The sequence below is a fragment of the Neovison vison genome, chromosome 6 (genome assembly GCF_020171115.1).
Source record: "Neovison vison isolate M4711 chromosome 6, ASM_NN_V1, whole genome shotgun sequence".
NCBI classification, from domain to species: domain Eukaryota; kingdom Metazoa; phylum Chordata; class Mammalia; order Carnivora; family Mustelidae; genus Neogale; species Neogale vison.
In genome coordinates, this window is record NC_058096.1 from 210,294,303 (window position 1) to 210,438,481 (window position 144,179).

Below are 144,179 nucleotides of genomic sequence, written 5' to 3' on the forward strand. Positions count from 1 at the left end.
TGAACATTTTTTCACATCTTATTTTTGGTGAGAAAATAAGTTGTAGAAGATACAAAATATATAATTTTATTTTTAGAATAAACTAGAAAGATTGAAAAATAAATCTTACCCATGGTCATGTTTTAGTAGGGGTATGGATTGAACCAAAGGATCAAAGAGGGGACGGGCCAGGGTAAGTTAAACACAGAGCATCCCAATTTGCCAGCGAAATCCCACCCCATCCCAGCCCACCAAACCCGGGACCCGCCCAGTCCCCGCTCAGTCCCCGCCCAGTCCCCTGCCCATCAGGCTAAGCCGCGCCCCCAGGCTCCTCCGTCTGGCATAGGCCCCACCTCCACCCGTCCCTCTGCAGGTGTAGTCCGACCCTATCCCAGAGCCTAATTTCTCCCTGCGGGGAAGGAAACTAGGATTTACTCTCCGAGGCTGGATGAATTAGGGGATCAACATTTCTGTCACTCTCCCTGAAGCTCCTCTGGTCCCAAACCCGGTTACTTCCGCTCTCGGCGACCCCCCCCCCCCAAGGCCGGAAGCGGAAGTGCGCTGTAGCAGCGGAAGGCGGCGGGTGTGCCGGCTCCGCGGCGGGCTGCGGTGGGAGTGTCTCCGGGCCATCTGCAGGTGCGGCCCGGCCCATCGGGAAGGCGGGGAGGGCCTTGCGGGTGCGGGGAGGAGCCGTAGGGCCCCGGAAAGCCGCCCGTGCGGCGGCGCCTCCTCCCCGCGGTGGCATCCCAGGGCGGGATGGGGCCAACAATGCTCGGCTTCGCAGCCGTTACCCCTTATCCCCCGGCCTGGCCCGCTGCCCTCCGGTCCCCCCTGTCCGGGCAGATAGGATGGTCGCTCATCCATCGGTGGGGAAATCGCGTAGTAGAGTCCAGGTCCCGCAGCTCAGGAATGTGGTGCCACCAGCCGGCCCAGCTTTCACCCATCCTCCCGGATTTGTAGGACCCTACCATACCTCCCTTACGCATGGAGCTGTTTATTAGTAATTCACGTTGTATGTCATAGGACGTTTCGTGTTATCTAGCCCTGCAGCTGGAAGGTTAGGTCCTGAGTCTACATGGGCCTTTTGGTTTGAGTGACTGCTCAAGTGAATTTAAAAAATGGAATGTACCCTCTATCAAGGGATGAGTTAGATGAAAAGAGGTTTGTTGTTTGTTTGTTTTTGTTTTTTGGTGACTGACAATTTGTAGTTCCTTAGCTTAGGGCCTGTTAACTTAGATTTTGTTTGATTCTTACTTTCCTTTCTCTTTATTCCTTTCTTTCATTTAAAAGAGCTTTTATTTTTATTTTTTTTAAAGATTTTATTTATTTATTTGACAGAAATCACAAGTAGAGGGAGAGGCAGGCAGAGAGAAAGAGAGGGAAGCAGGCTCCCTGCTGAGCAGAGAGCCGGATGCGGGACTCGATCCTAGGACCCTAAGATCATGACCTGAGCTGAAGGCAGCGGCTTAACCCACTGAGCCACCCAGGCGCCATAAGCTAAGCTTTTAATTTGTGAGCGCCAGTGTTTTTCACTGCGAGATGAGGGTATTTTTTTTTTTTTAAAGATTTTATTTATTTATTTGACAGAGAGATCACAAGTAGGCAGAGAGGCAGGCAGAGAGAGAGAGAGAGAGAGAGGAGGAAGCAGGCTCCCCACCAAGCAGAGAGCCTGATGGGGACTTGACTCCAGGACCCTCATATCATGACCCAAGCAGAAGGCAGAGGCTCAACTCACTGAGCCACCCAGGCGCCCGAGATGAGGGTATCTTAAGAAAAGCTATTTCCCAGTTACCTCACAAGTCTTACCATCAAGGAAAGGAAGATTATTCAGTTCTTTTCAGGGCCGTTTCTGCCCTGGTTACCCCAAGCCCGTGAGTGAATCACCACGAGGCTTAGAAAACATATGGGACTCCGGGAAAAAAGATGGCATTGCTTTGTTAGTGCTGGGAATTGAAATTGAGTTGGCCATAAATGAAGTGTCTTTTTTTAAATAATAGGGTTAAAACTAACATTTGAGAAATGAGGAAAAAAATTAATTCTGGAAGAAAAGTAGACTTCAGATTTCAAGTAAGGTATTTATTGTTAAAAAGAGCACAAGTTCTGCCTTGCCTTTTAGAAAGACTTAACATTGTTTCTTAAAGACATCTGAAAACGAGTGTTGATTTATGTTGCATGAAGAGGCATTTTAAATCATTTTTGTATTTGATTTTGTGGTGTTACATTAGTGTCTGTGTGTCTGTGCAGGTGCATGCCTCAGGCTGGTAATACTGAATTATTCTTGGGGAGTGTTGATTGTTTGGCACATTTCCATTGGGGACGCCCTCTGTGAACCGGGCCTTGGACAGGGGGAAATAATGTGATTGAAACAGATACCATACTTGCCTCTGTGGAGGTTTTATTCTGCCTTAAATTAATCATGACCAGGGTGATATGGAAACATGGAACAGGAGAACTTGGAGAGGAGGTCAGGAAAATCCCCTTACAAGGGACAGATGTTTGAATCTCCCAAATGAGCTGCATATAGCTAGACAAGGGGTTGGGCTGCAGACAAGGAGTAGGGAGGAGATTTGAGAGAACATTCCAGATTCGCAGCCTCTCAGGCAGGACAAGGCCTGGTGTGTTCCAGGAGAGAAGAGGGACAGCTAAAGTATAGAAAACAAAGTGTGGAGTGGATGAGCCAGGTTGGAGAGGCGGGAAGGGCCCTGAATGCCTGGGTAAACTTTGGACCTTGTTCTGAGGCCATTGGGAAACCTTCGGTTTTTAAAAATTTTTTATGTATGTATGTATGCTCCATGCCCAGGGTGAAGCCCAATGCAGGGGTTGAACTCACAACCCTGAGATCAAGACCTGAGCTGAGATCCAGAGTCGGATGCTTAACCGACTGAGCACGTAGGCGCCCCGCCACTGAATTAGTTTTAAGTAGGAGAGTGACGGAGTGTTTGTGATTTAGACAAAACACTACGCTGGGTTGAGTGTGGAGTTTGGGATGGACAAGAATTTGAGAGTTCATATATGTTTGTCCTGGGAATTGAAATTAAGTTGGCCATAAATGGGGTGTCTGGGGAGTCCATATATGAGCTAGAGTCAGTTCAGGTCTCATGCTGGTATTTGGGGCCCAATGATGATTGCAGAATTGGCAAAGTTGGCGTGTTTGAGAGGCCATGCAGGAGGCGCAGTTGAGAGAACTTGGTTGATGTATTCTCTGTTATATGTTACAGAGCAGGGTTTGGCAAACTGTGCCAAATCTGACCCACTGCTGGTTTCCATAAGAACTGTTTCACTGGGACACATTTGTTTACGTGTTGCCTGTGGCTGTTTTTGTGCTACAACCACAGTTAAATTGTTGACTTAGAGGCCATTTGGCCCACAAATCCCAAGATATTAACTCTCTGGCCTTTTAAAGAAAAAGTTTGCCGGCCCCTGATATATAAGGTAGTTAGTACGCATCAAGCGCTGTGCTAGTGGCAGGATTAGGAGACCTGAAAAATGTGGACACAGGTCTACTTTGGGAATGTACATTATAGTTGGAGAGGCAAAATCACCTCAACAAATAAATTAAAAATCACAACTTGATAAGAGGCAGTGGAGGAAAAGTAGAGGCTATTAGAGAGAGGTATTTTGAGAGAATATAAGAGGGGAAATAATCCTTTTATTAGATGAGAGGAACCACTAGATATGATCAGGGGGTGTGGTCTGGCAGGTGGCTCTGGGCCCAGTATGTTGCTTATTGGGAAAGATTCCATGTTAGGGTTTTCACTGGGCTGCCTTGCTGGAAGCCCACAGAAGTAGAATTACCTGAGCCAAACCCCTGTGCGGGGATCTGCTTCCACCCTCACCTCCCCACCCCACACCTTTTTTTTTTACCTTGGTCTCTTTTATTGCAGGGAGGATGCCTAATGAGACCTTAAATCCTGGCGCTGGTGTCATGGTGAGGGGACTGGAGGAGTTGGAATGGTTGGGGGAGGAGAGCATGATCTGATGGTCTCTTTCAGTGCCCAACCTCTGGATGGAACTGGCTTGGGAGGAGGGGCCCCACAGTGACCCCGGGGCTCTGTGCCTAATTTCGGAGTCTGACTGCAGAGGGGGGCTCATTTAGACTTGGCAGAAGCGGAGTTCCATACCCAGGCCATCCCTCGTGAGGCCTCCCAAAATACACGTATCTGTATAAATTTAAATTAATTAAAATTCAGTAAAATTAAAAACCCAATTTCTTAGTTGCCTGAGCCACATTTCTCAAGCGTTCAATAGCTACACGTGCTGGTGGCTGCCTTTTTGGAAATCACAGACATAGAACATTCCCGTCATCACAGAGTGCTCTGTCAGACCATGCTGCACTATAGGATTCTGAAATTAAAAGACCGTTAAGTCTCTAGGATGCAGTGGAAGCCCTATTTTCACAGACATAAAAGGTTACAAAATGCTTTAGTCTTGGGAGGGGGTCTTGGCGTTTCATGAAAATTAAGTGATCAATGCCAGACTTTTGATGCCCTAAATAGTGTAGGGAAAACTCTCTAGAGCCCAGAATTAGGCGCTGGCAGTCACTGGTGGTGTGAAGTGACAAAGAGAGCCAAAGCTTACACTCTAAGATTTGTCCAACTATTAAAAGAAAGGAAATGCTGTCTGCTCAGTTGGCCATCTGATCCCTGTCGCTGTCCCAGCTGTGGTTACAGCACACCACCAGCCCTAGAGATGGGCAAAGAAATGGGCATGACTGTGTGCCAATAAAACTTTATTTATAGAAACAGGAGGCAGGTCAGGTTTGCTGAGCTCTGCTGTGGCAGAGCTGAATGTGCTCCCTTCCCCAGTGATAACCAGTTGTCCTTCAGGTGGTCCTTGCTCAGCCAGAATATATGTGTGTCGTTTTAGGAGTCAGTCACCTTCGAGGATGTGGCAGCGGGGCTCATCCAGGAGTGGGCGTTGCTGGACGGGGCACGGAGGAACCTGTGCCGATACGTGATCCTGGACAAGTGTGGGACCCTGGCCCCCAGGGGTAAGGCTAGCATCAGGCTGGTCCTTCTCCCATGCAGGTGTCTAATGCCTTTTAAGGGCCAGCTGCGTGCCCTAGGAAGAGGAGTGGGCTTCCGCAGGAAAACAGCTCCATCTGTATTTTTCCAAATGCATGGGTCTCACTGAACTTGGCCTTGGGCTTCAGGGCTTCATTCCTGAGGGGCACAGGGGAGGGTGTTTCTGGTGTGGTGTGGGCCCTTGTGGAAGAGCTTCACTGAGTTCATCGGAAATTGGGTGTGATCACTTTGCTACCCCTGGCACTGGCTCAGTGCCAGGAGTTGAAGCCCATGCGGAAGTGGCAAGCCCACTGTGAACCCTCCCTACGTCCCTCAGCGTGTGTATTTTTATCCAGCAGTGGGGATTCCACCGTGCAAATCCAGTCTGGGCTCCCGGGTGGGGCCAGAGGAAGAGCTGAGGGCCCCACGGGGGTGTGTGTGTGTGTGGAGGGGGTGCCCACTGGGTGGAGGGGGTGTTGTGATGGGAAGAGTTAGTCTGAGAGCATTTCAGAGGCCCTTTATCACAAGGGGAAGTGAGACTCTTTGGGGCGACGTTTCTCAAGCGAGTTCCTGTGGTGGTTTTTCTCTTCTGCTAGCCTTTGGCTACTTCTCTTTGGTCTCAGAAATGATCTGTTCAAAAGTCTCTCTTTTTTTAAACTGAGATGTCCACATACCATAGAATCCACCCTTTCAGAATGTACAACTCGCCGATTTTCAGTATATTCACAGAGCTGTGCCGTCTTCACCCGTCTCTCCTCCCATCTGCTGTGTGCGCGGATTTGCCTTTTCTCGGCATTTTGTATGAAGAGAATCGTAGAACATGTGGCCTTTGGTGTCTGTCTTTTTTCGTTAGTGTGATGTTGTCAAGTTTCACCCACATTATAGCGTGTGTCGGAGCTTTGTTCCTTTTTTATTTTTTATTTTTTTACTTTTTAAAAAAGATTATTTATTTATTTATTTGACAGACAGATCACAAGTAGGTAGAGAGGCAGGCAGAGAGAGAGAGAGGAGGAAGCAGGCTCCCCACCGAGCAGAGAGCCCGATGCGGGGCTCGATCCCAGGACCCCGGGATCATGACCCGAGCCAAAGGCAGAGGCTTTAACCCACTGAGCCACCCAGGCGCCCCACTTTGCTCCTTTTTAGGGCTGAGTAGTGTTCCTTGTGTGGGTAGACCACGTTTTGTTTGCCCGTTTGCCTGTGGACGGGTTTGTTTCTACTTTTTGGCTCTTGTGAATAGTGCTGTGAGCATTCATGTGCCAGATTTTATGTGGGTATGTTTTCAGTTCTCTTGGGTTGATACTTAGGAGTGGAGTTGCTGGGTCGTTTACTGAGCTTTTTGGGGAACCACCAAAGTGCTTTCTCAGGTGCACACACCATTTTACGTTCCCACCGCTGGTGGCCGAGGGTTCCGATGGCTCCACATCACACCCACACTTGCTGTCTAATTCCTCGTGGAAGGGAACATTTCTGTGTATATTGTCTAATTGCCTCTTACTTGTTTCTCTGATAAGGCTGTCCTTCTGGCGACATCTGTCTCAGTCCCAGGAGGACAGAGTTTCTCATCCCCCCCCACCCCAGCTCCTGTTACTGTCACATTCCACACAGCTGTACCCTTCAGTGTCTCCCTTTGCTCCCTGATGCCTTCTTCCCTTTTGGTACCGGGCCAAGTTTAGGGTCAATATTTAAAAAACAATATTTTAAAAACAATAAATAAACACTTAAATATTTATTTTGGCCAATTTTGTACCACTCTTTCTGAAAGACCTTAATTTTTTCTAATTCATTTTAGACTGGGCGTCTCAACTTAAATCCAAAGCATTGACTCCTGTGCAGGATATTTTGGAGGAAAATTTGTCCCAGGATATGCAAATGGTAAGATTCATGGGGGATTATCCTCGTTCCCTGTCTTGGGAGAGACTGAGGAATTTGGGAGTTGGAAATGCACACCAGAGCCAGGAAGACATTTGGGGGCATTTCCAAGGACATGCCCACATGGTCTGAAGGGAGTGGCCACAACTCATGAATTTGGGCAAACCCTGTTGTCACTCAAGACCCTTTATTTTCAAATCCCGAGTAAATATGCCATCAGTGTGAGTCAGACATCGATTGTGTGTGGTATGGTTTACTCCTCAACAGTCATGGGAAACTCCTGCCTTTTGGAGAAGCCCCATGGAAATCATGAATGGGAGAAAGCCCGCAACGTCCTTGAGCCCTTAACCCATCTAAGCAAGGTGTACTTCTGAAAGTGCTAGAAACCTGCTTTGTCGGGGAGGAGAGCAGCCCAGGGTGCTCTGCGGGTGTTGGTGGGGTTTTTGTCATCACTTACCCCTGGCCAGGACCAAACTCGCCCTGGAGAGATGATTCAGCCACATCCAGAATGGCTTCAGGAGGAACTCTAACCTAGACCTGATGAGAGAACTGTGGGAGAGAGGGTCGCCCTGACTATAAGGGACGTTGGAGAGCTGTTGCAGACCCCTCCCCACTGAGGAGAGAATTGAGATCCTGCACCTGAAATGATCCCTTGTCATAGCGTGGCAGAGCCTTCAGAGCCAGGTGGCGTGTTCCAGCGCACGAGGGAACAGACTGAGCCCCGCTACCCCCACCTTGGCACTGAGTTCCTGCTCCCCCTACTGTAGGAATTTCCAAGGTTTGGGTTCCAGTTCTTGGGGATTTCCAAGATGAGGGTTAGGGTTTGGATAGAGGGACATACAGAGCCCAGTTTCACTGCCAGGCTGGGCCTGTTTGTCCCAGAGCCAGTGAGATCTCTGGGCTCCCTCAGTGTGTCCCCCTCCACCCCTGTCATGGATGGTGTCCGTCTCAGGGTGTCAGACATGCCAGCCCTGTGGATGGGGTGGCAGGGCCTGGACGGTAGAGACCTGCTTCATTGCTTTACTCTGAGCGTGCAGAACCTTAGCCCCGCACCGCCTGGTGTGGGCTGCAGGGTAGCTGAAGCCCTCACCCCTGCGTGGCTCTCGTCAGACCCCAGGGAAGCTGAGACACTCCTCACTGTTCATGTCCTTCTCACCATTGGTTCACATTTTTGTTTAGGTGGAGATTGTCCTCCAGTAGCTGCTTGGGAAAGGGCTTGTTGCTTTGGAGGCCCTGAGGTCTGAAAATACCTCCCTGGAGCTGCTGGATCTGACAGGCTCGTTGCTGTAACCCCATGCAGAGCATTCTGTGTGTCGTTACAGAGCCCTCAATTAATGCTTGTTCGTGAAGGCGCGAACGCAGGCACTCCAGGCCCTCACCGCCCCCGTGTCTTGATTAGCAGATGGACCCTGTGAGGGAGGAGAACTCACAAGGCACAGCTGTCCTCTCCAGTTTCTGTGGGCTCTTTCCCCTCAGTTTGGAATTCCAGCACCTTCCACAGAGTTCCACTCCCAGCTCAGCTGTGAGCGCTGAGTGTGGGAGAGGAGGGGGTTCTGCTGCATCTGAGCCTCAGGAAACAAGCGGTCACAGAATGTTTTGAACGAGCAGAGGAGGTCCACCCGGACACACATGTGGAGAAACAGAGTGGTTCATCCATGAAGACACACAGCCCATAAGTGGTACAGCCACATTTGGAGCTGGGAGTCCAATCCAGGCGTAATTGCAGAGATTGCCGTCCTAGCGGCCAGGGTCTGCTGGCTGGGAATCCTACAACCTGCCAGGTGGTTGAAGGTGCTGGTGGTTCAGCTGGCCCTTCCCGGCATCATCGGGCCTCTTCGAGACGACTGAGACCCCCATGGCAGCTCTGAGGCCTCCCTGTCACGTGAGAATAAGGCCTTGTGGCCTCCTCCTCAAGGCCAGCTAGGCCAGGGGAGGGCAGGCACATAGAGGGCTGGAGACTGCTCCCAGGAGAACCCTGAAACAGGCTGAGGAAGCGGTCTCCAGGCTCAGCCCTTCTACTCTCCCAGCCGCCCCCCCATCCTCCACCCCCATGCTGTGTCTCCTCTATGCTGCTTCAGGGCAGGGGGTGGATATTGGCTTGCGTGAGCGTTGGATAAGGACAGGGTTCAGAGGATGGGCTGTGGATGGCCGGGCAGATGTAAACAGCTCTGGGCGAGTTTGGTCCTGTGATTGATGCCTGCCAAATAGACAAACACAGACTCTAAGAATAAACACAGAACAACATTTATATTCAGAACCTAGGGCTTTTAGCCTTTCTTCAGCGAAGCACTTTGCAGTGCCTCTGAGGGCCTGTGGCCTAAGCCCCTAGCGGAACCCCCAGAACCAGAAAGGGCCGGGTTCACCTCTGTGTCTCTGGTGTGTTCGGTCCTTGAGACCCTCGGGGCCTGGTGACCGCAGAGCAGTAGGGGAGTCACCAGGCCTGAAGCTGCCAGACCTGCATGTCCACCTTCTGACGGCACTACCCCAAAACTGAGGGTCCCTCCGGCCAAGAGCAGCTTCATTGCTGCCTCTGTCCTGCTCAGTCCCCTCTGTGCCTTCTCCTGGGGGCCTGGCTGGACCTAAGGATGCAGATCAGGCCCACAATTGGAGACAGGGGGACACCTTTGATTCCAGAGGACTCTCTGCCTCTCTGGGTGTCACCTTGGTCTTCTGGATGTACAGTAAACCTGGGAGGATGTTTGCTGTGAGGGCCCAGCCCCAGCCAGGAAGGCCCACGGTTCAGCATTTCTGCCTATCACCCATACTGAGGGACCTGCCCCCACCCCCAAGGCCTTTGAGCTTCCCCCCCAAGATATAATTTATCTCTGACTGCTCTTGCGGTCCCCAGTGCCACCACCCTCCCCAGAGCCACTGAGAGTTCTCCAGGACCCCTAGAACTGCTCCCCATAGGCTCTGATTTCTGCTGGGCCCCACCCTGGATACAGAGGCTAGGGACATCCCTTAGAAATGCAGGTCTGGTCAGACACCTTCCCTGAGGGAGCAGCCACCAGTGGAGGGGACTTCAGACCCTTTCTCCCACCACAGGGCTTCCTTCTGGGAATAACTTACTGACCGTGTGTCTTGTGTAGGGGTTCACCTCCCCGCACTACCCCTCAGCCTGCTGGCCATCCGCACCCCTCTTTGCTCCAGTGTTTCCCCCACTCCTGGAGGCTTCTCAGACGTTGCCTCCCCAGCCTGGGTCCCCTCTCCATCTCATTTTGAGGTTGAAATTCTATCACAGTGATTAGTTTTGTACCCAGATTAATCTGGACAAACTACGTTGGGTGTGTCTCAGTTTTATCAGTGTGTTGTCCGGAGCAGGGTCTACGTTGCAAATTCAGTCAGGGTGAAGAGCTGCGAGCGGACTCCATTGACTGTGTGACTCTGATCTGTCCCTGTCACTGTCTAGGGGCTGAAGGCGGCCGTGCAGATTCAGAGGGTGGCCATGCCGGTGCCTGCACTGGGTGTCCCTGAGCTGGGGATGGCCGGGGATTCTGGTGAGTGAGCGCCAGGTGGAATTGGTGGCCTGGGGGTCTGGGAACTTGCATCCTCCCCCTTCCTTTCCTCCGACCGCAGGCATTTCCCTGCCCCAGAAGGAGAGAATACATAGTAAAGTCACGTCACCATTCTTTATGCATTCAAGGGGAAACGTGCTTTCTTAGGATTGTGGGCTGGGAATCTTTTTGGATTTTTTTGTTTTGGTCTTTGGTCTTTCTGTTAAGAAGGGGCAGACCCCCTTCACCTGTGGCCAAGTCCACGCCTCTTTTTGGGTAAGGTTAAAGTCTCCACAGTTTTGTTGATGCTGAAAATGACAGTTGAATTTACTGCAAGTGGCATGTTTTAACTGCGCTCATAAAGAATTTAAATGGGTATGTTTTAACTGAGTTTATAAAGAATGAGGTTAAAACAAACCACATGTCCTGAGAAGTGGGGGGGAAAAATTAATTCCGGAGGACAAATAACCCCTTTAAGCTATAAGTGCAGGGCATTTGTTTGCTACCATCTTGCCTTCTAGTGAGAATAATGAACTTTGTTTCTGAACAGTATCATCCAGTCTTGCATTTGGAATCTCTTATCTCATCAACAGGAAGTAATTCTTAGATTATATAATGTATTACTTTTCTGTGTAATTTTGGTAAGCTTTCTGGGCAAGGCTTTGCCTTGAAGTACTCTTGAAGTACTTAGGGTACTGCACTCTCGAAGTACTCTTCATAGTTGGCTCACCTGTGGTGAGGTGGGCACTGGGAGACAGTCTCAAAACATTGGCCCCTTCCTGGGCAGTCAGATTTTTCAACGAAGACCAGAATGCAGTAGAAGCGTGCCTCATCTTGCGGGCAGAGGGGAGTTTCTGGAAATTGGAAGTGAGACCATGGGTTCTCACTGCAGCACTGCTGAGCCTTGGCACCAGATCCTTGTCTGTGGAGGGCCAGGTCTGTGCTGGGTAGGGTGTTGAGCAGTGCCCCGGACCTCCACCCACCAGACGCCAGGAGCGTCTCTTGCCTTGTTCCGCCAGGGGGCGCTGTCTTAACGAAGTCCCACAGACTGCAGTGGCTCAACCACAAAACTGGTTTTCTCATAATTCTGGAGGCCAGAAGTCTAAGATCAAGGGATTGGCAGGGTTGGTTTTTCTCAGGGCTGTGACCTGTTCAGGCATCTCTCCTTGGCTTGTAGGTGGTTGTTTTCTTGTGTTTTCATTTTGTGTATGTTCTGTGTTCAGATTCTGTTTTCTTACAAGGACACCAGTCATATTGGGTTAGGGCCCACCCATATGACCTCATTTTAATAATGACCTTTAATAATGAGATCTCATGTCCAAAGATGCTCATATTCTCAGGTACTGGGTATTAATTAGGACTTCATCCTATGAGTTTTTAAAGGGACACAATTAAGCCCATAAGAGCCCCTAGTCATGACAGCTGAAAATGTCTCCAGAAGCTGTGGCTGGTCCCTACCTCCCTGTACCCCAAGATCATGTGCTGAAGTCCTAACCTCCCATGTGACCATATTGGATGGAAGCTGAGCCTTTAAGAAATTGGTTAAGGTTGCATGCGGTCATAAGGATGGAGCCCCAATACCATAGAACGGGTGTCCTTATAAGAAGGAGGGACACCAGAGCACTCTGCGAAGACTGCTCTCACTTGCGCAACCATGTTGGCTTCCCGCTTTCAGACTTCCGGCCTCCAGAACTGTGAGGAAGTAAATTCCTACTGTTTAAGCCATCCTGTCTCTGGGATTTTGTTATACAGCAGAGCTGACCGAGATACTTGTGAAGGGAGCAGAGGGAAGGAGAGAGTGGTGTGAGCTGACTGGAGAAGGCTGGGCTCGGGATCGTTCAGGGCCTGGAAGCATGGGAGGAGATCCTGGCCCTGTGCTCAGGCTGCCAGGAGCCAGGGATGTGTTTGGGTGAGAGGTGCCATGCATCTGCGGTTTTAGCCGAACTCTCCAGCATCTGGGAGGTGGCAGGGCCTCCGGGAGGATCCAAGCGGTGGGTGGAGGCTGTGAGGAATGGGGTGGCAGTGGCCTAGACCAGTGGTGAGTGCGGAGTGGGTGTGGCGGGGTCCCCGAGACCACTCCTGGTTGTGGCCATTCGCTAGGACTCCCCCCTTGGCCCACAGTCGTACTCATGGTGGTGGTTTATCACGGTGAAGAGGCACAGAACTGGAGCCTTAGCTGAAGTCTGGGGAGTCCAGGAACAAGCTTCTGGAAGCCTCTGTCAGTGGTGTCACATGGGACATGCTTAATACCCCCAGCAACAAGCTGTGACAACACATGTGAGGTGATGTCTATCAGGGAAGCTCAGTAGAGACTCGGTGCCCAGGTTTTTCACTCGGGGCTGGTCGTGTCGGCACCCCCTGCCCAGCATGAACCGGACTCCTGGAAGGGAAGCAGGCGTTCAACACAAACCAGTGTTTGTAGAAACAGTTTAAGCAGAGTGAGCCCCTCTTACCAGTTAGGGCGGGGGAACCCTCTGGAGATCCATGTTCCCAAGGGCCAGCAGTCAGGCCTGTTGTGTTAATTCTTGTCTACACTGTGGGGAATTGGGGAATGATTTAAGACACACGCAGGAGGTTGAATTGAGATAATTTGCTGAGTCCTGTATGCTTTCATTTGCCAGACATTCCAGAGCTTTCATGTGCCAAGGACAGTGTTGGGAAGGGGTGTAAAAGGAAAGGGAACCCAGGCTTGTTCTTCCAAAGCTTCCATCCCATGAGGGTGGCAGAAAATACGTACCTAAGGAAGCCAAAAACAATGTATTACAGATAGATAGAGGCTGTGAGGAAAGGGGGAGGGTCCTTCTAGAGGAAAGAAGGTCACCGGGGTGGGGAGGCACTTTGAGGGAGTGACGTTTCAGTGGATTCAAAAAAGAGAGGCCTGATGTGGCATCAGCCATGGTGGGGATAGGGGCAGGAGGAAAGGGAGTGGGGTGGGTGGGGGTGGGGGGAGATGAGTGCTCCCTGTCCAGATACCATCACTGAGGTGTTTTTGTTTTGTTTTTGTTTATTTTTAGATTATTTATTTATTTGACAGAGTGGGAGAGAGATCACAAGTAAGTAGAGAGACAGGCAGAGAGAGAGAGAGAGAGAGGGAAGCAGGCTTCCCGCTGAGCAGAGAGCCCGATATGGGACTCGATCCCAGGACCCTGAGATCATGACCTGAGCCGAAGGCAGCGGCTTAACCCACTGAGCCACCCAGGCGCCCTGTTTTGTTTTTGTTTTTGATTAATTGTTGGGGTCTTTGGAGTGTCAGGGGTGAGATTTCCCATCTGAGGCAGGGATGTTCTTCCTAAGATCAGGGATGCTGGACGGAGAACAGCCTTTGAGAATAAGGTGTTGAGCACATTTTTGGTGGTGGGGGGCATGAGACAACAGAAATTCATAGCTCACATTTCTGGAGGCCACAAGTTTCCAGTCAGCGTGTTGGCAGGGCCGTGCTTCCTTTGAAGCTTGTGGGGAGGCTCCTTCCTGGCAATTCCTGGTGTTCTCGGCTTGTAGCTACATCACTCTGATCTTTGCCTGTGTCATCACATCGCCTTCTCCTCTCATGTGTCCCTGCTTCTTCCTTTTCTCCTCTTTTTAGGACACCAGTCATATTGGGTTTGGGGCCCACTCCTCTCCACTGTGACTTCCTCTTAGCCAATCACATCTGCAAAGACCCTGTTTCCAAATAAGTTCACATTTTGAGGTAGTGGGGGGTTACAACTTTATAATTTTGGAGGGACACAATTCAGCCAATAGTGGTCTGCCCTCTGGTCCCTCTCCCCTCAAATTCACGTCCTCCCCATATACAAAATACAGTCAGACAATCTTGACCACCCCAGAGTTATTACCCATTCCGGCATCAACTCTTAAGTCCCAAATCTCATGAACTCAAGAAGTCCCCAAGTCCATATGAATGATCTAAATCAGGCATGGGAAGACTTGGGGTGTGGGCTCTACCATGTGCAAAATTCCTCTTTACCTGTGAACCTGTGAAATGAGAAAACAAGTCCTCTGTTTCCAAAAGACATTGGTGGGACACACACAAGGTACATGCTTCCTCTCCCAAAGGGAGAGAAAAAAGGGGTTATGGGTCCCAAGCAATCTCGAAACCCAGCAGGGCAAGTTCAAGGCCTGGTAGCAGTCCTCTGTGATGGCAGCAGCCCTTCCCCCGCATCTCACTGTGGGTGTAAGGGGAATTCCCCAGACTGATGAGTGGGGACATGGGCTGATGGTGTGCAGGTGTGTCTGGAGTTCAGGGGAGTCAGTCAGCGGGGGTTTGGGCCCCGTCAGGCTGGGTGGGAACTGATGCCCAGAGTGGGTGAACCTGCCCAGGCAGAGGCTGAGGGAAGTGAGAAGGGTGAGGGATGGAGGAGTCTAAGGAAGCTCGAGGGGTAGTCACTTCAGGGTGGAGGGACTAGATCACTGCACACATTGACTGAATACCCCCCAGGGATGGGGGTGGGGTCACTGGTGGTCTGAGTGAGGTGCCTGTCATTAGTGGTGATTGTGAGTGCGTGCGAGGTGAGGAAATGGGTGGTGACTTGGTTGCCCACAGTGGGGAAAGAAAACAGTAAGTACGTAGAGGGAAAAACAGAGTGTTTTGGCTTAAACTGTGGCCTCCCAGAAGGGTATATTGAAGTCCTGATTAGCCACTGGTGCCTGTACCTGTGACTGGGGCCGCACTTGGAAATAAGTGTCTGCAGCTGCTGTTGAGTTACGGTGAGGTTGGGCCGGGGGCCCTCTCAGCCAATGTGACTGGTGGCCTTTTTTTTTTTTTTTTTTAAAGATTTTTATTTATTTACTTGACAGAGATCACAAGTAGGCAGAGAGGCAGGCAGAGAGAGAGAGGAGGAAGCAGGCTCCTCACTAAGCAGAGATCCCAATGCGGGGCTCGATCCCAGGACCCTGGGATCATGACCTAGGCCAAAGGCAGAGGCTTTAACCCACTGAGCCACCCAGGCGCCCCGACTGGTGTCCTTTTAAGAAGAGAAACATGCATCTGCCTTTGGCTCAGGTTGTGATCCCAGGGTCCTGGGATCAAGTACAGCCTCAGGCTTCCTGGTCAGCAGGGAGCCTGCTTCTCCCTCTCCCTCTGCCCCTCCTCCCTGGGCTCTCTCTCTCAATCAATCAAACAAACAAACAAACAAATAAATAAAATCTTAAAAAAGAAAAAAAAGATAGAGGGAGAAACATGCCAGGGGGAGACAGGGACACACAGGGGAGAGGACAGCCATGTGACGACAGATGCAGAGGTTGGAGGGATACGACTGCAGGCCAGGGAGCACCCAGGATTCTGGACAGCCACCGCCAGAAGCCAGGAAGAGGCAAGGAGGGATTCTACGCAGAGCCTCAGAGCGGCGCTTGGCTGACACCTTGGTCGTGGACTTCTGGCCTCCAGAACCAAGAAAGAATATGTATCTGTGGCTTTAAGCCTCTCAGTGTGCCTACTTTGTTATAGCAGCCCCAGGAGGGGAATATGTGGGTCAGAGATTAGACATGGTTCAGGTTTTCTTTTTTTAATCATCTGTAATTTATTGCATTTATTTGTACGATATACATTATTTTTTAAGTCAGGATTGATTTCTAAGGGGGAGTGTCCCGTCACAGGGTGAGGTGAGGGCACAGGGAGACAACAGATGGTGTGGGGGGTCACTTGCTTGTCTGTAATAGGCCGAGCCAGGAGGGCCTGTGGGGATGGAGGGGTGTGGTTAGTTTGAAGGCAGGAAGGGGAGATGCTGCCTTCCCATAGGCAGACTTGGGGTGCTGGCAGCTTCTCTGTCCCCTACTTATGGTTAAGTCCTGGGGCTCTACTGGCTCTGCATAGTGGTGCAGAGGAAGGCGCCAAGCAGCTAGGGAAGAATGCTGACCCAGGGCTGAATCAAGGGGCGTTGGGGGGTGCCCGAATCAAGGGGCATTGGGGGGTGCCCCAGAAACTTCAGAGTCTGTTGGTAAATTGAGACTGTGACTCCAGAAATTTGGAATGGAAAAAATGTGTGTGTGTGTGTGTGTGTGTGTGTGCCTATTCTTCTCTATGTGCATGTGTATGTATGTTTTGTGTGTACATGTGTGTGCATGTTTACATGATGGTGTGCATGTGTATGCATAAACATGCATAATAAATGCATAAATGTGAGTGCATGTAAGTGCATGTGTGTGTCTCTTATATGTGAGTGTGTGCATATGTGTGTGCACATGTGGTCACTCACAGTCGGGGTAGGTAGCCTTCGGACCTGTGGTTGTGCTCACGGGGCCTCCTGGCTTCCCTCCTCTCCGAGATGTAGCTCTGCTTGCCCAGGACCCCGCCTGGCTCCAGAAGGAGAGCACAGAGGAGGAAACCGGGGCGCCAGGGGTACTGATCACCTGTCTGCAGGTAAGTAAGAAATCCCTGTTGCTCTTCTTTCTTGCTTGGGCCTTTATCCTCTTCCCTTGGCCTGGAACTTCTTCAACCCACAGGTCTGGTCTCCAGGCCTCTAGGCACTGGACCTCCTGTAACGGGTGTGTGTGGGGGGGCGTGTGTGGGACAACCCAGGCAGTGGTCTCACAGCTTCATTCAGACCTTCCCTAGCTGTGGATACCTCATTCTGCTGAGCATCAGGAGGGAAAACAGCAAGGATGTCTGCTGTCCTTGCCTCTTAGTTTTCACGGTCTCTCGGAGCAAACACTTGTCATTTACCAAATACTTCTCTCTTGCCTGCAACATGCTCAGGTCTGCCGGACACTGGAGCTGGAAGGGAATAAAACTGCCATGGTTTCCTGGCTAGTTGCCAATGGCTTAGTCCTTTGATGCCACATGTGTGGACGCTGTCCCTCAGGGAGGAACAGGTAGAAGGAGGAGAGTTCTGGTTCTGGGGTCTGAGCCAAAGGGCAGATTCTGAGACCTCAGAACTCCTGGGTCTGGTGAGGTGGCCCCTGGCTGAGCTGGGATGGGTGTGTGTTTCAGGAACCCGTCACCTTTGCTGATGTGGCTGTGTTGTTCACCCCAGAGGAGTGGATGTTTCTAGACTCTGCCCAGAGAAGCCTGTACAGAGATGTGATGCTGGAGAACTATAGGAACTTGGCCTCCGTGGGTAAGGGCCGGCTCATTGCTTCATCTACACACTCCTGTGACACCTATGCATCCCCAGAGATGTGCTGGTTTGGGAAATCAAGAGGTGAAAGAACAGACAAATCCTGCTGTCATGGTGCTTACTGTTCAGGGGTTTCCTGTGGGAGTGAAGGTCTCTCTGCTGCCCTCTATTTCTCCATGGTTAAAAGTTTCTGGGCTTTTCAAGTGTCTCTCTGAGTGAGGCCCTGGGTTTTGGGTACTAGAGAATCCCATTGTTCTTTGGGACCCAGTGAGGGGGCTTGTACTTTGGTTCCTTAGTGAAAGAGCTCTGCCATGCCCATGAGAATGTAGGCGGGCTCATTTTGCTCTCCCCATCTCCAGTGCCCCTAGAGACTTCAGAATCAACCCTGGTTAACGGCAGGCCCGGTCTGCTAACACCCTGCACCTTTCCACAGGAGCAGGAGATCAGCTAGGCAAACCTAGTATGCTTTCCCTTTCGGAGCCAGAAGAAGAGCTGTGGGCCCCTAAGAGAAGAACCTTCCCAGGAACCCGTCCAGGTGAGCAGCAGGCAGATCAGGGAGTACCAGCTGTGATCACGAGATGAGAGTTAGGTTTGGAAGTAGTCAGTAAGGGAAATGCTTTCATTGCCTTTGACAGAGCCGCTTTACTAGATTCTGCCTCCTTCCTTTTTATCCATAGTGCTCCACTCTGGTTTAATAGAATGATTTGTCCTGCCTCCTCTTCACATTTATCATGTCCATGTGTATAGTTTATCATGTGTGTGTTTTATATGTATATAGCATGTGTATGCTTTATCCAGTGCCTCCCCACCTGTGTGTTCTTGCTAATACTTTCTCTCCATTTCAGTCCATCTTCCTAGAACTCTTTCTTAGCAACTTATCTACCATCTCCGTTCCTTGTTTCTATGGTTACGTGACTCTTACATAGTCAAATACGTTAAAATTTCCTTTACTCTTTGATATATTCATCTTCACAATTTTCTCCCATACTTAGAATCAGTATTTATATTTTATTTTTTCAAAAAAAGAGATGATTTATTTGTGAGAGAGTGTGCACACGAGTTGGGGGAGGTGCAGAGGGAGAGGAAGAGAGAGAAGCTCAAGCAGACTCCCCACTGAGCGTGGAGCCTGATGAGAGGCTTGATTTCATGACCTGAGCCAAAACAATAGTCAGACACTTAACTGAGCTACCCAGGTGCCTCTAGAATCGGTATTTAAAAAAGAAAATCCACATGTTCTCTGCTTTCTCTTTTGGTTGCCTTGGTCCCACAGTTTCCTTCCCTGTGTACTTAATTTTTCTATCCTTATTCATTCCAGAACCTCAGCATCACCCCCAAGATTCAGTTTCTCACCCAGATATTTTTGCAGAGATTCCATCCACTGGCATGAAAAGGGTAAGGTGCCCAAGGGTTTTTCTTAGTCCTCTGTCGTAGGACAAGTCTGGCATTGCTGTAGGTTAGAAAAGCAGCACAAGAGGCCAGAGAGGGAAAGATTGAGAGAGAGGAGAGAGAGAGAGAGAGATTCAGGCAAGTGGTGTTCACTCAGGGGAAAGCAGGTTCTTGGGAGAGAGTCTGTGAATGTCATGAGTTGGGGAAAACCCTCCATGTTGAACAAGGCATGTGTTTCCCAGAGTTTCCATAGCAGCCATGTTTATAAATGTGAATAGACATCAAGTGTTTAAAACTTAATTTGCCTCTAACTCGGCCAAACTGCATCTAAGAGGCCTCCTGAATATAATGAAAACGACAGCTCTCTGTGGCAGAGCATCCACTTGAAGGGACTCGGGAGAAATGGGGCAGACACACTAAAGTGGTAAAAGCTTCAGCACCAGAAATGCCTTTTTCCTATGAATGTAATAGAGCCTTTGGTCTTCCTATTTTCCTCAATTGACAGGAGCAACCTCAGCCTGGAGAAAAACTCTATAATTACAGTGAACTTGGGGAACCCTTTCACAGCATCAAACCGCTTTTTCAGTACCAGAGAATTCACGCTGGGGGTGACCCCTGTGAATGCCACGAGGGTGGAAAATCCTTCTTCCAGCCCGCTCACCTAATCGTGCCAGACAAAATCCGTCGTGGGGACAAAACCTACGTGTGTAGCAAATGTGAGAAATCCTTCAGATACAGCTCCGACCTGATCAGGCACGAGAAGACTCATACCGCGAAGAAGTGCTTTGAATGTCAGGAGTGTCGGCAAGCCTTCAAGTATTCCTCAAATCTGCGGCGCCACCTGAGGACTCATACTGGAGAGAAGCCTTTCGAATGTGCTCAGTGTGGGAAAACCTTCACCAGGAACTTTAACCTAATTCTGCACCAGCGAAACCACACAGGCGAGAAGCCCTACGAATGTAAGGACTGTGGGAAAGCGTTTAATCAGCCATCCTCTCTGAGGAGCCACGTGAGGACCCACACAGGAGAGAAGCCCTTTGGGTGCAGTCAGTGCGGGAAAGCCTTCAGGGAGCACTCGTCGCTGAAGACACACCTGCGCACTCACACCAGGGAGAAGCCGTATGCGTGTAACCAGTGTGGGAAGCCCTTCCGGACGAGCACTCATCTGAACGTCCACAAAAGGATACACACTGGGGAGAAACTGTATGAGTGCGCTACTTGTGGGCAGGTCTTGAGTCGCCGCTCAACGCTCAAGAGTCACATGCGAACTCACACGGGAGAGAAGCCCTATGTGTGTCAGGAATGTGGGCGGGCCTTCAGTGAACCTTCATCCCTCAGGAAGCATGCAAGGACACACACTGGCAAGAAGCCCTATGCCTGTCAGGAATGTGGGCGAGCCTTTGGTCAGTCTTCACACCTTATTGTGCACGTGAGAACTCACACTGCAGGGAAACCCTATGAATGCAATCAGTGTGAGAAAGCCTTCAGGCACAGCTCTTCACTTACTGTGCATAAAAGAATTCATGCCGGGAGAGAGAACGTTAGGAATGGTGGCCTGCCTGTATCAGTGTCCCATCCGTACAGTGGGCCCCTTGCTGAGTGACTTCCAGGTTTTAAAAATATATGTGTTCCAGGCCATAATCATCTCTTGTAGTACTTGTTTTAGCTACATCACATGTTTTTTTTTTTTTTTAAGATTTTATTTATTTATTTGACAGAGAGAAATCACAAGTAGACAGAGAGGCAGGCAGAGAGAGAGAGAGAGGGAAGCAGGCTCTCCGCTGAGCAGAGAGGCCGATGCGGGACTCGATCCCAGGACTCTGAGATCATGACCTGAGCCGAAGGCAGCGGCTTAACCCACTGAGCCACCCAGGCGCCCTACATCACATGTTTTGATACATATTTTCATTTTGGTTGAAATCTGAATATTGTCTTAGTTTCTATTATCACTTATTCTTTGGTCTGTGAATTATTTATAATTAGATTTTAAAACAGCAGGACATGAGTATATTTTTATAGAGGTATAATTACTTATAGTGAAATTCATAGATCTTAAGTGTATAGTTGGAGGACTCTGACAAGTGCATACATATATATATGTAACCAATACGCCATTTAAGATATAGAACATTTCTATCCTTCTGGAAAGTTCCTGCATGTATATGGGTGGGTTTTTTTTTTATTTTACAAATTTTTGTTGGTTTCTAATTTAATTTCATTGTGAGCGGAGAATGTGGTGTTTATGTTATTGAATGTTAGGTATCTGTTTAGTTGCCTGTCAGAATTGGCCCTTCCTCCTTACAAAAGGACCTACATTTTTTTGGTTTAGATTGGTAATGTGCACTGTTAAAAAACCTCTATCTCTTGGTCCTTGCAGCTAGAGGAGCCCCCCTCTTACCCGCCCTCCCTCCCGCCCTCGCCACCTGCCCTGCAGTCCTGGCCTTTCTAAGTATGGGAAATTATTGGGTGTGATACCTGGGAAGGATGTTATAAAGGAATATTTATCTAGATCCTTCCACGTCTTGCCCTTTGTACAAACAGACATGATGTCTGGCACTAGAGGATCCATCCCATGACCATGAGGGTAAAAGCTGCAGGCTAAAGAGAGTGTGGCCAGAAGTCATACCAACCTGTTTCCCTAGTTGGTGTCTTTGTGTGACTCTCCTGGCCCTTTTCTGGACATCTTGTGATGTGAAAAAAATTGCACTTCTTACTGGCACATGACATTGCTATTTTGGGGATGGGTTGGGGAGGGTAGGGATGGGTTTATTATGGCCTAATGAAGTATCTCACTGATGCACTTAGTATAGGGTTAGTCTCGTATATGCTTCATGGGTGATGGAAATCAACGTACTGTATTCTACATACATCCACTAGCCTGAGCATACTATTTGTGTTTCAAAATCTTCTACACATTTATACATATTGGTCAATATCTTAGTCTGTGTGGGCTGCATAACAAAAATACCATTGATAGGGTGACTTATAAATAACAGAACTTTTTTCTCATAGTTCCGGAGGCTGGAATCCAAGATCAAGATGCCGACAGATTTGCTTTCTTGTGAGGCCTGCTTCATGGTTCATAGACTGCCATCTTCTTGCCCCGTCCTCACATGGCAGAAAGAGCAGAGGAGCTCTGTGGGGTGTCTTGCAGAAGGGTGCTAATCCCATTCACGAGGGTTCCACCCTTATAACCTAATCACCTCCTGAAATGCCACCTCCTAATACCATCACAGAATGGGAATTAAGCTTCAGAATATGAGTGGGGGGGCACAACATTCAGTCCATATCCGTCTTTGATCTGTGAACTGAGACAGCTATGTTAAGCTCTCCCACCATGATTAGTGAATCTTGTAATTCTGTCAGTTTTTAAATTTATATATTTTGAAGCAAATTAAATGAGATTTTTGATATTTAATGTTTCCAGCAAATTGTTCCTTTTATTCTTCTAGTGACCATCTTTCTTCCTAGTGATAAATATTCAACCCTTCATTTTCATAACAGCAAGTCATTGTTTGGAGCTTACTGTTAACAGATAGTAGGTATTAACAATGATACTTTGAGGTAGATACTATTATTATCCCCAGTTTATAGATGGGGAAACTGAGGACAAGCTCAAGGTGAGTTAACTAAGGTCATACAGGTGGTAAGTGATGGAGTCTGGCTCCAAAATCCAGAGGCTGTGCACAGTGCCTTACCCTGGAGGACTTTTCTTTCTTTATACCTGTTCTTACAGTCTGTTTTTTTGTGTTGCTGGTTTTCTTTTTTTTTTCTTTTTTCTTTCTTTCTTTTTTTCTTTTAGAGAGAGGGAGAGAGGAAGAGGGAGGGACAAAAGGAGAAAGAGAGAGAGAGAGTCTTAAGCACACTTCTTACCCAGTGTGGAGCCTGATGCTGGGCTTGCTCTCAAAACCCTGAGATCATGCCTTGAGCTGAAGTCAGGAGTCAGATATTTAACTAACTGAGCCACCCAGAAGCCCCTGTTTTTGTGTTTTAAAATTCTAGGGGTGCTGGGGTGGCTCAGTTGGTCAAGCATCTGCCTCTGGCTCAGGTGATGATCTTTGGGTCCTGGAATCATGCCCATGTCAGGCTCCCTGCTCAGTGGGGAGTCTGCTGCTGCTTCTTTCTCTGCCCCTCCCTCCCCCTGCTTGTGCTTTCTCTCTCAAAATCTTTAAAAAATCTAACAAGTATAACTTGTGTAAAAGTTCATAAATCCTGGTGCACACATTGGTGAATTTTATATATGTCTATGCCACCATATCAAGATATTAAATATTTTATCTCCCCAGAAATTTCCCTTGGGCCCTACCCTGGCCAATAAGCCCCATCCAGAGGTAATAAGCATTCTGATTTCTGTCACCATAGATTTGTTTTTCCTGTTCATAGAGATGGAACCACACACACTGCCCACTTGTGGCTGGTTTTTCATTTAATATAGTGTCTGTGAAATTTATCTTTGCCACATTTTCAGTAGTTTATTTTCTTTAAAAACTGCTGGGTAATACTCCATTGTCTGAATATCCCACAGCCAAGATATTCCAATCTGTTTATGGATATTTGGGTTCTTTCCACGTTTTGCTGTTAGGAATAAAGTTGCTGTGAATGTTCTTGGACAAGTCTTACTGTGAACAAATGTTCTCCTTTTTCTTAGGTGTCAGCCTGGAGCAGAACCGCTCGGTCATTAGCTAGGCAGACTGTGAGCTTTGGTATATACTGCCAACAGTTTTCCAAAGTGGTTGAAACAATTTATACATCGATCAATGCATGAAAGTTTGGTTTGCTTTACATCCTGATAATGCATGCTACTGTTAGTTTAATTAAAATACATTTTCTAAATGTTTCAATTGAATCAATTGACATTTGGGATATTACCAGGTTCAGAGAAAGAGTTTAGTGATTCATCAGTTGTGTACAACACCCAGTGCTCATTACTTCAAGTGCCCTCCGTAATGCCCATCACCCAGTTACCCCCCCCCACCTTTCCTCTCCCCTCCAGCAATCCCCAGTTTGTTTCCTATAGATACAAATCTCTTATGGTTTGTCTCCCTCTCTGATTTTGTCTTGTTTTATTTTTTTCTCCCTTCCCTTATGATCCTGTTTTGTTTCTAAATTCCACATATGAGTGAAATCATATAATTATCTTTCTCTGATTGACTTATTTCCCTTAGCATAATACCCTCTATCTACCTCATTGCAAATGGCAAGATTTCATTTTTTGATGGCTGGGTAATATTCTGTTACACACCCACCCACCCACCACACCATCTTCTTTATCCATTCTTCTATGAATATAAGGGTCCTTTCCGTTTTTTGGGTTTTGTGGACATTGGTGCTTTAAACATTGGGGTGCAGGTGCCCCTTTGGGTCTCTGTATCCTTAGGGTAAATACCTAGTAGTGCAATTTCTGGGTCATAGGGTAGCTCTATTTTTAATTTTTGGGGAACCTCCATACTGTTTTCCAGAGTGGCTATACTAGCTTGCATTCCCACCAGCAGTCTACACTTGCATTCCCACCTTTGTCTTCAACCTTGCCAACATCTGTTCCCTGACTTCTTAATTTTTGCCATTCTGACTGGTGGGATGTGGTATCTCATTGTGGTTTTGATTTGTATCTCCCTAATGCCAAGTGATGTGAAGCATTTTTTCATGTGTCTGTTGGCCATTTGATGTCTTCTTTAGAGAAATGTCTGTCCATGTCTTCTGTCCATTTCTTGACTGGATTGTTTGTTCTTTGGGTGTTAAGTTTGGTAATTCTTTATGGATTTTGGGTACTAGCCCTTTATCTGATAAGATGTTTGCAAATATCTTCTCCCATTCTGTCAGTTGTCTTTTGGTTTTGTTGACTGTTTCTTTTGGGCAAAAGCCTTTTATTTTGATGAAGTCCCAGTAGTTCATTTTTATTTTTGTTTCCCTTGCCTTTGAAGATGTGTCTAGCAAGATGTTGCTGGGGCCGATGTCGAAGAGGTTATTACCTGTGTTCTCTAGAATTTTGATGGGTTCCTGTCTCATATTTATATCTTTCATCCACTTTGAGTTTATTTTTGTGCATGGTGTAAGAAAATGATACAGTTTCATTCTTTTGCATGTGGCTGTCCAATTTTTCCAACATCATTTGTTGAGGAGACTGTCTTTTTTTCCTGTTGGATATTCTTTCCTGCTTTGTCAAAGATTAGTTGACCATAGAGTTTAGGGCCCATCTGTGGGTTCTCTATTCTGTTCAATGGATCTATGTGTCTATTTTCTTGACAGTACCATGCTGTCTTGATGACCACAGCTTTGTGATACAGCTTGACTTCCAAAATTGTGATGCCTCCAGCTTTGGTTTTCTTTTTTTTTTTAATTAATTTATTTATTTTCAGCATAACAGTATTCATTATTTTTTTGGTTTTCTTTTTCAAAATTTCTTTGGCTATTTGGAGTCTTTTCTGATTCCGTACAAATTTTAGGATTGTTTGTCCCAGCTCTGTGAAAAATGTTGATAGTATTTTGATAGGGGTTACATTGAATGTGTAGATTTCTTTGGGTAGTGTGGACATTTTAACATTTTCTTCCAGTCTGTGAGCATGGAATGTTTTTCCCTTTCTTTGTGTCTTCCTCAATTTCTTTCATAAGTGTTCTGTGTTTTCAGAGTACAGATCCTTTCCATCTCTGGTTACGTTTATTCCTGGGTATCTTATGGTTTTTGGTGCAATTGTAAATGGGATTGATTCCTTAATTTCTTTTTCTTCTGTCTCACTGTTAGTCTAATGAAATGCGACAGACTTCTGTGCTTTAATTTTATATCCTGCCACTTTGCTGAATGCCTTTATAGTAATTTTGGGGTGGAGTCTTTGGGTTTTCCACATAGAGTATCTTGTTGTATGTGAAGAGTGAGAATTTGATTTTTTCTTTTTTCTTTTTTTAAAATTTATTTATTTTCAGAAAAACATTATTCATTACTTTTTCACCACACCCAGTGCTCCATGTGAGCCGTGCCCTCTATAATACCCACCACCTGGTACCCCAACCTCCCACCCCCCCCACCCCCCGCCACTTCAAACCCTGATTTGGATGCCTTTTAATTATTTTTGTTGTTGGATTGCTGAGGCTAGGACTTCCAGTACTATATTGAACAACAGTGGTGAGAGTGGATATCCCTGTCATGTTTCTGACCTTAGGGGAAAAATATCTCAGTTTTTCCTCATTGAGGATGATATTCACTGTGCATTTTTTTGTATGGGTTTTATGATACTGAGGTATGTTCCCTCTATTTCTACACTGTAGAGAGTTTTAATCAAGAAAGGATACGTATTTTCCAAATGCCTTTCCTGTATATATTGAGAGTATCATATGGTTCTTGTCCTTTCTTTTATTCGTGTGGTGTATCACATTGATTGATATGGGAATGGAGAACCACCCTCGCAGTGCAAGGTGGTCCACTTGGTCATGGTAAATAATCCTTTTAATGTATTGTTGGATCCTATTGGCTAGGATCTTCGTGAATATTTTGGTATCCATGTTCATCAGGGGTATTGGTCTATAATTCTTCTCTTTGGTGGATTCTTTGCTCAGGTTTTGGGGTCAAGGTAATGCTGGTCTCATAGAAAGAGTTTGGAAGTTTCCCTTCCATTTCTGTTTTTTGAAACAGCTTCAGAAGAATAGGTATTGAAGGGCATCTTGGTTCTTTCCATAGTTTGGTGACCGTGGCCATTGCTGCTATAAACATTGGGGTACAGATGGCCCTTCTTTTCACTCCATCTGTATCTTTGGGGTAAATACCCAGGAATGCAATTGCAGGGTCATAGGGAAGTTCTATTTTTAATTTCTTGAGGAATCTCCACACTGTTCTCCAAAGAGGCTGCACCAACTTGCATTCCCACCAACAGTGTAAGAGGGTTCCCCTTTCTCCACATCCTCTCCAACACATGTTGTTTCCTGTTTTGTTAATTTTGGCCATTCTAACTGGTGTAAGGTGATATCTCAATGTGGTTTTAATTTGAGGGCTAGTGATGATGAACATTTTTTCATGTGTCTGCTAGCCATTTGCATGTCTTGATTGAAGAAGTGTCTGTTCATATCTTCTGCCCATTGTTTGATATGTTTGCCTGTTTCATGTGTGTTGAGTTTGAGGAGTTCATCTTAGATCCTGGATATCAACCTTTTGTCTGTACAGTCATTTGCAAATATCTTCTCCCATTCCGTGGGTTGCCTCTTTGTTTTCTTGACTATTTCCTTTGCTGTGTAGAAGCTTTTGATTTTGATGAATGGATAAGGAAGATGTGGTCCATATACACTATGGAGTATTATGCCTCCATCAGAAAGGATGAATACCCAACTTTTGTAGCAACATGGACGGGACTGGAAGAGATTATGCTGAGTGAAATAAGTCAAGCAGAGAGAGTCAATTATCATATGGTTTCACTTATTTGTGGAGCATAACAAATAGCATGGAGGACAAGGGGCATTGGAGAGGAGAAGGGAATTTGGGTAAATTGGAAGGGGAGGTGAACCATGAGAGACTATGGACTCTGAGAAACAGTCTGAGGGGTTTGAAGTGGCGGGGGGGTGGGAGGTTGGGGTACCAGGTGGTGGGTATTATAGAGGGCACAGCTTGCATGGAGCACTGGGTGTGGTGAAAAAATAATGAATACTGTTTTTCTGAAAATAAATAAATTGGGAAAAAAAAAAAAGAAGAATAGGTATTGAAGGGCATCTTGGTTCTTTCCATAGTTTGGTGACCGTGGCCATTGCTGCTATAAACATTGGGGTACAGATGGCCCTTCTTTTCACTCCATCTGTATCTTTGGGGTAAATACCCAGGAATGCAATTGCAGGGTCATAGGGAAGTTCTATTTTTAATTTCTTGAGGAATCTCCACACTGTTCTCCAAAGAGGCTGCACCAACTTGCATTCCCACCAACAGTGTAAGAGGGTTCCCCTTTCTCCACATCCTCTCCAACACATGTTGTTTCCTGTTTTGTTAATTTTGGCCATTCTAACTGGTGTAAGGTGATATCTCAATGTGGTTTTAATTTGAGGGCTAGTGATGATGAACATTTTTTCATGTGTCTGCTAGCCATTTGCATGTCTTGATTGAAGAAGTGTCTGTTCATATCTTCTGCCCATTGTTTGATATGTTTGCCTGTTTCATGTGTGTTGAGTTTGAGGAGTTCATCTTAGATCCTGGATATCAACCTTTTGTCTGTACAGTCATTTGCAAATATCTTCTCCCATTCCGTGGGTTGCCTCTTTGTTTTCTTGACTATTTCCTTTGCTGTGTAGAAGCTTTTGATTTTGATGAATGGATAAGGAAGATGTGGTCCATATACACTATGGAGTATTATGCCTCCATCAGAAAGGATGAATACCCAACTTTTGTAGCAACATGGACGGGACTGGAAGAGATTATGCTGAGTGAAATAAGTCAAGCAGAGAGAGTCAATTATCATATGGTTTCACTTATTTGTGGAGCATAACAAATAGCATGGAGGACAAGGGGCATTGGAGAGGAGAAGGGAATTTGGGTAAATTGGAAGGGGAGGTGAACCATGAGAGACTATGGACTCTGAGAAACAGTCTGAGGGGTTTGAAGTGGCGGGGGGGGGGGTGGGAGGTTGGGGGTACCAGGTGGTGGGTATTATAGAGGGCACGGCTTGCATGGAGCACTGGGTGTGGTGAAAAAATAATGAATAATGTTTTTCTGAAAATAAATAAATTGGAAAAAAAAAGCCCTTAAAAGAATTACAATTTGTCGAAAGCCAGATTCAATCAATACAAATGGATAGAGTTCAACCTAAGATACCATTAGATCTTCTTATTTTTCATACCCCTCACACACCCACTGGATTAATTATTCAGAAAAAACTAATCATAGAATGGATTTTTCTTCCAAATAGTACTGTTAAAACACTCACTACAGATATAGACCATATCGGCAGTATTATTCAATTCGGAAGAGAAAGAACTCACCAAATGCAGGGGTATGATCCACAGATTATTGTTCTGCCTTTAAATAAGACACAAATTAAAACAGCATTCTAAAATAATTCAAATTGGCAAATTGCCCTTAGTGGTTTACTGGAAACACTTCTTCTCATTATCCCTCTTTATCTGTTATTTCCTTTTTAAAACATACTACATTTGTCTTTCCTAAAATCACTTCTAAAAATCCAATAACAGATGCACCTACTTACTTTTCCTATGGCTCTGTCAAAGGTAAAGCCTGTTATTATGGTCCTACTTTGAAGGTCATATCTACTACAGTCTCTCAGCACAGAAATCAGAATTAATGGTAGTTATTACATTGTTTCAAGATGTTTCTTCTGCATTTAATCTGTTATCTGATTCTTTATATACAGTATATGTTTTACAGCATATCAAAACTACTACCATTTCTACATCTGATGTAATATGATGACCCTCATCACGGTAACCATAAGTCTTCCTGGATGTTACGCACAAATAAATAACTTTACTTACTGAGCTTATATACCCAATCCTCCCCTACTCCGTCCAGTAGAGTGGAGAAAAGACATAATACCAATTTATTTAAATGCCTCAAAATGGATACCTGGATTTTTGGATCCTAGATTGCCCCTAGAAGAGGGCACAAATATTAATCTTACCTTAAGATATCAAAATAGACCAATATATATTGGCAATCATTCCAGTTGTCTTATCCCTGGTGATCAAAGATGGGTGGTGGACTTTCCTACTGATAATTATCTGACTAAAGTTCATTTACATTTACTCTTCAATAAGGGATTCCTAGCCAATGAGAATCAGGGTCCTAGCTATACTACAGCAGCACCCCCTATTCCTGAATGCAAACTAATGCAAATGTGGTCTGATGAGGGAATTTGCCCTTTATGGGAGGATTTTTGAGCTTCTCACCCCAGTATTGTTATTAATGATTCCTATGGAATTGCATGGGACTGGTCCCCTAAGGGGACAGCAGTCATTGGTTGCACTGGGGGACCCTGCTCCTCTCATTGAAATTTAAAATGGTGGGGCGCCTGGGTGGCTCAGTGGGTTAAGCCACTGCCTTTGGCTCAGGTCATGATCTCAGGGTTGTGGGATCGAGTCCCGCATCAGGCACTCTGCTCAGCAGGGAGCCTGCTTCCCCCCTCTCTCTTTCTCTGCCTCGTCTCCGTCTACTTGTGATCTCTGTTAAATAAATAAATAAAATCTAAAAAAAAAAGGTTTAAGAAGCTTTAAAAAAAAAAAGAAATTTAAAATGGCAAGTTTTGGATGATCTCATTTTACCACAAACCTTAACATCAGGAGATGCACCTCTATCCTGGCTTGGGTAAGGACTTTCGGTGCCATCCCCTTTTGTTAATTATCATAAAAGACAAAAGAATTTATGGAAGGTCACCACCACTTTAAATCACATAAGAGTTTGGAACGGCTCTTACATTTATCAGTCTAATAACTATGCATTCTCCTTTTTCCTCATGAAAGAAGAATGGGTAAAAGCTCGTGTTAGAGATCCCTATGTTTTTGTTATTGGAAAAATGACTTTTGATCATAACAATAGAGAAATAAACTGTCTCAGATGTAAAAGGTTCACCTGTGTGGATGAGAATGTTTATACAGATAATTCTATCATTCTCATAGCTAGAAGAAGAATAGGCATCTAGTTACTGGTGAAACACCACCATGTCTGGGAAAGCTCTCCAGATATGCGTGTACTTTTAACAGTTTTGAAGGACTGGGTCCATAGAACAAAAAGATTTCTTGGGTTGCTTATAACAACTATTTTAGGAATTATAGCCATTACTGCTACCACTGCAGGAATGGCCTTGCATCAAACTATACAAATCACACAATTTGTACAAAAGTGGCATGAGAATGCTAGAAAAGCTTGGCATCAACAAATGATCATAGATCAAAAATTAGATGAAAGTATCTCTGATTTAGAAGCAGCCATGATATATAGAGGAGATGATCTTCAAAATATAAAGCTTAGGCTTCACATATTATGTGACTGGAATGTTTCTTCCTTCTGCGTTACTCCCCATGCCTATAATGAATCAGAAATATCATTGAGCAAAATTCGCCATCATATTACTAATCATTATGGTGATAATCTAACTTCAGATATTAAACAACTTCAAGATACTATTCAAGGCATTACTCAATCATCATTACAATCAATTCCAGGAGTGAGTTTTGCACAAAGGATTAACAATATTCTGTCTAATTTAAGCCCTTTTACTTGAATCAAACAAACTGGTCTTGGCATTATAAGTGGAATGATTATTCTTTTTATTGCTATAATCTTTTTATGCTTAGTCCTCAGATGCACAGGAAAATCCCTCCAATGGCTGATGGATCAAGAAGTTGCAAAATCGGGCACCTGGGTGGCTCAGTGGGTTAAGCCGCTGCCTTCGGCTCAGGTTATGATCTCAGGGTCCTGGGATCGAGTCCTGCATTGGGCTCTCTGCTCAGCAGGGAGCCTGCTTCCTCCTCTCTCTCTCTCTCTCTCTGCCTGCCTCTATGCCTACTTGTGATCTCTCTGTCAAATAAATAAAATCTTAAAAAAAAAAGAAGTTGCAAAATCGACTTTTCTACTTCTGCACAAACGAAAAGAGGGAAATGCAACTGTCCCTCAGAGCAATGTATTACTTAAAATATAGCCCATGGGAAATTCTACTAGTTACCAAGCACGTTTAGATATAGCTGCCGCTTCCAGTCCACGGGAGAAGAATTAGGCAAAAACAAGTCAGCTGCAAGAGATTGGGAGCAGGGGACAACCGTCGAAAAGACTGCAGCCACGAGCAACTCCAAGTCTCACTTTTATTGGATAGAAACAATAGCCAACAGAATGACCGATGAAGGTCAAACGTTAGTCACATGTCTTGCGCACAAGCAAGAAGGAGAATCAAGTTTATAGTTAACTAAGCACATTCAAAGGACTCATCTAACTAACAACGGGCGCTTCTGGGAAGAGAAAGGAGCGACAAGGGAAAAGGGAAGCAGGCGGTATTTCGTTCCACCCTGAGCTGACGGGGCCTTCCCTGGTTCTCGGCTTCCCTGAAGCAGGCGGCGTTCCCCCCTGGGTGGGCCTGGTGGTCCCAACTGCCGGGCTTCTGTGAAGAGGCGGCCTTCTGCCCTGAGCGAGCCGGGCATCCCCCGTTGCCCAGCTTCATGGTCGTATATCGTCCTTCTCCCCAAAGACCTGTTGCCAGTCTATGTTTTTCTTAAGGCCATCTCTAAATGTGCTTGACAACTAGTAAAATCCTCCAGGGGTTATAGTTTAAGTAACAAATTGTTCCGAGGGGCAGTAGCATATAGCCTTAAGAAAAACACAAACTGGGGCGCCTGGGTGGCTCAGTGGGTTAAAGCCTCTGCTTTCAGCTCAGGTCATGATCCCAGGGTCCTGGAATCAAGCCCCGCATCGGGCTCTCTGCTCCACAGGGAGCCTGCTTCCCCCTCTCTCTCTGCCTGCCTCTCTGCCTACTTGTGATCTCTGTCTGTGAAATAAATAAATAAAATCTTAAAAAAAAGAAAAGCACATACTGGTAACAGGCCTCTGGGGGAGAGGATGATACATGGCCTTGAAGCGGAGCAGCAGGGGATGCCCAGCTAGCTCAAGGCAGAACACCGCCTGCTTCATTTTTTCCATTATCTCCTCACCCCCCTCCCCCCAGAGCGCCTGTGGCTAGTTAGGTAAGTCCTTTGAATGTGCTTGTTCAACTATAGACTTTATACTGCTTGTCCAGACATATTTTGCCTTCCTTCTTGTTTATCTACAAGGCGTATGACTAATGTTCGGCCTTCTTCAGCTCTTCTGTTGATTGCTGTTTCTATCCAATAAAAGCGGGACTGAGGGGTTGTTTGGGGCAACAGCCTTTTCTACTGTTGTAGAAACAGTACAGCTGCTCCCTTTCTCTTGCAGCTGACTTGTTTGTGCCACATTCTTCCCCCGTGCACCCTCAGGAAGCGGCATGTGATTATTGCTATTAAGCTAAAATTCCATAAAACTATAACCTCTCACTCCCCAGATACGTTAAGAAAGATCAGATGTTGGCCATTGGATAATTTGGACAATAGTGCAAAATCGAGGAGGGTCTGGTCAGATACAGTTTCTCTATGACTTTTTTTTTCCTCTTTAGTGCCTGGGGGAGTAGCTAACACACAGTAGGTGCTCAGTATATGCTTTCTTTCTTTTTTTTTTTTTTAAGATTTTATTTATTTATTTGACAGAGAGAGATCACAAGTAGGCAGAGAGGCAGGCAGAGAGAGAGGAAGGGAAGCAGGCCCCCTGCTGAGCAGAGCCCGATGTGGGACTCGATCCCAGGACCCTGAGATCATGACCTGAGCTGAAGGCAGCGGCTTAACCCACTGAGCCACCCAGGCGCCCCTCAGTATATGTTTTCTAATTTGTTTCTTGATTTCGAGGACACTTACGTTAGCCTGCTATGGGAAATGGAATTTTTGACTAGCAGCTGTGTTGATTGGGTAATTTCCACCTGTTAAAGAGTGGTCTAAATGCTGTTGAGGTTGTAAAAGCAAGAGAAAGCCAAGCTAGTGCCTTCACAGAGTTTAAAAGCTTAGATGTTTACATAGAATACACTCCAGAGACCACCCTGTAAACCAAATGTAAAATCACATCCCATATAGGAGGCTCTGGGTAGCATATTGTAGGAAAGGCTATAATGAGAAAAGGGAAAAGAAATTGCTTGAGGAGCTTAGAATTTCAATCTGGAAAGGAAAAACGTGGAAGAGATTATTGGGTACAAAGTCAGTCATGACTGATTTCATTCATAGCTGAAAAGAAGCAGATTTCAAACTGTAATACCTAGGTTACTGTCTTCATGCTGCCATTACTAATGGCTGAAAACACTTAGGGACTTAGGGAGCACACACTACGTAGCAGTTACTGTCCTGGGTGGTTAATGAGTATCACTGACTTAATTCAGATAGCTGCCCTGTGTGGGAAGTGCTGCTCTTAGCTCAATTTTATGGATGAGGAATTTAAGGCTCAAGAAAGCTCCATGGCCCTAAAGGATGCACAGAAGGTAAGCGATAGAATAGGACCCAAAGCCAAGCAGGCTGGCTCCAGAGCCGATATCCTAGATTCAGATCCAAATTTTGCTGTACTAGTGTTCTGTGGCCGATATGACAAATCATCACAACCTGGCTGGCCTAAAATAACAAAAATAACAGAAGCATCTTTTCTCACACTTGTGGAGAACAGAAGTCTGAAATCCAGGTGTTGGCAGGGCCAGTGTCCCTGTGAAGGTTCTGCGGGGGAGGGGTAAGGTGGGGGTGGGTTGGGGGTAGGGGGTCCTTCATTGCCTCCTCCAGCTCTGGGGGCCCCAGATGCCCCCTGGGTTGTGGTCGCCTTAGAGGCTGCTTTTATTTTTATTTTTTAATTTAATTTTTATAATGCTTCATTTTATTTTATTTTTTTTAGAATTCAAATTGCTTTATTCTTTTTATTTTTATTTTTATTTTTTTTTCCAATTTATTTATTTTCAGAAAAACAGTATTCATTATTTTTTCACCACACCCAGTGCTCCATGCAAGCTGTGCCCTCTATAATACCCACCACCTGGTACCCCAACCTCCATTTTATTTTATTTTTTAATTTTTTATTATGTTGTGTTAGTAGAGGCTGCTGTTAGGTCAATGGGCTTGGGTACAGGATGCAGAAAGGGCCACAGAGTCCCCCTGGCTGAAGACAGGCCCGTCAGACTATCCGCAGGCTCTAACTGACCAACGGGCTACTTGCAACCAGGCACAGTTCCCAAGAAAGGGAAGATTCCATATGTCGCCAGACCGCCTCCCCTTCCCCCTTTAAAAACGACCCCCATCCAGTGCCTCGTGACAGCCTCTCCTCTGCTGTCTTGCCCACTGTTCCCTTGTGGTGTATTCCATAAACTTCTATCACCTTTATTCTGCTTCAGGTGGATTCTTGTCACCACCCACAACCCCAGCGTCCGCCCAATCATAACCTCATATTTAGGGGGCCCCCATCCGATTGAGACCCCTGATTTAGGTACCACAGCCACATCTCCCCAAGGTCTGCTTCTGTCTCCACGTGGCCTTCCCCTCTGTGAGCTGCACTGTGTCCCTCCCTCTCTGTATAAGGACACCAGTCATTCGATTTAGGGCCCACTTGGTGAGTCCAGGATGGTCTCACTTCCAGATCCTTACATCTCCTTTTCAGATAATGAGTATGTAAAGTTTTTCCAGCGAGATAAACACAACACCAGGCAAAGTGGGTGCAAGGCAAGATTTACTAAAAACACTCTCTGGGGAAGTTTCAGGGCTCAGGAGAGGGGGAGCCGGGAAAGTTGCCCCAGGAGGAGGTGGGCACCCTCAGGCGAGGTTCCGCGATTCTGGAAAGCAGAGTGGCGGAAGTCGCGCTGACATAGGGAGAAGGGGGCTTTTAAGGGGCCTCCAGGGGAGTTCAGGGGTCTTTTGGCAAGTTTCCCTTATTTGGATATTTTGCCAGCTCATGGAGTCCCATTGGTCCACTGGAGCCCGGGGCAGGGGTCTCAGATTCCTGCTTGTCAGGGTCCCATTGGTCCACAGGAGCCCAGGCGGGAGGGTTTTCATATTCCTGCTTGGGTCTTTGTTCTCCTGTCCGAGCTCAGGTTTTGTGGCGGGGACTTTTGCCATCTTAAGTAGCCCTTTCTTTCTGCCAGTCCAACAGAATCTATACTACTTTGTGAACAAAATGGTCAAGTGCTGCAAGAAGGAAGTCATAGTGGAGATAACTGATTCAGGCTGCACTTCTTGGTAACAAAGGGACCCCAGGAGGATAGAACAAAAGACCAAGACTTATTAATCTCTTACTATGTGCCAGACCCTCTCCTCCATGTGTACAGTTAGGGACTCACCTTGTGCGTAAGGAACTCTTAAAATTCCCATTTTGCAGATGAGAAATTGAAGCTTGCCCAATATCATAGCTGAAAAGTGTCAGAACTGGGGCCTGAGCTCAGGCCATCTTCTTGTGCAATTTTACCCATGGAAAGTCATGCTGTGCCACATGGGGAAAGGCAGGAGCATTCCTAGGGAGAAGGGCAACCTGTGAAAAGGAAGGTATCCTGTCCACATGAGGATAGAGCCAGGAAAAGAGAATCATAAAAGCCAGATCCTTGGGTGTGACTCATAGGCAGGAGTGTCTCAGGTCAAGAAAAAATTTTAGAGACGCCTGGGTGGCTCAGTTGGTTAAGCAGGTGCCTTCGGCTCAGGTCATGATCCCGGCGTCCTGGGATCGAGTCCCACATCGGGCTCCTTGCTCGTCAGGGAGCCTGCTTCTCCCTCTGCCTCTGCCTGCCTCTCTGTCTGCCTGTGCTCGCTCGCTCTCCCTCTCTCTCTGACAAATAAATAAATAAAATCTTAAAAAAAAATTTAGAGAAAGAGAGGAAAGGCTGCTTTCCCTTTTCCCTTTTAGCTATTTTAACATCTCAGTCCTGAAAGCACACTTCTATAATGACATTCTATTGTCATTTTCATTATACCCATTTTACAATTGAGCAAACCGAGATTCAAGATTTAAGTGGTGAAACTAAAGCCCCATATAAGGGGAGGAGTGAGGAGTTCAAATTTGGGGCTGATTTCAAAACCCACTCTTCACTTGTATGTCCTGGAACAGGGAGACCAGTACTCTAGGGAGAGGAATCCTGAAAGAGGAAGCAGATTTCTATTATGGTCTAGCTCTGGGCAATGGCAGACTGAACAACTGAGGCATTTCTCCTTTAGAATTTACCCCCTCTGCTGGAGAGGTTATTGTTTCCTTCCTTCCTTCCTTCCTTCCTCCCTCCCTCCCTCCCCCTTTTTTTTCCCCCAATTTATTTATTTTCAGAAAAACAGTATTCATTATTTTTTCACCACACCCAGTGCTCCATGCAAGCTGTGCCCTCTATAATACCCACCACCTGGTACCCCAACCTCCCACCCCCCCGCCACTTCAAACCCCTCAGACTGTTTTTCAGAGTCCATAGTCTCTCATGGTTCACCTCCCCTTCCAATTTACCCAAATTCCCTACTCCTCTCTAACGCCCCTTGTCCTCCATGCTATTGGTTATGCTCCACAAATGAGTGAAACCATATGATAATTGACTCTCTCTGCTTGACTGATTTCACTCAGCATAATCTCTTCCAGTCCTCCCTCCCCTTTTTAAAAATTTTTCTTCCATTCCTTCTTCTTGTCTTTTAAAAAGATTTTATTTATTTGAGAGAGCAAACATGAGCCGGGGGGAGGGGCAGAGAGAGATGGAGAAGCAGACTCCTTGCTGAGCAGGGAGCCCTACTTGGGGCTCTATCCGGGGACTCCAAGATCATGACCCACACTAAAGTCAGATGCTTAACCAAGTGAGCCACCCAGGTGACCGAGGTTGGTTTTTAAGTTTTGCAAATGGCATCAGCTGTCTGCATATATTTTGTCTCCTTTCTGGTAGCACCTGCGGTACTGTGGGGGCTTGTGGCTGTTGGTAACTGGTTCCTCAGGGAGTCCCAGGAGATGGAGAGGAGAGGTTGAGCCCAAGACTCCATGCAAAGCGGGGGAGCCTGGTCTGGGGAGCCTCCAGAATTCTGCCAGAAAATTGGGGGCTGCAGGACCAGACCCACCTAGTGTGGAGGGAGTGCTCATACGGATAAGAGTTGTTTCAAGGTTTCACTCCTTTCATTCGCCACCCTTCTTGCCCCAGGACTGTCTGTGCTGCTGCTCTTGCCATTGGGAGCTGCAGCCCTGAACCCTGGAGGTGAGCCTGACCAGCTGGCCCCATGAGCGGTGGAGGGCATGCCAGCCTGGGCTCTGTGTTCCTTCACTACGAAGGGAGAGCCAGGGAGAGGAGGCTTATTCTGTGAATGAACCTCTTCCTCTTTCTCTGGAGATGAGAGAAACTTTCTTCCTCCTCAAATACCTAATGTTCCCTGAATTCTTCCTTTTCAAGAGCAGCTAGCCTTCCCCTCCTCTGCTCTCTGGTTCCCAGCAGGCAGCTGGCATCCTGCATTCTCTGGGGCTTTTGACCACGGTCTCCATCCCAACAGTGTCTGTGGTTGGAGGTGCCCTTCTGACTCCATATCTCTCAGTGCCCCTTCCTGTTGCCGTTATGCTGATTCATATTTCCCTCTGGGGAGATCTTCAGCAATCCCGTGATGGGCTGTAAAGGTACAACAGGTACAGGCTTGAGGGTATTGGAGGGGGACCTCCAAAATTGTGGGACATTCAGTCCTCAGTCCTGGGAGCAGCACAGAAGTACTTTGTCAAGAGAATATGGGCCAGAGGAAAAGTGGTGGGGAGGGGGCAGAGCTGGCATGTTGCCAGGGGGATGCAGCGTGAATATCTCTGGCTTGTAACTAGAGGGCTTGTAACTTCTGTCCCTCCCTCCCTCTTTCTCTCCCCTAACCCCCTTCTCTCCACATTCAGAGAAAAGATTGTGTGGGGACACAGGAAGAAAGGTGGCCATCTACAAGCCAAGAGAGAGCTCTCACCAGAAACCAACCCTGCCATCTCCTTGGCCTTAGAACCCAGCCTCCAGAAACAGTTTGAGAAAACAAATTTCTGTGGTTTAAACCTCCTCATTAATAACCTATTATTATGCAGCACTCACAGACTGATACACATGAAAATGGAGAAAACAAAGAAAATGTAAAGAATGCAAACAAAGAAAATTACCATAATTCTATCACAGACACTAGTGAAATATTTGGAGGTAATTTTTCCTCATCTTTTAAAACATATAAATAATATTTTCCTTTATCAATGAATGTGAATGTCAGACTGTGTTGAGTATTGCATGAACAATGAATCTTGGAACACTGAAAAAATAAAATAAGATTAATATGCCTCCATCAGAAAGGATGAATATCCAACTTTTGTAGCAACATGGACGGGACTGGAAGAGATTATGCTGAGTGAAATAAGTCAAGCAGAGAGACTCAATTATCATATGGTTTCACTTATTTGTGGAGCATAACCAATAGCATGGAGGACAAGGGGCGTTAGAGAGGAGTAGGGGATTTGGGTAAATTGGAAGGGGAGGTGAACCATGAGAGACTATGGACTCTGAAAAACAGTCTGAGGGGTTTGAAATGGCGGGGGGGTGGGAGGTTGGGGTACCAGGTGGTGGGTATTATAGAGGGCACGGCTTGCGTGGAGCACTGGGTGTGGTGAAAAAATAATGAATACTGTTTTTCTGAAAATAAATAAATTGGAAAAAAAAAGGAAATAACTGAATAATAAACATCTGTATGGACTTAAAAAAAATAAAATAAGATTAAAAAAAAATACCTTCCAGGGTTTGGGGATGTTGGGGTTGCATGAGGGAGAGCTTGTGGTGATGGGATCTTTATCTGCTTTATTGCAGTGACAGTTACAGGAATCCACATGTGCGATAAAATGTCACAGAACTATACATGTGTTGTGCTGATGTCAGTTTCTTGGTTTGCATATTTGATTATTACATAAAAATACATAAATACATAAAATGTATCTTTTGCAGGGAAGCCAGGGAAGGGTCCTCTAGGTATTGTTTTTGAGACTTACTGTCAATCTCTGTTTATTTCAAAATAAAACTTTAGAAATAAAGAAGTCTTTGAATAGATAACCACTAGATAAAAAACGATCTGTTCAGTCTGAACCATAGACCTCTAGGGACCAAAGCACTAGTGGAATTATCTTCATAGAAAATTGTTTGTGAGGTCTTCCTATATCAAAAAGGTAGAAACCATAAGGAGGCTTTCAGCAGGAATACTAGAAAGGCTTAGGAAAAACTTAAAAAGAGAAGTGTGAGTTTCAGAGATGTTCATGATGGGGAAACACAGGGCAAGGAAGCATCCAGACTAGCAGTTTACCAAGTAGCTCATCTAGATAGTAAACAGGAAGTCTTTTCAGCACACCCAGACCAAGACCAGATGGTATCCTCCATGGCTGGGCTCGCTGGTGTCTGCACCATGAGGAACAGGCATCTATGGTTGCTGCCAGGTAGGCAGAATTACAACAATGGTGACAGGACAATTAAAGCTACGCAGAAACTATCCAGTTTGAGAATTATCTCTGCTCTTTGCTTTATTTCTAGCTTTTGCTCTATTTCTTCTTCTTCTTTTTTTTCACTCTGTAAGGATAAACAAGGAAAAAGTTTTAATGCTATTAATTATATTAAATTCTCAAAGAAGAAAGTAGGTGGAACTTATTTCTAGAGCAATTTTTAGAACTTATCAGAGCTTTCTCATTTTCTGGCCTATATGAGACCTCGTTCTCCAGAGAAACAGAACCAAGTTTTGGCATATTACATATTTGTATAAAGATGTGTATATGTGTATGTGTATGCGTGTGTGTATAGACAGATGAGAAAAATGTATTAGTTTAAGAAATTGTTTTATGAGATTGTTGAAGTTAGAAAGTCCAAAATCTGTAGGGCAGGCTGGAGCCCCATGGATGTTTCCAAGGACACTGATGTTGATCTTAAGTCTGAAGTCAGTCAGAAGCAGAATTCTCTTTCTTGGAGGAGGTCAGTCTTTTTAGCGCTTAAGGTCTTCAACTGATGAGATGAGGCCCACCCAGGGTGTCTGCTTTACTGAGTCTACTGATTTCACTGTTAATCTCATTTAAATAACCACCTTCACAGCAGCATCATGCTTCCCATGAGTGGAATGACAGACTCTGACAGGTGATCAGGTGGTTGCCTGAAGGACAGATTCCTTCACACTTGCAGTGGTTTCCATACCATGAAGCCGGTTCAGTGACTCATCAGTCAGGACCAGATTAAGAGATAAAGGGAAAGGCTGTGCCCCCAGGACACTGTAGGACAGCCAGGAGCTCACTTTGAAGGAACCAGAGAAGCCATGGTTGCTGCACTTGGAGAAGCCACTTAACCAGGAGATGGTGGCTCCAACTGCTAGTGTGATAGTTCCTACCCCTCACCTGTCATCAGCTCCCTGTCTTGTGATGCTAGGGCTCCCTACCCATCCAGTACGACTGTGAGCTGGGACTCAGACTTGGAGTTGGCTGACTCCCAAACCCATGTTCTTCTTGTGTGCCCCAAAATATGTGGGTTAAACAGGGGGAAGTCATCCTGGAAGAGAAATCCTCAAGGTAGATTTCTGCCATTGCCAGAGAAAATAGGACCTGGCTATGGGCAGAGCACACCAATCTGTGGACTTTGTACTTCAAGAATTACCCTCACCATGGTGCCTGGGTGACCCAGTCAGTTAAGCATCTGCCTTCAGCTCAGATCGTGGTCCCTGGGTCCTGGGATTGAGCCGTGTCAGGCTCCCTGCTATGTGGGGAGTTTGCTTTTCCCTCTCTCTCTGCCCCTCCCCCAGCTTGTGCTCTCTCTACTCTCTCTAAAATAAATAAATATTTACTAGCAAAGTATTTAACCCCTCCACTGGGAGAGGCTGGAATTTCTGTGTTGTGTCCCTTACATCGCCTCTGTATATTCTGTGCCCTTACCTGTAGTTCTGAGGCTGCATGATGGTGCCTGTTAGTGACTGACTCCTCAGGGAGTCTGAGGAGAGGGAGGGAAGAAGACTGGTTCTCAAATCTTCATGAATCACTAGAGCCTTGGGAGGGCCATGGGCTACAGAATCAGAGCCACTTCCTAGGATGAAATGGCCCTGAGGACAAGGGTTGAAACTGGAGCTCCATCATGTTTCTTCATCATCTCTCTGTTTTTTTCTGCTCCAGGACTCTTGATGCTGCTGCTGTTGCCATTGAGAGCTGCAGCCCAGAAGACTAGTGGTGAGTCTGCCCAGGCAACCCCACTGGTGACAGAAGTGGGGGAGTGCCTGAAAGGGTCTGGGTCCTCAAATGAACAAGGGGAAAAAGGAGGGCATATCTTCAGGTGAGGTTCTGGTCTTCTGGAGATAACAGAGACTATTTCTAAATCCCCAAATGTCCAGAACTTTCTGTCCATTCCTCTTACAACGGCAGCCATCCCTCTCCTTCCTCCAACTCACCTCCTCTCCCCCAGCTGGCTGCTGACTCCATTCATTTCTTGACAACTCCTTCTGACTATGGTCTCTGTCCCCACAACATCTGCCTCTACAGATTGTGCTCGCTGGTGCCCTCCAAACTCCACATGTGTCAATGCCACTGCCTGTCGCTGCTCTCCAGGATTCAGTTCTTCATCTGGGGTGATCTTCACCAGCTTGTTGGAGATCTGTGATGGTATAGGGGCTTGGGATGGTGGTGGGGCATGGAGCTGGGTGTGGGGGGAGATGTGTTCTCTCTGTGCCTCAGTATGCTTGTCTGTAAATTGCAGACAATCATTGCACCTACCCCCCATGGATGGAGTAAGATTTAAAATTCATGTGTGTGAAGAACAGGTAAAGACTAGTACAGACCAGACTGTCAAACACAAGCTATTTATCATGGTCGCTGCTATTATTACTGTGATAATTCTCCTAGCACAAGGAAAGGAAGAAGTGGAAGAAACAGGAGAGAACAATCAACCAGTGCCTGGAAGATTAGACTCCATCTCGTGGGAGCTTACTGGGAATAGTTATTCCTGATATCTTTGAAAAGTTAAGAAAAAGAATACCCTAAATTTTTCCGGTAGTTTGTCTAGTGGACTTATGGGTGATTTTCTTTCTTTTTTTTTTTTAAAGATTTTATTTATTTATTTGAGACAGAGAGAGTGTGAGAGAGAGCATGAGCGAGGAGAAGGTCAGAGAGCGAAGCAGACTCCCCATGGAGCTGGGAGCCTGATGTGGGACTCGATCCCGGGACTCCAGGATCAGGCCCTGAGCCGAAGGCAGTCGTCCAACCAACTGCGCCACCCAGGCGTTTCTTTATTTTCATTTTTTTTTTACATTTTCTTTCTCTTCTAAGTATCCATGTTCCATTTAACATTTGGGGCAAAGTAAATTTTTAAAAAATCTTATTTTATTTAAATTCAATTAATTAACATATGTTGCATTATTAGTTTCAGAGGTAGAGTTCAGTGATTCATCAATTGTATATAACATCCAGTGCTCATTACATCACATACCCTCCTTAATACTCATCATGCATTTACCCCCATCCCCACCCTCTCTCCTCCAGCAACCCTCAGTTTGTTTCTTATGATAAAGGGTCTCTTATGATTTGTCTCTCTGATTTTATCTTGTTTTTTTCTCTCCCTTCTCCTCTCCTCCTCTGTTTTTTTCTTAACTTCCACATTTGAGTGAAATATGATAATTATCTTTCTCTGATTTTATTTTGCTTATTTTGCTTATCATAATGCCCTCTAGTTCCATCCATGTTGTTGCAAATGACAAGATGAAATTTTTTTAGAGATATATCTATCATCTATCTATCTCACATCTTTTATTATCCATTCATCTGTCAATGGACATCTGGGCTCTTTCCTTATTTCCTTATCTTTCCTTGTCTGGGCTATGGGAGACACTTCTGCTATAAACATTGGGGTGCACATGCCCTTTCAGATGACTACATTCGTATCTTTGGGGTAGATCTAGTAGTACAGTTGCTGGGTTGTAGGGTAGCTCTATTTTCAACTTTTTGAGGACCCTCCATACTATTTTCCAGAGTGGCTGTAGCAGCTTGCATTCCCACCAACAGTATAAGAGAGTTCCTCTTTCTCAGCATCCTTACATTTTCTTTCTCTTCTAAGTATCCATGTCCTGAGTTGTTAATTGTAGCCATTTTGATGGGTGTCAGGTGGTATCTCATTATGGTTTTGATTTGTATTTCCCCGATGCTGAGTCATGTTGAGCATTTTTTTATATGTCTGTTGGCCATTTGTCTTCATTGGAGAAATATCTATTCATGACTTCTGCCCATTTCTTGACTGGATTATTTGTTTTTTTGGGTGTTGAGTTTGATAAGTTCTTTATAGATTTTGGGCACTAACCCTTTATCTGATAAGACATTTGCAAATATCTTTAAAATTTTTTTTTTATTTTTTTATGTTTTCAGCATAACAGTATTAATTATTTTTGCACCACAACCAGTGCTCCATGCAATCCATACCCTCTCCAATATCCACCACCTGGTTCCCCCAGCCTCCCACCCTCCACTCCTTCAAAACCCTCAGATTGTTTTTCAGAGTCCATAGTCTCTCATGGTTCACCTCCCCTTCCAATTTCCCTCAACTCCCTTCTCCTCTCCATCTCCCCTTGTCCTCCATGTTATTTGTTATGCTCCACAAATAAGTGAAACCATATGATAATGGACTCTCTCTGCTTGACTTATTTCACTCAGCATAATTTCTTCCAGTCCCGTCCATGTTGCTACAAAAGTTGGGTATTCATCCTTTCTGATGGAGGCATAATAATCCATAGTGTATATGGACCACATGTTCCTTATCCAAATATCTTCTCCCATTTTGTCAGTTGTCTTTTGTTTTTTGTGGACTGTTTCCTTTGCTCTGCAAAACTTTTTATCTTGATGAAATCCTAATAATTCATTTTTGCCTTTGTTTTCCCCACCTTCGGTGAAGTGTCTAGAAAAAGTTGTTGTGGCAGATGTCAAAAGGTTGTTGCCTGTGTTCTCCTCTAGGATTTTGATGGGTTCCTATCTCACATTATGTCTTTTATCCATTTTGTGTGTAGTGTCAGAAAGTGGTCCAGTTTCATTCTTCTGAATGTGGCCATCCAATTTTCCCAACACCACTTGTTGAAGAGACTGTCTTTTTCCCATTGAATATTCTTTACTGCTTTGTTCCATTTCTGGGTTCTTTACTCTGTTCCATTGTTCTATGTGTCTGTTTTTGTGCCAGTACTATAGTGTCTTGATGATTACAGCTTTGTAATATTACCTGAGGTCAGACATTGTGATGCCTCCAGTTTTGGTTCCCTTTTCAACATTTCTTTGGCTATTCAGGGACTTTTCTGGTTCAATATAAATTTTAGGATTGTTTGTTACAGCTCTGTGAAAAATGTTGATAGTATTTTGATAGGGATTGTATTGAGTGTGTAGTTTGCTGTAGGTAGCATATACATTTAAACAATATTTTTTCTTCCAATCTATGAGCATGGAATGTTTTTCCACTTTTTAATGTCTTCCTCAATTTCTTTCATAAGTGGTCTGTAGTTTTCAGAGTACAGATACTTTGCCTCTTTGGTTAGGTTTATTACTAGGTATCTTATGGTTTTTGGTGCAACTGTAAATGGGATGGATTCCTTAATTTCTCTCTTCTTTCTCACTGTTAGTGTATAGAATTGCAAGTGATTTCTCTGTATTGATTTTATATCCTGCCACTTGGCTGAATTGCTGTATGAGTTCTAGTAATTTGGGGGTGGAGTCTTTTGGTTTTTTCACATAAAGTATCATGTTATCTGTGAAGAAAGAGAGTTTGACTTCTTTGCCAATTTGGATGCCTTTTATTTCTTTTTGTTCTCTGAGTGACTGCTGAGGCTAGCACTTCATGTACTATGTTGGACAGCTGTAGTGAGAGTGGGAATCCCTGTCATGTTCCGGACCTTAAGAGAAAAGCTCTCAGTTTTTCCTCATTGAGAATGATATTTGCTGTGGGATTTTCATATATTGCTTTTATGATATTGAGGTATGTTCCCTCTATCCCTATACCATGGAGAGTATTAATCAGGAAAGGATCCTGTACTTTGTCAAATGCTTTTTCTGCAACCATTGAGAGGAGCATATGATTCTTCTCTTTTCTTTTTTTTTTTTCCAATTTATTTATTTTCAGAAAAACAGTATTCATTATTTTTTCACCACACCCAGTGCTCCATGCAAGCTGTGCCCTCTATAATACCCACCACCTGGTACCCCAACCTCCCACCCCCCCGCCACTTCAAACCCCTCAGACTGTTTTTCAGAGTCCATAGTCTCTCATGGTTCACCTCCCCTTCCAATTTACCCAAAAGCACATACCCTCCCCAATGTCCATAACCTTCCCCCCTTCTCCCAACCGCCCTCCCCCCAGCAACCCACAGTTTGTTTCGTGAGATTAAGAGTCACTTATGGTTTGTCTCCCTCCCTATCCCATCTTGTTTCATGGATTCTTCTCCTAACCACTTAAGCCCCCATGTTGCATCACCACTCCCTCATATCAGGGAGATCATATGATAGTTGTCTTTCTCCGCTTGACTTATTTCGCTAAGCATGATACGCTCTAGTTCCATCCATGTTGTCGCAAATGGCAAGATTTCGTTTCTTTTGATGGCTGCATAGTATTCCATTGTGTATATATACCACATCTTCTTGATCCATTCATCTGTTGATGGACATCTAGGTTCTTTCCATAGTTTGGCTATTGTGGACATTGCTGCTATAAACATTCGGGTGCACGTGCCCCTTTGGATCACTACGTTTGTATCTTTAGGGTAAATTCCCAGTAGTGCAATTGCTGGGTCATAGGGCAGTTCTATTTTCAACATTTTGAGGAATCTCCATGCTGTTTTCCAGAGTGGTTGCACCAGCTTGCATTCCCACCAACAGTGTAGGAGGGTTCCCCTTTCTCCGCATCCTCGCCAGCATCTGTCATTTCCTGACTTGTTGATTTTAGCCATTCTGACTGGTGTGAGGTGATATCTCATTGTGGTTTTGATTTGTATTTCCCTGATGCCGAGTGATATGGAGCACTTTTTCATGTGTCTGTTGATCATCTGGATGTCTTCTTGGCAGAAACGTCTGTTCATGTCCTCTGCCCATTTCTTGATTGGATTATTTGTTCTTTGGGTGTTGAGTTTGTTAAGTTCTTTATAGATTTTGGACACTAGTCCTTTATCTGATATGTCGTTTGCAAATATCTTCTCCCATTCTGTCAGTTGTCTTTTGGTTTTGTTAACTGTTTCCTTTGCTGTGCAAAAGCTTTTGATTTTGATGAAATCCCAAAAGTTCATTTTTGCCCTTGCTTCCCTTGCCTTTGGCGATGTTCCTAGGAAGATGTTGCTGCGGCTGAGGTCGAAGAGGTTGCTGCCTGTGTTCTCCTCAAGGATTTTGATGGATTCCTTTCTCACATTGAGGTCCTTAATCCATTTTGAATCTATTTTTGTGTGTGGTGTAAGGAAATGGTCCAATTTCATTTTTCTGCACGTGGCTGTCCAATTTTCCCAACACCATTTATTGAAGAGGCTGTCTTTTTTCCATTGGACATTCTTTCCTGCTTTGTCGAAGATTAGTTGACCATAGAGTTGAGGGTCTATTTCTGGGCTCTCTATTCTGTTCCATTGGTCTATGTGTCTGTTTTTGTGCCAGTACCATGCTGTCTTGATGATGACAGCTTTGTAATAAAGCTTGAAGTCCGGAATTGTGATGCCACCAACTTTGGCTTTGTTTTTCAATATCCCTTTGGCTATTCGAGGTCTTTTCTGGTTCCATATAAATTTTAAAATTATTTGTTCCATTTCTTTGAAAAAGATGGATGGTACTTTGATAGGAATTGCATTAAATGTGTAGATTGCTTTAGGTAGCATAGACATTTTCACCATATTTATTCTTCCAATCCAGGAGCATGGAACATTTTTCCATTTCTTTGTGTCTTCCTCAATTTCTTTCATGAGTACTTTATAGTTTTCTGAGTATAGATTCTGTGCCTCTTTGGTTAGGTTTATTCCTAGGTATCTTATGGTTTGGGGTGCAATTGTAAATGGGATTGACTCCTTAATTTCTCTTTCTTCTGTCTTGTTGTTGGTGTAGAGAAATGCAACTGATTTCTGTGCATTGATCTTATATCCTGACACTTTACTGAATTCCTGTATAAGTTCTAGCAGTTTTGGAGTGGAGTCTTTTGGGTTTTCCACATAGAGTATCATATCATCTGCGAAGAGTGATAATTTGACTTCTTCTTTGCCGATTTGGATGCCTTTAATTTCCTTTTGTTGTCTGATTGCTGAGGCTAGGACTTCTAGTACTATGTTGAATAGCAGTGGTGATAATGGACATCCCTGCCGTGTTCCTGACCTTAGTGGAAAAGCTTTCAGTTTTTCTCCATTGAGAATGATATTTGCAGTGGGTTTTTCATAGATGGCTTTGATGATATTGAGGTATGTGCCCTCTATCCCTACACTTTGAAGGGTTTTGATCAGGAAGGGATGCTGTACTTTGTCAAATGCTTTTTCAGCATCTATTGAGAGTATCATATGGTTCTTGTTCTTTCTTTTATTGATGTGTTGTATCACATTGACTGATTTGCGGATGTTGAACCAACCTTGCAGCCCTGGAATAAATCCCACTTGGTCGTGGTGAATAATCCTTTTAATGTACTGTTGAATCCTATTGGCTAGTATTTTGGTGAGAATTTTTGCATCTGTGTTCATCAAGGATATTGGTCTATAGCTCTCTTTTTTGATGGGATCCTTGTCTGGTTTTGGGATCAAGGTGATGCTGGCCTCATAAAATGAGTTTGGGAGTTTTCCTTCCATTTCTATTTTTTGGAACAGTTTCAGGAGAATAGGAATTAGTTCCTCTTTAAATGTTTGGTAGAATTCCCCCGGGAAGCCATCTGGCCCTGGGCTTTTGTTTGTTTGGAGATTTTTAATGACTGTTTCAATCTCCTTACTGGTTATGGGTCTGTTCAGGCTTTCTATTTCTTCCTGGTTCAATTTTGGTAGTTTATATGTTTCTAGGAATGCATCCATTTCTTCCAGATTGTCAAATTTGTTGGCGTAGAGTTGCTCATAGTATGTTCTTATAATAGTTTGTATTTCTTTGGTGTTAGTTGTGATCTCTCCTCTTTCATTCATGATTTTATTTATTTGGGTCCTTTCTCTTTTCTTTTTGATAAGTCTGGCCAAGGGTTTATCAATTTTATTAATTCTTTCAAAGAACCAGCTCCTAGTTTGGTTGATTTGTTCTATTGTTTTTTTGGTTTCTATTTCATTGATTTCTGCTCTGATCTTTATGATTTCTCTTCTCCTGCTGGGCTTAGGGTTTCTTTCTTGTTCTTTCTCCAGCTCCTTTAGGTGTAGGGTTAGGTTGTGTACCTGAGACCTTTCTTGTTTCTTGAGAAAAGCTTGTACCGCTATATATTTTCCTCTCAGGACTGCCTTTGTTGTGTCCCACAGATTTTGAACCGTTGTATTTTCATTATCATTTGTTTCCATGATTTTTTTCAATTCTTCTTTAATTTCCCGGTTGACCCATTCATTCTTTAGAAGGATGCTGTTTAGTCTCCATGTATTTGTGTTCTTTCCAAACTTCCTCTTGTGGTTGAGTTCTAGCTTCAGAGCATTGTGGTCTGAAAACATGCAGGGAATGATCCCAATCTTTTGATACCGGTTGAGTCCTGATTTAGGACCGAGGATGTGATCTATTCTGGAGAATGTTCCATGTGCACTAGTGAAGAATGTGTATTCTGTTGCTTTGGGATGAAATGTTCTGAATATATCTGTGATGTCCATCTCATCCAGTGTATCATTTAAGGCCTTTATTTCCCTGTTGATCTTTTGCTTGGATGATCTGTCCATTTCAGTGAGGGGAGTGTTAAAGTCCCCTACTATTATTGTATTATTGTTGATGTGTTTCTTTGATTTTGTTATTAATTGGTTTATATAGTTGGCTACGCCCACGTTGGGGGCATAGATATTTAAAATTGTTAGATCTTCTTGTTGGACAGACCCTTTGAGTATGATATAGTGTCCTTCCTCATCTCTTATTATAGTCTTTGGCTTAAAATCTAATTGATCTGATATAAGGATTGCCACTCCTGCTTTTTTCTGATGTCCATTAGCATGGTAAATTCTTTTCCACCCCCTCACTTTAAGTCTGGAGGTGTCTTCGGGTTTAAAATGAGTTTCTTGGAGGCAACATATAGATGGGTTTTGTTTCTTTATCCATTCTGATACCCTGTGTCTTTTGATTGGGGCATTTAGCCCATTAACATTCAGGGTAACTATTGAGAGATATGATTTTAGTGCCATTGTATTGCCTGTAAGGTGACTGTTACTGTATATTGTCTCTGTTCCTTTCTGATCTACCACTTGTAGGCTCTCTCTTTGCTTAGAGGACCCCTTTCAATATTTCCTGTAGAGCTGGTTTGGTGTCTTCAAATTCTTTCAGTTTTTGTTTGTCCTGGAAGCTTTTAATCTCTCCTTCTATTTTCAATGATAGCCTAGCTGGATATAGTATTCTTGGCTGCATGTTTTTCTCGTTTAGTGCTCTGAAAATGTCATGCCAGCTCTTTCTGGCCTGCCAGGTCTCTGTGGATAAGTCAGCTGCCAATCTAATACTTTTACCATTGTATGTTACAGACTTCTTTTCCCGGGCTGCTTTCAGGATTTTCTCTTTGTCACTAAGGCTTGTAAATTTTACTACTAGGTGACGGGGTGTGGGCCTATTCTTATTGATTTTGAGAGGCGTTCTCTGAACCTCCTGAATTTTGATACTCGTTCCCTTTGCCATATTGGGGAAATTCTCCCCAATAATTCTCTCCAGTATACCTTCTGCTCCCCTCTCTCTTTCTTCTTCTTCTGGAATCCCAATTATTCTAATGTTGTTTCGTCTTATGGTGTCACTTATCTCTCGAATTCTCCCCTCATGGTCCAGTAGCTGTTTGTCCCTCTTTTGCTCAGCTTCTTTATTCTCTGTCATTTGGTCTTCTATATCGCTAATTCTTTCTTCTGCCTCATTTATCCTAGCAGTGAGAGCCTCCATTTTTGATTGAACCTCATTAATAGCTTTTTTGATTTCAACTTGGTTAGATTTTAGTTCTTTTATTTCTCCAGAAAGGGCTTTTATATCTCTGGAGAGGGTTTCTCTAATATCTTCCATGCCTTTTTCAAGCCCGGCTATAACCTTGAGAATTGTCATTTTGAACTCTAGATCTGACATATTACCAATGTCTGTATTGATTAGGTCCCTAGCCTTCGGTACTGCCTCTTGTTCTTTTTTTTGTTGTGAATTTTTCCACCTTGTCATTTTGTCCAGCTAAGAGTATATGAAGGAGCAAGTAAAATACTAAAAGGGTGGCAACAATCCCAGGAAAATATGCTTTAACCAAATCAGAAGAGATCCCAAATCGTGAGGGGGGATTTCTCCCCCCTCACGATTGGGTGAGGGATCTCCTCTGATTGGGATCTCCTTTGATTGGGATCTCCCAATCTCTTCTGATTGGGATCTCTTCTGATTTGGGGATAAAAAGAGGTTCAAAAAGAAAGAAAGAAAAAAAAAGAAAAAAAGAATTAAAAAAAAGAGATTGAATTAAAAATTCAATCAAGAATTTAAAAAAGAATTAAGAAAAAAAAGATTGAAGAGATTAGGATCTCTTCTGATTTGGGGATAAAAAAAGGTTCAAAAAGAAAGAAAGAAAGAAAAGAAAAAAAAGAATTAAAAAAAAAAAGAAAATGAATAAACAAAAGTATAAAAAAGAAAAAAATATATATTAGATAATCTAGTTAAAAAACGTTAAAAGAGAAAAGGGTAAAAGTTATAAAAAATTTTAGCAGAAGAAGAGAAAAAAAATGAAAATGAAAAAAATTAAATTAACTGCAAGACTGAAAAATCACCGGCAGAAAGCCATGAGTTCTGTGGTTTGTTTTCTCCTCTGGAATTCTGCTGCTCTCTCCTTGGTATTGAAACTGCACTCCTTGGTAGGTGAACTTGGTCTTGTCTGGATTTCTTGTTGATCTTCTGGGGGAGGGGCCTGGTGTAGTGATTCTCAAGTGTCTTTGCCCCACGCGGAATTACACCGCCCTTACCAGGGGCCGGGCTGAGTGATCTGCTCGCCTTTGCTTTCAGGAGCTTTTGTTCCCTGAGCGCTTTCCGTAGAGTTCCGGAGGACGGGAATACAAATGGCGGCCTCCTGGTCTCCGGCCGGAGGAGCCGAGAGCCCGGGGCCCCGCTCCCCTGTGCGCCCTCAGCGAACAGCTCCCAGTAACTCGCGTCTGCCCAACCTCCGGCCGTGCTCCGAGCTCACCGAGCTTGCGGCCGGTTCAAGGCAACTCCGAGCTGCGAGCTCACTGTCGGCTCTGTCTCTGCAGCTGGCTTTCCCGTTCCAATATCCGCAAGCTCTGCGACACTCGGACACCCCCGATCCTTCTGTGACCCCGCAGGACCTGAGGTCACGCCGACCCTGTGTGGGCTTCGCCCCGGTTTAGCCTCCGGAGCGATGTCCCTCAGCGGAACAGACTTTTAAAAGTCCTGATTTTGTGCTCCGTTGCTCCGCCGGCTTGCTGGGAGCCGGCCCCTCCCCCCGGGGTCTATCTTCCCGTCGCTTTGGATTCACTTCTCCGCCAGTCCTACCTTTCAGAAAGTGGTTGTTTTTCTGTTTCTAGAATTGCTGTTCTTCTTCTCCTCCATCTGCCGATGGATTTGCAGGTGTTTGCGATCTTTAGATAAGCTCTCTAGCTGATCTCCTGCTAGCTGAGGTAGTCTCAGCCTGCTACTTCTCCGCCATCTTGACTCCGACCTCTTGTTGATCTTTTGCTTAGATAATCTATCCATTGCTTTGAGTGGAGTGTTAAATTCCCTTACTATTCTTGTATTATTATCAATGTATTTGTATAGCTTTTTATTTGTTAGTTTATAAAATTGGCTACTCCCAAGTTAGGGGGATAAATATTTAAAATTGTTATATCTTCTTGTTGGACAGACCCTTTAATTACGATAAAGTTCTTCTTCCTATCTTATCACAGTCTTTGGTTTTAAAATCTAGTCTTTATGATATAAAGTTTGCTACCATAGCTTTCTTTTGATGTCCATTAGCATGATAAATAGTTTTCCACCTCCTCAACTTTCAATCTGGAAGAGTCTTTGGGTCTAAAATGAGCCTCTTGTAGACAGACTTATGGGTAAGCCTTGCTTTTTTAGCTTATCTGATACCCTGTGTCTTTTGATTGGGGATTTTAGCCCATTTACATTCAGAGTAATTACTGAAAGATATGAATTTAGTGCCATTGTATTACCTGTAAAGTCCCCTTTTCTGTGTATTGTCTCTGTTCTATTCTGTTCTTCGTTACTTTTGGGCTCTCTCTTCGCTTGAAAGATCCCCTTTAATATTTCTTGCAGGGCTGGTTTAGTGATCAAAAAAATTTTTTTTCTAGGTTTCTGTTTGTCCTGGAAGCACTTTATCTCTCCTTCTATTCTGAATGACAGCCTTGCTGGATAAAGCCTTGGTGCGTATTTTTCTCATTTAGCACCCTGAATATATCATGTCAGTCTTTTCTGGCCTGCCAGCGCTCTGTGGATAGGTCTGCTGCCAGCCTTAAGTTTCTACTCTTATAAGTTAAGGACCTTTTGCCCAAGGTGCTTTCAGGAATTTCTCTTTGTCTCTGAAATTTGCCAGCTTCAATATTATATGTCAAGTTATTGACCCATTTTTATTGATCTTGAATCCTCCTGGACTTGAATGCCTGTTTTTCCCCCCAGAATAAGGAAGTTCTCACCTGTAATTTGCTCAAATAACTTTCCACTCCTCCATTTATCTTCCTCTGGGACACCAATTATCCTAATATTGTTTAGCTTTATTGCATCACTGATGTCTGGAATCCTCTCCTTGTGATCCAGTAGTTGTTTATCTCTCTTTTTCTCATTTCTTTATTCTCCATAATTTAATCTTCTATAACATTGATTCTCTCTTCTGCCTCATTTATTCTGCAGTCAGAGCATCCATCAGTGATTGCATCTCATTAATAGCCTTTTTAATTTCAGTTTGATTAGATTTTAGTTCCTTTATTTCTCCAGAACCCTTTCTCTAATGTCGTCTGTGCTTTTTTCAAGCCCAGCTAGTGTCTTTATAATCATTATTTTAGATTGTAGTTCCTACATTTTTTTATATCCATATTCATTAAGTCCCTGGTAGTGACTACTGCCTTTGTTCTTTTTTTGTGGTGAGTTCTTCTGTCTTGTCATTCCTGCAAAAAGTGGTCTTTTTTTATTTGTAGACTTGCAGCAATTATTTTTTAAAATCTCTGGTTCATTTGCAGGTGTTCAGAATAATTTGATAGCTATGTAGCTGAATTCCAGGAAAAATGAGGGTCCCCTATTTCTCCACCATCTTCCTCTTCTTGGGAGGAAAGTAAATTTTATCATTAAAAAAAAAAAAGGTGTTGTGACTCCCGCCCAGCCTTTCTATGCCCAAGAGGTATCCCTAACAGATTCCTCTGCATTTGTGTCTCATGGATACTCATGGCTAGGTGAGCATGGCAAGGAGCCTTGCTGATGGTGTGCCTCTAAACCAGCTCCTTCCTGGGAGCACGTCTGTCAGGTGGAGAATTACTCATTGTCATGTCTTCCCCTCCCACACGCCTCATTCCTATTTGTGCCCCACTCCACTCCACCCCATGCAACAACCATGAAGGCTGATGTCCAGCCATTGCTACCATCTAAGAAGAGAGGAGGACAGTCCCATTGCCCAGATGGGAGTGAACATGAATGTGTTAAGTATGTATCTTCCCACATCCTGTCATGTTCTGGTGCTGACATCCACATCCTGGGTCTGTGGTCTTAGAAGGGAGGTCCACAGTTTAGGGCAGAAAACTGATCTGGGGGAGACCATTTGCTTGCCCTAACTCAGCATGATACCATGAGTCCTTTTAGGCTCTAAAAGTCTTTTTGCCCCAATTGGAAGGTACAGGACCAAATATTCTGTCCTTGCATTTTGATGCATTCTTGTCTTGCTTGTTCTTATTAAACTGTTATTTATAAACCAGTGATGTGTGGCTTCTGTTGCGTGGGTCCCTGAGCTACTCAAAGAGGACCTGGCTCAAGGCACTCTTTTCTCTCAGGTTTAGACAGGAGGAGATAGGAGGCCAGAAAACACCCCCAGTGACTCCACCATGAGAATCTGCATTTTACTTCCTCATTTCATATCTCCAATGGCTCTGATAAAAGGAAATTCTTCCAGGGCTGGAGGTAGCAAGACTCCTCCAAAGAAATCCTGGAGTATCTTTTTTTCTTTCTTTTCTAAGGTTTTACTTATTTATTTATTTGTTAGAGTGAGAGTGAGAGTGAGAGACTGCACATGAGTGGGAGGGGGAGGGGCAGTGCCAGAGGGAGAAGTAGACTCCCCACTGAGCAGGGAGCCTAATGCAGGGGTTGATCCTAGAACCCTGGAATCATGACCCGAGTTGAATGGAGACAGTTAACTGACTGGGACACCCAAGTGCCCATCTTGAAAATGCCTGACACTGGAGCTGGGGGAGTGCTTGATGAAGCCTGTGGGGTGTACTGAGGTCACCATGAGTAATGAGAGATGGAAGCTATCAATGGCAGGGGCCTGACCACCTGGATTTATCCTCAAGTGGGGAAGAGTGTTACCTTGGACAGACTCTAGCCATGACTCCCTTCACGACTCAGCAACAAGAGTAACCTTCAGGGGCACCTGGGTGGCTCAGTGGGTTAAACCTTCTGCCTTCGGCTCAGGTCATGATCCCAGGTTCCTGGGATTGAGCCCTGCATCGGCTCTCTGCTCGGCGGAGAGCCTGCTTCCCCCTCTCTTTCTGCCTGCCTCTCTGCCTACTTGTGATCTCTCTGTGTCAAAAAAAAAAAAAAAAAGAGTAGCCTCCAGTGCCAATCACCCTGACTGGAGCCCACCACCTATTCCCCAATAGTGCAAACAGAAACTCAGTACCTCACAAGACCTGCAAAAGGGGATGTAGACCTCCTTCCAGCCCCCATGGTGGCACAGCAAAGTGTCTGGGTCTAGGTGCCATCAGGCCCATCTAGAGAGCATAGATGAGCAGAGCAGTGAACAGGTATTTGGAATAGCAGCTTCCAGCTCATCCAGAAAACTATGAGCTGAGTTCTGTCAAGTCTCTATGGCAGAGTAGTGCTTGAGGCCAGGGCCTTTGCCCTATGGAAAGTCACAATTTGTTGAGGTGACCCTTTGTTCTGTTGTATTCCAGATATCAATGAGTGTGGACCACTGTCAGCCGTGTCCTGTGGAAAATTCGCAGATTGCCAGAACACAGAGGGGAGCTACTACTGCAAATGCATTCCAGGATACAAGCTTGCTTCTGGGGCAAGAGTGTTCAAAAATGAGAGTGAGAACACATGTCAAGGTAAGAATTGAGTTCTGTCTTCCATCTTCTCCTCCATGAGGTTTGGCGTCACTCAGCTCACTTTCTCCAGGCACCAGAGAACATCTAGTATCCTGTCCCTTTCCAAAACTCAAGGCTCAGAACCCTATCCAGAGGGTCACTTCTATAATTCTGAAATGTCCTCCTTGTCTATCTGGGATCTTATGTTCATAAAACAAAAAGAGAGATGGCATCAAGATACTTCAGAAGCTGAGAGCATGTGTGTTCTAACACAATATCTATCTTCTTCACCATAATCAATGACTGCCAAGAAGAGATCTGCCCCCACTGGAGCCCACATGTGTTTGGCCCCCACTGGGAGCCCTCTCAAAGCCCTGGGCCCTGAGGGATCCAGTAACCCTATCCAGAGACATGGGAGGAGGGAGATTTAAGGGTGGGTTCATCTTCCCCAGCTGGCCTTGCCAACAGCTCCACCTAGAGAAGACACCTCCTAGCACCTTGGTTTGGTTTTTTTTTTTTCCAATTTATTTATTTTCAGAAAAACATTATTCATTATTTTTTCACCACACCCAGTGCTCCATGCAAGCCGTGCCCTCTATAATACCCACCACCTGGTACCCTTGATTTGGGTTTTTGTCTGCTCTACCACTATGTACTTCCCCATGCAAGGCTCTGCCTGACTCTCCCCAATAACTTCCATTCAACATCCTGTGACAAATTGGTGACCAGGATCTGGGAGGCTGTTGTGTTGGTGGTGGGAAGAGTGATGTGGACTATCCCCACACACCTGAAAACTCAGATGAATGGAGGAGGGTCTCATATGGACCAAATGGCAAGACAGGACATAATTGGAGATCAGAGTCCCAAGTCTGACCCTCTTACAAAGGGGTCAACCTGGGTCCCAGGTTGACTCAGACCACTTGGTGACAGAAGATGAAGGCTAAACTCACTTGAAAGGATCCACAGGTCTGTGTCCTTTCCTGGGACACAAGGCCAAGAACCTGCCATTCCTTGCCATCAGCACGTGTTCCTTATTCCAGCCACTCAACTCTTGCCTATCTAAGGACTTGCTCAGATGTTTATTCTCAGCACTTCCTGCCAATCCAAGCATGCCTTCAGGGGAATCAGAAAAAGTCTCCTTCATCACCCCAAAGCTGCTTGGCTGAACATCAGCCCCCCACTATCCTCTTCAGCTTGGTGCCCGCTGTTTGGGTGACCCAGGACTGGCTGGCATAATCTTCATCTTCCTTCCTCTATAGAAAGCTTTTTCCTTGAGAAGCCTGGCTCAGATGTGGGTCTTGGTGCATCTCCATGGAGCTGCAGTCTCAGGCAGTGTGGTTGAGTGTTGTCCTGCTAGGGTCACCGAGTTCCAAGGACAACTAAGGCAACATATTGTTGCCCTGGGAAATTAGGACAAAACCATGACTGGGAACTAAGTCCTGCTTGGGGAACACAGCATTTCCCCTGCATTTGGTTTCCAGGAAGGCCCACCCTGGACTTGTCCAAGTCCTCAGGCTGGAACACAGGTGGCCATGATGTCCCTGCCTTACCTGGGAGCTGCCCAGAGAGGCCAAGGGGACCAGAGCTGGCAGATGGGGAGGACTTGGACCACTTCTGGCAACATCTGGAAACAACATCTGGGCCGCCATGCTCACCCATCACTCATCTTCATGTGAATTAGAAAAGGCACCCACTCACTGAGAAGAGAACAGAGGTTTCCAGATGCTTCTATCCCAGGAAACAGCTGCAGGCACCCATCATCCTCTCCTTTCCCCTGCAGATGTGAATGCATGTCAGTGGAAACCCCGAATCTGTAAAAGCGGGGGCATCTGCACCAACACTCAGCGCAGCTACACCTATGAGTGTCCACCCAGCTTGCAGGTCAACCCGGGCGACCCGAATCTCTGCACAGGTGGAGGCCCTAGCAGACACTGTGAGGCTGCGCTGGAGCTGGGGAGGGGCCAAGGCAGATCCTGCAGCCCCAGGAGGAGGGAGAACCTCAGGTTCCTGGAACACTGGGGGTTTGCTCTGCCCAAGGAGTCACCTTGCAGGAAGGTCCTACCACAGAGCAGGGAAGCCACAGGGCCTTCTGGGCCTGGGGTTCCCTTGTGGGCCTCAGTCTCTATAAGAACCCCCACACTTGCCCCTCCTAATCTTTCCCATTCCAGCAGGAAGTGTCACTTCTAGCTCTGAGTAGGGGAAACTCAGTTTCCAGCTGAGGAGGAAATGACTAAGAACCTTGACTGGGAAGTCTAGCTTTCATGACTCAATTTCCCCTTTGCTACAGTTTTTGCCCGAGAAGGAGGATACTGTCCCTCCTGAGTTCATCTTGAAGGAAGCTGTCATGAGCTTTGAGAGTGGAGAGGCAGCATTATTTTCAGGACCGGTATATGCTCAGTGCAAGCAGTGAGGAGATGGGGAACCAGGCCTGGACAGGGAAGGGCTGACCCTGTGGGATCTGTTCTCATAAGGACAGGGGTGCGGTTTGGGACAGCAGTGGTGCCATTACCCCACCCACTGAGTCAACACAAGGGTAGCTCAGTGTCACAGCCTTCCTGGGTAGAGGCCCATTCTTGCCCCCTGATACCCAGTCCATTCTGCACCATATGTGAAGGGACTCAGCTTTGTCTGGAATGACACACATGGTTCTTCCCTGTCCACCTTGCAGGGATAATCTGAGATTATGGAGTTTTTACAGGAGATGATGCTATCATAAAATTTATTTTGACATGCTAAGTGGCTGATACATGGTGTGTGTGTGTGTGTGTGTGTGTGTGTGTGTGTGTGTGTGTATATCTCCTTGGTGTGAAGTACTAAAGTATCTGAGAAAAGGGGAAGGCAGGATGGGTGCAGTGAGTGGAGGGACTCTGACCCTCTGGCTTTTTTTTCCCCCCAATTTATTTATTTTCAGAAAAACATTATTCATTATTTTTTCACCACACCCAGTGCTCCATGCAAGCCGTGCCCTCTATAATACCCACCACCTAGTACCCCAACCTCCCACCCCCCCGCCACTTCAAACCCCTCAGATTGTTTTTCAGAGTCCATAGTCTCTCATGGTTCACCTCCCCTTCCAATTTACCCAAATTCCCTTCTTCTCTTTTTTTTTTTAAGATTTATTTATTTATTTATTTATTTGAGAGAGAGAGACAGTGAGAGAGAGCATGAGCGAGGAGAAGGTCAGAGAGCGAAGCATACTCCCCATGGAGCTGGGAGCCCGATGTGGGACTCGATCCCGGGACTCCAGCATCACACCCTGAGCCGAAGGCAGTTGTCCAACCAGCTGAGCCACCCAGGCGTCCCTACCCCCTTCTTCTCTTTAACGCCCCTTGTCCTCCATGCTATTTGTTATGCTCCACAAATAAGTGAAACCATATGATAATTGACTCTCTCTGCTTGACTTATTTCACTCAGCATAGGTCGCCAAACTATGACCCTCTGGCTTTGTCCTCAGATGTGAATGAATGCACGTCGGGGCAGAACCCATGCCACAGCTCCACCCACTGCCTCAACAACATTGGGAGCTACAAGTGCCGCTGCCGCCCTGGCTGGAAGCCCGTTCCTGGGTCCCCCAATGGCCCAAACAACACTGTCTGTGAAGGTAGGAGCTCAGACGCTACTTCCTGGAGAACTGCACTCAGAACATCTGATCCCATATTCAGTGGCATTAATTATTTTGAGGCTGGAGGGGGGGTGGTTTCTGGGAAAGGAGCTAGGGTACAGAGGAGCAGGCTCCTTGGAGACCCCAGACATCAGCTAATTACCACCTCGGGCAAAGGTATTTCTATATTCACAACCTGCACATCTGTACAGGGCTCACGTGCTACATGTCAGGCTCACTTCCCCTAATCCCTGCATCACTAGGATATGGAGGTAACAGGTGTTATCACCTCCAGTCAAGGGGGTACACTAACACAAGAAAATGAGGAAGGGGACAGAGAGGAAAGGGGTCCTGACTCCCATTTTGTGTCCCCAGATGTAGACGAGTGCAGCTTTGTGCAGACTACGTGCCACAAGTCCACCATCTGCATCAACGCCGTGGGCTCGTATAAGTGCCGCTGCCGCCGGGGCTGGGAGCCCAAACCTGGATTCCAGGATAATCAACCGAATACCACCTGTGAAGGTACCTGGTCTGACCTGACCCCAGACTCTGCCCTTGATACACACAGACACTCTCACACCTAATGAACTGCTGCTCTATCCCCTGCAGAGATGTCCTTCCCCACCTGGACCCCACCCCTTAGAATCAAGAGCCAGGTGAGTGGCCCCAGCAGGGACCAGTATGCAGGAATCCCTCCATGCAGCCCACCTGATCCACCCATTCATCCCAAGCTCCTGACTCAAATGTGAGGCTCTCTGACTTGTGTCATCTCTATCCTAGCGGTTCTCCCATTTCTTTGAAAGAGTCCAAGGTCTGGGGAGACACTTCAAGCCAGCCTTGGCTCAGGACACCATCCAGGTAAGGGCAGATCCCAGGAGAGGCAACCTGGAGGCAGCCCATAGAGACCCGGGAAGCTTTGGTGTGGGAGGAGGCAGCCCCAACATGATGGCTTCCTGTCTCAGGCCCTGCCTTTCCCAGGGTGGGTGGAGACCCACAGGCATTCCTACTCACTGTTAGACACCCCCCACACCCAGAAATGACTTTTTTTCTTGCTGTTTCTGGACATTGGGCTAATGTCACTCTTGGCATTTGTGAACAGGGTTGACTTTTGTGTGGCTGGATTCCGGGGGCAAAGACCCAGGAAATGTGATCCAGTACCACCTTCATCTACCAATGAGTCTCCAGGGTCTGTTTTCTGGGGCGGAGTGGGAAGGGTCTTCATGCTCACTAGCTCTGTGTCCCTATCCCCCTCCAGTACCTCATACAGGAGGTGGATGAGCTGCTCCAGACCCCTGAAGACCTGGAGGCCCTGTCCCGCTCAGAGCAGCACTGTGTGGCCACGAACCTGCTCAGTGGCCTGGAGGATGTCCTGAGAAACCTGAGTCAGGCTCTACCCAGTGGAACATTGACCTTCAATGCATCTGCAGGCACAGGTAAGTACTGGGGTCTGCCCCAGGCTCTGCTGTGCCTGTTCCTGCCACCTTTGTCCCGCAGCCTCACTGGAATGTGTGACCACGCTTGTATCTCAGTGTTACATTCATAAGCCAATTATGATGTTAAATGAATAAAACTGCTAATCATACACATTTTCATTGTAATATAAAGAATGGAAATTTAATATTATTTTATATTTAAGTATGATTTGTTTTATTGAGGTAAAATTTACATAACATAAAATTCACCATTTTAAACAAAATGTACAATTCAGTGGACTTAGTACACTGCTAAAACTGCTAATCATACACATTTTCATTGTAATATAAAGAATGGAAATTTTAGAAATGGAAAAATCAGTCCTCAAGTTCACAAGGCATTGCAAGGGGCAAAAACACCCAAAACAATCTTGAAAATGAAAAACATAGAGTTGTACAACCATCACCTCCATTTCTAAAATATTTTCATCACCCCAAAAGTAAATAGTGTACCCACTAAGCAGTCCCTTCTCATCTCTCTCCCAGACCCTGGCAGTCACCAGTCTGTTTTCTGTGTGTGGATTTCCCTATCCTGAACATTTCATAGCAATAGAATCACGCAATAGGTGATCTTATAGTCTGGTTTCTTTCACACAGCATCATGTTTTCTTTTTCTTTCTTTTTTTTTTTTTTTAAAGATTTCATTTATTTATTTGACAGAGAGAAATCACAAGTAGATGGAGAGGCATACAGAGAGAGAGAGAGAGAGAGAGAGAGAGAGAAGCAGGCTCCCCGCTGAGCAGAGAGCCCAATGTGGGACTCGATCCCAGGACCCTGAGACCATGACCTGAGCCGAAGGCAGCGGCTTAACCCACTGAGCCACCCAGGTGCCCCCAGCATCATGTTTTCAAGGGGAATCCCTGTTGTAGCCCGGGCAGTAATTCTTTCCTTTTTAGGGTCGGATAATATTTCATTATTGTGGCTATTATTATTAGCCATTATTGTGGCTAATATTATTATGAAATAATATTTCATATTTGTGGCATCTTTTGTGTATCCATTCATCCTCTGATGGACCTTTGGGTTGTTGCCAGCTTTTGGCTATTTTGAATAGTGTTTCTATAATATTGGTGGACAAGTTTTTGTTCAAATAAGAGTTCTCAGCTCTTTGCATACCCACATAGGAGTGGAATTTCTGAGTGATGAGGTGACTCTCTCTTCAACTTTTTGAGGAATGACCAAACTCTTTTTCCAAAATGGAGGCACCATTTTACATCCCCACAAGCAACACAAGGGTTCCAGTATGCACAGTTTCAGCAACACTTCGTACTTACATTTTGTTTTTGTATAGCCGTTTTAGTGTATCAGGTGATATCTCATTATGGTTTTGATTTGCATTTCTCAAATGACTAATGATATTTACTATCTTTTCATGTGATTGCTGAATATCTGTGTGTGTGTATGTGTGTGTCTATTTTTTTTTTTTTGAGAGACATCTATTCAAGTCCTTTGCCTATCTTTTTAATTCATTGTTTGGCTTTTGGTTGTTGAGCTGTAAGAGTTCTTTATATATTCTATAGTAGACTGTATGAGACATGGATTTGCTCATTTTTTCTCCCATTGCATAGAATGTCTCTCCACTTTCTCCATGGTCTTTTTACTCTTGTGAACAGATGCTTCTGTTTTTTTTTTTTCCCCAATTTATTTATTTTCAGAAAAACAATATTCATTATTTTTTCACCACACCCAGTGCTCCATGCAAGCTGTGCCCTCTATAATACCCACCACCTGGTACCCCAACCTCCCACCCCCCCCGCCACTTCAAACCCCTCAGATTGTTTTTCAGAGTCCATAGTCTCTCATGGTTCACCTCCCCTTCCAATTTACCCAAATTCCCTACTACTCTCTAACGCCCCTTGTCCTCCATGCTATTGGTTATGCTCCACAAATGAGTGAAACCATATGATAATTGACTCTCTCTGCTTGACTGATTTCACTCAGCATAATCTCTTCCAGTCCCGTCCATGTTGCTACAAAAGTTGGATATTCGTCCTTTCTGATGGAGGCATAATACTCCATAGTGTATATGGACCACATCTTCCTTATCCATTCATCCGATGAAGGGCATCTTGGTTCTTTCCATAGTTTGGCGACTGTGGCCATTGCTGCTATAAACATTGGGGTACAGATGGCCCTTCTTTTCACGACATCTGTATCTTTGGGGTAAATACCCAGGAGTGCAATTGCAGGGTCGTAGGGAAGCTCTATTTTTAATTTCTTGAGGAATCTCCACACTGTTCTCCAAAGAGGCTGCACCAACTTGCATTCCCACCAACAGTGGAAGAGGGTTCCCCTTTCTCCACATCCTCTCCAACACATGTTGTTTCCTGTTCTGTTAATTTTGGCCATTCTAACTGGTGTAAGGTGATATCTCAATGTGGTTTTAATTTGAATCTCCCTGAGGGCTAATGATGATGAGCATTTTTTCATGTGTCTGATAGCCATTTGTATTTCTTGATTGGAGAAGTGTCTGTTCATATCTTCTGCCCATTTTTTTTTCAGGTTTTATTTTATTTTTTTTTCAATTTATTTATTTTATTTATTTATTTTCAGAAAAACAGTATTCATTATTTTTTCACCACACCCAGTGCTCCATGCAAGCTGTGCCCTCTATAATACCCACCACCTGGTACCCCAACCTCCCACCCCCCCGCCACTTCAAACCCCTCAGATTGTTTTTCAGAGTCCATAGTCTCTCATGGTTCACCTCCCCTTCCAATTTACCCAAATTCCCTACTACTCTCTAACGCCCCTTGTCCTCCATGCTATTGGTTATGCTCCACAAATGAGTGAAACCATATGATAATTGACTCTCTCTGCTTGACTGATTTCACTCAGCATAATCTCTTCCAGTCCCGTCCATGTTGCTACAAAAGTTGGATATTCGTCCTTTCTGATGGAGGCATAATACTCCATAGTGTATATGGACCACATCTTCCTTATCCATTCATCCGATGAAGGGCATCTTGGTTCTTTCCATAGTTTGGCGACTGTGGCCATTGCTGCTATAAACATTGGGGTACAGATGGCCCTTCTTTTCACGACATCTGTATCTTTGGGGTAAATACCCAGGAGTGCAATTGCAGGGTCGTAGGGAAGCTCTATTTTTAATTTCTTGAGGAATCTCCACACTGTTCTCCAAAGAGGCTGCACCAACTTGCATTCCCACCAACAGTGGAAGAGGGTTCCCCTTTCTCCACATCCTCTCCAACACATGTTGTTTCCTGTTTTGTTAATTTTGGCCATTCTAACTGGTGTAAGGTGATATCTCAATGTGGTTTTAATTTGAATCTCCCTGAGGGCTAATGATGATGAGCATTTTTTCATGTGTCTGATAGCCATTTGTATTTCTTGATTGGAGAAGTGTCTGTTCATATCTTCTGCCCATTTTTTGATGTGTTTGTCTGTTTCGTGTGGGTTGAGTTTGAGGAGTTCATTATAGATCCTGAATATCAACCTTTTGTCTGTACTGTCATTTGCAAATATCTTCTCCCATTCCGTGGGTTGCCTCTTTGTTTTTTTGACTGTTTCCTTTGCTGTGCAGAAGCTTTTGATTTTGATGAAGTCCCAGAAGTTTATTTTCGCTTTTGTGTCCTTTGCCTTTGGAGACGTATCTTGAAAGAAGTTGCTGTGGCTGATATCAAAGAGATTACTGCCTGTGTTCTCCTCTAGGATTCTGATAGATTCCTGTCTCACGTTGAGGTCTTTTATCCATTTTGAGTTGATCTTTGTGTACGGTGTAAGAGAATGGTCGAGTTTCATTCTTCTACATATAGCTGTCCAGTTTTCCCAGCACCATTTATTGAAGAGACTGTCTTTTTTCCACTGTATATTTTTTCCTGTTTTGTCGAAGATTAATTGACCATAGAGTTGAGGGTCCATATCAGGGCTCTCTACTCTGTTCCACTGGTCTATGTGTCTGTTTTTATGCCAGTACCATGCTGTCTTGGTGATCACAGCTTTGTAATAAAGCTTGAAATCAGGTAAGGTGATGCCGCCAGCTTTATTTTTGTTTTTCAACATTACCTTAGCGATTCGGGGTCTCTTCTGATTCCATACAAATTTTAGGATTATTTGCTCCAGCTCCTTGAAGAATGCAGGTGGAATTTTGATCGGAATGGCATTAAAAGTATAGATTGCTCTAGGCAGTATAGACATTTTAACAATGTTTATTCTTCCGATCCAAGAGCATGGAATGGTCTTCCATCTTTTTGTGTCTTCTTCAATTTCTTTCATGAGTGTTCTCTAGCTCCTCAAGTATAGATCCTTTACCTCTTTAGTTAGGTTTATTCCCAGGTATCTTATGGTTCTTGGTGCTATAGTAAATGGAATCGATTCTCTAATTTCCCTTTCTGTATTTTCATTGTTAGTGTATAAGAAAGCCACTGATTTCTGCACATTGACTTTGTATCCTGCCACGCTGCTGAATTGCTGTATGAGTTCTAGTAGTTTGGGGGTTGAGTCTTTTGGGTTTTCCATATAAAGAATCATGTCATCTGCGAAGAGAGAGAGTTTGACTTCTTCATTACCAATTTGGATACCTTTTATTTCTCTCTGTTGTCTGATTGCTGTTGCTAGGACTTCTAATACTATGTTGAACAAGAGTGGTGAAAGTGGGCATCCTTGTCTTGTTCCTGATCTCAACGGGAAGGCTGCAAGCTTTTTCCCATTGAGGATGATATTTGCTGTGGGTCTTTCATAGATAGATTTGATGAGGTTCAGGAATGTTCCCTCTATCCCTATACTTTGAAGCGTTTTAATCAGGAACGGATGCTGGATTTTGTCAAATGCTTTTTCTGCATCAATTGAGAGGACCATGTGGTTCTTCTCTCTTCTCATATTAATTTGTTGTATCACATTGATTGATTTATGAATGTTGAACCATCCTTGTAGCCCAGGGATGAATCCCACCTGATCATGGTGGATAATCTTTTTAATGTGTTGTTGGATCCTGTTGGCTAGGATCTTGTTGAGAATCTTAGCATCCATATTCATCAGTGATATTGGTCTGAAATTCTCCTTTTTGGTATGGTCCTTGCCTGGTTTGGGGATCAGGGTAATGCTGGCTTCATAGAAAGAGTCTGGAAGTTTTCCTTCTGCTTCAATTTTTTGAAACAGCTTCAGGAGAATAGGTGTTATTTCTTCTTGGAAGGTTTGGTAGAATTCCCCAGGGAATCCGTCAGGTCCTGGGCTCTTGTTTTTTGGGAGATTTTTGATCACTGCTTCAATCTCGTTATTAGATATCGGTCTATTCAGGTTGTCGATTTCTTCCTGGTTCAATTTTGGTAGTTTATATTTTTCCAGGAATGCATCCATTTCATCTAGGTTGCTAAGCTTATTGGCATATAACTGTTCGTAGTAACTTCTGATGATTGTTTCTACTTCCTTGGTGTTAGTTGTGATCTCTCCCCTTTCATTCATAATTTTATGAATTTGGGATTTCTCTCTTTTCTTTTGGATTAGTGTAGCCAGTGGCTTATCGATCTTATTGATTCTTTCAAAAAACCAGCTTCTAGTTTCATTGATACGTTCTACTGTATCTCTGGTTTCTCCCTCATTGATCTCAGCTCTAATCTTGATGATTTCCCTTCTTATGTGTGGAGTTGGTTTGATTTGTTGTTGATCCTCCAGTTCTTTAAGGTGTAGAGACAGCTGGTGTGTTCTGGATTTTTCAATTCTTTTGAGCAAGGCTTGGATGGCTATATATTTTCCCCTTAGGACCGCCTTTGCTGTATCCCATAGGTTTTGGACCGAAGTGTCTTCATTCTCATTGGTTTCCATGAATTGTTTCAGTTCTTCTTTGATCTCCTGGTTGATCCAAGCATTCTTAAGCAAGGTGGTCTTTAGCTTCCAGGTGTTTGAGTTCCTTCGGAACTTTTCCTTGTGATTGAGCTCCAGTTTCAAAGCATTGTGATCTGAGAATATGCAGGGAATAATCTCAGTCTTTTGGTATCGGCTGAGTCCTGATTTGTGACCCAGTATGTGGTCTATTCTGGAGAAGGTTCCGTGTGCACTTGAGAAGAATGAGTATTCTGCTGTTTTAGGGTGGAATGTTCTGTATATATCTATGAGGTCCATCTGGTCCAATGTGTCATTCAATGCTCTTGTTTCTTTTTTTTTTTTTTTTTTTTTTTTTCCCCAATTTATTTATTTTCAGAAAAACAGTATTCATTATTTGTTCACCACACCCAGTGCTCCATGCAAGCTGTGCCCTCTATAATACCCACCACCTGGTACCCCAACCTCCCACCCCCCCGCCACTTCAAACCCCTCAGACTGTTTTTCAGAGTCCATAGTCTCTCATGGTTCACCTCCCCTTCCAATTTACCCAAATTCCCTACTACTCTCTAACGCCCCTTGTCCTCCATGCTATTGGTTATGCTCCACAAATGAGTGAAACCATATGATAATTGACTCTCTCTGCTTGACTGATTTCACTCAGCATAATCTCTTCCAGTCCCGTCCATGTTGCTACAAAAGTTGGATATTCGTCCTTTCTGATGGAGGCATAATACTCCATAGTGTATATGGACCACATCTTCCTTATCCATTCATCCGATGAAGGGCATCTTGGTTCTTCAATAGTTTGGCGACTGTGGTCATTGCTGCTATAAACATTGGGGTACAGATGGCCCTTCTTTTCACGACATCTGTATCTTTGGGGTAAATACCCAGGAGTGCAATTGCAGGGTCGTAGGGAAGCTCTATTTTTAATTTCTTGAGGAATCTCCACACTGTTCTCCAAAGAGGCTGCACCAACTTGCATTCCCACCAACAGTGTAAGAGGGTTCCCCTTTCTCCACATCCTCTCCAACACATGTTGTTTCCTGTTTTGTTAATTTTGGCCATTCTAACTGGTGTAAGGTGATATCTCAATGTGGTTTTAATTTGAATCTCCCTGAGGGCTAATGATGATGAGCATTTTTTCATGTGTCTGATAGCCATTTGTATTTCTTGATTGGAGAAGTGTCTGTTCATATCTTCTGCCCATTTTTTGATGTGTTTGTCTGTTTCGTGTGGGTTGAGTTTGAGGAGTTCATTATAGATCCTGGATATCAACCTTTTGTCTGTACTGTCATTTGCAAATATCTTCTCCCATTCCGTGGGTTGCCTCTTTGTTTTTTTGACTGTTTCCTTTGCTGTGCAGAAGCTTTTGATTTTGATGAAGTCCCAGAAGTCTATTTTCGCTTTTGTTTCCTTTGCCTTTGGAGACGTATCTTGAAAGAAGTTGCTGTGGCTGATATCGAAGAGATTACTGCCTATGTTCTCCTCTAAGATTCTGATAGATTCCTGTCTCACGTTGAGGTCTTTTATCCATTTTGAGTTGATCTTTGTGTACGGTGTAAGAGAATGGTCGAGTTTCATTCTTCTACATATAGCTGTCCAGCTTTCCCAGCACCATTTATTGAAGAGACTGTCTTTTTTCCACTGTATATTTTTTCCTGTTTTGTCGAAGATTAATTGACCATAGAGTTGAGGGTCCATATCAGGGCTCTCTACTCTGTTCCACTGGTCTATGTGTCTGTTTTTATGCCAGTACCATGCTGTCTTGGTGATCACAGCTTTGTAATAAAGCTTGAAATCAGGTAAGGTGATGCCGCCAGCTTTATTTTTGTTTTTCAACGTTTCCTTAGCGATTTGGGGTCTCTTCTGATTCCATACAAATTTTTGGATTATTTGCTCCAGCTCTTTGAAGAATGCCGGTGGAATTTTGATCGGAATGGCATTAAAAGTATAGATTGCTCTAGGCAGTATAGACATTTTAACGATGTTTATTCTTCCGATCCAAGAGCATGGAATGGTCTTCCATCTTTTTGTGTCTTCTTCAATTTCTTTCATGAGTGTTCTATAGTTCCTCAAGTATAGATCCTTTACCTCTTTAGTTAGGTTTATTCCCAGGTATCTTATGGTTCTTGGTGCTATAGTAAATGGAATCGATTCTCTAATTTCCCTTTCTGTATTTTCCTTGTTAGTGTATAAGAAAGCCACTGATTTCTGCACATTGACTTTGTATCCTGCCACGCTGCTGAATTGCTGTATGAGTTCTAGTAGTTTGGGGGTGGAGTCTTTTGGGTTTTCCATATATAGAATCATGTCATCTGCGAAGAGAGAGAGTTTGACTTCTTCATTACCAATTTGGATACCTTTTATTTCTCTCTGTTGTCTGATTGCTGTTGCTAGGACTTCAAATACTATGTTGAACAAGAGTGGTGAAAGTGGGCATCCTTGTCTTGTTCCTGATCTCAACGGGAAGGCTGCAAGCTTTTTCCCATTGAGGATGATATTTGCTGTGGGTCTTTCATAGATAGATTTGATGAGGTTCAGGAATGTTCCCTCTATCCCTATACTTTGAAGCGTTTTAATCAGGAACGGATGTTGGATTTTGTCAAATGCTTTTTCTGCATCAATTGAGAGGACCATGTGGTTCTTCTCTCTTCTCATATTAATTTGTTGTATCACATTGATTGATTTACGAATGTTGAACCATCCTTGTAGCCCAGGGATGAATCCCACCTGATCATGGTGGATAATCTTTTTAATGTGTTGTTGGATCCTGTTGGCTAGGATCTTGTTGAGAATCTTAGCATCCATATTCATCAGTGATATTGGTCTGAAATTCTCCTTTTTGGTATGGTCCTTGCCTGGTTTGGGGATCAGGGTAATGCTGGCTTCATAGAAAGAGTCTGGAAGTTTTCCTTCTGCTTCAATTTTTTGAAACAGCTTCAGGAGAATAGGTGTTATTTCTTCTTGGAAGGTTTGGTAGAATTCCCCAGGGAATCCGTCAGGTCCTGGGCTCTTGTTTTTTGGGAGATTTTTGATCACTGCTTCAATCTCGTTATTAGATATCGGTCTATTCAGGTTGTCGATTTCTTCCTGGTTCAATTTTGGTAGTTTATATTTTTCCAGGAATGCATCCATTTCATCTAGGTTGCTAAGCTTATTGGCATATAACTGTTCGTAGTAACTTCTGATGATTGTTTCTACTTCCTTGGTGTTAGTTGTGATCTCTCCCCTTTCATTCATAATTTTATGAATTTGGGATTTCTCTCTTTTCTTTTGGATTAGTGTAGCCAGTGGCTTATCGATCTTATTGATTCTTTCAAAAAACCAGCTTCTAGTTTCATTGATACGTTCTACTGTATCTCTGGTTTCTCCCTCATTGATCTCAGCTCTAATCTTGATGATTTCCCTTCTTATGTGTGGAGTTGGTTTGATTTGTTGTTGATCCTCCAGTTCTTTAAGGTGTAAAGACAGCTGGTGTGTTCTGGATTTTTCAATTTTTTTGAGCAAGGCTTGGATGGCTATATATTTTCCCCTTAGGACCGCCTTTGCTGTATCCCATAGGTTTTGGACCGAAGTGTCTTCATTCTCATTGGTTTCCATGAATTGTTTCAGTTCTTCTTTGATCTCCTGGTTGATCCAAGCATTCTTAAGCAAGGTGGTCTTTAGCTTCCAGGTGTTTGAGTTCCTTCGGAACTTTTCCTTGTGATTGAGCTCCAGTTTCAAAGCATTGTGATCTGAGAATATGCAGGGAATAATCTCAGTCTTTTGGTATCGGCTGAGTCCTGATTTGTGACCCAGTATGTGGTCTATTCTGGAGAAGGTTCCGTGTGCACTTGAGAAGAATGAGTATTCTGCTGTTTTAGGGTGGAATGTTCTGTATATATCTATGAGGTCCATCTGGTCCAATGTGTCATTCAATGCTCTTGTTTCTTTATTGATTTTCTGCTTCGATGATCTGTCTAATTCTGAAAGAGGCGTGTTAAGATCACCTACGATTAGTGTATTCATATCAATATGACTCTTTATCTTGATTAACAGTTTTCTTAAGTAATTGGCTGCTCCCATATTGGGAGCATAGATATTTACAATTGTTAGATCATCTTGGTGGATAGTCCCTTTAAGGATTATGTAGTGTCCTTCTGTATCTCTGACTACAGTCTTTAGTTTGAAGTCTAATTTATCTGATATGAGAATCGCTACCCCAGCCTTCTTTTGAGTCCCATTGGCATGAAAGATGCTTCTCCACCCCTTCACTTTCAGTCTGCGTGTATCTTTAGGTTCAAATTGGGTCTCTTGTAGACAGCATATGGATGGGTCCTGTCGTTTTATCCAATCTGCAACCCTGTGCCGTTTTATGGGTGCATTTAGGCCATTCACATTGAGAGTGATTATTGATAGATACGTTTTTATTGACATCGAGTTACCTTTGAAGTCTTTCTTTCTGTAGACTGTCTCTATATTTCTGTTCAATGCTATTCTTGGGATTTTTCCTCTTTTATAGCACCCCCCTTAATATTTCCTGCAGTATCGGCTTGGTGGTTGCATAGTCTTTTAAGCCTTGCCGGTCTTGGAAACTCTTTATCTCTCCATCCATTTTGAATGTCAGTCTTGCTGGATAAAGTATTCTTGGCTGCATGTTCTTCTCATTTAGTGCCCTGAATATATCTTGCCAGCCTCTTCTGGCTTGCCAGGTCTCTGTGGACAGGTCTGACGTTATTCTGATGGGCTTCCCTCTGTAAGTAAGGAGCCTCTTTGCCCTGGCAGCTTTCAAGAGATTATACCTACAATTATAATTTCTCAATTTGACTATCAGGTGTCGTGATGTTTTTTTGGAGTGTATAATCTTGGGTGGAGACCGTTCAGCCTCTAGTACATGAACGCTGGTTTCATTCGCGAGATTCGGAAAGTTTTCATGAAGGACTTGTTCCACGACATCTTCTAGACTTCTTTCTTTCTCCTCCCCTTCAGGAATTCCAATAATTCTGACGTTGGAACGCTTCATGGCATCACTTATTTCCCTAATTCTGCTTTCGTGGGATCTAAGCTGTTTGTTCCAGGCTTCCTCCTGATCCTTTCTCTCTATCTGTTTGTCTTCCAGATCACTAATTCTATCTTCTGTCTCAGTTACCCTAGCTTTGAGAGAGTTTAGATTGGATTGGAACTCATTGAGAGTATTGTGGACTTCCTCCCTGGTAGCTTTAAGCTCCGCCCTAACATTGTGAACATCCTGTCTGGTCGCTTTCAGTTTGGCCCTAATCAATTCTGTTTGGTCATCCATGGCTTTCTCCAACCTAGCTATTGCCTGGATAATTGTTAGCCTGAATTCTCTTTCCGACATATTGTCTATGTTGATAGCCGTTAGCTCTATTGCAGAAGGTCCATCCTCTGTATTTTTCTTCTGTTGGGCATTCCTCCTCCTAGTCATTTTGGTGGGAGAAGACTGAACAGATGTAGCTGGATGTATCAACTCTGGTGTAGTCAAGGTGAACCCTGGAACACTTCCTGATCTCCGTCTCAGAGAGAAGCCTCAGTCTGGGTGCAGAAGCTGAATAAATTCCCCCTTGGCCGCTGGCGCAGTGCAGGTTCCAAGTTGCAGACCCTGGGGGCGCAGGATCTTTTGCTCGTCCCTAAAGCCAAGGCAGTGGCGGCTGTCTGGGAGCTCCCGACCGCCAGAGAGGTTCCAAGCAGTGATCGCACACTGAGATTTTGCCGCGGCCCGGGCTGGGAGTGCCCGGCTTGCGCGCACCTCTTTTCAGAGGCGGCTGTGGGTCTGGCGCGCGTCTGGGGCACTGAGAACGGGGCGCTGGTCCGTAAGCCGCAGGCTGGGCTTTTGCGCGCCTCTGTCCGGGGAAGAGTTTCGTGGGCGCCTGCGGCTTAGACTTTGAAACAATGGTGCGGGTCAAGAAGCGCCCCCGGGCCTTAGAAACCCAGGAGAGCTGGAGCGACGTGCGCGCGCATCTCAAGCTTTGTGGTAGGGCTAGCGCGCGTTCTGCAGACAGGCGCAGCTCCCATCCCCTCACAGGAGCCGGAACCCCTGCGCTCTGGGGCGCGCTGGCGGCTTAGGGACCAGGAGCCGGTTTCTCCGTTGCACTCTCTCTGCCTCCACGCCGGGGAGGCCGTCTGGGACGGGGGACTTAAGCCCCTGTCCCTAGCCGCCCTGATTTCCACAATTTGCCCCCGCGATCCTTTGCTCTTTTGGAGTGCTTTCAACCAGTCTCTAAGTTAATGCTGGTCCCCAGACGCAGGGCACTCTCGCTCGTGTGGGGGTATTACTTTTGCACCGGTCGCCTCTGGTGGCTCCCTCCCCCTTTTGTTTATCTTCCGATATCAGTCCGCTGTTCCCATTCCGCTTTACCTGCTCACTGGCGTCTTCTGCCCCTGTAGAATCCAGACGTGTATAATTCTGATCTCAGGCTGATTTCATGGGTGATCAGAGTTCTTTGGTAGGTAATCAGCTCACTTTGGGGTACCAGCTGAAAAGACGCCTCTTCCTAGTACCCCGCCATCTTGTCCCCCCTCCAGATGCTTCTGTTTTGATGAAATCCTTTTCCTCTATTTTTTCTTTTGTTGGCTATGCATTTGGTGCATTCTCTAAGAATCCATTGCCAAGTTCAAGCCCATGAAGATTACACCCGTGTTTCCTCCTAACTGTTGTAGTTTAGCTTATAAATGTAGTTCTTTTACCCATTTTGAGTTAGTGTTTGTGTGTTGTGTGAGGTGGGGTCCTTCTGTTCTAAGTGGAGATCCAGATGTGCCTAGCACCATTTTCTAAAGAGACCATTCTTTTTCTGCTGAAGGGTCTTGGCATCTCTTGTTGGAAATCAATTGAGCACTCAATTGATGTGTGGGTTTATTTCCAGACTTCCAATTTTATTTTACTTGTCTGTATGTCTATCCTTATACCAGAGCCTACTGTTCTGTTTACTATAGGTTAGTACTCAGTTTTGAAATCAGGAGGTATAAATACTCCAATTTCTTTTTTCATTTTCAAGATTGTTTTGGGTATTTTTGCCCCTTGCAATGCCTTGTGAACTTGAGGACTGATTTTTCCATTTCTAAAAAAAAAAATGTTGTTGGAATATTGATATGGATTGCATTGAATATGTAGACCTCTTGAAAATATTGCTATCTTAACAATTTTAAGCCTTTAAAATCATGAATATAGAATGTTTTTCCAGTTACATAGGGTCCTTCATTTATTCTTTTTTTTTTTGAAGATTTTATTTATTTATTTATTTGTCAGAGAGAGAGAGAGAGAGAGAGCGAGCTAGTGAGCACACAAGCAGGCAGAGTGACAGGCAGAGGTGGAGAGAGAAGCAGGTTTCCTGCCGAGGAAGGAGGCCGATGTGGGACTCAATCCCAGGACCCTGGGATCATGACCTGAGCCGAGGCAATGGCTTAAGCCACAGAACCACCCAGGCGTCCCTCCTTCATTTATTCTAACTTTTTTTTTGGTAGTTTTCAATGTACAAGTCTTGAACATCTTTGGGTAAATTTGTTCCTAATACTTTCTTGAAGGTTATTATTTTTTTTTTACATCTGTGACCACAAGAAATATTGGTCTATAGTTTCCTCCTAAAGGCTTTATTTGGTTTTTTTATCAGGGTGATGGTGGCATCATAAGATTATTCACATAGTATTCTATCCTTTCCTACATTTGGAGGGGTTTACTAAGGATCTTATTAATTCTTACTTAAATAGTTGTCAGAATTCACCAGTAAAACCATCTGGCTTAGGCTTTTTATTTTGGGAATTAAAAAAAATTTTATTTATTTGTTGACAGAGGGAGAGAGAAACAGTGAGAGAGGGAACACAAGCCAGGGGAGTGAGAGAGGGAGAAGGTTTCCTACTGAGCAGAGAGCCCGATGTGGGGCTTGATTGCAGGACCCTGGGATCATGACCTGAAGTGATGGCAGACGCTTAATGACTGAGCCACCTGGTGTCCCTATTTTGGGGAATTTTTACCTGTTTATTATATTTCCCTGTGATAGTTAAACTTTATTAAAGTTCAACTTTTTTTGTTCTTCAGCTACTTTTGTAGTTTGTCTCTTGGAATTTGTCACTTTCATCTAGGTTATATGGTTTGTTGGTGTACAGTTGCTCATAGTATTGTCTTATCCTTTGTAAATTCGGGGTGTGTGTGTGTGTGTGTATGTGTGTGTTTGTGTGTTTGCGCGTGCACGCATGTGCCTACCACAACATATAGAACGTAATGGTGTTATAGCAACCACTACAGGCAGAATTACTAACCTAACTCTTACCACTCACAGACCTGTCCCTGGAGGTACAGGAGCAAGAAAACAGAAATGTCACCTTGAGTTCAAATCAGGCGAAGATGCTGCTGAACTGGGATGTGGTGCACAAATCTGGTGACTCAGGTAATGGCTGAGATGGGAGGAAGATCACAAGATGCCCAAGGATGTAACAAACAGGGAACAGAAGATAAAAGGGAAAGGGGGATTTAGCAAGGGTACAAAGCATGCCTCTGAGGGGGAAGGGGCTCTGTTGGACACACCTAGATATTAACTTAGGCCTCATCTTGCAGGTCCTTCTGTGGCAGGCCTCATCTCCACTCCGGGGATGGGCAAGTTGCTGGCAGAGGCCCGCCTGGTCCTGGAGTCTGAGAAGCAGGCAGTTCTGCATGGGACACACAAGCGTATTTTGCCAGGAGTCTCCTTGGTCCTGCTCTCAGATGTCATCTCTGCCTTTACAAACAATAAGTACACCCAGAACCTCAGCTCCCCCATCACCTTCATCTTCTCTCATCATGTGAGCGCTGGTGTCATGGGACTTTGGGTGTGGAATGAGCCTGGGTCCTGGGCACAGCCTTGCTGCCTAGCTCAGCCTTGCAGTTCTGGGTGGGGGCTCCCCCATGAGTGCATCTTTCCCCAGGAAAGCCCTTTGCAAGCCAGCTTTGGATAAGCATTTCTGAGCACCAGAAACATGAGCTCCCACCTACACTCTCTTCCTACAGTCAGTGAGCCCTGGGCCAACACAAAAGGTGTTCTGCGTCTTCTGGGAGCGCAGTCAGGGTGGCTGTGGTCATTGGTCCACTAGAGGCTGCAGGATGGTGACCACTACAGACGCCATCACCATCTGCCAGTGCAACCATCTCAGCAGCTTTGCCGTTCTCATGGACCACTACAATGCGCAGGTGAGAGCCCGGAGACGGATTGCATTCCTTGCCTATTGCTCTGTAACATATTTCCTCACATGTAAGGGCTTTAAAAAAACATAAAGTTATATCTCATGGTTACTTTGGGGCAGCAGCCGGGCATGGTGTAGCTGAGTTGTGTGTTCTGGGTCTTACAATGCACCCGAGCTGCATTTTTCTCTGAAGCTCAGGTCCTCCTGTGAGCTCCCTGGTTGCTGGCAGGATTCAGTTCCTTGCAGCCATAGGACTGGGGTTCCACTTTCTAGCTAGCTGTGAGCAGGGGGTGCTGCTCAGCTACCAGGGGCTGCCTGTATTCCTTCTCTGGTAGCCCTCACACAGTGTCTCAGCATTTCTATTCAGAGGCTAGCAGGAGGAGATCTTTCATCGGAAACGCTCTCAAACTTTGAATTTTTTTCTCCAAGAAGAGCCCAGAGCTTTTGGGGGCTCACTGATTAGATCAGACCCACCCAGGATAAAACCCTCTTTTAGAAAAGTTTACTGATATAGAACCTGAATTCCAACTGCAAAATCTCTTCACAACACACAAATTGGCATTTTTTAACATTTTATTCTTATTTTTATTTTCAGCATATCAGTATTCCTTGTTTTTGCACCACCCCCAGTGCTCCATGCAATCCATGCCCTCTCTAATACCCACCACTTGGTTCCCCCAACCTCCCACACCCCGCTGCTTCAAACCCCTCAGATTGTTTTTCAGAGTCCATAGTCTCTCATGGTTTACCCCCCCTTCCAATTTCCCCTAACTCCCTTACAAATTGGCTTTTATCTGAGAATCTGGAAGATGTGTGTACACCTTTTCTTTCTGCCGAATTAGAGTTCTACTTACCACAGGGGTCTTCAGGGCAGGAGTACAAAGGGGTTATAGAACAGAAGGTATGGTGGTGACAGACATCAGAGGGACAGGGAAGCCAGTGAGTACAGGTAGATTAGCAACTATGTTTACCTGTTCCCCTGGCTAGGTGAGCTGCTTACTTTCTTTGGATCACTGAAACAAAAATCTCATGCAGGTGATCTGTAAGTAAAACAAACCTTTGTGAGTTTTGGGGCTTTGTCTTGAGTAAGGACTCTCCTAGCCCTCAATTCTTGCGGGATCTGAATCAGGTCAGAATCCCATAGAATTCTAGCAATCCGAACCTAGAGGAATTTACCCAATAACATAACAAGTTTACCTGGGTCCTCACTCTTGATGTTGCTGTGCCAAAGTATTTTTTTTAAAGAATGGAAGAGTCATTACGCAGAGCAGGAAAATGTGATGGTGATGTCCTCCTTGCTTTTCTTTGCTGGCTCTCAGGAGGAGCTTCCTGGGCTGGCTGTGATCACCCATGTGGGGCTGGGCATCTCTCTGCTGTGCCTCCTCCTGGCAGCCCTCACCTTCCTGCTGTGCAAAGCCATCCAGAACACCAGCACCTCGATCCACCTGCAGCTGTCAATCTGCCTCTTCCTGGCCCACCTGCTCTTCCTCACGGCCATCGAACAGACAGAGATCAAGGTACTGACACTGTCACAGAGAAGGCCCTGCCCCGCCCCAGGGGTGCTCAGTTCATGGAGCTGTGCTGCAATGATACCTTAATAAAATGGCTTTGGGTCTCAGGGAAGTTTTGAAGAGTAAGTAGCCTACATCACATTGACAAAACTAGAAAGGAAACCTTTTCTTAACAACTTCTTTATACACATTAGACTTCTCCCAAGTGGCAAGATATGGGATGGGTCCTGGGGCCACCCTCCTCCCTGACAATCCCTCCTGGTGACACTTTTCTCCTCCCCCAGGTGCTGTGTGCCATCATTGCAGGTGCCCTACACTATCTCTACCTGGCTTCCTTCACCTGGATGCTGCTGGAGGGTCTGAATCTCTTCCTCACTGCTCGCAACCTGATGGTGGTCAACTACTCCAGTGTGAGGAGGTTCATGAAGAAAATCATGTTCCCTGTGGGCTATGGAGTCCCAGCTATAATTGTGGCCATTTCTGCAGCATCCAGGCCTTACCTTTATGGAACTCCCACACGGTAAATGCAAATTCCCTACATGATCATGGCCACCACTAGAACCAGAGTAGCATTGTTTAAAATTATGCCTGAACATAATAAGAGAAGGCACATGAAGTAATTATCCTTAAGACATTTTTCTGGTAGAAAATTATAATAATTAAGCAGCGTGTCCTTTAAAGCTCTGTCCTTCGAATAACAAAACCGAAGCCAAAGAAGTGCTTAGGACACCATTTAGAAAAATTGAATTGACTACTTTGTTCAAATTCTTTTTTTGTTGTTGTTTTGTTGTTGTTTTTTGTTTGTTTGTTTATTTATTTATTTTCAGCATAGCAGTATTCATTAATTTAGTTGTTTTTTTTAAATTTATTTTTTATTTTCAGCATAGAAGTATTCATTATTTTTGCACCACACCCAGTGCTCCATTCAATCCGTGCCCTCTATAATACACAGCACCTGGTACCCCGACCTCCCACCCCCACCCTTCGAAACCCTCAGACTGTTTTTCAGAGTTGTTTATTTTTTTAAATTTTATTTATATTTTTAATTTCCTTTCAGTGTTCCAGAATTCATTGTTTATGTACCACACCTGGTGCTTCGTGTAATACATGGCCTCCATAATACCCACCACCAGGTTCCCCCAATGTTTTTTTTTTAATTTTTAATTTTTATTTTTTAATTTTTTAAATTAATTAATTAATTAATTATTTTTTTCAATTTATTTATTTTCAGAAAAACATTATTCATTATTTTTTCACCACACCCAGTGCTCCATGCAATTGTGCCCTCTATAATACCCACCACCTGGTACCCCAACCTACCACCCCCTGCCTCTTCAAACCCTTCAGATTGTTTTTTTTTCCTGTAATTTTTAAAAATTAAATTAATTAATTTATTTTCAGAAACACAGTATTCATTATTTTTGCACCACACCCAGTGCTCCATGCAATCTGTGCCCTCTATAATACCCAACACCTGGTACCCCAACCTCCCACCCACCCGCCACTTCAAACCCCTCAGATTGTTTTTCAGAGTCCATAGTCTCTCATGATTCACCTCCCCTTCCAGTTTCCCGCAACTCCCTTCTCCTCTCTAACTCCCCATGTCCTCCATGCTATTTGTTACGCTCCACAAATAAGTGAAACCATATGATAATTGACTCTCTCTGCTTGACTTATTTCACTCAGCATAATCTCTTCCAGTCTTGTCCATGTTGCTGCAAAAGTTGGGTATTCATCCTTTCTGATGGAGGCATAATACTCCATAACATATAATGTATTATTTGCTTCAGGGCTACTGGCCTGTGAATCATCAGTCTTACACTGTTCACAGCACTCAACATGGCACATACCCTCCCCAATGTCCATAACCCAACCACCCTATCCCTTCCCCAACATTTTTTATTTAAATTTAATTTAATTAACATATAGTGTATTATTAGTTTCAGAGGTGTAATTTAGTGATTCATCAGTTGTTTGTAACACTCAAGTGTCTTTACATCAAACACCCTTCTTAATGCCCATCACCCACTTACCCACCCATCCCCCCACCCACCTTCCTTCCAGCAACCCTCAGTTAAGAGTCTCTTACGGTTTGTCTCCCCTTGTGATTTTGTGTTATTTTATTTTTTCCCTTACCCAGTGTTCATCTGTTTTGTTTCTTAAATTCCACACATGAAAGAAATCATGAGGTATTTGTTTTTCTTTGACTGACTTAATTCACTTAGCATAATACTATTTGCATCCATGTCATTGTAAATGGCAAGATTCCATTCCTTTTGATGGCTGATTGCTATTCCATTGTATCTCTAGGCCACATCTTCTTTATCCATTCATCTGTCGATGGACATCTGGGCGCTTTCCATATTTTGGCTATTGTAGACATCGCTGCTATAAGCATTGAGGTGCATCCCCATGACTTTTTTGAGTGAGGCATATCCTTGTGCATCTTTAGACTTAGAGGAATGTTTCAGAGGTTTTCAAAATTTGTTATGGTCCTTTGGTTCTCCAGTATTTCCTTTTAAATTGCTGGACAAATTCTTGTTGATCCAACTTAAAATCATAGGCCTAGACAGTTGGTGATGTGAGAGTAGTTTGCTATTGTATTGGTAACGCCCTCGAGTAGGCTCCCCTCTCCCTCACAAGTTCTCAGAACAATCAGATAGCCACCAAATTTAGAGAGCAAAAAGTGAGGGGACTACAAGTTAGAAAAAAGTATTGGTTGTGTTTTAGGAGAGACAATGAAGCTTTTAACGGAGCTTCAAAAAATAGATCTCTCCATTGTCTTTGGTGTTCTCTCCTTTTGGCTGCTGCACCACTGCGCTCCAAGTTAAACCTTCCCAGATTCCCTTCTCTCCAGTCTTACTGAGGTTTATTAAGTTCTTTTGGATAGACTATATTCAATTTGTTCTGTGGTTTTGGGTAATTGCCAGAGTTTTGAAATAGGTGGTTTTCATTGTTCTGTGTGTATTTTGTTGTCTTAAAAGGAGAGCAAGTTCCCCAAGGTCCTTACTCCTCCATCAGGAAGTCAATTCCCAGGACTTTCACTCCTAAGCACAACATGCTACTAAAGCTTATGTTCACCTACATCAGCTGAGCTTTTTCAGGTGTCTTTCATGGGTACTTCAGTTCTTTCTTGCCTACATTCTTCTTTCCTCCTCCTCCTCCTCCTTCTTCTTCTCTTATTTTATTTATTTATTTATTTATTTATTAGAGAGAGAGAAAGAGAGAGAGAAATAGCAAGAGAGGGCACGAGCAGGTGGAAGGGGCAGAAGGAGATGGAGAAGCAGGCTCTCTGATGAGTAGTCAGTCCAATGCTGGGCTCCATCCCAGGACCTTGAGATCATAACCCAAACCAAAGGCAGATGCTTAACTGACTGAACCTTCGAGGCCCCCCTTGCTAATTTTCTTTTTAGTTTATACTTCAGTATAGACTTTGGTTGTTCTGAAATGGACTTGCACACTCTCTAGTGTTCTGAAAGGCTCTGCTCACTCTCTACTTTATCCTAATGTAGGATCAAAAGTGAATTTTGTCACTGTGTATCCATAAAACCTTCAGCAACAGTCCTAATCTCTCTATGCATTAGTTACCGATCTGTGATCATAAGAGAACATCTGATTTGTGCTGTTGTTAAAAATAAATTGAATAACTTAAAAACCAGAGACAAATAACTCAGTTTAGAAATGGACAAAATAGAGAAGTCAGTTGGGGGAAATCAGAGGGGGAAATGAACCACGAGAGACTGTGGACTCTGAGAAACAAACTGAGGGTTTTGGAGGGGAGGTTGTGGGGGAATGAGTGAGCCTGGTGCTGGGTATTAAGGAGGGTACCTATTGCATGGAGCACTGGGTGTGATGCATAAACAAAAAATCTTAACCCTACCCCCCTTCTCCCCATGAGAGACTATGGACTCTGAAAAACAATCTGAGGGGTTTGAAGTGGCGGGGGGGGGTGGGAGGTTGGGGTACCAGGTGTTGGGTATTATAGAGGGCACAGCTTGCATGGAGCACTGGGTGTGGTGAAAAAAATAATGAATACTGTTTTTCTGAAAATAAATAAATTGGAAAAAAAATAAAAAAAAATCTTAGAACACTGAAAAAAAAAGTTTAGATTAAAAAAAGAGGGGGGAGGCAAGATGGCAGAGAAGTAGGAGGCACTGTTTCAACCAGTCCCCTAAAGTGAGTGGATTATCTACCAAGGAACTCTGATCACCCATGAAATAAGCCTGACATTAGAATTATACACTTCTGGATCTCTATGGGGGCAGAAGACACCAGTGGACAGGTAAAGCGAGTGGGAACTCTGATATCAGAAGATAAATGAAAGGGGGAGGGAGCCACCAGAATCAACCCACTGGAAAGTAATATACCTAAATAGGAGAGTGCCCTGTGATTGGGGACCAGCATTAACTTGGAATCTGGTTGAAAGCACTCAAAAAGAGCAAAAGATCTTAAGGGGAAATTGGTGGAATCCAGCGGTTAGGGACAGGGGCTTAAGCCCATGAACCCAGGATGGCCATTGCTGGTGCTGAGCCAGAGAGAGAGCAGTGAAGTCAGGCGTTGGTACCTGAGCAGCAGGCACATGTGAGAGTGTCTGGGTGGCAGCGTGCATGAGAGAGTCTGGTGTGGACACTAGCCGGTGCTCTCTAGAACCACAGCCTTTTTTACTCTGCACATGCATGCGTGAACAGGGTCTGAGTCATGCTCCACACCCTCCCCTGAGAGAGGTCCATGTAGGCACTAGCCAGCGCTCTCTAGGACTGGCAAGAGTCTGAACACTCTCAGCCAGGGCCAGCAGAAAATCTCAGTGTGCTTTCTCTGGTTGGGACCTCTCTGGCTGTCTGGACCTGCCCAGACAGCAGCAGCACAGGTAGCCACTGGAAGCCAGCTCTCTGGACTAGTACTTCTCGTGGTTTTGGTAACACTGGGGTAGAAGTGGGAGCTCCTGCGACCCCTAGACTGTGACTGGGGACCTGCTCTGCTGGCAGCAGAGGGGGAGTTTGTGTGCTCTGGAGCACCCAGAAGGGAACAGACTGAGGCTTCTGAGATGGAGGTCTGGGTGCAGTTTGTTTTCCTCTAAACCTCCAAAGAACTGCCAAAAGCTGCCAAAGAGAGAGAAAAAATGGACAAAATAAGGGCAGTTGTCTGGCTCAGTTGTTGGAGCATGTGATCTTGGGTTGTGAGATTGAGCCTGTGGGGAGTAGCAATTAAAGAAACAAAAAACTGGAAAAATGGACAAAACATTTTAACAGACACATTTATATGGGGCACCTGGGTGGTTCAGTGGGTTAAGCCTCTGCCTTCGGCTCAGGTCTTAATCTCAGAGTCCTGGGATTGAGCCCCACATCAGCCTCTCTGCTCAGCAGGGAGCCTGCCCCCCCACCCCATCCCCTGCCTCTCTCCCTACTTGTGATCTCACTCTCTCTCTGTCAAATAAATAAAATTAAAAAAAAAACAGACACATTTCTAAAGAAGATGTGTAATTGACCAATTAGCACATGAAAAGATGTTCAACAACCTCAGTCATTAGGAAAACACAAGTCAAAACCCACAATTGAGATATTAATGTATACCCATTAGTGGAAATGGTTAAGACAGACAAAGTGCTTGCAAGGATGTGGAAAATTTGGAACACTCACACATTGCTGGTTGGAATGTAAAATGGTGCAACCACTTGGGAACATGACTTGACAGTTTCTCACAACTGTTTAGGATACAGCTACCACATGCTAGGCAAATGGAAACATGTTCCCACAAAAACTTGTACATGAATGCTCATAACAGCATTATTCAAAATTGGAAACAACTGGAATGTCCATCAACTGACGAATGGATGAACAAAATGTGACATATCCATCCAGCGGAATATGACTAAGCTATGAAAAAGAGTAAGGGATATTACTCATCCATAAAAACACGTTGCACTGTGAATGAACTTTATGAGCTTGATACTAACTGAAAGAATCCAGTCATGAAAGACCACATACTGCACGATACCACACATGTAATATGTTCAGAACAGGCAAATCCATCAAATGAGACAGCAGAGTAATGGTGCTCTGGGTGAAGGGTGGGGAGTGGAGTGTGTGGAGGTGAGAAAATGTGACTGCTGATGTGAGTGAAGTTTCTCTTTGAGGAGTTGAAAATGTCCTAAAGTTAGATGTTGATGCTGGTTGCACAACTCTGTGAATATTCTAAAGATCACTGAGCTGTATAGTATAAATGGGTGAACTTTATGTTCTGTAAAATATACCTCAATAAAACCATGAAAACTTTAAATACTAAGTTGGCTTGCATGGAGCACTGGGTGTGGTGAAAAAATAATGAATAATGTTTTTCTGAAAATAAATAAATAAATAAATAAAAATACTAAGTTGGTAGGTTTGGCAGCCGATGGAAACCAATTCAAATGAACAGTGCAAGAAAGGCTCCTTAAAGCTTGTTAGGTTCATAGGACTCTCAAAATCTGTTAACATGTTTGTGGTCTTCTTTGCTTCAACACTGCTTATCTTAGTAACATCATTCAATGTCAGTATCTTAGATGAAAATATAGTTTCCTTAGGGAATCTTCCTTAATGATCCTAATCCCTCAGACTCCAAACTAAGCATGACATCCAATGATACATTCTCACAGTCTCATACTTTTGTTTTATTGTTACAGTATGTTTAATTGTGTGTCTCAGGCTCCATGTGAGATTTGTGGGTTTTACCACCATATTTACTTTCTTTACCACTGTATCTTCAGAGTCAATGACAGAACCTGTCATGAAAGAGTCACTCAATATTTGTTGATGAATGAATGAATGAATGAATGAATTTATATAGTAGTTCTGTATTCCTAAGGACTAAAGCATTTTTTTAAACTCTCTCTCTTGCTCAGCTGCTGGCTCCACACAGGAAAGAGATTTATGTGGAGCTTCCTTGGACCAGTTTGTGCCATCTTCTCTGTGAGTGATGACATCACAGCATCCTTAATGATTAACCGGGGATCATTAGAAAAGCAGAATTTATTTATTTATTTATTTAATTTATTTTTTATTTATTTTCAGCACAACAGTATTCATTATTTTTGCACCACACCCAGTGCTCTATGCAATCTGTGCCCTCTATAATACCTACCACCTGGTACCCCAACCTCCCACCCCCCCACCACTTCAAACCCCTCAGATGGTTTTTCAGAGTCCATAGTCTCTCATGGTTCACCTCCCCTTCCAATTTCCCCCAGCTCCCTTCTCCTTTCTAACTCCCCATGTCCTCCATGCTATTTGTTATGCTCCACAAATAAGTGAAACCATATTATAATTGACTCTCTCTGTAGAAAAGCAGAATTTTAAGAGGGGTGACAGGAGCAGGCAGGTCCCTGATTGTCACAACATTGTTTGGTTTTCTAAGACTGCTCCTAGAACTACAACCTCTAACACTGTTGCTTGATATGGAAATGACTTAAATGTGGAATTGATGTTGCACAGGCTAAGATACAGGTCACAGACTGAAATTTTATTCAATAAAGCTTCTGTGGTTTCCTGAAGGTCAATTTAGTTTTCTTTCTGATGACCCTCTGGCTTCTGAAAAGCAAATTGTCATCCCTCAACAGTGACGTATCCACCCTTCAGAACACAAGGTAAGATCGAGAAGAGTGACAACCCCACAAGCATGTGTGGTACTAAGGACAAAGCCATGTGCCTCAGCAGACCCTGACACTTCTTTGCGGGGTCTGCTGAAGGGACATAGAGTAGAGAGATGCATTTGTCCTTTTATGGCAGCTGGCTCAGATTCAGTGGTGTGCTGCTGACAACCTGGCCAAAATGTTCTATTCTTTTTTTTCCAGAGAGAGAGCATGAGAGTGTGGGAGGGGAGGGCTGAAGGAGAGGGAGAGGGAGATTTTTTAGCAGGCTGTATGCTCAATGTGGAGCCTGACACGGGGCTCAATCCAACAATCCTGAGATTATGACCTGAGCTGAAATCAAGGGATGGACTCTTAATGGACTGAGGCACCCAACACCCCTGTTATATTTTTAACCCCAATTTTTAATTCCCTCAGCAACAGGAAGAATTGGCATTGGTTAATAAACATTCTTTGGACTTTTGCCAGCAAAATTCTTATGACAAATGTGCAGGAAACATTTATGTTCCAATGAAGCACTTAGAAAAACCTGTGACTGCTTTCACAACCCAGCCTAGACTTCCACACCCTACTCTTGGTTGGGGCTCCTTCTGATCCCTCTTCCATTCCTCTCTATGGAGAAAATCAAATAGTCAATGCCAAATCTTCTGAGAGGCTTCAGCAGTCCTTTGTTCCAGCAACCTTTGTGGAAATTTTTGCTTTTTCTTCCATGTTCTTATTATTGTCCTTTCCAAATGAAAATAGAAATCTTCCTTGGCTAATTGAATTATTTATTTATTTATAATTATGTTAATCACCATATAGTTCATAATCAGTTTTTTTTGCCTTTTTTATCTTTTTTTAAAAAAATTATATCATTTTATTTTATTTTTTTCAGCATAACAGAATTCATTATTTTTGCACCACACCCAATGCTCCATGCAATCCGTGCCTTCTCCAATACCCACCACCTGGTCCCCCCAAACTCCCACCTCCCACCCCTTCACAACCCTCAGATTGTTTTTCAGAGTCCATAGCCTCTCATGGTTCGCCTCCCCCTCCAATTTCCCTCAACTCCTTTCTCCTCTCCGTCTCCCCTTGTCCTCCATGCTATTTGCTATGCTCCACAAATAAGTGAAACCATATGATAATTGGCTCTCTCTGTTTGACTTATTTCACTCAGCATAATCTCTTCCAGTCCCGTCCATGATGACACAGAAGTTGGGTATTCATCCTTTCTGATGGAGGCATAATACTCCATAGTGTATATGGACCACATCTTCCTTATCCATTTGTCTGTTGAAGGGCATCTTGGTTCTTTCCACAGTTTGGAGACCGTGGCCATTGCTGCTATAAACATTGGGGTACAGATGGTCCTTCTTTTCACGACATCTGTATCTTTGGGGTAAATACCCAGGAGTGCAATGGCAGGGTCATAGGGAAGTTCTACTTTTAATTTCTTGAGGAATCTCCACACTGTTCTTCAGAGTGGCTGGACCAACTTGCATTCCCACCAACAGTATAAGAGGGTTCCCCTTTCTCCACATCCTCTCCAACACATGTTGTTTCCTATCTTGCTAATTGTTTTTTTTAATATTTATTTATTCTTTTAAAAATGTTTATTTGTTCTTTTAATTTTTTCAGTGTTCCAGAATTCATTGTTTATACACCACACCCAGTGCTCCATGCAACATTCGTTTTTGATATTTCCACAGTTCATCGTTTGTGTATAACACCAAGTACTCCATGTTATCCATGCCCTCCTTAATACCCATCATTAGCAATCAGGGAAATTAAAATTAAAACCACTTTGAGATACCACCTTACACCAGTTAGAATGGCAAAAATTGACAAGTCTAATTGAATTTAAATTAAAAACAAGGATGGTTTATAAAAAACTCACAGAAAATAGAAATATTGTTTTTGATATTTTTTGTCATTTTAGATTTTTTATTATGTTCAGTTAGCGACTGTATAGTACACCATTTGTTTTTGATGTGTTCAGTGATTCACTAGTCGCCTATAACACCCAGTTGCCTCTGTTATTTTTTAGTGCCCTGGCCCCAGCACAGAGCCTGATGAAAAAATGCCTCCTCAATAACGTTGAATGAATGAAATTCAGGATCTCCATGGAGCATTATAAAAGTTTTGAAACTTACATTATGAAGTATCTCTATCCTCCTCATTCCAAATCAAAACTCCACCCTGGTGCCTTGTGGCAATTTTTTCTCTAGTGGATCACAGATTGTAAAGATCAAAGCTGATCACCAGTTAGTCTGAGAACTGAGCACCAGCAGGGGAAGAAAGGAGAATCCATGGGTAAAGATGAGAATGGTTGTCATTTTATTGCCCTGGGTGCATCTTGACTTCCTTTCTCATCCTACCCAGAATGCTGACGTTTAAAACCACAGCTCAACTCATCATCTTGGGCTGCACGTGGTGCCTGGGCATCCTGCAGGTGGGTCCAGCTGCCCATGTCATGGCTTACCTCTTCACCATCATCAACAGCCTGCAGGGCTTCTTCATCTTCTTGGTGTATTGCCTCCTCAGCCAGCAGGTACCATTGCCCATTCCCACCCAAGATTCCTCCCATCCTTACTCTCCTCAGGGAGCTGACCAAGCATGCTTTGCCTCTGCAGGTCCGGGAACAATACAAGAAATGGTTCAAAGGGATCAGGAATAGAAGAGCTGAGTCTGAGAAATACACACTGTCCAGCAAGGTCATGTCTGATTCTTCCAGACCCAGCATGGTAAGGTCAAGCATTGCTCCTAGAGCACTTCACTAAGTGATCTGTTTTAGTATATGCTTGTCACACTGAATAACTTTAATGTGTAGAAGATGATGCCCTGGGGTGGCTCACACTTGGTTTGCTTTTTACTCTTTATCTATTAATTTAATGTTAGTAATTTAGCTGTTAATTAACTATTAACTTTTGGACTGCTCTATGAAGACAGTGCTTTCACTTGATCTTTGGATCCCATCATTTGTGTCTTCTCAATTATCTTTAATTATTAGCAATGGACTTTTTTAAAAGGTTTGTTTAAGAATATATTTTGTGACTCTGAAAAACAATCTGAGGGGTTTGAAGTGGCGGGGGGGGTGGGAGGTTGGGGTACCAGGTGATGGGTATTATAGAGGGCACAGCTTGCATGGAGCACTGGGTGTGGTGAAAAAATAATGAATACTGTTTTTCTGAAAATAAATAAATTGGAAAAAAAAAAGATTTGTAGGGAGATGAGGCTTCTGGGGAAGACCAGGGTCTCCCCAAATGTGATATGGTATGGCCTTTTGATCTTCCTCTGACATATTCACCTGGTAAGGAAATTTTTTGATTGAAGGACTCATTAAATTTCTTATTTATTTTTCAGAGGAAACTTTAAAAACTTTATTTATTGAGAGGGAGAGAGTGAACATGAGTGGGAGGGGCAGAGGGAGAGGGAGAGAGAATCTCAAGCAAACTCTGCAATTAGCATGAAGCCCAACCTTGGGCTCATTTGTATAAACCTCCTCATGACCTGAGCTGAAACCAAGGGTCAGACATGTAACTGACTGAACCAACCAGATGTCCCAAAGGAATCTTTAGAATTATCTTTGTGTAGTCTTTTATAACATTTCTAAATATTATTTTTTCTAGGTTAATTAAAAAGTGTCTTGAGTTATATCCACTTATCCCACGGAAGATTGCAACTGTTATTCTCTGAGCCACTGAGAGGATAAACAAGGCTTTGTTGTCTGTGTTTCAAGAAATTCACCATGTCAACAATGTGAAAGAAGTCAACAATGTTTGAGATCAACATCTGCATAATCTGAATTTTTCTGTGTCCTTCTTTGCGCTCAGAAAACTTTCAACATATAAAGGGCCATATGTGGCCCAATTTCTTGATCACTTTGGGTTACATCCTTTTCTGAAAACTCTCCTTCCTACAAAGACTTTTCCAGATGCTGAACATCTAAGTGCTGGAATACTTAACTCAGCATGTTTTCCTACCAAAAACACCTATAGGAATGGAAAATTTCATACCATAGTATGGATTTTGAAATTTTGTGTTTAATCACTCATTCAAAGATATTGATTTCTCGCTTGGTCTAAGGCAGAGACCAAAAGAGACTCAGGTTTTGCCTTCATGGAGATTTCAGGGGGGAAATAAAGTGATTTTTGCAGCTAGAGTTGACTCCCAGGTGGAAAGATTTCTATTACTAGATAAATCAGAATTCTATTACTGGACAATTGAAGTATAATCCGTATCACAGACACCATCTAGTTCCATCCTTTCATGATGATACAGATAGTTTGAAAACTGAGATCATGATATGTATGTTTTAGTCTTTGTGGGCCAGTGTATTAGTCAGGGTTGTCCAGAGAAATAGAACCAACAGGACACACACACACACACACACACACACACACACACACACCTTTTTAAAAAAAATTAAATTTATTTATATTCAGCATAACAGTATTCATTATTTTTGCACCACACCCAGTGCTCCATGCAATCTGTGCCCTCTATAATACCCACCACCTGGTACCCCAACCTCCCACCCCCTGCCCCTTCAAAACCCTCAGATTGTTTTTCAGAGTCCATAGTCTCTCATGGTTCACCTCCCCTTCCAATTTCCCCCAATTCCCTTCTCCTCTCTATCTCCCCATGTCCTCCATGCTATTTGTTATGCTCCACAAATAAGTGAAACCATTTAATAATTGACTCTCTCTGCTTGACTTATTTCACTCAGCATAATCTCTTCCAGTCCCATCCATGTTGCTACAAAAGTTGGGTATTCATCCTTTCTGGTGGAGGCATAATACTCCATAGTGTATATGGACCACATCTTCCTTATCCATTCGTCTGTTGAAGGGCATCTTGGTTCTTTCCACTGTTTGGTGGCCATGGCCATTGCTGCTATAAACATTGGGGTACAGATGGCCCTTCTTTTCACTCTTTCTGTATCTTTGGGGTAAATACCCAGTAGTGCAATTCCAGGGTCATAGGGAAGCTCTATTTTTTTTCAATTTATTTATTTTCAGAAAAACATTATTCATTATTTTTTCACCACACCCAGTGCTCCATGCAAGCCATGCCCTCTATAATACCCACCACCTGGTACCCCAACCTCCCACCCCCCCGCCGCCACTTCAAACCCCAGATTGTTTTTCAGAGTCCATAGTCTCTCATGGTTCACCTCCCCTTCCAATTTACCCAAATTCCCTACTCCTCTCTAACGCCCCTTGTCCTCCATGCTATTTGTTATGCTCCACAAATAAGTGAAACCATATGATAATTGACTCTCTCTGCTTGACTTATTTCACTCAGCATAATCTCTTCCAGTCTCTATTTTTAATTTCTTGAGGAATCTCTACACTGTTCTCCAAAGAGGCTGCACCAACTTGCATTCCCACCAACAGTGTAAGAGGGTCCACCTTTCTCCACATCCCCTCCAACATATGCTGTTTCCTGTCTTGCTAATTTTGGCCATTCTAACTGGTGTAAGGTGATATCTCAATGTGGTTTTAATTTGAATCTCCCTGATGGCTAGTGATGATGAACATTTTTTCATGTGTCTGATAGCCATTTGTATGTCTTCATTGGAGAAATCTCTTCGTATTTTGGGCAGAGAAGTCATCTGCCCATTTTTTTATATGATTGCCTGTTTTGACACACACAACTTTTATGAAGTGATTTACAATGAGGTATGGACTCACATGATTATGGAGCTAACTCCCACAGTCTTCTGTCTGCAAGCTGGAGACACAAAAAGATGTTGGTGTACGATGAAGTTCTGGGAGGACAAAAGCTGATGGAACAACAGTTCCATTCTGGGTCTGAAGGCCTGAGAACCAGGTGTGTTGATTATCAAAGATGGATGCTCCAGTGAAACCATCAGACTGAATTAACTCAAGCTTCTTCCACTTTTATTTTATTCAGGCCCTCGACGGAATGGATGATACGCATCCACATTGGAGAGGGCCTTCTCTTTTACCCAGTCCAATTGAAATGCTTATCCCTTCTGGAAACACCCTCACAGATTCACCCAGAATTCATTTTTAACCAGCTATCTTGCATCCTGTGGCCCTATCAAGTTGACACACGAAATTGACCACCATGGATAGACTCTAGAGCAACAGTTTAACTCTGCCATTGTAGCATGAAATTCTTTTTTTCTTTTTTTTTTGTTTCTAAGATTTTATTTATTTATTTGCCAGAGAGAGACACAGTGAGAGAGGGAACACAAGCAGGGGGAGGGGGACTGGGAGAAGCAGGCTTCCCGCTGAGCAGGGAGCCAGATGCGGGGCTTGATCCCAGGACCCCGAGATCATGACCTAAGCTGAAGGCAGATGCTTAATGACTGAGCCATCGAGGCACCCCCAGTCTTCTAGTTGTTACAGCAGAAGGGTAATTTTGGACCCTTTTCTGCTATGGCCACGAGTGGAAATTTTTCTTTATTTTCAGTTTATTTTCTTTATTCAGTTTATTTTCTTTATTTTCAGTGGATTATTTTGATTACTATGTTGTTGCTTCCTCAATTTATAATTCTTTTCATTTCTATAAGATTTCATACATATTAGTCTATAATATATTATATACGTCAGTGGTTACCCTTTGGCCTATCCCTTTAGATCTTACAGTCAGAGCATTCTCCCTATTTCGACAGTCCCTTCCCTGTTGCCACTGAAATAATTCTTCAGAGAAAGTCTCTCCTACCACAACACAACAAAACAAAACTCCAATGGCTTCCAGTATTCACAAGATTTTAGTATGGTATTTAACATTTTATCAAAATCAGGTTTTAGAGTCTACATTTCCCGTACCTGAAATCTCTGCTGCAGTCAGTGAGTCTATCCCTCCAAATCTTATTTTTCCTCATGTCACTTGGCCTAGAATCCCATCTTCATCCAGTCCTACCGAAATTCTTTTTTTTAAAATTTATTTTCAGCATAACAGTATTCATTATTTTTTTAAATTTTATTTATTTATTTATTTATCCAATTTATTTATTTTCAGAAAAACATTATTCATTTTTTTTTTCACCACACCCAGTGCTCCATGCAAGCCGTGCCCTCTATAATACCCACCACCTGGTACCCCGACCTCCCACCCCACACCCCTTCAAAACCCTCAAATTGTTTTTTTTTCAATTTATTTATTTTCAGAAAAACATTATTCATTATTATTATTATTTTTTTTGGTAAATTAGTTTGTATTTTTAATGTCCCAGTTGCAGTATTTAATTTTTTTTTTGATTTTTTTCCCCCAATTTATTTATTTTCAGAAAACCAGTATTCATTATTTTTTCACCACACCCAGTGCTCCATGCAAGCCGTGCCCTCTATAATATCCACCACCTGGTACCCCAACCTCCCACCCCCCCCGCCACTTCAAACCCCTCAAATTGTTTTTCAGAGTCCATAGTCTCTCATGGTTCACCTCCCCTTCCAATTTCCCCCAATTCCCTTCTCCTCTCTATCTCCCCATGTCCTCCATACTATTTGTTATGCTCCACAAATAAGTGAAACCATATAATAATTGACTCTCTCTGCTTGACTTATTTCACTCAGCATAATCTCTTCCAGTCCCATCCATGTTGCTACAAAAGTTGGGTATTCATCCTTTCTGATGGAGGCATAATACTCTATAGTGTATATGGACCACATCTTCCTTATCCATTCATCCGTTGAAGGGCATCTTGGTTCTTTACACTATTTGGCGACCGTGGCCATTGCTGCTATTAACATTGGGGTACAGATGGCCCTTCTTTTCGCTACATCTGTATCTTTGGTGTAAATACCCAGTAGTGCAATTCCAGGGTCATAGGGAAGTTCTATTTCTTTTTTTTTTTAAAGATTATTTATTTATTTATTTGAGATAGAGAAACAGTGAGAGAGAGCATGAGCGAGGAGAAGGTCAGAGAGCGAAGCAGACTCCCCATGGAGCTGGGAGCCTGATGTGGGACTCGATCCCGGGACTCCAGGATCACGCCCTGAGCCGAAGGCAGTCGTCCAACCAACTGAGCCACCCAGGCGTCCCCGGAAGTTCTATTTCTAATTTCTTGAGGAATCTCCACACTGTTTTCCAAAGAGGCTGGACCAACTTGCATTCCCACCAACAATGTAAGAGGTTTCCCCTTTCTCCACATCCTCTCCAACACATGTTGTTTCCTGTCTTGCTAATTTTGGCCATTCTAACTGGTATAAGGGGATATCTCAATGTGGTTTTAATTTGAATATCCCTGATGCCCAGTGATTATGAGTATTTTTTCATGTGTCTGGTAGCCATTTGTATGTCTTCATTGGAGAAGTGTCTGTTCATATCTTCTGCCAATTTTTTGATATGATTGTCTGTTTCATTATAGATCTTGGATATCAACCTTTTGTCTGTACTGTCATTTGCAAATATCTTCTCCCATTCCGTGGGTTGCCTCTTTGTTTTCTTGACTCTTTCCTTTGCTGTGCAGAAGCTTTTGATTTTGATGAAGTCCCAAAAGTTCATCTTCGCTTTTGTTACCTTTGCCTTTGGAGACATATCTTGAAAGAAGTTGCTGTGGCTGATATCGAAGAGATTACTGCCTATGTTCTCCTCTAGGATTCTGATAGATTCCTGTCTCACGTTGAGGTCTTTTATCCATTTTGAGTTTATCTTTGCATATGGTGTAAGAAAATGGTTGAGTTTCATTCTTCTACATATAGCTGCCCAGTTTTCCCAGCACCATTTATTGAAGAGACTGTCTTTTTTCCACTGTATATTTTTTCCTGTTTTGTCGAAGATTAATTGACCATAGAGTTGAGGGTCCTTATCTGGGCTCTCTTCTCTTTTCCACTGGTCTCTGTGTCTGTATTTATGTTTATGAAGAATACTGATGGAATTTTGATCTGAGTGGCATTGAAAGGATAGATTGCTCTAGCAGTATAGACATTTTCACAATGTTTATTCTTCCGATCCAAGAGCATGGAATGGTCTTCCATCTTTTTGTGTCTTCTTCAATTTCTTTCATGAGTGTTCTGTAGATCCTCGAGTACAGATCCTTTACCTCTTTGGTTAGGTTTATTCCAGGTATCTTATGGTTCTTGGTTCTATAGTAAATGGAATCAATTCTCTAATTTCCCTTTCTGTATTTTCATTTTTAGTGTATAAGAAAGACACTGATTTCTGCACATTGACTTTGCATCCTGCCACGTTGCTGAATTGGTGTATGAGTTTTAGTAGTTTGGGGGTGGAGTATTTTGGGTTTTCCATATAAAGAATCATGTCTTCTGCGAAGAGAGAGAATTTGACTTCTTCCTTGCCAATTTGGATACCTTTTATTTCTCTTTGTTGTCTGATTGCTGTTTCTAGGACTTCTAATAGTATGTTGAACAAGAGTGGTGAGAGTGGGCATCCTTGTCGTGTTCCTGATCTCAACAGGAAGGCTGCAAGCTTTTTCCCATTGAGGATGATATTTGCTGTGGGTCTTTCACAGATAGATTTGATGAAGTTCAGGAATGTTCCCTCTATCCCTATACCTTGAAGCATTTTAATCAGTAACAGATGCTGGATTTTGTCAAATGCTTTTTCTGCATCGATTGAGAGGACCATATGGTTCTTCTCTCTTCTCATATTAATTTGTTCTATCCCATTGATTGATTTGCGAATGTTGAACCATCCTTGTATCCGAGGGATGAATCCCACCTGGTCATGGTGGATAATCTTTTTAATGTGCTGTTGGTCCTGTTTGCTAGGATCTTGTTGAGAATCTTAGCATCCATATTCATCAGGGATATTGTAATGAAGTATTCCTTTTTGGTAGGGTCTTTGCCAGGTTTGGGGATCAGGGTAATGCTGGCTTCATAGAAAGAGGCTGGAAGTTTTCCTTCTGCTTCAATTTTTTGAAACATCTTCAGGAGAATAGGGGTTATTTTTTCTTTGAAGGTTTGGTAGAATTCCCCAGGGAATCCTTCAGGTCCTGGGCCCTTGTTTTTTGGGAGGTTTTTGAACGCTGCTTAATCTCATTACTAGATATTGGTCTATTCAGGTTGTCAATTTCTTCCAGGTCCAATTTTGGGAGTTTATAGTTTTCCAGGAATGCATCCATTTCATCTAGGTTGCTTAGATTGTTGGCATATAACTGTTGATAATAACTTCTGATGATTGTTTCTACTTCCTTTGTGTTCGTTGTGATCTCTCCCTTTTCATTCATGATTTTATGAATTTGGGCTTTCTCTCTTTTCTTTTGGATTAGTGTTGCCAATGGTTTATCGATCTTATTTATTCTTTCAAAAAACCAGCTTCTAGTTTCATTGGTATGTTCTACTGTATCTCTGGCCTCTACCTCATTGATCTCAGCTCTAATCTTGATGATTTCCCTTATGTGTGGAATTGGTTTGATTTGTTGTTGATTCTCCAGTTCTTTAAGGTGTAGAAACAGCTGCTGTGCTCTGGATTTTTAAGTTCTTTTGAGAGAGGCTTGGATGGCTATTATTTCCCCCTTAGGACTGCTTTTGCTGTATCCCATACGTTTTCGACTGAAGTGTCTTCATTGTCATTGGTTTCCATGAATTGTTTCAATTCTTTGATCTCCTGGTTCATCCAAGTATTCTTAAGCAAGGTGGTCTTTAGCTTCCAGGTGTTTGAGTTCCTTCGGAACTTTTCCTTGTGATTGAGCTCCAGTTTCAAAGCATTGTGATCTGAGAATGTGCAGGGAATAATCTCAGTCTTTTGGTATCGGCTGAGTCCTGATTTGTGACCCAGTATGTGGTCTATTCTGGAGCAGGTTCCATGTGCACTTGAGAAGAATGAGTATTCTGTTGTTTTAGGATGGAATGTTTTGTATATATATATGAGGTCCATCTGGTCCAATGTGTCATTCAATGCTCTTGTTTCTTTATTAATTTTTTGCTTCGATGATCTATTTCTGAGAGAGGCATGTTAAGATCTCCTACTATTAATGTATTCATATCCATATGACTCTTTATCTTGATTAACAGTTTTCTCATGTAATTGGCTGCTCCCATATTGGGGGCATAGCTATTTGCAATTGTTTAGATCATCTTGGTGGATAGTCCCTTTAAGAATGATGTAGTGTCCTTCTGTATCTCTGACTACAGTCTTTCCCTTAAAATCTAATTTATCTGATATGAGAATCACTACCCCAGCCTTCTTTTTAGGCCCATTGGCATGAAAGATGCTTCTCCATCCCTTCACTTTCTGTCTGGGTATATCATTAGGTTCAAAATGGGTCTCTTGTAGACAACATATGGATGGGTCCTGTCGTTTTATCCAATATGCAACCCTGTGCCATTTTATGGATGCATTTAGGCCATTCACATTGAGAGTGATTATTGATAGATACCTTTTTATTGACATCGTGTTACCTTTGAAGTCTTTCTTTCTGTAGATTGTCTCTTTATTTCTGTTCAATGCTATTCTTGGGCTTTTTCCTCTTTTATAGAACCCCTCCTTAATATTTCCTGCAGTGTCGGCTTGGTGTTTGCATGCCTTTTAAGCCTTGCCGGTCTTGGAAACTCTTTATCTCTCCATCCATTTTGAATGTCAGTCTTTCTGGATAAAGTATTCTTGGCTGCATGTTCTTCTCACTTAATGCCCTGAATATATCTTGCCATCACTTTCTGGCTTTCCAGGTCTCTGTGGACAGTTCTGATGTTATTCTGATGAGCTTTCCTCTGTAGGTAAGGAACCACTTTGTCCTAGTGGCTTTCAAGAGAGTAAAACAAAAAGTGATTATACCTACAATTATGATTCCTTAATTTGACTATCAGGTGCTTTGGAGTTTTTTGGAATGTATAATCTTGGGTGGAGACCGTTCAGCCTCTAGTACATGAACGCTGGTTCCATTCACGAGATTGGGAAAATTTTCATGAAGAACTTGTTCCACTCTATCTTCTAGACTTCTTTCTTTCTCCTCCCCTTCAGGGATTCCAATAATTCTGACGTTGAAATGTTTCATGGGATCATTTATTTCCCTGATTCTGTTTTCATGGTTTTAAGCTCTTTGTTCCAGGCTTCCTCCTGATCCTTTTTATCTGTTTTTCCTCCAGATCATTAATTCTATCTTCTGTCTCAGTTACCCTAGGTTTTAGAGAATTTATATTAGATTGGAACTCATTGAGAGCATTGTGAAGCTCATCCCTGGTAGCTTTCAGCTCAGCCCTAACATTGTGAACATCCTGTCTGGTCACTTTTAGTTTGGCCCTAATCAATTCCATTTGGTCATCCATGGCTTTCTCCAACCTAGCTATTGCCTGGATAATTGTTAGCCTGAATTCTCTTTCTGACATATTGTCTATGTTGATAGCTGTTAGCTCTGTTGCAGAAGACCCATCCTCTGTATTTTTCTTCTGTTGGGCATTCCTCCTCCTAGTCATTTTGCTGAGAGATGACTGAACAGATGTAGCTGGATGTATCGACCGTGGTGCAGTCAAGGTGCACCCTGGAATGCTTCTGATTAATCATGATTCCCTACCCCAACGAGAGAAGAAAGAAAATAAAAAGAAAAAAATAGAGAGAGAGAGAGAGAGAGAGAGAGACAGAAGAAAAAAGGGAAGATAAAAGAGAAGGTTCAGCCCAAATAGGCCCCAAGGTAAGATTTATGAAGTATACAAACAAAAACAGACAAACAAAAAGACTGATAAAAGTATATGACAAGAGAAAAATTATATATGCAAATAAAGGAAGAACCTCATCAAAAAGAACCCCAAGTGTAAGATTTACATACTATTAGGACAAACACAAAAACACAGAAACAGTGGTGGAAGAAAAAGATGGGAGAGTGATTATAAATTCTCAGTGTGGGTGAGGAAGTTTGCTTTCATTCTTCCTGGATGTATCTTGATATCTTTGTTGAAGGACTCAACTTTCCTAAGATAAAGGGGGATTGATTTTAGAGGGGGACAAGATGGCGGGGTACTAGGAAGAGGCGTCTTTTCAGCTGGTACCCCAAAGTGAGCTGATTACCTACCAAAGAACTCTGATCACCCATGAAATTAGCCTGAGATCAGAATTATACACGTCTGGATCTCTACAGGGGCAGAAGACGGCAGTGAGCAGGTAAAGCGGAATGGGAACAGCGGACTGATATCGGAAGATAAACAAAAGGGGGAGGGAGCCACCAGAGGCGACCGGTGCAAAAGTAATACCCCGATACGAGTGAGAGTGCCCTGCGTCTGGGGACCAGCATTAACTTGGAGACTGGTTGAAAGCACTCCAAAAGAGCAAAGGATCGCGGGGGGAAATTGTGGGAATCGGGGCGGCTAGGGACAGGGACTTAAGTCCCCGGTCCCAGACGGCCTCCCCGGCGTGGAGGCAGAGAGAGTGCAGCGGAGAAACGGCTCCTGGTCCCTAAGCCGCCAGCGCGCCCCAGAGCGCAGGGGTTCCGGCTCCTGTGAGGGGATGGGAGCCGCGCCGGTCTGCAGAACGCGCGCTAGCCCTACCACAAAGCTTGAGATGCGCGCGCACATCGCTCCAGCTCTCCTGGGTTTCTAAGGCCCGGGGGCGCTTCTTGACCCGGGCCATTGTTTCAAAGTCTAAGCCGCGCGTGCGCGAAACTCTTCCCCGGACAGAGGCGAGCAAAAGCCCAGCCTGCGGCTTACGGACCAGCGCCCCGTTCTCAGTGCCCCAGACGCGCGCCCGACCCACAGCCGCCTCTGAAAAGAGGTGCGCGCAAGCTGGGCACTCCCAGCCCCGGCCGGGGGCAAAATCTCAGCGTGCGATCGCTGCTTGGAACCTCTCTGGCGGTCAGGAGCTCCCAGACAGCCGCCACTGCCTTGGCTTTGGGGACGAGCAAAAGATCCTGCGCCCCCAGGGTCTTTAACTTGGAACCTGCACTGCCAGCGTCCAAGGGGGAATTTATTCAGCTTCTGCACCCAGACTGAGGCTTCTCTCTGAGACGGAGATCAGGAAGTGTTCCAGGGTGCACCTTGACTGCACCAGAGTAAATACATCCAGCTACATCTGTTCAGTCTTCTCCACCAAAATGACTAGGAGGAGGAATGCCCAACAGAAGAAAAATACAGAGGATGGACCTTCTGCAATAGAGCTAACGGCTATCAACATAGACAATATGTCGGAAAGAGAATTCAGGCTAACAATTATCCAGGCAATAGCTAGGTTGGAGAAAGCCATGGATGACCAAACAGAATTGATTAGGGCCGAACTGAAAGCGACCAGACAGGATGTTCACAATGTTAGGGCGGAGCTTAAAGCTACCAGGGAGGAGGTCCACAATGCTCTCAATGAGTTCCAATCCAATCTAAACTCTCTCAAAGCTAGGGTAACTGAGACAGAAGATAGAATTAGTGATCTGGAAGACAAACAGATAGAGAGAAAGGATCAGGAGGAAGCCTGGAACAAACAGCTTAGATCCCACGAAAGCAGAATTAGGGAAATAAGTGATGCCATGAAGCGTTCCAACGTCAGAATTATTGGAATTCCTGAAGGGGAGGAGAAAGAAAGAAGTCTAGAAGATGTCGTGGAACAAGTCCTTCATGAAAACTTTCCGAATCTTGTGAATGAAACCAGCGTTCATGTACTAGAGGCTGAACGGTCTCCACCCAAGATTATACACTCCAAAAAAACATCACGACACCTGATAGTCAAATTGAGAAATTATAATTGTAGGTATAATCTCTTGAAAGCTGCCAGGGCAAAGAGGCTCCTTACTTACAGAGGGAAGCCCATCAGAATAACGTCAGATCTGTCCACAGAGACCTGGCAAGCCAGAAGAGGCTGGCAAGATATATTCAGGGCACTAAATGAGAAGAACATGCAGCCAAGAATACTTTATCCAGCAAGACTGACATTCAAAATGGATGGAGAGATAAAGAGTTTCCAAGACCGGCAAGGCTTAAAAGACTATGCAACCACCAAGCCGATACTGCAGGAAATATTAAGGGGGGTGCTATAAAAGAGGAAAAATCCGAAGAATAGCATTGAACAGAAATATAGAGACAGTCTACAGAAAGAAAGACTTCAAAGGTAACTCGATGTCAATAAAAACATATCTATCAATAATCACTCTCAATGTGAATGGCCTAAATGCACCCATAAAACGGCACAGGGTTGCAGATTGGATAAAACGACAGGACCCATCCATATGCTGTCTACAAGAGACCCATTTTGAACCTAAAGATACACGCAGACTGAAAGTGAAGGGGTGGAGAAGCATCTTTCATGCCAATGGGACTCAAAAGAAGGCTGGGGTAGCGATTCTCATATCAGATAAATTAGACTTCAAACTAAAGACTGTAGTCAGAGATACAGAAGGACACTCCATAATCCTTAAAGGGACTATCCACCAAGATGATCTAACAATTGTAAATATCTATGCCCCCAATATGGGAGCAGCCAATTTCTTAAGAAAACTGTTAATCAAGATAAAGAGTCATATTGATATGAATACACTAATCGTAGGTGATCTTAACACGCCTCTTTTAGAATTAGACAGAATATCGAAGCAGAAAATCAATAAAGAAACAAGAGCATTGAATGACACATTGGACCAGATGGACCTCATAGATATATACAGAACATTCCACCCTAAAACAGCAGAATACTCATTCTTCTCAAGTGCACACGGAACCTTCTCCAGAATAGACCACATACTGGGTCACAAATCAGGACTCAGCCGATACCAAAAGACTGAGATTATTCCCTGCATATTCTCAGATCACAATGCTTTGAAACTGGAGCTCAATCACAAGGAAAAGTTCCGAAGGAACTCAAACACCTGGAAGCTAAAGACCACCTTGCTTAAGAATGCTTGGATCAACCAGGAGATCAAAGAAGAACTGAAACAATTCATGGAAACCAATGAGAATGAAGACACTTCGGTCCAAAACCTATGGGATACAGCAAAGGCGGTCCTAAGGGGAAAATATATAGCCATCCAAGCCTTGCTCAAAAAAATTGAAAAATCCAGAACACACCAGCTGTCTCTACACCTTAAAGAACTGGAGGATCAACAACAAATCAAACCAACTCCACACATAAGAAGGGAAATCATCAAGATTAGAGCTGAGATCAATGAGGGAGAAACCAGAGATACAGTAGAATGTATCAATGAAACTAGAAGCTGGTTTTTTGAAAGAATCAATAAGATCGATAAGCCACTGGCTAAACTAATCCGAAAGAAAAGAGAGAAAGCCCAAATCATAAAATTATGAATGAAAAGGGAGAGATCACAACTAACACCAAGGAAGTAGAAACAATCATCAGAAGTTATTACGAACAGTTATATGCCAATAAGCTTAGCAACCTAGATGAAATGGATGCATTCCTGGAAAACTATAAACTACCAAAATTGAACCAGGAAGAAATCGACAACCTGAATAGACCGATATCTAATAACGAGATTGAATCAGTGATCAAAAACCTCCCAAAAAACAAGAGCCCAGGACCTGACAGATTCCCTGGGGAATTCTACCCAAACCTTCCAAGAAGAAATAACACCTATTCTCCTGAAGCTGTTTCAAAACATTGAAGCAGAAGGAAAACTTCCAGACTCTTTTGATGAAGCCAGCATTACCCTGATCCCCAAACCAGGCAAGGACCCTACCAAAAAGGAGAATTTCAGACCAATATCACTGATGAATATGGATGCTAAGATTCTCAACAAGATCCTAGCCAACAGGATCCAACAACACATTAAAAAGATTATCCACCATGATCAGGTGGGATTCATCCCTGGGCTACAAGGATGGTTCAACATTCGTAAATCAATCAATGTGATACAACAAATTAATAGGAGAAGAGAGAAGAACCACATGGTCCTCTCAATTGATGCAGAAAAAGCATTTGACAAAATCCAACATCCGTTCCTGATTAAAACGCTTCAAAGTATAGGGATAGAGGGAACATTCCTGAACCTCATCAAATCTATCTATGAAAGACCCACAGCAAATATCATCCTCAATGGGAAAAAGCTTGCAGCCTTCCCGTTGAGATCAGGAACAAGACAAGGATGCCCACTTTCACCACTCTTGTTCAACATAGTATTAGAAGTCCTAGCAACAGCAATCAGACAACAGAGAGAAATAAAAGGTATCCAAATTGGTAATGAAGAAGTCAAACTCTCTCTCTTCGCAGATGACATGATTCTTTATATGGAAAACTCAAAAGACTCCACCCCCAAACTACTAGAACTCATACAGCAATTCAGCAGCGTGGCAGGATACAAAGTCAATGTGCAGAAATCAGTGGCTTTCTTATACACTAACAATGAAAATACAGAAAGGGAAATTAGAGAATCGATTCCATTTACTATAGCACCAAGAACCATAAGATACCTGGGAATAAACCTAACTAAAGAGGTAAAGGATCTATACTTGAGGAACTATAGAACACTCATGAAAGAAATTGAAGAAGACACAAAAAGATGGAAGACCATTCCATGCTCTTGGATCGGAAGAATAAACATTGTTAAAATGTCTATACTGCCTAGAGCAATCTATACTTTTAATGCCATTCCGATCAAAATTCCACCGGCATTCTTCAAAGAGCTGGAGCAAATAATCCTAAAATTTGTATGGAATCAGAAGAGACCCCGAATCGCTAAGGAAATGTTGAAAAACAAAAATAAAGCTGGCGGCATCACCTTACCTGATTTCAAGCTTTATTACAAAGCTGTGATCACCAAGACAGCATGGTACTGGCATAAAAACAGACACATAGACCAGTGGAACAGAGTAGAGAGCCCTGATATGGACCCTCAACTCTATGGTCAATTAATCTTCGACAAAACAGGAAAAAATATACAGTGGAAAAAAGACAGTCTCTTCAATAAATGGTGCTGGGAAAACTGGACAGCTATATGTAGAAGAATGAAACTCGACCATTCTCTTACACCGTACACAAAGATCAACTCAAAATGGATAAAAGACCTCAACGTGAGACAGGAATCTATCAGAATCTTAGAGGAGAACATAGGCAGTAATCTCTTCGATATCAGCCACAGCAACTTCTTTCAAGATACGTCTCCAAAGGTAAAGGAAACAAAAGCGAAAATAAACTTCTGGGACTTCATCAAAATCAAAAGCTTCTGCACAGCAAAGGAAACAGTCAACAAAGCAAAGAGGCAACCCACGGAATGGGAGAAGATATTTGCAAATGACAGTACAGACAAAAGGTTGATATCCAGGATCTATAATGAACTCCTCAAACTCAACCCACACGAAACAGACAAACACATCAAAAAATGGGCAGGAGATATGAACAGACACTTCTCCAGTCAAGAAATACAAATGGCTATCAGACACATGAAAAAATGCTCATCATCACTAGCCCTCAGGGAGATTCGAATTAAAACCACATTGAGATATCACCTTACACCAGTTAGAATGGCCAAAATTAACAGAACAGGAAACAACATGTGTTGGAGAGGATGTGGAGAAAGGGGAACCCTCTTCCACTGTTGGTGGGAATGCAAGTTGGTGCAGCCTCTTTGGAGAACAGTGTGGAGATTCCTCAAGAAATTAAAAATAGAGCTTCCCTACGACCCTGCAATTGCACTCCTGGGTATTTACCCCAAAGATACAGATGTCGTGAAAAGAAGGGCCATCTGTACCCCAATGTTTTATAGCAGCAATGGCCACAGTCGCCAAACTATGGAAAGAACCAAGATGCCCTTCAGCGGATGAATGGATAAGGAAGATGTGGTCCATATACACTATGGAGTATTATGCCTCCATCAGAAAGGACGAATATCCAACTTTTGTAGCAACATGGACGGGACTGGAAGAGATTATGCTGAGTGAAATCAGTCAAGCAGAGAGAGTCAATTATCATATGGTTTCACTCATTTGTGGAGCATAACTAATAGCATGGAGGACAAGGGGCGTTAGAGAGTAGTAGGGAATTTGGGTAAATTGAAAGGGGAAGTGAACCATGAGAGACTATGGACTCTGAAAAACAGTCTGAGGGGTTTGAAGTGGCGGGGGGGTGGGAGGTTGGGGTACCAGGTGGTGGGTATTATAGAGGGCACAGCTTGCATGGAGCACTGGGTGTGGTGAAAAAATAATGAATACTGTTTTTCTGAAAAATAAATAAATTGGGAGAAAAAAAAGATAAAGGGGGATTAAAAATTGGTTTACCTATAGGGGTAGTATTGATTGGGGAAGGGGATTACTTTGAAGTTTAACTCTATATGAATATTAGAAAATAAAAATAAAAAGGAATAAACTATACTAAACTAAACTAAAATAAAAAATAAATTAAAAAAATAGAAATGCAAAAGAAAAACAAGTGTATGTATCAAAAAGTTCAGGTTAGAATGTCATTATGGAATTTGATGTGATGGTAAATAGGTTAAAAAATTATCTATATAAAAAAAATGAACCAGAATAGTGGGAATGAGTTGAAAATAAAAGTTGTCCTATGAAGAAGTGGTGGTTGTTCTTTTGTAGTATTTTTTTCCCCTTTCTTGGTTGGATTTCTGGGGGAGGGGCCTGCTATGTGGATTTTTAGTCAATGATGTTCCCTGAGTTACGTCCTCCTGACCCCCTCAAGGGGGTGGGCTCTGAGGAAACTGTTTTTTTTCAGGCTTTTGTTCTCTGGAGGTTTTTATGTTTGTTCAATTTTTTTTTTCTCTCACCTTGGCCGCTTTTGGTGGTTTTTGTTCTTTTAGAGGAAAACAAACTGCACCCTGACCTCCCTCTCAGAGAGAAGCCTCAGTCTGGCTGCAGAGCCCAAATAAGTTCCCCCTTGGTTGCTGGCAGAGCAGGTTCCCAGTTGTGGTCCCTGGGGACGCAGGATTTTTTACTTGTACCGAAAACCATGGCAGTGGCGGCTGTCTGGGCAGCTCCAGACCGCCAGAGAGGTTCTAAGCAAGGATCTCACACTGAGATTTTCCCACTGGCCAGGGCTGAGAAGCACCCGGAAGACCCTGGGTCTAAAAGCACCCGGCTCGTGCACACCTCTTTCAGGGGAGGCTGTGGGTTGTGCACGCGTTTCAGGCTTTGAGAATGGGGCGCAGGTCCAAAAGCACCAGGCTGGGCCTTTGCACACCTCTTTCACGGGAAAAGTTTGGGGCACAAGTCTTAGGCTCTGAAACAGTGGTGCAGGTCAAAGAGTGCCAGCTGGGCCTTTGTGTACCTCTTTCAGGGGAGGATGATGGGCGCGCTTCTTAGGCTCTATAGCAGGGCTGTGCATTCTGTTGTCTGGCAAGGCTCCCAGCCCCTCACAAGAGCTGGACCCCATGCGTTCCCAGGTGCGCTTGCAGCGTAGGGACTAAGACCTGGTTTCTCCACCGCACTCTCTCTAGCTCAGCGCCAGGGGAGGCTGTCCTGGGACCAGGGACTTAAGCCCCTGTCCCTAGCTGCCCCAATTCCCACAATTCCTCCCCCCCCCACCCCGCGATCCTTTGCTTTTGGAGTGCTTTCAACCAGTCTCCAAGTTAATGCTGGTCCCCAGACTCAGGGCACTCTCGCTCATATTGGGGTATTACTTTCCAACCGGTGGCCTCTGGTGACTCCCTCCCCTTTTTGTTTATTTTCCTATATCAGTCTGCCGTTCCCACACCACTTTACTGCCCACTGGTGTCTTCTGCTCCTGTTGAGATCCACATGTGTATAATTCTGATCTCAGGCTGATTTCATGGGTGATCGGAGTTCTTTGTAGGTAATCAGCTCACTTTAGGGTACAGGTTTAAAAGGCGCCTCCTCCTACTTCCCTGCCATCTTGTCAGCAATGATTTTTTTAATTTAATTTTTTTCAGTGTTCCAAGATTCATTGTTTTTTTTTTTTTTTTTTGATTTTTCAGGGTTTTTTATTTATTTTTTTTTCCAATTTATTTATTTTCAGAAAAACAGTATTCATTATTTTTTCACCACACCCAGTGCTCCATGCAAGCTGTGCCCTCTATAATACCCACCACCTGGTACCCCAACCTCCCACCCCCCCACCACTTCAAACCCCTCAGATTGTTTTTCAGAGTCCATAGTCTCTCATGGTTCATCTCCCAAGATTCATTGTTTATGCACCACACCCAGTGCTCCATGCAAAAGGCAATGATTTTATTTAAATTACAGTTAGTTAACATGCAATCAATATTAGTTTCAGGTGTGTAATAGAGTGATAAACATTTCTATAATAAAAATATTTTTAAAAATATATTTCTGTTTTCTAAGGGTGAAAGTTTGACTTATTCTTTGCCAACTTGGATGCCTTTCATTTCATTCGTTTTCTGATTCCTGAAGCTAGGACATGATACACTTTGTAGAAACCCAAAAGACTTCACCTAAAAATTTCTAGAACTGATACAGGAATTCAGCAAAGTTGCAAGATATAAAATCAAAGCACAGAAATCAGTTGCATTACGATACACTAACAATGAAGCAGAAGAAAGAGAAATCAAGGAATCAATCCCATTTATACTTGCACCAAAAATCACAAGATACTGAGGAATAAATCCAGGAGTGGACTCTCAACTCTATAGTCAACTAATCTTCAACAAAGCAGAAAAGGATATCCAATGGAAAAAAGACAGTCTCTTCAATAAATCTCTTCGCAGATGATATGATACTCTATGTGGAAAACCCAAAAGACTCCACTCCAAAACTGCTAGAACTTATACAGGAATTCAGTAAAGTGTCAGGATATAAGATCAATGCACAGAAATCAGTTGCACTTCTCTACACCAACAACAAGACAGAAGAAAGAGAAATTAAGGAGTCAATCCCATTTACAATTGCACCCCAAACCATAAGATACCTAGGAATAAACCTAACCAAAGAGGCACAGAATCTATACTCAGAAAACTATAAAGTACTCATGAAAGAAATTGAGGAAGACACAAAGAAATGGAAAAATGTTCCATGCTCCTGGATTGGAAGAATAAATATGGTGAAAATGTCTATGCTACCTAAAGCAACCTACACATTTAATGCAATTCCTATCAAAGTACCATCCATCTTTTTCAAAGAAATGGAACAAATAATTTTAAAATTTATATGGAACCAGAAAAGACCTCGAATAGCCAAAGGGATATTGAAAAACAAAGCCAAAGTTGGTGGCATCACAATTCCGGACTTCAAGCTTTATTACAAAGCTGTCATCATCAAGACAGCATGGTACTGGCACAAAAACAGACACATAGACCAATGGAACAGAATAGAGAGCCCAGAAATAGACCCTCAACTCTATGGTCAACTAATCTTCGACAAAGCAGGAAAGAATGTCCAATGGAAAAAAGACAGCCTCTTCAATAAATGGTGTTGGGAAAATTGGACAGCCACGTGCAGAAAAATGAAATTGGACTATTTCAATAAATGGTGCTGGAAAAACTGGACAGCCACCCGTAGAAGAATGAAACCGAACCACTTTTTATACCACACACAAAAATAAACTCAAGATGGATGAAAGACTTAAATGTGAGACAGGAATCTATCAAAATCCTAAAGGAGAAGACTCTTTACCTCAGACACAGCAACTTCTTGATAGATACATCTCTGAAGGCAAGCAGGAAAAATGAATTATTGGGATTTTATCAGGATAAAAAGCTTTTGCACAGCAAAAGAAACAGTCAACAAAACTAAAAGGCAGCCTACAGGATGGGAGAAGATATTTGAAAATGACTTATCAGATTAAGGATAGTATCCAAAATCTATAACAACTATTCAAGGTCAAGATCCAAAACAATGAATCCAGTCAAGAAATGGGCAGAGGACAGGAATAGATATTACTTGGGAAGAGGACATACAAGTTGATAACAGACACATGAAAAAAATGCTCACACCACTCCTAATCATCCCTCATAAATACAAATCAAAACCACAATGAGATACCATCTCACACCAGTAAGAATAGCTAAAATTAATAACTCAGGAAACAACAGATGTTGGTGAGCATGCAGAGAAAGGGAAACATTCTTGCACAGTTGGTGGGAATGAAAACTGGTGCAGCCACTATGGAAAACAGTATGAAGGTTCCTCAAAAAGTTAAAAATAGAACCACCCTTTAACCTAGACATTGCACTAGTAGGTATTTATCCAAATGATATAAACATAATGATTCAAAGGGGCACATGCATCCCAATGTTTATAGCAACAATGCCCACAGTAGCCGAAATATGGAAGGGGCCTAAATGTCCACCAACAGATGAATAAATAAAGAAGATGTGATATGTGTGTGTGTGTGTATATATATATATATATATATATAACTCAGACATCAAAAGGAATGAAACCTTGTCCTTCACAAACACATGGATGGAATGAGAAGGTATTATGTTAAGCAAAGTAAGTCAGTCAGATAAAAATAGATACCATACAATTTCACTCATATGTGGAATTTTTTTTTTAAAGTTTCAAATTTATTTTTATTTTTTTATTTTTATTTTTTTCCAATTTATTTATTTTCAGAAAAACAGTATTCATTATTTTTTCACCACACCCAGTGGAATTTAAGAAAATAAACGTGTACAAAGAACAAAAGAAGAGACAGAGGCAAACCAGAAACAGTCTCTTAAGTACAGAAAACACACTGATGGCCACTCTCCAAAGAAGACATAGGAATGGCTCATTAACACATGAAAGATGCACAACATCACTAATCATTAAGGAAACACAAATCAAACCATAATGTGACACCACTTCACACACACTACAAAGGCTATTTTCAATGCTAAAACAGAAAATAAGAGTTGGCAGGGATGTGGGGAAATTGGAACCCTGTGGTGCTTTGCTGATGACAGTAAGAAGTGACATGGTAGCTACAGGAAACAGTGTGTCAGTTTCTCAAAAACTAAAACGTAGAATTATCATGTGATCCATTAGTTTTACTTGTGTGTGTATACCTACTTGTATGCCCCAAAGAATTTAAAGTAGTAAACAGATATTTGTACAAAAATTTTCATAAAGCTTTATTTACAGTACCCCAAATATGGAGACAACCCTAATGCCCATCAAGGGTGTGGATGAACGAAGTGTGTTGAACACATACAGTTAAATATCCTTCAGACTGTAAAATCAATGGAACTCTGGCACAGGATACAACATGGATGAACCTTGCCAACATTAAATGAAGTGAAAGAAGCTAAACACAAAAGGACAACTATTATATTATTACATCTATATGAAGTACCTACAGTCCTCTGTTTTACAGAGATAAAGTAGGATGGTGGGAGCCAGGAGCTGGGCAGAGGGGCAATGGGGAATTTGTTTCATGGGGACAAAGGTTCAGTTTGAGATGCTGAGAAAGTTCTGGAGATGGATATAGACAGAGGATGTGTAATGGGGAGAAAGTCCTTAATGCCACATAACTGAATACTTTAATTTTTAAAAAGATTTTATTTATTTATTTGACAGAGAGTGAGACACAAGTTGGCAGAGAGGCAGGTAGAGGGAGGGGGTCAGGCTTTCCACTGAGCAGATGGCCTGATGCAGGGCTTGATCCCAGGACCCTAGATCATGACGGGAGCTGAAGGCAGAGGCTTAACCCACTGAAACACCGAGACATCTGATACTTTAAAATTTTAAAATAATATATTTAATATATATCTTATCATGTCAAAAATGATGAAAAAATTCTTTAGAAGATTGTCAGTGCCATAAATATCCTCATATGATATAGAAGAGGGAATCCACAGTACAGGAGATAAGGCAAATTTTAATGGTTTATCTTGTGTGATTCAATACCTCAACCCCAAAGTATACCTAAAATAAGATTTCAGAAGACATAAAACTCAACATAAGGTCATTGAGAAATAACCTGGTGGGGTTGTAATATCTTCTTTGACAAGCTCTACAGAGTCATATAATCTTGTAAGACATGGTTACCATGAACAAGCTCAAACTGAAATGGATTTGTGCTAAGGACAACCCATTCTGAACTGGAAGACAGGCCATGTCAGCAGTCCACAACCATCTGAGATATTGTGTTCATAGTTCATGTAAGGGTTCACCATTCTCATATAAACTGGGTGAGCCACAGTGATTTCTCAAAATGGCAAATTCGTCATGGCATCTCCATGAATCAAATTGATGGGCAGCTTACTAAGGACCCATTCAATCTGAGTAACCAACACAATAAAAAGAATTAAAAACTCTGTAAAGGATCGGTACTCCAGGAACTACAGAACACGCATGAAAGAAATTGAAGAAGACACAAAAAGATGGAAGACCATTCCATGCTCATGGATTGGAAAAATAAACATTGCTAAAATGTCTATATTGCCTAGAGCAATCTATACTTTCAATGCCATTCCGATCAAAATTCCACCAGCATTTTTCAAAGAGCTTGAGCAAGCAATTCAAAAATTTGTATGGAATCAGAAGAGACCCAGAATTGCTAAGGACATGTTGAAAAAGAAAAACAAAACTAGGGGCATCATGTTGCGTGATTTCAAGCTTTACTACAAAGCTGTGATCGGCAAGACAGTATGGCACTGGCATAAAAACAGACACATAGCCCCGTGAAACAGAGTAGAGAGCCCAGATATGGACCCTCAACTCTATGGTCAATTAATCTTTGACAAAGCAAGAAAAAATATACAGTGGAAAAAAGTCTCTTCAATAAATGGTACTGGGAAAATTGGACAGTTATATGTAGAAGAATGAATCTCGACCATTGTCTTACACCATACATGAAGATCAACTCAAAATAGATAAAAACCTCAACATGAGGCAGGAATCCATCAGAATCCTAGAGGACGGAACTGGAAGAGATTATGCTGAGTGAAATAAGTCAAGCAGAAAGTAAATTATCATATGGTTTCACTTATTTGTGGAGCATAACAAATAACATGGAGGACAAGGGGAGATGGAGAGGAGAAGGGAGTTGGGGGAAATTGGAAGGGGAGGTGAACCATGAGAGACTATGGAATCTAAAAAACAATCTGAGTGTTTTGAAGGGGCAGTGGGTGGGAGGTTGGGGGAACCAGGTGATGGGTATTAGGAAGGGCAGGGATTGTATGGAGCATGGGGAGTGGTGCAAAAGCATTGAATACTGTTACACTGAAAAGAAATAAAAAATTAAAAAAAAAAAAGAATCCAGAGGAGAACATAGGCAGTAACCTCTTCGATACCAGCCACAGCACGTTCTTTCAGGACATGTCTCCAAAGGCAAAGGAAAAAAAAGCAAAAATGAACTTTTGGGACTTCATCAAGATCAAAAGCTTCTGCACAGCAAAGAAAACAGTCAACAAAACAAAGAGGCAACAACCCACAGAATGGGAGAAGATATTCACAAATGACACTAAAAGAAAAAAATATATATAAAAAGAAAGAACACGAAACAGGCAAACATATCAAAAAATGGGCAGAAGATATGAACAGACACTTCTCCAGTCAAGAAATACAAATGGCTATCAGACACATGAAAAAATGCTCATCATCATTAGCCCTCAGGGAGATTCAAATTAAAACCACATTGAGATATCACCTTACACCAGTTAGAATGGCCAAAATTAACAGAACAGGAAACAACATGTGTTGGAGAGGATGTGGAGAAAGGGGAACCCTCTTCCACTGTTGGTGGGAATGCAAGTTGGTGCAGCCTCTTTGGGGAGAACAGTGTGGAGATTCCTCAAGAAATTAAAGATAGAGCTTCCCTATGACCCTGCCATTGCACTCCTGGGTATTTACCCCAAAGACACAGATGTCGTGAAAAGAAGGGCCATCTGTACCCCAATGTTTATAGCAGCAATGGCCACAGTCGCCAAACTATGGAAAGAACCAAGATGCCCTTCAACGGATGAATGGATAAGGAAGATGTGGTCCATATACACTATGGAGTATTATGCCTCCATCAGAAAGGATGAATACCCAACTTTTGTAGCAACATGGATGGGACTGGAAGAGATGATGCTGAGTGAAATAAGTCAAGCAGAGAGAGTCAATTATCATATGGTTTCACTTATTTGTGGAGCATAACAAATAGCATGGAGGACAAGGGGTGTTAGAGAGGAGAAGGGAGTTGGGGTAAATTGGAAGGGGAGGTGAACCACGAGAGACTATGGAGTCTGAAAAACAATCTGAGGGGTTTGAAGTGGCGGGGGGGTGGGAGGTTGGGGTACCAAGTGGTGGGTATTATAGAGGGCACGGATTGCATGGAACACTGAGTTTGGTGAAAAAATAATGAATACTGTTTTTCTGAAAATAAATAAATTGGAAAAAAAAACCTGTTGGCAGTGATTTGGTGAAAAAGAAACTCTTTTGCACTGTAGGTGGGAATACAAACAGGTGAAGCCAATATGGAAAACAGTACCGAGGTTCCTCAAAAGTTAAAATTAGAACTACTTTATGATCCAGTAAACACACTTCTGGGTGGGTAACTACCCCCAAAATAAAAAAAAAACTAATTCAAAGGATTACATTTTTATAGCAGCATTATTTACAGTAGCTGAGCCATAGAAGCAAACCAAAAATCCATTAACAGACAAATGGTTAAAGAAGATGTCATATAATTATACATAAAATAGAATATTACTCAGCCATAAAAGAGAATGAAATCATCCCATTTGCAATGCATGGACAGAGCTACAGAATGTAATGCTAAGTAAGATACGTCAGCAATAGAAAGACAAATACTATATGATTTCACTCATATGAAGAACTTAAGAAAACAAACAAATGAGCGAAGGAAAAAGAGAGAGAAAAACAAACTGGAAACAGTCTCTTTACTCAGAGAACAAACTGATGGTTACCAGAGGGGAAAAGGGGGGCATGGGTGAAGTAGGTGATGGGGATTAAGGAGTGCAATTCCTCAGACCAACACTGGGTGATCTATGGAAGTATTGAATCACTATATTGTACAACTGAAACTAACATTACCCTGTATGTTAACTACACCAGAATCAAAACTTAAAATAATTTAAAAAATGAAATTAATGGTTAAAAAAAACAGGCAATGGACTCAAATAGATATTTCTCCTAAGAAGATAAGGAATTGATACTTAACACAAAAATGGTGTGCAACATCATTAATTATTGGGGAAATGTAAACCAAAACCATAATGTAATACCACTTCACACACACAAAGGGACACTTCTACAAGGAAGATCTAAGAGTCAATACTTAGCACATGAAAGATGGGTAACATGACTATCTTTAGGAAATGCAAACCAAAACAGTAATGTAACACTACTTCACACACACTAGGATGGCTATTTTCAAAGCTAAAACAGAAAATAAGAGTTGGTGAAGATGTGGGGAAATTGGAGCCTGGTGATGTTTAGCTGATGAGAATTTAAAAAGTGGCACAGCGTCTGTGGAAAACTGTGTGCCAATTCCTCAAAAACTGAAACATAGAATTATCATATGATCCAGTAGTTTCACCAGTGGGTATATGACTACTTCTATGCCCCCTAAGAATTTGTAGCAGTGACTAGAACAGATATTTAAACACCACTTGTCATAAAGCTTTATTTAAAGTAGCCCAAATGTGGACACAACCCCAATCTCCCTCAACAAAATCACAGATGAATAAAGCACGGTGACCACAGACAGTGGAATACCATTTGTCATTCATTCTATTTTGCAAAAAGAATAGAATTCTGGTACAGGCTATGACATAGATGAACTTCACCAACATTATACTAAGTGAAAACAGCGAAACACAAAAGGACAAATAGTGTAAGTTTGATCTATATGAGGCACCTACAGGACACACTTTTAGAGAGAGAAGGTAGATGGTGGGAGCCAGGGGCTAGTCAGAGGGGCAGTGGAAAGTTAGTGTTCCATGGGAACAAAAGGGTCAGTTTGAGATGATGAGAAAGTTCTGGAGATGGATAGGGGCTGTGGTTGCTCGATAGGGAGAAAGTCTTTAATGCCACATAACTGAATGCCTCAAAATGTTCAAAATAATAAATTTCATTTATATTTTACCATGACAAAAAAGGGATGAAAAAAATTGGCATACTCTAAGAATGTCAATGGCATAAATAGCTTCATATGAGGTAGAGGAAGACAAGGGTGTTGTGATGTGATGAACCTATGTTATGTGATTCAACACCTCAACCCCATAGTATACCCAAAATAAGGATTCAGAGGTCATAAAATAAGATCTCTGAGAAATGACTTGGTGAGGCTCTAATGGCCTCCTTGACGAGCTCTACAGAACTTCTCCCCTGTAGGATAGTTGCCATAAACATCCTCAAATTGAAATGGATTTGTCCTGTGGTCAGCCCATCCTGAACTGGGGGATGTCAATAGTCAATGTCAACAGCCCACAAAATAGGTTTGATACTCATAGTTCATGTAAGAATTCATCATTCTCCTCTAAATTGTGAGAGATACAGGGATTTCTCAAATTGGCAAATTATTCATGGTGTCTCCATGAAACAAAAATGATAGGCAGCTTACTAAAAGCTTATCCAATTTGTATAACTAAGGAAAACAAAACAAATCAAAATCCCTCTAAAAATCATGAAGAAAAGAGTGACCGTGTCACTGCACTGATAGGTCATAATCTCTATTTCACTCTCAGACTTGAGATCAATCAATGACCCAGATCTTCAATTGATGGAACCAGTTTCCCCTGAGTGAAGACTGTAAAATAGCAATAAATGCAATACTTTTTCCTCCAAACTGAACCCAAAGACTCTAAGGTGATGTTGCTGGCCAAGTTACTACGACCCATTAGGACTTTGATTGGAACTAAAATGGTAGCTTAAAATTGGGCAAGATACAGGGCACCTGGATGGCACAGTCTGTTAGGCAACTGACTCTTGATTTTGGCCTAGGTCATCATCTGTGGGTGGTGAGATCAAGCTCCACAAATGGCTCCACATTGAACATGGACTCTGGTTGAGATTCTCTCCCTCTCCCTCTGCTCTCCCCCCAACTCATGCTATTTCTATCTCTCTCTGAAATAAATAAACAAACAAACAAACAAACAAATAAATAAATAAATCTTTTTTGTTTTGTTTTCAATTTATTTATTTTCAGAAAAACAGTATTCATTATTTTTTCACCACACCCAGTGCTCCATGCAAGCCGTGCCCTCTATAATACCCACCACCTGGTACCCCAACCTCCCACCCCCTCGACACTTCAAACCCCTCAGATTGTTTTTCAGAGTCTATAGTCTCTCATGATTCACCTCCCCTTCCAATTTACCCCAACTCCCTTCTCCTCTCTAACACCCCTTGTCCTCCATGCTATTTGTAAGAAAACCTTAAAAAAAAAAACAGACCACAATCAGACTCTTAAAAATGTAGAACAAGCTAAGGGTTTCTGGAGAGGATATGGGTGATTGGGATTGAGGAGGACATTTGTTGTGATGAGCACTGGATGTTGTAAGTAAGGGATAATTTTTTTTCCATGAAAGAGACTCTTTAATTTTTTTTAAAAAAGTTTTTCAATTTATTTATTTTCAGAAAAACAGTATTCATTATTTTTTCACCACACCCAGTGCTCCATGCATTCCATGCCCTCTATCATACCCACCACCTGAATAAATTTTTTAAAAAAGATTTTATTTGTTTATTTGACAGACAGAGATCACAAGTAGACAGAGAGGCAGGCAGAGAGAGAGAGAGTGAGGGAAGCAGGCCCCCTGCTGAGCAGAGAGCCGGATGCGGGACTCAATCCCAGGACACTGAGATCATGACCTGAGCTGAAGGCAGTGGCTTAACCCACTGAGCCACCCAGGTGCCCCAGTAAGGGATAAATTACTGAATTCTATTCCTTAACCTAATATTACACAATCTGTTAACTAACTGGAAAAAAATTTTTAAACTTCGAACTGAAAAAAATAAATAGTTGCTTGTTATGTATGAAAAGATTAAAGACTGAAAGATCTTTATCATAGAAAGATAAACTGTAGATCATCTTTCCATGAACTGATAAAAAATCATCTAGGGTCTTGAGACCTGTTACTCACATCTTTATCTTGAAACAAAGGATCCTTCTATGCAAAGACTGTCTTCCTGCTCAAGAGCTTTCTTAACGCCAGCTTTATGTCTCTGTTCCTCAGACCATAGATGAAGGGGTTCAGCATGGGTGTGACCACTGTGTACATCACTGAAGTTATGGCCGTTGTCCTTGAGTTTTGCAAAACAGCAGAACTAAGATACACCCCTAAGCCTGTACCATAGAATAAAGAGACAACCAAGAGGTGAGACCCACACGTGGAAAATGCCTTATACTTGCCCCCAGAAGACGGAATTTTCAAAGTAGAGGTTACAATTTTAGAGTAAGAGAAAAGGATACCAATGAGTGAAACAAAAGCCAGAGGTATATTTGTAAGATAAATTGCCAGGTTATTGAAGAAGGTATCAGAACAAGCAAGGTAGATCACCTGATTAAGTTCACAAAAAAAGTGAGGGATTTCTAAATGCATACAAAAGGACAATTTCAAAATGAGTAAGTCACATAACAGAGAGTCCAGAACACTCAACACCCAGCACGCCAGAAGCAGGCTGCCACAGAACTTGGGGTTCATGATAACCATGTAATGCAGTGGGTGACAGATGGCCGCAAACCGGTCATAGGCCATCACTGTCAAGAGAAAGTTGTCTAATCCCGCAAAAAGCATGAAAAAATATATCTGGCTGAGGCAGCCTGCATAGGTGATCACTTTGCTCTGTGTCTGGAGGTTCAGCAGCATCTTGGGGATGGTGGTGGAGGTGAAACAGATGTCTACAAAGGACAGGTTGGAGAGGAAGAAGTACATGGGTGTGTGGAGGCGGGAGTCTGTGACAATGGCCAGGATGATGAGCAGGTTCCCACTGAAGGTGAGCAAGTACATGGACAGGAACTGCCACAGGAGCAGTGGCTGCAGTTCTCCCGCCTCTGAAAGTCCCAGGAGGATAAATTCTGAAACAGCATTTTGATTCCTTTGTTCCATGTAACTGCTGAAAACAGCTGTAACAGAGACAAGAGCACAATAAAGTCACAAGCAGTGAGCACAGAATTAAAAGATGCTGTGGCTGGGGTTCCGGGGGGGCTCAGTCAGTTCAGCAACCAACTCTTGATTTTAGCTCAGGTCGTCATCTCCTGGTGATGAGTTCCAGCCCCACACTGGACTCTGCTGGGAGCAGAGGCTATTTCAGATGCTCTTCCTCCCTGTCTCCTCCTCTGCCCTCACTATAGATAGATGAGGGAGATAGGGAGAAATGCTGAGATTTGTCTGGTGAAATATTTGTTTTCAAATTGCTTCACTCATTAATTCTCATACATTACCTATCCATCTAGAATAATTAGCTAAAAATTTCAAGGACCTCAAAAGCTCCATGTTTTCCATCATACTGAAAAAAGTCCCAAATTGAAACATTTACTCAAAGCAGTGCTGTCCTCTATAAATTTCCTGAGATGTTTTTTGTTCACTTAACAAATATTTTAACCAATTATCTTGTGGCAAGCATTATTGAAAGCATTATAAACTAGTGATGTGTGTTTGACCTTAACAAGATTGAGTCTGATATGTGTGTATCAGAGGGAGCAATAAAATATTAATGAGTGAGAAAATGACATTTCAAGTGTTGGTTTTTACTAATAGTAAAATAATACAAGACAAGGTAGTGCCGCACTGAAGAGAAAACTTTCCATTGTCTCTTCTCTGATAAGGGGATTTTGAGCAGGAAAGCTGAGGATAGTGGATTCGTGAGTCATGCACATAATTTCGAGAAAAACACATAAGGCAGAGAAAGAGCCTGTGCGAACAGCCTTAGGCAAGAGCTCACCGAAACCATAGGGCAACATCAAAGAGAAAGCTGTGAGCAGAGTAGGTAACACAACAAGAACAGGTGCTAGATGTAGGAGAAGAGAGAGGATGTCAAAGTCTCCTACTTCTTTGGAAACATTCTAAGGCAAAGGACACTCATTCTATACGTGTGTGTGTATGTGCACATATATATGTACCTATATGTGTGTATATATGTACATATATATAAATATAAGTGTGTATATATATATGATGTCTACAACAGGAAAAAATTTCTGTCATAAATACAAATGGAACAAAGTTCATTCCTCTATAATTCTTTCTCTCTCTATCCTCAGTCTATAGGTGGTCTACACTCTGTATTTTTTATTGCCTAAGACAACTTTGGCTTGCTCTAAATGTTTAACCAGTGAGCACTATAATGATAGCTTCTCTACTCCCTACACACAGACACACATGCATGCATGCACACAAGCACAGAGTGCAGAGAAGGAGAAAGGCAGTGTTGTCCATTATTGTAGTACTGTGTACCTTGTAACTGAAGCACAATTGTATTAGAAAGCAGAGGAAAGGCTATACCGTGAGTCACAGAGCTTCTTTCTCCTAGGAGGATTGCATTTTATAATGTCAACATTCCAACGGAGTAGTCATGATTAAAGATCACAAGATCCACGCAGAATTAGAAGGATAAACATCAATCCTTCTCAAACTCTTCCAAAAAATTTCAAAGGGAAAACACTTCCTACTTTATTCCAAAAGGGCAGTATTGCACTTACACTGAAGCCAAAGACATTGCAAGAAAAGAGAAGTACAGATCAACATTCCATGGGAATCTTTGACTAAATATTACAACTGAATATAGCAGCCTTTTGTTCATGCTGTATAAAAGGACTATGCATCATGACCAAGTGGGATGCATTCTTGGAAGGCAAAGATGGTATAACTTATGAAAACCCCTCACTGTAATACACCACATTAACAGAATGAAGGATAAAAGGCAGGATTATCTCAACTGATGTAGAAAAAATTTGACAAAATTTTCATTCTTCCATAATAACAACATTGGAAAAATTAAGAACAGAAGGAAACTTCCTCAATGTGATATAGGTCATATATGAAAACCCACCTTCAATGTTATGATTTTTTTTAAAATTCTTTTCAGTGTAACAGAATTCGTTGTTTATGCACCACACCCAGTGTTCAATATTATTCTTTTTTTCTTTTCTTTTTTTTAAAATTTATTTTTAGCATAACAGTATTCATTGTTTTTTCTTTTTTTCTATTTTTTATTTATTTTCAGCATAACAGTATTCATTATTTTATTCATTATTTTTGCACCACACGCAGTGCTCCATGCAATCCGTGCCCTCTCTAATACCCACCATCTGGTTCCCCCAACTGCCCACACCCTGCCACTTCAAACTCCTCAGATTGTTTTTCAGAGTCCATAGTCTCTCATGGTTCACCTCCCCAACTCCCTTCTCCTCTCTAACTCCCCTTGTTCTCCATGCTATTTGTTATACTCCACAAATAAGTGATATTATTCTTAATAGTGAAAGCCTGAAAGCAACCGTACGATAAGAACAATTAATCTTTGACAAAACAGGAAAAAATATACAGTGGAAAAAAGACAGTCTCTTCAATAAATGGTGCTGGGAAAACTGGACAGCTATATGTAGAAGAATGAAACTCAACCATTCTCTTACACCGTACACAAAGATCAACTCAAAATGGATAAAAGACCTCAACATGAGACAGGAATCTATCAGAATCTTAGAGGAGAACAAAGGCAGTAATCTCTTCGATATCAGCCACAGCAACTTCTTTCAAGATACGTCTCCAAAGGCAAAGGAAACAAAAGCGAAAATAAACTTCTGGGACTTCACCAAAATCAAAAGCTTCTGCACAGCAAAGGAAACAGTCAAAAAAACAAAGAGGCAACCCACGGAACGGGAGAAGATATTTTCAAATGACAGTACAGACAAAAGGTAGATATCCAGGATCTATAATGAACTCCTCAAACTCAACCCACACGAAACAGACAAACACATCAAAAAATGGGCAGAAGATATGAACAGACAGTTCTCCAATCAAGACATACAAATGGCTATCAGACACATGAAAAAATGCTCATCATCATTAGCCCTCAGGGAGATTCAAATTAAAACCCACATTGAGATATCACCTTACACCAGTTAGAATGGCCAAAATTAACAGAACAGGAAACAACATGTGTTGGAGAGGATGTGAGAAAGGGGAACCCTCTTCCACTGTTGGTGGGAATGCAAGTTGGTGCAGCCTCTTTGGAGAACAGTGTGGAGATTCCTCAAGAAATTAAAAATAGAGCTTCCCTAAGACCCTGCAATTGCACTCCTGGGTATTTACCCCAAAGATACAGATGTCGTGAAAAGAAGGGCCATCTGTACCCCAATGTTTATAGCAGCAATGGCCACAGTTGCCAAACTATGGAAAGAACCAAGATGCCCTTCAACGGATGAATGGATAAGGAAGATGTGGTCCATATACACTATGGAGTATTATGCGTCCATCAGAAAGTATGAATACCCAACTTCTGTAGCAACATGGACGGGACTGGAAGAGATTATGCTGAGTGAAATAAGTCAAGCAGAGAGAGTCAATTATCATATGGTTTCACTTATTTGTGGAGCATAACAAATAGCATGGAGGACATAGGGAGATGGAGGAGAGAAGGGAGTTTGAGGGAAATTGGAGGGGGAAATGAACCATGAGAGACTTTGGACTCTGAAAAACAATCTGAGGGTTTTGAAGGGGTGGGGGACGGGAAGTTGGGTAAGCCAGGTGGTGGGTATCATGGAGGGCACATATTGCATGGAGGACTGGATGTGGTGGTGCATAAAGAATGAATTCTGGGGCGCGCCCGTGAAACTCTTCCCCGGACAGAGGCGCGCAAAAGCCCAGCCTGCGGCTTACGGACCAGCGCCCCGTTCTCAGTGCCCCAGACGCGCGCCTGACCCACAGCCGCCTCTGAAAAGAGGTGCGCGCAAGCCGGGCACTCCCAGCCTGGCGGCGGCAAAATCTCAGTGTGCGATCGCTGCTTGGAACCTCTCTGGCGGTCAGGAGCTCCCAGACAGCCGCCACTGCCTTGGCTTTGGGGACGAGCAAAAGATCCTGCGCCCCCAGGGTCTTTAACTTGGAACCTGCACTGCCAGCGTCCAAGGGGGAATTTATTCAGCTTCTGCACCCAGACTGAGGCTTCTCTCTGAGACGGAGATCAGGAAGTGTTCCAGGGTGCACCTGGACTGCACCAGAGTTGATACATCCAGCTACATCTGTTCAGTCTTCTCCCACCAAAATGACTAGGAGGAGGAATGCCCAACAGAAGAAAAATACAGAGGAGGGACCTTCTGCAACAGAGCTAACGGCTATCAATATAGACAATATGTCGGAAAGAGAATTCAGGCTAACAATTATCCAGGCAATAGCTAGGTTGGAGAAAGCCATGGATGACCAAACAGAATTGATTAGGGCCGAACTGAAAGCGACCAGACAGGATGTTCACAATGTTAGGGCGGAGCTTAAAGCTACCAGGGAGGAGGTCCACAATGCTCTCAATGAGTTCCAATCCAATCTAAACTCTCTCAAAGCTAGGGTAACTGAGACAGAAGATAGAATTAGTGATCTGGAAGACAAACAGATAGAGAGAAAGGATCAGGAGGAAGCCTGGAACAAACAGCTTAGATCCCACGAAAGCAGAATCAGGGAAATAAATGATGCCATGAAGCGTTCCAACGTCAGAATTATTGGGAATTCCTGAAGAGGAGGAGAAAGAAAGAAGTCTAGAAGATATCGTGGAACAAGTCCTTCATGAAAATTTTCCGAATCTCGCGAATGAAACCAGCGTCAGTTACTAGAGGCTGAACGGTCTCCACCCAAGATTATACACTCCAAAAAAACATCACGACACCTGATAGTCAAATTGAGGAATTATAATTGTAGGTATAATCTCTTGAAAGCCCGCCAGGGCAAAGAGGCTCCTTACTTACAGAGGAAGCCCATCAGAATAACGTCAGACCTGTCCACAGAGACCTGGCAAGCCAGAAGAGGCTGGCAAGATATATTCAGGGCACTAAATGAGAAGAACATGCAGCCAAGAATACTTTATCCAGCAAGACTGACATTCAAAATGGATGGAGAGATAAAGAGTTTCCAAGACCGGCAAGACTTAAAAGACTATGCAACCACCAAGCCGATACTGCAGGAAATATTAAGGGGGGTGCTATAAAAGAGGAAAAATCCCAAGAATAGCATTGAACAGAAATATAGAGACAGTCTACAGAAAGAAAGACTTCAAAGGTAACTCGATGTCAATAAAAACGTATCTATCAATAATCGCTCTCAATGTGAATGGCCTAAATGCACCCATAAAACGGCACAGGGTTGCAGATTGGATAAAACGACAGGACCCATCCATATGCTGTCTACAAGAGACCCATTTTGAACCTAAAGATACACGCAGACTGAAAGTGAAGGGGTGGAGAAGCATCTTTCATGCCAATGGGACTCAAAAGAAGGCTGGGGTAGCGATTCTCATATCAGATAAATTAGACTTCAAACTAAAGACTGTAGTCAGAGATACAGAAGGACACTCCATAATCCTTAAAGGGACTATCCACCAAGATGATCTAACAATTGTAAATATCTATGCTCCCAATATGGGAGCAGCCAGTTACTTAAGAAAACTGTTAATCAAGATAAAGAGTCATATTGATATGAATACACTAATCGTAGGAGATCTTAACACGCCTCTTTCAGAATTAGACAGATCATCGAAGCAGAAAATCAATAAAGAAACAGGAGCATTGAATGACACATTGGACCAGATGGACCTCATAGATATATACAGAACATTCCACGCTAAAACAGCAGAATACTCATTCTTCTCAAGTGCACACGGAACCTTCTCCAGAATAGACCACATACTGGGTCACAAATCAGGACTCAGCCGATACCAAAAGACTGAGATTATTCCCTGCATATTCTCAGATCACAATGCTTTGAAACTGGAGCTCAATCACAAAGAAAAGTTCCGAAGGAACTCAAACACCTGGAAGCTAAAGGCCACCTTGCTTAAGAATGCTTGGATCAACCAGGAGATCAAAGAAGAACTGAAACAATTCATGGAAACCAATGAGAATGAAGACACTTCGGTCCAAAACCTATGGGATACAGCAAAGGCGGTCCTAAGGGGAAAATATATAGCCATCCAAGCCTTGCTCAAAAAAATTGAAAAATCCAGAACACACCAGCTGTCTCTACACCTTAAAGAACTGGAGGATCAACAACAAATCAAACCAACTCCACACATAAGAAGGGAAATCATCAAGATTAGAGCTGAGATCAATGAGGGAGAAACCAGAGATACAGTAGAACGTATCAATGAAACTAGAAGCTGGTTTTTTGAAAGAATCAATAAGATCGATAAGCCACTGGCTACACTAATCCGAAAGAAAAGAGAGAAATCCCAAATTCATAAAATTATGAATGAAAAGGGAGAGATCACAACTAACACCAAGGAAGTAGAAACAATCATCAGAAGTTATTACGAACAGTTATATGCCCATAAGCTTAGCAAGCTAGATGAAATGGATGCATTCCTGGAAAAATATAAACTACCAAAATTGAACCAGGAAGAAATCAACAACCTGAATAGACCGATATCTAATAACGAGATTGAAGCAGTGATCAAAAACCTCCCAAAAAACAAGAGCCCAGGACCTGACAGATTCCCTGGGGAATTCTACCAAACCTTCCAAGAAGAAATAACACCTATTCTCCTGAAGCTGTTTCAAAAAATTGAAGCATGTGGTATGTGCTTTTGGGTAAATTGGAAGGGGAGATGAACAATGAGAGACTATGGACTCTGAAAAACAATCTGAGGGGTTTGAAGTGGCGGGGGGGGACGTTGGGGTACCAGGTGGTGGGTATTATAGAGGGCACAGCTTGCATGGAGCACTGGGTGTGGTGAAAAAATAATGAATACTGTTTTTCTGAAAATAAATAAATTGGAAAAAAAAAAAAGGAGTGCACACCAATGTAAATAAGTGGAAAAAATGGATAAGATGCCCACTAGAGGGCGGGCAGAAGAATACCAATGATGTACATAGATATTCCATTTTCAAAGAGGCGGAGGATAATTCCCACCACTTAGGGATGAGGCTACACTTAGAAAAGTTCCTACAAGAGTACAGTATGGAAACAAAGGGGAGAAAGTAACCACAGTAGAGAAATCTGGAAAACCCCATGCAGCCAGCGCATCAGCAGCAACACCAATGAGGGTCAGTCATGTTGATAGTGTGTACTCTTGATATCATGAGATGAATTTGGCATTTTATCTCTCTGGTCTTCTTATCCCACACCCATAGTCCTAGCCTACTCAGGAAGAAAAGAACAATGAGACAAGTCCAAAAGAAGATAATTTTATAGAACACCCACCTAGTACTCCTCAAAACTATCAATTACTTCAAGAACAAAGGAGGCCTGAGAAAATTCACGTGTGTGGAAGCTCAGCAGATAAGAGGATTACACATAGCATGTATAACAGATTAAGTGTAATGATAGGACCAGAAACTGGGAAGGGAGCTTGTGAGAACTCTCCGAACTATCATAGGAATTTGTTGTGTGTGTAAATGTACAACTGTTCAAAAACTAAAGTTGAATAAAACTTAAAATTATTAATGAAGAAAAAAATTATTAATGAAATGCAAAATCTTTGCAAACACTGAACTCTGACAACATCTTAGGCTCCATTACATGTTTTCTGTAAGCAGTATCACTGTTGTCAGGGACACTTCCATCCATAAAATATAAGACTGATAACAAATTCATGCTTTTTGAAAGGTTTCAATAAAATGATGACTATGATATGATATGTCTGGCACTGTTTGCAGTATCAACTAATGCATACAAATGATAAAGAGAAGATGTCTGGTACACTTTCTGGAAAAAACAATAATGAATGAAAAAAAGCAACTGAATGCTTTGTATCCATGATGTCCACCCCCTCAGAGATCCATCACTTGTCTCCCATCTCATGTTCATGGTGCTATTTCTATCCCTCAATGTCTCTCTCACGCTCTGAACACAGTAACACTTTGATCCTTACATTAACTTATGTCAATTTTCCACAGAGCAGACCTATGCATAGATATCCCCTGACCTTTAAAACCTGCACTTATGCTTCAGTAATTACAGAATTAAATTTAAACCCTGTAGCCACAACACTTGATTTTTTCTTAGCATACGATTTCCTACCAGGCCAGTTGCCTATTCACCCATTTTGCATATCCTGCTACTGATTATTGGTCCGATCAGGAAGAAGTGTTTCTAATCATAGCAGCACAACTTCTGGTTCAATTAATCTCTAAATTTCCTCTTCTGCTGTTTCTTCTTGGACTGATCACACCCAGTGTCCCCCTGGCAGGACTCCAACACCTCCTTCAATGGTCAGTTCCATTATAATCTTGTCTGTGAAGCCTTCACTAAGTCCCATGAAAGAGTTAACTTTTAGAAAAAAAAAATTCTAAGATAAAGAGTCAACTTTTTTGGATACTGCCACAGATTTCAATGCAACCTCACGATACCACATTTACTTATTTTTACATCTCTCACTTCGTTTACACTGTGAGTACCTTGAGAGAAAAAACGTCTTATTTATTCCCACAATAAATGGTAGTGTTTACCATACATTAAATACTGAAAAAATGTTTGTAGAAGGACTAGAATAACAAATGGCTGAATAATGATAAACAGTTATTCTCAAAGATGAAAGAACAAGCAATGAAACAGAACAAAGACTGTTGAGGAATGGAGTGTCTATGATTAATCATTACTCTGGAGAAGACAGATCAGAGAGAGGTAGTTTAGTGTAGCCAGAGTTTCTCTCCAGAATCAAAGCCTGAACAGTCAGGCCTTAGCTTTACTAAGATCTCCTTAACTTCTTTTCCCTGTCAATCTCCTAACAATAAACACCAACAAAAGGGGTCCATCCCACCATACCACATGTACCCAGCACTTGTGACTCACTCAGATGTTATCACAGAAGAGTATGAGATCACTGACCCATTTTCTCCTACGGATGATTGATGAGGTTGGAAGTTATGCCCCCAGGAAAGGAAGAGACATGGTCCCATTCATGAAGACTTTGGAAGGCACAGTTATATGTTTGTATCACCTGAGATTAGAAAAGATGAAGTCAGTGGGTGCAGCAGAGACATTTTCAGTTTCTGTGGCTATAGAGGCTGAATTCCCAGGAGTCTCATTAATGAAACAGTCTTTTGTCTCACTTCCCTTTGAAAGACTTGGTCAGAAACACAGAATGCAAACTAGTCCCAGTGTTGGTATTAGGACACCGCCTGGGCATTCATGATCATCTCTTATCCCATTAAACTCTTTGATTTCACAAGGAGGTCCTCTCCCTGTAGAGTGTCTCACTGAGCCAGAGCACCCCATAATGAATATGCAATTCTTTATTTGGAAGAGAGATTCCATGTTCCCTAAATCTCTTCTTTCTCCCATCTGGAACCTCTTCTTTTGGCTCATGATCATGGATCCCCCAGCCCCCACAATGCTTTTCCTGTTCTGCGCCTCTTTCTCCTTCATTGTACACAGTGTCTGTTTAACATGGCTCGACCATTAGCCTCTTTGGGCATCTTGCAGACACTTGCACAGTAGGGGTGGATACAGTAGGTACTAAGGTACATCCTGGGGATTAAGAAAAGTGTAAGACATGGCTCACAGTTAAAACAGGGCAAGAGACTGAACAACAAATGAGTGCACTAACCCGAAGTGGCCCTGACACCTGAGGAAGAGAACACCAACATGATTGACTCTTCCAGGGGAGATGGGTGAAGGCTTCCCAAACAAGCTTATAATTGTCCTGAGTTTTGATGTCAGGGAAATAGGTAAGAGCACTCCAAGAAGGGGTATCAGGGCAGTCAATGTTTCAGTTAGACTGTTAAGGTACAGTCAAGATAATTCCTGTACTTCATACTTGCTGACCAGCAATAAGGGGCAAAGGATGATAATTGAAACCTGCCCCTGGTCAGTGAGACAGCATTCAGATAGCAGGGATGCTTATATTTTGGCTACAGGCTGATATTTTTTTTATGAAAATAGTTGAGTGTCAGTGCAGATTTTGTGCTGGCATGTCCAGGATCGAGCTCACCCTGGGGAAAAGTCATTCTGTGACAATGTTTTGCGTACATTCTTGCTACTATAACAAAGAAAACTGAAAAAAATATAGATTGAAAAATAGAGAATAAATAGACCCTTTTACAAGGTAAAAAAAACACACATAAAATGCTATTCAAGTTTGCCATATAGATGGAGCTAAAGGCATAGTGCTGAATGAAATAAGTCAGTCTGAAAAAGACCAATACCAATTGATGTCAATCATATATGGAATTGAAGAAACAAAGCATATGAACAAACCAGCAAAAAAGAGACAAAAAAAACCCCACAGACTCTTAAATACAGAAAAAATCGGTGTTTGCCAAAGGGGAGATGGGTGAAGAGATGGGTAAGAAATAAAGGGGATTAAGACTACGCTTATCTCAATGAACACTGAACAATATGTACTATTATTGGATCATTATGTTCTACACCTGAAGCTAAAATAACAATGTATGTTATTATACTTTCATAAAAAACATTCTAGCGGTGGGGGTGGGAGGTTGGGGTACCAGGTGGTGGGTATTATAGAGGGCACAGCTTGCATGGAGCACTGGGTGTGGTGAAAAAATAATGAATACCCAACTTTTGTAGCAACATGGACGGGACTGGAAGAGATTATGCTGAGTGAAATAAGTCAAGCAGAGAGAGTCGATTATCATATGGTTTCACTTATTTGTGGAGCATAACCAATAGCATGGAGGACAAGGGGCGTTAGAGAGGAGTAGGGAATTTGGGTAAATTGGAAGGGGAGGTGAACCATGAGAGACTATGGACTCTGAAAAACAATCTGAGGGGTTTGAAGTGGTGGGGGGGTGGGAGGTTGGGGTACCAGGTGATGGGTATTATAGAGGGCACGGCTTGCATGGAGCACTGGGTGTGGTGAAAAAATAATGAATAATGTTTTTCTGAAAATAAATAAATTAAAAAAAATAATGAATACTATTATGCTGAAAATAAATAAATTAATAAAAAAAATCCTAGGGAGAGGGGAAATCATGATTTTCAGAGTTACCACATTATACTTTTTAATGTGTTTTCAATAACAACAACACAAACAGAAACAGAAATCAGTGGACTAGGAGAAAGCCCATACGTATAAACTCTCATGTATATGATTGAATGATGTTTTATCTTGCCAGGACATTTCAATGGTAACTGGACAGCCATTCCAAGAAATAGTGATGGGAAACCAAGATTTCCATCTGTAAAATCCTGAAGTTGACCTTTCTGCCCATGATCTACAAACATGACTCCAAATGGATCACAGATCTAACCACAAGAAATAACACTGTAAGTACATAGAAGGAAACACAAAGGTACATCTTTATGATACTGATTTTTTTTAAGGTAGCAATGATTATTTTTATTGTTTATTCACAGATTAAACAGAACAGCTGGGTTAGTGAGTTGCTGAATATTTTATTATACTCAATTGAGAAGTCTATTGTTTCTTTTTTTATGTTATTTTTTTAAAAAACAAGGAGCCATCCCAACCTAGATGGCATCATCTCTTCTTTTTTTTTTAAATTAAATTTATTTATTTTCCTGAGGGAGGCATAATACTCCATCGTGTATATGGACCACGTCTTCTTTATGCATTTGTCTGCTGAAGGGCATCTTTGTTCTTTCAACAGTTTGGCGACCATGGCCATTGCTGCTATAAACATTGGGGTACAGATGGCCCTTCTTTTCACTGCACCTGTATCTTTGGGGTAAATACCCAGTAGTGCAATGGCAGGGTCATAGGGAAGCTCTATTTCTAATTTCTTAAGGAATCTCCACACTGTTTGCCAAAGTGGCTGCACCAACGTGCAATCCCACTGACAGTGTAAGAGGGTTCCCTTTTCTCCACATCCTCTCCAACACACGTTGTTTCCTGTCTTGTTAATTTTGGCCATTTTAACTGGTGTAAGGTGGTATCTCAATGTGGTTTTAGTTTTAATCTTCCTGATGGCTAGTGATGATGAATATTTTCTCATGTGTCTGATAGCCATTTGTATGTCTTCTTTGTAGAAGTGTCTGTTTATGTCTTCTGCCCATTTTTTGATATGATTATCTGTTTCGTGTGTGCTGAGTTTGAAGTGTTCTTTATAGATCTTGGATATCAGCCCTTTGTGGTGTCATGTGTGAATATCTTCTCCCGTTCCGTGGGCTGCCTCTTTGTTTTGTTGACTGTTTCCTTGGCTGTGCAGAAGCTTTTGATTTGGTGAAGTCCCGAAAGTTCATTTTTGCCTTTGTTTCCTTCGCTTTTGGAGACATGTCTTGAAAGAAGTTGCTATGGCCAATGTCAAAGAGGATACCGCCTGTGTTCTCCTCTAGGGTTCTGATGGATTCCTGTCTCACGTTGAGGTCTTTTATCCATTTTGAGTTTATCTTTGTGTATGGTGTAAGAGAATGGTCGAGTTTCATTCTTCTACATATAGCTGCCCAGTTTTCCCAGCACCATTTATTGAAGAGACTGTCTTTTTTCCACTGTATATTTTTTCTGTTTTGTCGACGATTAATTGACCATAGAATTCAGGGTCCATATCTGGGCTCTCTACTCTGTTTCACTGGTCTATGCGTCTGTTTTTATGCCATTACCATGCTGTCTTGGTGATCACGGCTTTGTAATAAAGCTTGAAATCAGGTAAGGTGATGCCGCCAGCTTTATTTTTGTTTTTCAACATTTCCTTAGCGATTCGGGGTCTCTTCTGATTCCATACAAATTTTAGGATTATTTGCTCCAGCTCTTTGAAGAATGCCGGTGGAATTTTGATCGGAATGGCATTAAAAGTATAGATTGCTCTAGGCAGTATAGACATTTTAACAATGTTTATTCTTCTGATCCAAGAGCATGGAATGGTCTTCCATCTATTTGTGTCTTCTTCAATTTCTTTCATGAGTGTTCTGTAGTTCCTCGAGTACAGATCCTTTACCTCTTTGGAGGTTTATTCCCAGGTATCTTATGATTCTTGGTGCTATAGTAAACGGAATCGATTCTCTAATTTCCCTTTCTGTATTTTCATTGTTAGTGTATAAGAAAGCCACTGATTTCTGCACATTGACTTTGTATCCTGCCACGTTGCTGAATTGCTGTATGAGTTCTAGTAGTTTGGGGGTGGAGTCTTTTGGGTTTTCCATATAAAGAATCATCAACGTGAGACAGGAATCCATCAGAATCCTAGAGGAGAACATAGGCAGTAATCTCTTCGATATCAGCCACAGCAACTTCTTTCAAGGTACGTCTCCAAAGGCAAAGGAAACACAAGTGAAAAAAAACTTTTGGGACTTCATCAAAATCAAAAGCTTCTGCACAGAAGCTCTGAAAAACAATCTGAGGGGTTTGAAGTGGTGGGGGGGTGGGAGGTTGGGGTACCAGGTGGTACCAGGTGGTGGGTATTGTAGAGGGCACAGCTTGCATGGAGCACTGGGTGTGGTGAAAAAATAATGAATACTGTTTTTCTGAAAATAAATAAATAAAATAAATAAATTGAAAAAAAAAAAATAAAACCTGAAAAAAAATGGGCAGAAGATATGAACAGACACTTCTCCAGTCAAGACATACAAATGGCTATCAGACACATGAAAAAATGCTCATCATCATTAGCCCTCAGGGAGATTCAAATTAAAACCACATTGAGATATCACCTTACACCAGTTAGAATGGCCAAAATTAACAGAACAGGAAACAACATGTGTTGGAGAGGATGTGGAGAAAGGGGAACCCTCTTCCACTGTTGGTGGGAATGCAAGTTGGTGCAGCCTCTTTGGAGAACAGTGTGGAGATTCCTCAAGAAATTAAAAATAGAGCTTCCCTACGACCCTGCAATTGCACTCCTGGGTATTTACCCCAAAGATACAGATGTCGTGAAAAGAAGGGCCATCTGTACCCCAATGTTTATAGCAGCAATGGCCACAGTCGCCAAACTATGGAAAGAACCAAGATGCCCTTCAACGGATGAATGGATAAGGAAGATGTGGTCCATATACACTATGGAGTATTATGCCTCCATCAGAAAGGACGAATATCCAACTTTTGTAGCAACATGGACGGGACTGGAAGAGATTATGCTGAGTGAAATCAGTCAAGCAGAGAGAGTCAATTATCATATGGTTTCACTCATTTGTGGAGCATAACCAATAGCATGGAGGACAAGGGGCATTAGAGAGTAGTAGGGAATTTGGGTAAATTGGAAGGGGAGGTGAACCATGAGAGACTATGGACTCTGAAAAACAATCTGAGGGGTTTGAAGTGGCGGGGGGGTGGGAGGTTGGGGTACCAGGTGGTGGGTATTATAGAGGGCACAGCTTGCATGGAGCACTGGGTGTGGTGAAAAAATAATGAATAATGTTTTTCTGAAAATAAATAAATTGGGGAAAAAAATTCAAAAAATATAAGTGTAAAAGAAAAACACATGTGTATGTATCAAAAAGTTCTGGTTAGAAGGTTATTATGGAATTTGATGTACTGGACAGCTCACTGTGATGGTAAATAGGTTAAAAAATTATCTATATAAAAAATGAATCAGAATAGTGGGAATGAGTTTAAAATAAAAGTTGTCCTATGAAGTAGTGGCGGTTGTTCCCTTGCAGTCTTTTTTTTTTCCCTTTCTGTTTTGTTTTCTGGGGGAGGGGCCTACCACGTGGGTTTTCAGTTAATGATGTTCCCTGAGTTAAGTCCTCCCTTCCCCCTCAGTGGGCTCTGAGGAAACTGGTTTTTTTCAGGCCTTTGTTTGCTGGCGGTTTTTATGTTCACTTTTTTTCCCTCTCACCTTGACCACTTTTGATGGTTTTTGTAGTTTTAGAGGAAAACAAACTGCACCCTGACCTCTCTCTCAGAGAGAAGCCTAAGTCTGGTTGCAGAGCTCAAATGAGTTCCCCCATGGCGGCTGTCAGAGCAGGTTCCAAGTCGTGGTCCCTGGGGATGCAGGATCTTTTGCTTGTACCCAAAACCATGGCAGCGGTGGCAAGGGTTGCAAGCAGGGATTGCACACTGAGATTTTCCCTCTGGCTTGGGCTGGGAATGCCTAGTCTTTCTGGGTCTAAGAGTGCCCGGCTTGCGGGCACCTCTTCCAGGGGAGGCTATGGGTTGTGCGCGGGTCTCAGGCACTGGGAATGGGGCGCAGGTCCCAAAGCACCAGGCTAGGCTTTTTTTTTTTCCAATTTATTTATTTTCAGAAAAACAGTATTCATTATTTTTTCACCACACCCAGTGCTCCATGCAAGCCGTGCCCTCTATAATACCCACCACCTGGTACCCCAACCCCCCCCCCCCCCGCCACTTCAAACCCCTCAGACTGTTTTTCAGAGCTAGGCTTTTGTGCGTCTCTGTCAGGGGAGAGATTGGATGCTCGTCTTAGGCTCTGAAACAATGGTGCGGGTCAAAGAACACCGGCTGGGCCTTTGTAACTCTCTCAGGGGAGTTTGAGGGACACGTGTATTTCAGGCTTTGTAGCAGGGCTCACATGTTCTGCTGTCAGGCGTGGCTCCCATCCCCTCACAGGAGCCAGAACCCACACATTCTCGGGCACGCTGGTGGCTTAGGGACCAAACCTTGATTCTCCACCGCACTCTCTCTGGCTTAGTGCCAGGGGAGACTGTCCTGGGACCAGGGACTTAAGCCCCTGTCCCTAGCCGCCCAGATTCCCACAATTTCCCCCCATGATCCTTTGCTTTTTTGGAGTGCTTTCAAACATTCTCCAAGTTAATGCTGGTCCCCAGACACAGGGCACTCTTGGATTGGGGTATTACTTTCCAACTGGTCGCCTCTGGTGCCTCCCACCCCTTTTGTTTATCTTCCAGTGTCAGTTTGCCTTTCCCACTCTGCTTTACCTCCCCACTGGCATCTTCCCTGTAGCGATCCAGACGTGTATAATTCTGATCTCAGGCTGATTTCATGGGTGATCGGAGTTCTTTGGTAATCAGCTCACTTTAGGGTACAGGTTTAAAAGGTGCCTCCTCCTACTTCCCCGCCATCTTGTCCCCCCCCAAGAGTAGATTTTCCATTGGAGTAGTATTCAGTCAATCAAAAGATAAAATACTCACTATGATATATTTTATTTGAGAAGAAATTATTCTTAGCACATCCATGTGGTTCTTTAAAATAATCAAGAATGTCCAAATATTTCCCACCCAAGTTAGGCATAACATTGAGAGAGTAGGGAAATGAGAAAGAGAAAGTCTCTTCAGTATCAGTGGTATCACAAAGCTTAATAAATAGAATTATATATATTGTAGCAAAGGCCAAATTTAAAAAAAAACCAGAAATTTCCAAAAGGAATTAGAAAAGGCATTCTCCACTTCCACAGTCTAATCAAAGAATCTCAACATTTGGTCAGGCAATCAAGAACACTTCTTCAACACAGGCCAACTGGCCTTTTTACACCTACTATCCCAGAGACTCTCATCAGACCCTCATTTATGTCTTTGTTGATCAACCTGTAGATGAATGATTTCAACATGGGTGTGACCACTGTGTACATGACTGAGGCTACTGCACTTGAGTGGGTGCTCTGAATAGCGGCAGAGCTGAGGTACAATACTAAGCTGGTACAATAAAATAAGTAGACAACTTATGGAGAGGGGAGACACACGGGTGGAAAAGTCTTTGTACTTGCCTTGAACTTGTTTTGCTGTTGTTGTTGTTTTCATTTTTTCCTTTTTTTTGAGGGGGGTGTTGAGTTTGAGGAGTCTTTATAGATCTTGAATATAAGCCCTTTGTCTGTAGTGTCATTTGGGAATATCCTCTCCCATTCCATGGGTTGCCTCTTTGTTTTGTTGACTGTTTCCTTTCCTGTGCAAGAGCTTTTTTTTTTCCCCCCAATTTATTTATTTTCAGAAAAACAGTATTCATTATTTTTTCACCACACCCAGTGCTCCATGCAAGCCGTGCCCTCTATAATACCCACCACCTGGTACCCCAACCTCCCACCCCATCCCCGCCACTTCAAACCCCTCAGACTGTTTTTCAGAGTCCATAGTCTCTCATGGTTCACCTCCCCTTCCAATTTACCCAAATTCCCTACTACTCTCTAACGCCCCTTGTCCTCCATGCTATTTGTTATGCTCCACAAATAAGTGAAACCATATGATCATTGACTCTCTCTGCTTGACTGATTTCACTCAGCATAATCTCTTCCAGTCCCGCCCATGTTGCTACAGAAGTTGGGTATTCATCCTTTCTGATGGAGGCATAATACTCCATAGTGTATATGGACCACATCTTCCTTATCCATTCATCTGTTGAAGGGCATCTTGGTTCTTTCCACAGTTTCGCGACCGTGGCCATTGCTGCTATAAACATTGGGGTACAGATGGCCCTTCTTTTCACGACATCTGTGCAAGAGCTTTTGATCTTGAAGTCCCAAAAGTTCATTTTCACTTTTGTTTCTTTTGTCTTTGGACACCCGTCTTGAATGAAGTTGCTGTGGCCAGTGTCAAAGAGGTTACTGCCTATGTTCTCCTCTAGGATTTTGATAGATTCCTGCTTCATGTTGAGTTTTTTTTTTTTAAATCCATCTCGAGTTTATCTTTGTGTATGGAGTAAGAGAATTGTTGAGTTTCATTCTTTGATACATAGCTTTCCAGTTTTCCCTGCGCTATTTATTGAAGAGACTGTTTTTTTTCCCCCACTGGATAATTTTTCCTGCTTTGTTGAAGATCATTTGACCATAGAGTTGAGGGTCCATATCTCAGCTCTCTACTCTATTCCATTAACCTATGTGTCTGTTTTTGTGCCAGTACCACGCTGTTTGTGGTTCTAATTGTGACCAATTAGAATTTATTGTGTACCCTCTGGAGTTCTATGGAAATGGAATCATGCATTATGTACCCATGATTTTTCAGTGGCTCCTCCAATTCCTAATGTTGTACACTTTAAATATGTACAAATTATCATAGGTAATAATGTTTCAGTGAGTTACTTAGAATTTAAAGAAATCTAACACTGCATGAATCAGGGTCGGATATGGAACACAGTTGGCTGAATCACACCTAACATGGAGGGTGAGTTCTCCTCTACTGTGGAGATGCAAAGGTTCACCTGTGGATATTAATATATTGGAGTTAAATGGAGACAATTCACATTTGATAAAATCATTTTTTTTCTCTTAAACCAGAAGATTAGCCTATATTAAAATGAAATAAACTGGTTTAAGATAGAAGAGCACTATGGCCACACAGCTCATGGATGAGCCTTAGAAACACACTGTTGAGATTCCCACATGATTAAGGACTCATGAGGAGCCCTGAAGAGATCAGGACAACTTCTAGTTCTGTAATCTCTTTCAATAATAAAGACATTATATGGGATGGCTGGGTGGCTCAGCGGCTAAGTGTCTGCCTTCCTCTCGGGTCATGATCCCAGGGTCCTGGGATTGAGCCCCGCATTGGACTCCTTGATCTGTGGGAGGCCTACTTCTCCCTCTCGCACTCTACCTGCTTGTGTTCCTTCTCTCGCTGTGTCTCTCTGTGTCAAATAAATAAATAAAAATCTTAAAAAAGAAAGGCGTTATATGAAGCCATGTTATTTTAGGATGCCTTGTGTGCAACAATATCTAACTGATGTAATAATCAAATGAGGTGGAAAAGACACCATTTTATTTTTTTTATTTTTTTCAATTTATTTATTTTCAGAAAAACAGTATTCATTATTTTTTCACCACACCCAGTGCTCCATGCAAGCTGTGCCCTCTATAATACCCACCACCTGGTACCCCAACCTCCCACCCCCTGCCACTTCAAACCCCTCAGATTGTTTTTCAGAGTCCATAGTCTCTCATGGTTCATCTCCCCTTCCAATTTACCCAAAAGCACATACCCTCCCCAATGTCCATAACCCTACCACCCTTCTCCCAAACCCCCTCCCCCCAGCAACCCACAGTTTGTTTCATGAGATTAAGAGTCATTTATGGTTTGTCTCCCTCCCTATCCCATCTTGTTTCATGGATTCTTCTCCTACCCACTTAAGCCCCCATGTTGCATCACCACTCCCTCATATCAGGGAGATCATATGATAGTTGTCTTTCTCCGCTTGACTTATTTCGCTAAGCATGATACGCTCTAGTTCCATCCATGTTGTCGCAAATGGCAAGATTTCGTTTCTTTTGATGGCTGCATAGTATTCCATTGTGTATATATACCACATCTTCTTGATCCATTCATCTGTTGATGGACATCTAGGTTCTTTCCATAGTTTGGCTATTGTGGACATTGCTGCTATAAACATTCGGGTGCACGTGCCCCTTTGGATCACTACGTTTGTATCTTTAGGGTAAATTCCCAGTAGTGCAATTGCTGGGTCATAGGGCAGTTCTATTTTCAACATTTTGAGGAACCTCCATGCTGTTTTCCAGAGCGGTTGCACCAGCTTGCATTCCCACCAACAGTGTAGGAGGGTTCCCCTTTCTCCACATCCTCGCCAGCATCTGTCATTTCCTGACTTGTTGATTTTAGCCATTCTGACTGGTGTGAGGTGATATCTCATTGTGGTTTTGATTTGTATTTCCCTGATGCCGAGTGATATGGAGCACTTTTTCATGTGTCTGTTGGCCATCTGGATGTCTTCTTTGCAGAAACGTCTGTTCATGTCCTCTGCCCATTTCTTGATTGGATTATTTGTTCTTTGGGTGTTGAGTTTGTTAAGTTCTTTATAGATTTTGGACACTAGTCTTTTATCTGATATGTCGTTTGCAAATATCTTCTCCCATTCTGTCAGTTGTCTTTTGGTTTTGTTAACTGTTTCCTTTGCTGTGCAAAAACTTTTGATTTTGATGAAATCCCAAAAGTTCATTTTTGCCCTTGCTTCCCTTGCCTTTTGCGATGTTCCTAGGAAGATGTTGCTGTGGCTGAGGTCGAAGAGTTTGCTGCCTGTGTTCTCCTCAAGGATTTTGATGGATTCCTTTCTCACATTGAAGTCCTTAATCCATTTTGAAATCTATTTTTGTGTGTGGTGTAAGGAAATGGTCCAATTTCATTTTTCTGCACGTGGCTGTCCAATTTTCCCAACACCATTTATTGAAGAGGCTGTCTTTTTTCCATTGGACATTCTTTCCTGCTTTGTCGAAGATTAGTTGACCATAGAGTTGAGGGTCTATTTCTGGGCTCTCTATTCTGTTCCATTGGTCTATGTGTCTGTTTTTGTGCCAGTACCATGCTGTCTTGATGATGACAGCTTTGTAATAAAGCTTGAAGTCCGGAATTGTGATGCCACCAACTTTGGCTTTGTTTTTCAATATCCCTTTGGCTATTCGAGGTCTTTTCTGGTTCCATATAAATTTTAAAATTATTTGTTCCATTTCTTTGAAAAAGATGGATGGTACTTTGATAGGAATTGCATTAAATGTGTAGATTGCTTTAGGTAGCATAGACATTTTCACCATATTTATTCTTCCAATCCAGGAGCATGGAACATTTTTCCATTTCTTTGTGTCTTCCTCAATTTCTTTCATGAGTACTTTATAGTTTTCTGAGTATAGATTCTGTGCCTCTTTGGTTAGGTTTATTCCTAGGTATCTTATGGTTTGGGGTGCAATTGTAAATGGGATTGACTCCTTAATTTCTCTTTCTTCTGTCTTGTTGTTGGTGTAGAGAAATGCAACTGATTTCTGTGCATTGATCTTATATCCTGACACTTTACTGAATTCCTGTATAAGTTCTAGCAGTTTTGGAGTGGAGTCTTTTGGGTTTTCCACATAGAGTATCATATCATCTGCGAAGAGTGATAATTTGACTTCTTCTTTGCCGATTTGGATGCCTTTAATTTCCTTTTGTTGTCTGATTGCTGAGGCTAGGACTTCTAGTACTATGTTGAATAGCAGTGGTGATAATGGACATCCCTGCCGTGTTCCTGACCTTAGTGGAAAAGCTTTCAGTTTTTCTCCATTGAGAATGATATTTGCAGTGGGTTTTTCATAGATGGCTTTGATGATATTGAGGTATGTGCCCTCTATCCCTACACTTTGAAGAGTTTTGATCAGGAAGGGATGCTGTACTTTGTCAAATGCTTTTTCAGCATCTATTGAGAGTATCATATGGTTCTTGTTCTTTCTTTTATTGATGTGTTGTATCACATTGACTGATTTTCAGATGTTGAACCAACCTTGCAGCCCTGGGATAAATCCCACTTGGTCGAAAAGACACCATTTTAAATGATCTGACTCTTTTTAGCCTAGGCCTTTTTTCCTCTTAATTGAAAGTAACCTTCATGATTACTCCGTTCTTTATCTCATGTAACCACGTTAACAGATGACTCCACTGAGACCCTTTGAGGAAACATGGAAAGGTTGGAAGGACGTGCAAGTGTATACAAGACTCTGAATCACATACCTGGATGGGAATCCAAGCTTACTGATGATTCATCCTGTGTTTATGAGAATGAAATATAGTGTATGATACTGATGTTGTTCATTCTCTGTCCCTGTAGAGGTTATGGCAAAATCTAAAATAGTAGGAGATATTTCAACTAGAGAAATTGAAGGCATCACATTTGTATGTACCACTGGAAAGTTTCAACCAGAATCCAGAAGATAATTTAATAAAACCCCAAATGTTGCTCCAGTCTTTCATCTTGTGAATATACCTTACAGATGGATCATGATATTCCACAAATCAGTGAGTAGATGAAGTGACTGAGATAGAAATATTCTGCATTGCACTAGATGTATGTTTCAATATGTTGCCTCATCATTCTTAAAGTCAATATGTCCTTGACTCTAAGGCCATATTCTGTCAGTTTTTTTCCATACTTGTCTTTCTGCATAAATTCCACTTGGAGACATGTATTCTATTATCATTATCATTATCATTATTATTATTATCTTTTTTTTTTTTTTTGCCCTTTTGAAGTTGATGTTTAATTAACTGTATGAAATATGTTTTGCTAAGCCCTTTCTTTTTTTTTTTTTTTTTGCTTTTTTTTTTTTTTCCCCAATTTATTTATTTTCAGAAAAACAGTATTCATTATTTGTTCACCACACCCAGTGCTCCATGCAAGCTGTGCCCTCTATAATACCCACCACCTGGTACCCCAACCTCCCACCCCCCCGCCACTTCAAACCCCTCAGACTGTTTTTCAGAGTCCATAGTCTCTCATGGTTCACCTCCCCTTCCAATTTACCCAAATTCCCTACTACTCTCTAACGCCCCTTGTCCTCCATGCTATTGGTTATGCTCCACAAATGAGTGAAACCATATGATAATTGACTCTCTCTGCTTGACTGATTTCACTCAGCATAATCTCTTCCAGTCCCGTCCATGTTGCTACAAAAGTTGGATATTCGTCCTTTCTGATGGAGGCATAATACTCCATAGTGTATATGGACCACATCTTCCTTATCCATTCATCCGTTGAAGGGCATCTTGGTTCTTTCCATAGTTTGGCTACTGTGGCCATTGCTGCTATAAACATTGGGGTACAGATGGCCCTTCTTTTCACGACATCTGTATCTTTGGGGTAAATACCCAGGAGTGCAATTGCAGGGTCGTAGGGAAGCTCTATTTTTAATTTCTTGAGGAATCTCCACACTGTTCTCCAAAGAGGCTGCACCAACTTGCATTCCCACCAACAGTGGAAGAGGGTTCCCCTTTCTCCACATCCTCTCCAACACATGTTGTTTCCTGTTTTGTTAATTTGGGCCATTCTAACTGGTGTAAGGTGATATCTCAATGTGGTTTTAATTTGAATCTCCCTGAGGGCTAATGATGATGAGCATTTTTTCATGTGTCTGATAGCCATTTGTATTTCTTGATTGGAGAAGTGTCTGTTTATATCTTCTGCCCATTTTTTGATGTGTTTGTCTGTTTCGTGTGGGTTGAGTTTGAGGAGTTCATTATAGATCCTGGATATCAACCTTTTGTCTGTACTGTCATTTGCAAATATCTTCTCCCATTCCGTGGGTTGCCTCTTTGTTTTTTTGACTGTTTCCTTTGCTGTGCAGAAGCTTTTGATTTTGATGAAGTCCCAGAAGTCTATTTTCGCTTTTGTTTCCTTTGCCTTTGGAGACGTATCTTGAAAGAAGTTGCTGTGGCTGATATCGAAGAGATTACTGCCTATGTTCTCCTCTAAGATTCTGATAGATTCCTGTCTCACGTTGAGGTCTTTTATCCATTTTGAGTTGATCTTTGTGTACGGTGTAAGAGAATGGTCGAGTTTCATTCTTCTACATATAGCTGTCCAGCTTTCCCAGCACCATTTATTGAAGAGACTGTCTTTTTTCCACTGTATATTTTTTCCTGTTTTGTCGAAGATTAATTGACCATAGAGTTGAGGGTCCATATCAGGGCTCTCTACTCTGTTCCACTGGTCTATGTGTCTGTTTTTATGCCAGTACCATGCTGTCTTGGTGATCACAGCTTTGTAATAAAGCTTGAAATCAGGTAAGGTGATGCCGCCAGCTTTATTTTTGTTTTTCAACGTTTCCTTAGCGATTCGGGGTCTCTTCTGATTCCATACAAATTTTTGGATTATTTGCTCCAGCTCTTTGAAGAATGCCGGTGGAATTTTGATCGGAATGGCATTAAAAGTGTAGATTGCTCTAGGCAGTATAGACATTTTAACGATGTTTATTCTTCCGATCCAAGAGCATGGAATGGTCTTCCATCTTTTTGTGTCTTCTTCAATTTCTTTCATGAGTGTTCTATAGTTCCTCAAGTATAGATCCTTTACCTCTTTAGTTAGGTTTATTCCCAGGTATCTTATGGTTCTTGGTGCTATAGTAAATGGAATCGATTCTCTAATTTCCCTTTCTGTATTTTCCTTGTTAGTGTATAAGAAAGCCACTGATTTCTGCACATTGACTTTGTATCCTGCCACGCTGCTGAATTGCTGTATGAGTTCTAGTAGTTTGGGGGTGGAGTCTTTTGGGTTTTCCATATATAGAATCATGTCATCTGCGAAGAGAGAGAGTTTGACTTCTTCATTACCAATTTGGATACCTTTTATTTCTCTCTGTTGTCTGATTGCTGTTGCTAGGACTTCTAATACTATGTTGAACAAGAGTGGTGAAAGTGGGCATCCTTGTCTTGTTCCTGATCTCAACGGGAAGGCTGCAAGCTTTTTCCCATTGAGGATGATATTTGCTGTGGGTCTTTCATAGATAGATTTGATGAGGTTCAGGAATGTTCCCTCTATCCCTATACTTTGAAGCGTTTTAATCAGGAACGGATGTTGGATTTTGTCAAATGCTTTTTCTGCATCAATTGAGAGGACCATGTGGTTCTTCTCTCTTCTCATATTAATTTGTTGTATCACATTGATTGATTTACGAATGTTGAACCATCCTTGTAGCCCAGGGATGAATCCCACCTGATCATGGTGGATAATCTTTTTAATGTGTTGTTGGATCCTGTTGGCTAGGATCTTGTTGAGAATCTTAGCATCCATATTCATCAGTGATATTGGTCTGAAATTCTCCTTTTTGGTATGGTCCTTGCCTGGTTTGGGGATCAGGGTAATGCTGGCTTCATAGAAAGAGTCTGGAAGTTTTCCTTCTGCTTCAATTTTTTGAAACAGCTTCAGGAGAATAGGTGTTATTTCTTCTTGGAAGGTTTGGTAGAATTCCCCAGGGAATCCGTCAGGTCCTGGGCTCTTGTTTTTTGGGAGATTTTTGATCACTGCTTCAATCTCGTTATTAGATATCGGTCTATTCAGGTTGTCGATTTCTTCCTGGTTCAATTTTGGTAGTTTATATTTTTCCAGGAATGCATCCATTTCATCTAGGTTGCTAAGCTTATTGGCATATAACTGTTCGTAGTAACTTCTGATGATTGTTTCTACTTCCTTGGTGTTAGTTGTGATCTCTCCCCTTTCATTCATAATTTTATGAATTTGGGATTTCTCTCTTTTCTTTTGGATTAGTGTAGCCAGTGGCTTATCGATCTTATTGATTCTTTCAAAAAACCAGCTTCTAGTTTCATTGATACGTTCTACTGTATCTCTGGTTTCTCCCTCATTGATCTCAGCTCTAATCTTGATGATTTCCCTTCTTATGTGTGGAGTTGGTATGATTTGTTGTTGATCCTCCAGTTCTTTAAGGTGTGAAGACAGCTGGTGTGTTCTGGATTTTTCAATTTTTTTGAGCAAGGCTTGGATGGCTATATATTTTCCCCTTAGGACCGCTTTTGCTGTATCCCATAGGTTTTGGACCGAAGTGTCTTCATTCTCATTGGTTTCCATGAATTGTTTCAGTTCTTCTTTGATCTCCTGGTTGATCCAAGCATTCTTAAGCAAGGTGGTCTTTAGCTTCCAGGTGCTTGAGTTCCTTCGGAACTTTTCCTTGTGATTGAGCTCCAGTTTCAAAGCATTGTGATCTGAGAATATGCAGGGAATAATCTCAGTCTTTTGGTATCGGCTGAGTCCTGATTTGTGACCCAGTATGTGGTCTATTCTGGAGAAGGTTCCGTGTGCACTTGAGAAGAATGAGTATTCTGCTGTTTTAGGGTGGAATGTTTTGTATATATCTATGAGGTCCATCTGGTCCAATGTGTCATTCAATGCTCTTGTTTCTTTATTGATTTTCTGCTTCGATGATCTGTCTAATTCTGAAAGAGGCGTGTTAAGATCACCTACGATTAGTGTATTCATATCAATATGACTCTTTATCTTGATTAACAGTTTTCTTAAGTAATTGGCTGCTCCCATATTGGGAGCATAGATATTTACAATTGTTAGATCATCTTGGTGGATAGTCCCTTTAAGGATTATGTAGTGTCCTTCTGTATCTCTGACTACAGTCTTTAGTTTGAAGTCTAATTTATCTGATATGAGAATCGCTACCCCAGCCTTCTTTTGAGTCCCATTGGCATGAAAGATGCTTCTCCACCCCTTCACTTTCAGTCTGCGTGTATCTTTAGGTTCAAAATGGGTCTCTTGTAGACAGCATATGGATGGGTCCTGTCGTTTTATCCAATCTGCAACCCTGTGCCGTTTTATGGGTGCATTTAGGCCATTCACATTGAGAGTGATTATTGATAGATACGTTTTTATTGACATCGAGTTACCTTTGAAGTCTTTCTTCCTGTAGACTGTCTCTATATTTCTGTTCAATGCTATTCTTGGGATTTTTCCTCTTTTATAGAACCCCCCTTAATATTTCCTGCAGTATCGGCTTGGTGGTTGCATAGTCTTTTAAGTCTTGCCGGTCTTGGAAACTCTTTATCTCTCCATCCATTTTGAATGTCAGTCTTGCTGGATAAAGTATTCTTGGCTGCATGTTCTTCTCATTTAGTGCCCTGAATATATCTTGCCAGCCTCTTCTGGCTTGCCAGGTCTCTGTGGACAGGTCTGACGTTATTCTGATGGGCTTCCCTCTGTAAGTAAGGAGCCTCTTTGCCCTGGCGGCTTTCAAGAGATTATACCTACAATTATAATTCCTCAATTTGACTATCAGGTGTCGTGATGTTTTTTTGGAGTGTATAATCTTGGGTGGAGACCGTTCAGCCTCTAGTACATGAACGCTGGTTTCATTCGCGAGATTCGGAAAGTTTTCATGAAGGACTTGTTCCACGACATCTTCTAGACTTCTTTCTTTCTCCTCCCCTTCGGGAATTCCAATAATTCTGACGTTGGAACGCTTCATGGCATCACTTATTTCCCTAATTCTGCTTTCGTGGGATCTAAGCTGTTTGTTCCAGGCTTCCTCCTGATCCTTTCTCTCTATCTGTTTGTCTTCCAGATCACTAATTCTATCTTCTGTCTCAGTTACCCTAGCTTTGAGAGAGTTTAGATTGGATTGGAACTCATTGAGAGCATTGTGGACCTCCTCCCTGGTAGCTTTAAGCTCCGCCCTAACATTGTGAACATCCTGTCTGGTCGCTTTCAGTTCGGCTCTAATCAATTCTGTTTGGTCATCCATGGCTTTCTCCAACCTAGCTATTGCCTGGATAATTGTTAGCCTGAATTCTCTTTCCGACATATTGTCTATGTTGATAGCCGTTAGCTCTGTTGCAGAAGGTCCATCCTCTGTATTTTTCTTCTGTTGGGCATTCCTCCTCCTAGTCATTTTGGTGGGAGAAGACTGAACAGATGTAGCTGGATGTATCAACTCTGGTGCAGTCAAGGTGCACCCTGGAGCACTTCCTGATCTCCGTCTCAGAAGCCTCAGTCTGGGTGCAGAAGCTGAATAAATTCCCCCTTGGACGCTGGCAGTGCATGTTCCAAGTTGGAGACCCTGGGGGCGCAGGATCTCTTGCTCGTCCCCAAAGCCAAGGCAGTGGCGGCTGTCTGGGAGCTCCTGACCGCCAGAGAGGTTCCAAGCAGCGATCGCACACTGAGATTTTGCCGCTGGCCGGGGCTGGGAGTGCCCGGCTTGCGCGCACCTCTTTTCAGAGGCGGCTGTGGGTCGGGCGCGCGTCTGGGGCACTGAGAACGGGGCGCTGGTCCGTAAGCCGCAGGCTGGGCTTTTGCGCGCCTCTGTCCGGGGAAGAGTTTCGCGGGCGCGCGGCTTAGACTTTGAAACAATGGCCCGGGTCAAGAAGCGCCCCAGGGCCTTAGAAACCCAGGAGAGCTGGAGCGACGTGCACGCGCATCTCAAGCTTTGTGGTAGGGCTAGCGCGCGTTCTGCAGACCGGCTCCCATCCCCTCACAGGAGCCGGAACCCCGCGCTCTGGGGCACGCTGGCGGCTTAGGGACCAGGAGCCGGTTTCTCCGCCGCACTCTCTCTGTCTCCCCGCCGGGGAG

The 144,179-nt window shown here is 43.0% G+C and overlaps 3 protein-coding genes across 4 annotated transcripts; 2 read left to right on the plus strand and 1 right to left on the minus strand.

The window, feature by feature from the left end:
- Positions 1-3,869: 3,869 nt before the first annotated feature.
- On the plus strand, positions 3,870-22,509 carry ZNF333 (zinc finger protein 333). Of its 2 annotated transcripts, XM_044253826.1 has the most exons (10): positions 3,870-3,907; positions 4,846-4,969; positions 6,772-6,854; positions 10,261-10,348; positions 16,612-16,700; positions 17,271-17,397; positions 17,831-17,932; positions 18,713-18,789; positions 19,289-20,186; positions 21,796-22,509. In XM_044253826.1, the coding sequence occupies exons 1-10, from the start codon at positions 3,905-3,907 to the stop codon at positions 21,846-21,848; spliced, it is 1,644 nt and encodes a 547-aa protein (XP_044109761.1). In that variant the 5' UTR covers positions 3,870-3,904; the 3' UTR covers positions 21,849-22,509. The 2 variants fall into 2 exon arrangements, with proteins under 2 accessions (XP_044109761.1, XP_044109760.1); XM_044253825.1 differs by lacking the exon at positions 21,796-22,509 and having other exon boundaries at positions 19,289-20,525.
- A 17,127-nt stretch (positions 22,510-39,636) lies between these two features.
- ADGRE2 (adhesion G protein-coupled receptor E2) lies at positions 39,637-88,391 on the plus strand. Its single transcript, XM_044255309.1, has 20 exons — positions 39,637-39,706; positions 41,411-41,464; positions 41,774-41,893; positions 55,474-55,629; positions 57,389-57,520; positions 59,063-59,209; positions 59,585-59,731; positions 59,810-59,865; positions 59,990-60,067; positions 60,465-60,642; positions 74,736-74,843; positions 75,011-75,234; positions 75,440-75,619; positions 76,932-77,129; positions 77,408-77,643; positions 84,001-84,067; positions 84,650-84,741; positions 87,112-87,280; positions 87,363-87,473; positions 88,359-88,391. Exons 1-20 carry the CDS (start codon positions 39,637-39,639, stop codon positions 88,365-88,367), a joined length of 2,532 nt encoding a protein of 843 aa, XP_044111244.1. The 3' UTR covers positions 88,368-88,391.
- Positions 88,392-115,555: 27,164 nt separating this feature from the next.
- LOC122910206 (olfactory receptor 7A10-like) lies at positions 115,556-116,494 on the minus strand. Its single transcript, XM_044254869.1, has one exon. It carries the CDS (start codon positions 116,492-116,494, stop codon positions 115,556-115,558), a length of 939 nt encoding a protein of 312 aa, XP_044110804.1.
- Between the last annotated feature and the right edge of the window lie 27,685 nt (positions 116,495-144,179).

What these genes read in the sequence shown, in the direction of transcription:
- ZNF333 (XM_044253825.1), top strand. An exon ending in TGGGACCCTGGCCCCCAGGG is followed by an intron (nt 4,970 to 6,771) that starts GTAAGGCTAGCA and finishes AATTCATTTTAG; the next exon opens with ACTGGGCGTCTCAACTTAAA. An exon ending in CTTCCCAGGAACCCGTCCAG is followed by an intron (nt 17,933 to 18,712) that starts GTGAGCAGCAGG and finishes TATTCATTCCAG; the next exon opens with AACCTCAGCATCACCCCCAA.
- ADGRE2 (XM_044255309.1), top strand. Translation starts at nt 39,637, where the DNA reads ATGGTATCCTCCATGGCTGGGCTCGCTGGTGTCTGCACCATGAGGAAC. An exon ending in TGCAGCCCAGAAGACTAGTG is followed by an intron (nt 41,465 to 41,773) that starts GTGAGTCTGCCC and finishes CTGCCTCTACAG; the next exon opens with ATTGTGCTCGCTGGTGCCCT. An exon ending in CTTTATGGAACTCCCACACG is followed by an intron (nt 77,644 to 84,000) that starts GTAAATGCAAAT and finishes TCTCTTGCTCAG; the next exon opens with CTGCTGGCTCCACACAGGAA.
- LOC122910206 (XM_044254869.1), bottom strand. Translation starts at nt 116,494, where the DNA reads ATGGAACAAAGGAATCAAAATGCTGTTTCAGAATTTATCCTCCTGGGA.